The 144,179-nt window shown below is 42.0% G+C and overlaps 1 protein-coding gene across 1 annotated transcript; it reads right to left on the bottom strand.

Annotated features, from left to right (window-relative positions):
* Nucleotides 1-48,042: 48,042 nt before the first annotated feature.
* On the bottom strand, nt 48,043-116,266 carry dcaf5 (ddb1 and cul4 associated factor 5). Its single transcript, XM_039742286.1, has 9 exons — nt 115,688-116,266; nt 87,400-87,543; nt 85,479-85,515; nt 84,558-84,697; nt 84,309-84,438; nt 74,389-74,602; nt 73,433-73,499; nt 72,251-72,378; nt 48,043-49,945 (listed from the first exon to the last, which is right to left on the bottom strand). The coding sequence occupies exons 1-9, from the start codon at nt 115,893-115,895 to the stop codon at nt 48,467-48,469; spliced, it is 2,547 nt and encodes an 848-aa protein (XP_039598220.1). The 5' UTR covers nt 115,896-116,266; the 3' UTR covers nt 48,043-48,466.
* Between the last annotated feature and the right edge of the window lie 27,913 nt (nt 116,267-144,179).

The raw sequence follows: 144,179 nt of genomic DNA, 5'->3' as shown, positions 1-144,179 counted from the left end.
CCGGGCAGGGCGCCAACCCACCCCAGGGCACACACACACACTAAGCACACACTAGGGACAATTTAGGATCACCAATGCACCTAACCTGCATGTCTTTGGACTGTGGGAGGAAACCGGAGTACCCAGAGAAAACCCACGCAGACACGGGGAGAACATGCAAACTCCACGCAACTGCGCTACCATGCTGCCCAAAAATCTTTATAAATGCTAAAATTTAATTAAATAAAAAAAATGGAAAATAGAAAAGGTCAAAAAGAAGCTAAAGCGTTTGCCTAAAAATGCAATCCAGATCAAACACGTTATAATACAAAATACAAGAATTGAAGATCTAATAATAGAAGCAAATAAATGCAGAATCCAAAGAAACAAAACTCCTAAAACTTCAGATTTCAATGAACTACTGCTGAGACTTCTCTTTTATGTCAATGTAAAGGGCTAAGGGTGGTCAGCAGTGATTTCAGAGTGACCATGCGTCTCAGGGTTCTACCAACAAAACACAAGGACAATATAAACCCTTAAAGAAATACTACCTAAATAATAAATAAACTTAATATTACCAGAAATTACAGAAAACATACAAAATAATATTTCAAAAATAACAATTTAAAGGGAAATGCACCCTGTCTGTCACATTACAGCAGTATCTCAGAGCAGTTCATTTCAAATCTGTAATATCCCGTCTTTTTCCACCCTCAATAATATGTCTAAATCAAACATTGATTTAATGGCAGTCAGACTTGAGAGACACCCTAAAGTCCTGCAAACTAATAACACATTCTGCATGTTTAGGGTAGATAAAAGCCCTAGACCAGCAAACACACACTTGGCAACTATAGAACAACAAGAAGCTTGAGAGAATGGCGGGCAGATGCAGAATCTGTGTGACCTCCTGGCTAAAAGCATTAGACTATAAATAGCACATCCCTCATTTCAGTTGATAGCATTGTCTCCCTGTCTGATCCTAAAAGAGCAAATTGACCTTTTAAGTAGAAGTTAGACCTGTAAGGCACCTTCTCAATTGCAAAAAAAAGCATAATAAAACATGACAAGTTGTTGTGAGTGGTGATACAAAAGGACTGGTGTCCTGACTGGGTTGGAGACAGAGTTCTTACCCGGCCGGGAGGCCATAATGGATGGATAGTATAATGGAAGAAGTAACCCAGCCAGGATGGGTAATGATCCCTAGCCCAGTAGAAGCAGTCGGGGTGTAGTGCATGGACTGGGACAGTTTCTCCCCAACACAGAAGGTGACAGTTCTTCTCCTGTCGACTTCCAATTTGGTCATCTGCAGGGTATCATTGGACCCGTAGTCACAAAATGTAACACTGTTGGGGTCCCTGGGTGCCACAAGTGAGTGCTGCCAAATGAATCTCTCCCTATTTTGGGGACCTTTGATCTGACCTGGAAGTTCTTCCCCCGGGTTACAGCCTGGCACTAGAAGTACTCCCTTTTTGTTGTATGAAAGGAGTCCCCTCACATCCATTCAGGGGGTCACAGTCAGGAGGAGGCAGACAAAGCACATTGAAAGGAGAGGAAGGAAGAGAAAAAAGAAGGAATTGTGCTGGTGTTTGAGAACAACCTGTATGAAGGTATTGCTTGAATAAGCTTTGTATTGATTCTGGAACTTGTGTTGTGTTTGGGGCTTGGGGGCTCAGTGGCGTCCCCTACAGGTCACACATTCTAATTCCTCTATGATTTCCAAATACTGACACTACCCATAGTGAATTATTTACCTGCCTAGGCTTGAATTGCAAAACTATAAAACAACTACATTATACTTGTTGGGTGCCTGGGGATAAAGTTCACTATGGAAAGGTTTTATACAAAATTGCAATGTTTCAGATTTTCCCTCACTTCTGATATTTAGAGTCTTTGCAACTAGAGCAGTGGTTCTCAAACTGTGGGGCGGGCCCCCCTAGGGGGGTGTGAAGTAACAAAAAAGGGGATGCAAAGATGTGAAAAAAAGAAAACAAGAATCGAAAATATGAAAAATACATCTATTGAAACCAAAACAAATGAACTTAAACTACATTCTGATACTAGAAAAATAAATAGAGAGTTAGATAAATGTCAATAAAAGTTAAGTAGGTATAAAATATGCATCTATGATATATCATTAATTATAAAAGAAGAAATTGGTATTAGTGGGCTGTTCAAAAAAATGTTAGGGGGGGCGTGATTAAAACTGTTATGAAAACTCGGGTCGCAAATACGTAAAGGTTGGGAAATGCTGAACTAGAAGCAAGTCAAGTAACCTGCCAGTGGTGCTGTATAAACTATGAAATCAGTTGCACTGTAAATTTGAAATCGTTTTGGGTAAACGTAAATGTAATGGTGTTCTGATTTACTGCATGTTACATTTTTGCAGCATTTATTCTTAGCTTTAGAAATTTCCCTTAACATTAGGAAATGTTTGCTGGGGTTTAGAACTATAGAGAATCATTCTTCACTTGTATTTTACTCTAATATTTTGTTATTAGTAATTTTATTGTTACAATTTATTATGAATTATTTGCAAAACTATTTTATTTTGCTGTGGTCACCTCCATTTTGAAAGGCTGGCTGGTATGATGTGACCAGTGTGTCTCTAAGGGTTGTTCTCCAGCATCATCATAGCAACAACATTTAATTTGCAGAAATGCTACACATTGTTGAAGATAAAAAAATCTCAAAATAAAAGATACTCACGGTGTTTGAATTCAGAAGTGACTTTTAGGTTTTGACCTATTCTTGAACATTCTGAGTTTCACATTTGTTTTTTTACGTTTGAAATTGTTTATTTGGCTTTATCGATCTCTTGCTTTGGGCCTTTGCCTGTCTCACCACCCAGTCTGTTTGCATGGCTTTTGTGACCCACCTATCCTTCCACTGGCAGGACAAATAGAAGGAAAGGAAGATGCTTTCAAAATTAAAGAGAAAATGAGTGATGGAACATCAATTATTGGAATTTTGAAGACAGAATAAAGGGAATGTCAAGCAGGACTTTTGTATGCCCATTAGTTTTATTGATAAAGTCATAAGCCAAATCTTATTGATGTATCTGACCAATAAGACATGCTGCCTTATGGAGACAGTGTGGTCTCACAACAGGTTCAGTACAGATTGCGTTTGCCAGAATAAAAAATCTGGGGAGAGTTTAGAAATAGAGTGTGTTGTACCGTAAATATCCTATTCTGATGTAATATTCTAATAGGATAGAAGCTGACACAATACCACATGTTTGCAATGGATTATGGGTAGTGTAACTATGCTCAGTGCAGCACTCTGCTGTGAGTCTAGTCAAAGCCAAGATCAAATGACATTTGGTGAACTGTGAGCAGTAACATTCCATTAATGTACAAATCATCTGCGATGTCAGGATGAGACAAATTAATGTTGTGGCTCGGTGGCCTTGGTCAACCCATGATTCATTTATTTTGAGGAAAAGTAGAGTTGATCAGATAACTTGCTGATGCTGCTGTACATGATGGCTGGCTTATTAGTAAGCTAACTAGCTGAACTTAAAGTTTTTCTTATGGCCTGTCTTAGTCACTGTCACTGCCATCACGTTATTACCCGCCAGGTGATAATGGCTACTTGCCCCCTAGAATGCAGACGAGAGGCAATATAATGCCATATATGCTTGTGCATGCTCAGGACTCCTCAAATGCAGGTGACAGGGTATGGATGTGTCAGGTGGGCGGCTGCTCTATAAGCCAATGGAGGTCTGCAGCATCATGACTGTATATATATGATGTTGATTAGCACAGTCCATGCATAGTTATGTCAGAGTGGCATTCACGCATGCACATTTAAAAGAGGATTGTAATTTATCAGTTGCTTAGGTCCTTATGATTGCCCATTTTTAAATAATAATTCTTTACATTTATACAGTGAGTGGGGACCAACTTCAACAACCACTATTGTGCAGCATTTACGTAGATGATGTGATGGTAGCCATTATTGCACCAGTACTCTCACTACACATGCACTGTCAGGTGGTGAAAGGGTTAGAGACAGGGGGTGATTAGGGGGCCAGGAGGACTAGGCCATGGAGGGCAATTTAGTTAAGACATTGGGGTACACCCTACTTTTTACAAAGGATGTCCGGGAATCTTTAATGACCAAAAAGAGTAAAGACCTTGGTTTTACATCTTTGAAGGAAGGAACCATTTTTACAGCACTGCACTGGGGCTTTGAGATCCACACACAGACCACAGGGTAAGCAACCCCTGCTGGCATCACCAACACCTCTTCCGTCCAAGTACTGGTCAGGCATGAACATGCTTAGATTCAGGTGGATGTTTAGCTTCACCTCTTCAGAAGTGCACATTCCTGCTTCCAACACAGCATCTTCATGAACGGAGCGTTCACTTACTGCCCAATACATCCCACCCGTTAAAAGGTGACATTGTATCAAGATAATCAATGTTATTCACTTCACCTGCTAGTGGTTTAAATGTTGTGGCTGATCGTTGTATATGCTAGACATTACTCTCAATTGCAGAATGTAAATGTAAAAGAAAGCAAGAAGGTTTTTACCTTAGAACACCTCTTGGACTCAAAGTGTATCAACAAGGAGCTCTAGAAAGACTGTTCTGATTATGGAGATCCAAGACACATGGTAGCCAACTGTGCATAATTGCAGGGAAACTGAAGATTCTCCTATTCAGGGAGGGTGCAGTGAGCCCTGGTAGTCAAACCCTGGTTAAAATTTCACTCAGGTTTCCTTACAGATTCATGACAAACAATTTTAAGCCTTAGTCGATTCCAGGACTGCAGAGGATTGTATTAGGTCATCTTCACTTACAGAATGGCATATTCTTCATAATTCCTTTGTGGTGACGTGTACTTCCAAGTTGTTCAAGACAGTGGATAAAATGTTCAAAACCCAACTTTTCCTTTGTCCTTTTGACTTTAGAAATGAGTCACCTTCAACAAATTTTTGAGTACGAGTTCTTTTCACAATGTTGTGTTTAGGTGAAGGATTTTCTTTTTGCTGAAGGCTTGATCTCCTTCAAGTGTCTTTGACTAGGTTTTGAATTTTGTTTGTCCTTTTCCCTGTTATTTGCTCCTCCATCTCTGGCAGACTTTATGTGATTGGTGGTTATAGAAAGGATGGCTTCAATTATTATAATTAAATTATAAGTTCTAACAGTAGCACCTTTGCATAATTAGGGGGCCTCATCTGTGCTGCACATCTAAATGCAGAAACATAAAACAACTATTCAAATGGAAATAATTATAAAGCAAAAGAAAAAAAAGCATTACATAACTCACAGAAAGACAAATAAAGATGTGAAATACAGTGAGAAAAATTAGTAACATGACAAAAAGAGAACAGGCATTAAAAAATAAACCATAACATAAGACAGAGAGAGACCCCCAGTGTGACCCTGACACATTCACACTTCTTCCTTTCAGCATGTACAACATGTGTGCAGATCCCTGTGGAGACTGTGACTTTGGAAAGCTTGCTGTCCCAAAAATTCTGTGTTATTTCTGCAGTCACCTCACATGAACTCTCAAACCATCTGATATGAGTATGCCTTTGTAAATGAAAAATACACAAACCTCCTACATCCTATATGTTACCATTTCTATAGACCATCTACTAGTCACAAACTCCCTGTGCTGGAGCCTGTCTGGGGTCCATGGCATGTCTACACAAGTGCAGGTGCAGCTCAGACCTCATGAGTGAAGATGTGCGGGAGGAAAGCCATGTGGCCGCAGAGAACTTAATGGAGGAATTGACTAGTTGCTTGATTACATGGACAAGTGCAGTCAGCATAACCATCTCCCATTAAGTGCAAAAGGTCAGAGTAAGGGATGATCAGGTATAGAAATTGGAAGGAAGAAATCAAAGGCAAAAAAGAATCGCAAGTGGTCAGGGTAGCCCTTCAGGCAGAGGATTTTCGAGGGTGGCTGTTCCCCCTTTGATTTTTAAGAGCAGGGATGACTGAATGTTCCAGGGGTCCTTCTGGACCAAAGGAAGGCATTAGGACGATGGAGTCGGGCTCCAAGCATCCCAGCAAGTACGAACATACAGTAGGTGGCTGGGACAAGAGTCTGTCTCTGCCCTGCTGAGGATGACTGTTGGGTGAGCAGGGTGAGACGGGATTTGAGCCTTGATTTGAACTAGTTGTTGGATTTATTTATTGATTGATTGACTGATTTTAACTTCCTCACGTAGCTCTGTTTTAATGTATTATTTAATGAACATCTTGCACTACACTTTAGATCCTGAGTGGATTTTCTGGAATATATACATATATATATACTATTTCACAGTAGCCTGTTGTGTTTGTCCTCATTCACACTAGTCCATCTCAGTTATGACTATCGAAGTGACCCATGGCAGCGGGCACCCAAGGACATCGCACACCCTTAGAAGAAATATTATTTAAATTTTGTTTAATAATTGGTCTTTATCATTAATCAGAATGTTAAATGTAAGTGGTGTTTAATTCTTTAAATTAATATATAATATAATTTAAACGTAAACCATTTTATTTCTTTAAGGTGCCCTTGGTGTGATACCGCTTTTGTTGTTATTAACACAATGCTGCTGGCTTGTGATATTCTATGAATTGCTGGTGTAACTAATGAAAATGTAAACATTATTTAGACCTGCTGGTTTCCAGGTTTCTCTTTTAGTTATACAAACGTTTACTGTGTAATTCAGAACTTCAGTGCTCATGTGGCAGAGCCAGGCCAAGTTTCTATGCTGTGTTCTGCAGCAGTGCACAAGCCATCACAATGCGGCAAACCTTTGTGGGGCTGTACAGATGTGTCAAGCCCGATATTCCAAACACTGCCATCTACCTTTTAATGAACCAATAGTCTGTTCTGTTATTATTATTACTATTTATTTAGTAGACACCTTTATCCAAGGCAGCTTACAAAGCAAATTAAAATATACTAGGGGGTTCCCCACGCTCGCTTCGCTTTTCAACCCCCCTGGTCTGCGCTACGTGCCAGCCACGTCATGTCTCTGCCACTCGCATTGTGAAGATGGGGACTGAATGCACCCCAAAGAGACACATTCGCTCCTCTGAAACCCCCTCTTAATACAATGTGAAACAAATAGTTTTTTTTGTTTACCTCCTCTTTGCTCAATTATGTACTTAGGGTCGTTGTCTTGCTGCATGACCAACCTTCTCTTGAGATTCAGTTCATGGACAGATGTCCTGACATTTTCCTTTAGAATTCTCTGATATAATTCAGAATTCATTGTCTTGGCCCAGATGCAGCAAAACAGGCCCAAACCATGATACTACCACCACCATGTTTCACAGATGGGATAAGGTTCTTATGCTAGAATGCAGTGTTTTCCTTTCTCCAAACATAACACTTTTCATTTAAACCAAAAAGTTCTATTTTGGTTTCATCCGTCCACAAAACATTCTTCCAATAGCCTTCTGGTTTGTCCACGTGATCTTTTGCAGATGAGCAGCAATGTTTTTTATTAGAGAGCAGTTACTTTCTCCTTGCAATCCTGCCATGCACACCATTGTTGTTCAGTGTTCTCCTGATGATGGACACATGAACATGAACATTAGCCAATGTGAGAGAGGCCTTCAGTTGCTTAGAAGTTACTCTGGGGTCCTTTGTGACCTCGTCAACTTTTAAACGCCTTGCTCTTGAAGTGATCTTTGTTGGTCGACCACTCCTGAGGAGGGTAACAATGGTCTTGAATTTGAATCCATTTGTACACAATCTGTTTGACTGTGGATTGGTGGAGTCCAAACTCTTTAGAGGTTTTATAACCTTTTCCAGCCTGATGAGCATCAACGACTCTTTTTCTGAGGTCCTCAGAAATCTCCTTTGTTTGTGCCATGATACACTTCTACAAACATGTGTTGTGAAGAGCAGACTTTGATAGATCCCTGTTCTTTAAATAACACAGGGTGCCCACTAACACCTGATTGTCATCCCATTGATTGAAAACACCTGACTCTAATTTCACATTCAAACTAACTGCTAATCCTGGAGGTTCACATACTTTTGCCACTCACAAATATGTAATACTGCGATCATTTTCCTCAATAAATAAATGACCAAGTATAATATTTTTGTCTCATTTGTTTAACTGGTTTCTCTTTATCTACTTTTAGGACTTGAGTGAAAATCTGATGATGTTTTAGGTCATATTTATGCAGAAATATAGAAAATTCTAAAGGGTTCACAAACCTTCAAGCACAACTGTATACAGTGCATCCGGAAAGTATTCACAGCGCATCACTTTTTCCACATCTTCTCATGTTACAACCTTATTCCAAAAATGGATTAAATTTATTTTTTTCCTCAGAATTCTACACACAACACTCCATAATAACAACGTGAAAAAAGTTTACTTGAGATTTTTGCAAATTTATTAAAAATAAAAAAATTGAGAACATGTACATAAGTAGTCACAGCCTTTGCCATGAAGCTCAAAATTGAGCTCAGGTTCATCCTGTTTCCCCTGATCATCCTTGAGATGTTTCTGCAGCTTAATTGGAATCCACCTGTGGTAAATTCAGTTGATTGGACATGATTTGGGAAGGCACACACCTGTCTATATACAGTAAGGTCCCACAGTTGACAGTTCATGTCAGAGCACAAACCAAGCATGAAGTCAAAGGAATTGTCTGTAGACCTCCGAGACAGGATTGTCTCGAGGCACAAATCTGGGGAAGGTTACAAAAAAATTTCTGCTGCTTTGAAGGTCCCAATGAGCACAGTGGCCTCCATCATCTGTAAGTGGAAGAAGTTCGAAAACCAACAGGACTCTTCCTAGAGCTGGCCGGCCATCTAAACTGAGTGATCAGGGGAGAAGGGCCTTAGTCAGGAGGTGACCAAGAACCCGATGGTCACTCTGTCAGAGCTCCAGAGGTCCTCTGTGGAGAGAGGAGAACTTTCCAGGAGGACAACCATCTCTGCAGCAATCCACCAATCAGGCCTGTATGGTAGAGTGGCCAGATGGAAGCCACTCCTTAGTAAAAGGCACATGTCAGCCATCCTGGAGTTTGCCAAAAGGCACCTGAAGGACTCTCAGACCATGAGAAACAAAATTCTCTGGTCTAATGAGACAAAGATTGAATTCTTTGGTTTGAAGGCCAGGTGTCACATTTGGAGGAAACTAGGCACCGCTCATCACCAGGACAATATCATCACTACAGTGAAGTATGGTGGTGGCAGCATCATGCTGTGGGGATGTTTTTCAGTGGCAGGAACTGGGAGACTAGTCAGGATAAAGGGAAAGATGTCTGCAGCAATGTACAGAGACATCCTGGATGAGCGCTCTTGACCTCAGATTGGGGTGACGGTTCATCTTTCAGCAGGACGATGACCCTAAGCACACAGCCAAGATATCAAAGGAGTGGCTTCAGGACAACTCTGTGAATGTCCTTGAGTGGCCCAGCCAGAGCCCAGAATCCGATTGAACATCTCTGGAAAGATCTTAAAATGGTTGTGCACCGACACTTCCCATCCAGCCTGATGGAGCTTGAGAGGTACTGCAAAGAGGAATGGGCGAAACTGGCCAAGGATAGGTGTGCCAAGCTTGTGGCATCATATTCAAAAAGACTTGAGGCTGTAATTGCTGCCAAAGGTTCATCAACAAAGTATTGAGCAAAGGCTGTGAATACTTATGTACCTGTGATTTCTCAGTTTTTTTATTTTTAATGAATTTGCAAAAACCTCAAGTAAACTTTTTTCGTGTTGTCATTATGGGTGTTGTGTGTAGAATTCTGAGGAAAAAAATGAATTTCATCCATTTTGGAATAAGGCTGTAACATAACAAAATGTGGAAAAAGTGATGCGCTGTGAATATTTTCCAGATGCACTGTATATGTAGGTTTTAAAATAAGCCCAATTTAAAGCATGACAAAAAAGTGACATAAAAACATCACATAAAATTGTTGCACAAAATTGTTGCACTTTTAGGCTTAGGATTTTATATATAGAGAGTAGATAATATGCAGGCACAACGAAATGCCTGTTCAACAAATTTGGCACAATGGTCAGTCTGTCTGTCTGTTGAGTGTGGGGTAAGGGTCTAGAACTGGAGTCTGTGTGGGAACAGGGGTGAATTGGAAGTGTTTTCTGGTGGGTTGGTCAAGTACCTGAAGTGCTGTTGGGATTGTCCTTACAGTATCTGGGACTCCACTTCTTTAATCAGGAGAGTTTGGAGCTGGGAGACCAGCAAAGGCAAGGACTCACCTGATGAGCCATAAGAAGAGGACAATATATTGAGGAAAAGGAAAGTCAGAAGGCAGGGAGGAGATGATTAAATTGGTGATTGCTAGGGTATGTTTGTGGCTATGACACTTGCAGTCTTTTAGAGGAGTATAAGGAGGGCAAGAGTAGCGTAACCTTTCTTACATTGTTAGCCCTTTTGTGCCTTGTGTTTACTCCTATTGTTCATCCTTCCTTCCATTCTTTAACTTTATTCTTCCAAATAACAGCAATCCTCAAGTTTGACTGAGATAACAGGGTTAGAAAATGGCGTAGAAGTTGAAGATGTGAATGTTAATACATTGAAACTAAGGGAAACAGTGAATTAGGTTAATGTGACCACCACAAGCTGTAATATAATTATTTATAACAAAACATCATTTCTGATAATAAATGCCATGAGACAACCCATAAATACACCTAGAAGGCTACCCAAACTTGCATGCATTGCGCCTCTCACTTTTACCTCTGCTTGTATTGCTGCAAATCTCTGCAAAAATGCCAATACAAAAGTAAAAATGGCAGCAGCTTTGAGAGGAATTGGAAGCCAGAGATATCGATAAATCAGAAAAGTCTGGCCAAGTGTTAGAACCAATAAGACTAGAAGTTAAGCAAACAGTGCTAAGGATGTGTTACAGTGAATCATAGTCAGGAAATGGTGCAGGAAAATTCGATAATCAAAAATAAAAAGGTAAACATAACCGGAGCCCTGCAGTGGGCTGGCTCCCTGCCTGAGGTTTGTTCCCTGCCTTGCGCCCTGTGTTGGCTGGGATTGGCTCCAGCAGACCCCGTGACCCTGTAGTTAGGATATAGTGGGTTGGATGATGGATAGATGGATAACCAGAGCCAAATTGTAAATCGTAGTCAAAAAATAGCTGTAACCAAAAATTTAAAAGCAACAAAGAATGAACGCAAACATCTTTAGGGAGAATCTAGTCTTGGATAACCAGAAGTGCACAACCTTTATCGTACAATCTCAAAGACCTACTGGTATTTTAAATGCAAGAGGACCAGGAGATGACTGTGTGCCAATTTTGTTAAAAGGAAGTCAGAACTACAGTATCTTTTAGCCAGAACCAAAACTAACCTCAGGATCAAAGTCAGAGAGTAAAAAGCAAAATTCAAAAACTCAAAGAAACTGTCTAAGAGCGGCCAGCACAGACTCTACTATAGAAGAGGGTGGGCGGCTAGTTGGGCAAGGTCTCCAGGGTTGTGACTGTGTCGGAGTTTGTCTTTCACTTTCCCTCTTACAATTTTCATTTACTCCGTTGTCAACTGGTTTGACATATTATTAATTAAAGGACTGATATTGTTGGATTCCATTTATGTTAATCAGTTTCTACTTGTGTTTTAACAAATCTCTATCTTTATATGCACTAATTCTGTATTTAGTAATTAGTCTACTTGTATTTAGCTGAGAATTTATCAAAGTGCTCTGCGCCTGCACTCTGTGAAGAGTGCTATACCAAAACAAACTGTATTGTACAGAGTCTTTCATCAGAACCAAAGTACTATAAAAAAAAAGTAAGAGCAAGGATTGTGCCAATTTATACTGAAGCATCAAGTGGAGCAACTACTGTTTATAGTCAAATAACACAGTCTACAGAAGAAAATGGAGGCAAACACAATTTTTTGAAAGCCGATAGTTAAGTGAACTTTCAACAGTAAAGATGAATGCTTCAACTATATGTGCACCAAAGTCCAAAGCAAAAAGAAAGTTTTTGGAACAGTGATTTAGGTGTGTATCTATCAAACTCTGAAAAAGCATCGTTCAGCTTGAGCTGAACTTTAAACACTTGACCTAATGAGGTGTGGGTCATGACCTCTGTAAACACAACCCCAAGCAACCGGATGATGATCATAGCAATGGGATCCACAAATGGTAGCACCTGAGTGAAAGACAACATGGCATTGCAGACAAACATGAGCAATTTCAGCAAATTTCAAAAATTACCCTGAAATGGTGCTGGCCATAAGGAAAAAAACATGGCATCATGAGAGAGAGCGACTTAGATAACAAGCTTTCATGACCATGAGACTCCTTGACCTCTAATATGCCTAAAACAAGACCTTAATCATTTTTGAGGTTAAAAATAAATAATCAAAAATCAAGGCCTTATCATGACAGTCGCAAGAGGAATTGATCGGGAAAGAGAGAGTGAGAAAATCAACTATGCAGGATGGCTGAGGTCTTCAATTATCATTTTTGCCTTTGAACTTTAGCGAGTGTTGTGTATCTCATGAACAGAAGACAGCTGAGTGCCAGTCTATGCCATTTTTAGTAACCTCTGCAGTGGCTTATGTTCTTGAGCTGAGCAGTAGCTGTACCTGGACATGATTCAGCCAGTGAGGACATACTCTATTGTGCACCTGTAGAGATGAGGATGAGAAATGCTGGCTGTCCTTACACATCTGAGGAAATAGCAGCACTGGTAAGCTTGTTTTACAAGAGCCAAGATGTGCTGTGCCCACTTTAGTTCATCGGTGCCTAGAACTGATGAGCTGTGCTTACATAAATGTTGTGTTCTTCTCAAATTGTTCTTATGTTCTTCACCCCTTTCATTGTATTCAGGGACTTCAGACTAGAAGTTTGTGTTCTTTCTATTGCCACACAAAGTCTTATCTGTCCCACTTGTGGACAAAATGGTGCTGTGGGCTTTAGTTTGTCTTTCGTGCCATTATGTAAGCTTTGTGTATTTCTTCCCTTGCTGACATTCTGTCATCTTCTCAGGTTGACAAGATATATTTACATTATTCAAGCAAATCAAAGCATTCTAATCTTTTAAATTCTCATTTTAGAAAACTGAGTGCACCAAGGGAAAAATTATCCTGGTGAACTTTCCAAGCTAAGTTGCAAGAGACTAAATGGATTAGCACATTTGGACAGCCACTTTCATTGTAGTGTAGAAACGTTGGGACAGTTTGTATGGAAATATGCAGATCTGCACAAGCTGTTTTTATGAGCTGAGACAAATAAGGCAGGAATCCATGTAGACATAAAATGTCAATAAAAGCTGGTGACATTTTTCTGAAATCCTGCATAAGAAGCAGGAGCAAAATAAATATATGAAGTCTGCCTCTTGTGCTTCCATTTATACGCAGCCTGCTGTCAGCCATGCCCTTTTTCCCCCACCACTAATAGTTTTGGAATCAGAGGAATGAACATATTTAAGCTGCACTCACTTCTCTGCTTGTCAAGTCAAGTGGCTTTATTGTCATACCATCCATACACCATACTACAGCATACAGTGGCATGAAATAACAGAATCACAGTGTGACATGTACATAAACACATGACAAGCACAAGATGGGTATAGAACTAGACTGAACTATAAATGGATAAATAATCTATCTCATGAAGACAAGGTTTCTGTCTCAAGAAGCTCCACTCCAAAGTCTTGTCAGATATTCTACCTGGTTCTACTGTTGTCATTTATTAGCCTTAACATTTCTACAAGTAATGAACTGTCACTGTCCCACCCCACCTTTGTCTTTGTTTTAAAGTTAAGACCTTTCACAAGTGTTGTGTAACCATGGTTGGTCCCCTACCTGTTCTCCAATCTTGCATGTTTCTCCCCAAGTATCCTGTTTACACGAAACATTGTAGACCCCATCGCTAAGCCTAAAATGCCCTGACCTACTGCCTTTCACAACTTGTTTGCCAGCCTTCCCCACCTCTTCAGTTTTTACAATTTCCAGGTAACATCTAACAGAAGGCAGACTCAGATCAGCATCTGCAGGCCACGAGGTGCTCGGGGGGCAGTAGCCTTTGTGTGGAATGTAGCCTGTGCCTGTGAAATGAGACATGACAGCATCACAGGGCCATCTGTCTGCATTCTTGATAGCCATACAAGAAAAAAAAACACACACACACACACACACACACACACACCCACCAAATTTCTATCCCCTAGAAGATGCGCAGCATTCGCTGAGTTCTTTACTGGCAGTCGGCTGACCCTTCACCTCATAAAGCTCCTCTATTGAAAGCAGACGCTCCCTCAGAGGCACACCTTTTTTTCCCTTATTTGCAGATAATCCACTGAGCGCTGGCAGTCGGCAGCATTCCCGGTGTTCCTGTGTCAGGCAGACCATGTAGTGAAAGAGGACAAGCAGTCTGGCAACTCTCATTTAATATTAGGGTGCTCTTTACTTGAAGTATTTAATAAATGTAACCTTCTGTTTAAAATTTTCACTTTTAACTTTGTTCCACTTTTTGCTTTCCAAACATGCATTCATTATTGAACATCCCCAATCCAGTTTATAATCATGGCTGCAGGTGGCAGTACTGGGGGCAAAGCATGAACCAGCCCTAGAAGGAGCACCAAATGGAATGAACATGATGCTGGCGATGGGGTAATTGTGGAAACCTGTGAAGACGTTTACCATTGGGCACTAAGACACAGTATCTGCTATTGCAGGATCATTGGCAGGGCACCAAAAAAATCCTGCTTCCTAGTGGCCTATTGACATGCAGCAGTTATGGTGTTATGGTAGGCTGTTTTATGCAATTGCCAAAGTCTAAAAATAAATAAAATAACTTTGCCAGCCTTTGTCTATTTGTTTCATCCACTGACTGATTTTAATCTCCCCCTTCGGCCCTTTGGATTCATACAACTTGGACTCTTGTGATCCTTTAAAGAGCTGCCCACTGGTGCTGCCATAAGGACAACTGCTAGTGGCACCGAACCACAAAGTGCCTCTGTTTCAGATTAAAGTCTTTCTATCAATGCTTACTTGGCTCTCCCTCCTGCTTATTGATTGAAAAATTTTACTTAAACTGCCCTTAGCGGTCCAGAGGTAGAACAGTTAAGCGGGCGACAGCTTAAGGGTTCATTTAATACGAGGGGAATACAAACAGTGCGAGTGGAGAACTTATAAGTAAGAGGAGTGCAAAGTTAGGAGAAGAGACAGAGAAAAGTAAAGTTAACCTCATAGAAAGACAAATAGCAGGCAGCTGAGAGGGAGAACAGGACAGGAGCTTAAGTTTAACAAACCCTTTATTTCAGGGGCTCAAAAGTAATTGGACAATTGACTCAAAGGCTATTTCATGGGCAGGTGTGGGCAAGTCCGTCGTTATGTCATTATCAATTAAGCAGATAAAAGGCCTGGAGTTGATTTGAGGTGTGGTGCTTGCATGTGGAAGATTTTGCTGTGAACAGACAACATGCGATTAAAGGAGCTCTCCATGCAGTTGAAAGAAGCCATCCTTAAGATGCGAAAACTGAAATAACCCATCGGAGAAATTGCTACAATATTACGAGTGGCAAAATCTACAGTTTGGTACATCCTGAGATAGAAAGCAAGCACTGGTGAACTCAGCAGCGCAAAAAGACCTGGACGTCCACGGAAGACAACAGTGGTGGATGATCGCAGAATCATTTCCATGGTGAAGAGAAACCCCTTCACAACAGTCAACCAAGTGAACAACATTCTCCAGGGCGTAGGCGTATCAATATCCAAGTCTACCATAAAGAAAAGAATGCATGAAAGTAAATACAGAGGGTGCACTGCAAGGTGCAAGCCACTCATAAGCCTCAAGAATAGAAAGGCTAGATTGGACTTAGCTAAAGAACACCTAAAAAAGCCAGCACAGTTCTGGAAAAACATTCTTTGGACAGATGAAACCAAGATCAACCTCTACCAGAATGATGGCAAGAAAAAAGTATGGAGAAGGCGTGGAACAGCTCATTATCCAAAGCATACCACATCATCTGTAAAACACGGTGGAGTCAGGCAGTGTGATGGCTTGGCCGTGCATGGCTGCCAGTGGCACTGGGACACTAGTGTTTATTGATGATGTGACACAGGACAGAAGCAGCCGAATGAATTCTGAGGTGTTCAGAGACATACTGTCTGCTCAAATCCAGCTAAATGCAGTCAAATTGATTGGGTGGCGTTTCATGATACAGATGGACAATGACCCAAAACATACAGCCAAAGCAACCCAGGAGTTTATTAAAGCAAAGAAATGGAAAATTCTTGAATGGCCAAGTCAGTCACCTGATCATAACCCAACTGAGCATGCATTTCACTTGTTGAAGACTAAACTTCAGACAGAAAGGCCCACAAACAAACAGCAACTGAAAGCCGCTGCAGTAAAGGCCTGACAGAGCATTAAAAAGGAGGAAACCCAGCATCTGGTGATGTCCATGAGTTCAAGACTTCAGGCTGTCATTGCCAGCAAAGGGTTTTCAACCAAGTATTAGAAATGAACATTTTATTTCCAGTTAGTTAATTTGTCAAATTTTTTTTCAGCCCCTGAAATAAAGGGATTGTGTTAAAAAAAATGCTTTAGTTGCCTCACATTTTTATGCAATCATTTTGTTCAACCACTGAATTAAAGCTGACAGTCTGCACTTCAACTGCATCTGAGTTGTTTCATTTAAAATTCATTGTGGTAATGTACAGAACCAAAATTAGAAAAAAGTTGTCTCTGTCCAAATATTTATGGACCTTACTGTATATAAACCCTTGACACATATTTTTAGGAAGTCACTGTGCTATGAAGAGATTCCGAAGGACTGGAAAATGGCAAATATCATCCCATTATATAAAAAGGGTGACAGGGCAGATCCAAGCAACTATAGACCAGTAAGCCTAACATGCATCACAGGAAAATTAATGGAAGGAATTATTAAGGATAAGATTGAACAACACATGACAAGGACAGGAGTTATTCTGAACAGTCAGCATGGGTTCAGAAGAGGGACGCCGTGTTTTATTAACATGCTGGAATTCTATGAGGAGGCAACAAAAGGATCCGATCAAAGTGGAGCTTATGATATTATTTATCTGGACTTTCAGAAAGCATTTGATAAGGTGCCATATGAGAGGTTAGGCATCAAATTAAAAGAAGTGGGAGTTCAGGGTGATGTTTTTAGATGGGTACAGAATTGGCTCAGACACAGGAAGCAGAGGGTGATGGTGCCAGGAACCTCTTCAGAATTGGCCGATGTTAAGAGTGGTGTTCCACAGGGGTCAGTGCTAGGGCTGCTGCTATTTTTAATATATATAAATGATTTAGATAAGAATATAAGTAACAAGCTGGTTAAGTTTGCAGATGATACCAAGACAGGTGGATTAGCAGATAATTTGGAATTCGTTATCACTACAGAAGGACCTGGATAGCATACAGGCTTGGGCAGATTTGAGGCAGATGAAATTTAATGTCAGTAAATGTAAAGTATTACACATCGGAATTAAAAATATTAGGTTTGAATACACAATGGGTGGTCGGAAAATCGAGAGTACACCTTATGAGAAGGATTTAGGAGTCATAGTGAACTCTAAGCTATCGACTTCCCAACAGTGTTCAGAAGCCATTAAGAAGGCTAACAGAATGTTAGGTTATATTGCACGATGTGTGGAGTACAAGTCCAAGGAGGTTATGCTCAACCTTTATAATGCACTGGTGAGGCCTCATCTGGAGTACTGTGTGCAGTTTTGGTCTCCAGACTACAAAAAGGACATAGCAGCACTAGAAAAGGTCCAGAGAAGAGCGACTAGGCTGATTCCAGGGCTACAGGGGTTCAATTATGAAGAAAGATTATAAGAGCTGAGCCTATACAGTTTAAACAAAATATTAAGAGGTGACATGATTGAAGTGCTGCGGTGGGCTGGTGCCCTACCTGGGGTTTGTTTCCTGCCTTGCACCCTGTGTTGGCTGGGATTGGCTCCAGCAGGCCCCCGTGACCCTGTAGTTGGGATATAGCAGGCTGGATAATGGATGGATGGATGGATGGATGATTGAAGTGTTTAAAATTATGAAGGGAATTAGTACAGTGGATCGAGACTGTTATTTTAAAATGAGTTCATCAAGAACACAGGGACAGAGTTGGAAACTTGTTAAGGGTAAATTTCGCACAAACATTAGGATGTTTTTCTTTACACAAAGAATGATAGACACTTGGAATAAGCTACCATTTGTGTGGTAGACAGTAAGATTTTAGGGACTTTCAAAACTCGACTTGATGTTTTTTTGGAAGAAATAAGTGGATCGGACTGGCAAGCTTTGTTGGGCTGAATGGCCTGCTCTTGTGTAGAGTGTTCTAATGTTATTCTAATGTTATTTAAGTGTTAATTGTTTCTTGTTTTCTTAACCAGCCATCATAATGAGATGTAAATGATAAAGGAGCCAACGGCTCTTCAGCTAATGTGCTTAGATTTACAATGGTGAATGTGCATCATGGGGTATCTGTTAATAAATTGTTTAAAAATAAATGAGAAAAAAAGTGTGCGATCATGAAGTACATAATCTGCTCAGGTCCACAAAACATATAGAGAAAAGGAAATTCTACAGTGGAATTAAAGTTTGTCTTGGATGAAGTTGCTCCTACTCTGTTCAATGCATGGAAGGACTGGGTATTGGGCAGGATCGTGGGGTCCAGCGGCTGTGAGGTTCTTGAGAGACTGAGTGAGGAGTCTGTGTGTCTGGACTTGCAAGTGTCCTGATAAAAACCAAGAGCCAGGCATTTAATGACCTCTTGGGCACAGCCATGAGCAGTGTGTCTGTCTTCACAGAGAGTGTCAACCTTGTCGAGAGGTTTACTTACCTCGGCAGCAACATTGATGTCTATGGTGACTCTTCCTATGAAGTAAGTAGATGGATTGGGAGTGCCTGGGGGGTCATGAGGTCACTGGAAATGGATGTGTGGCGCTCCTGATATCTATGCAAAAGGACAAAGGTCTTGGTCAGTGATGGCGAACCTTTTAAAGACCGAGTGCCTAAACTGCACCACAAAACCCAGTTATTTATCGCAAAGTGCCAACATGGCAATTTAATCTGAATACTGAGGTTTTAGTTTAGAAAAAACAACTCCTACATTAACATCTTTTGTCTTAAAACAAAAATACAATAACAGAGCTTTCAATGACACAAACAACTTTTTATGGAAAGGTAAAAGTAGGCATTTGGTATGCTTTTGAACAATTAATGTGATTTTTTGCTGTTGTATGCATGCTGATAATTTGTCTAACCTTACTGTGTAAGTTTGAGAGCAACACATGCAGATCTGTTAATCTGTTTCTGGTTTCAGATTTGATATAATTCAAAGCTGAAAACAGCTGCTCACAAGCATAAGATGATCCAAACAAAGTAAGGAAAGCAATTCCAAGTGCTTTCATTGACTTAAAATTATTTGGCAGAGAATTCCACACTTTAAGGATTTCATTTTCAGAATTAACTGTGCTGTCCTTTGTCATCCCTTCTATCTTCTCAATTGTTTCACGCAGGTCTTCCTCATTAACCTCCGTTCCCGGTCTCTCTCTCTTTTTTTTCCTCTTTCCATCCGCCTCATGCTTCTATTACATATTATGGGGATGTGGATCAGGTGTGGCGATTAGCAGCTCCTAGCAACAATCACAGATGCTGACAACTTCTCACTTGTGAGAACTGACTGCATCATGAAGCTCCGACCACACTTCCATGCCCCCTCTAAGCCGCGAGTGCGGCGATTATCTATTAAAACTGGCCTTTTCAATTTTTAGCTGTGGACTCCAACCCTACCATTGGAATCACCTTCGCCACAAACTCAACAGGCTGCAGTCCGTGCCGCACCCTCACGCCGCATGTGAGCACCCGCCTTACCCCAGACAGAAGAGGGAGGATGTGCTCCCATTGAGTTGCTGGGCAGAGGGGCGGATGATGTGAGAAATGTCCTCAGGCATGCGTGGAGAGGGGGATGGGAGCAGTCCGGCCCCCGTGTCCCTCTGGCTTTCTAGTAATGAACTGTGTGCTGGGGCAACGGCACACGTACCCACAGAGAGGGCTCTGAGTGCTCCCTCTGGCACGTGTGCCATAGGTTCGCCACCACTGGTCTAGGTCATTAGAGTCCTGGTGCATCCTGTCTTGTTATATGGTTTGCAAGACATGGACGCTATCCAGTGACCTGAAACAAAGACTGGACTCCTTCGGTACTGTGTCTCTTCGGAGAATCCTTGGGTACCACTTGTTTGACTTTGTGTCGAATGAGCAGTTGCTCATGGAGTCCCAAATGAGGCACATTACCTGCATTGTGAGGGTGTGTCAGTTACAGCACTATGGCCATGTGGCGCGATTCCCAGAGGGAATCCGAGTGTCTGGACCAGGCCAAGGGGACACCCATGTATCACCAGGCTTCGGCAGATAGAAGGTCATTTTCGGAGGGTGGGACTGGACCATGTGTCTGCTTGAGGGGTTGCCAACGAGGATCCTGAGCTGTTTCATCATGTGGTGAGTGCAGCAATGCGCTGTACCAGTGCATGTTCCCCCACTTGACCTGACCTTGGATGAATGAAAACACTAACAAGACTTAGTTAAATGGCAAGTTTCATATTCAGCAGGGACTGTCTTCTAATTAGGAATTTGGTTGAAATGAAAACCTGCAGCCACAGCAATGTTAATAACGATTAACAAAATGCGACCCACACAAAACCTTACCACTCTAGACAACTTCCAGGTTCGCCTATATCAGGGATAGTCAAACTGCAAGAGCAGGTGGACGAGGTGTGAGCCAGTTGAAGTAGGCTGCAGATGGTTCATTGGCCACTCATTCTACTAGATTCTTACCATTCTTGGCATCTATGAGCCTGGCAAGAGAGGAGCCATAAAGATAGATTTGAATTAGGAGAGAAGACCTGTGGTTGAGGGTGCAACCTGGCCTGATTTTACTGTGTCTCAATATATCACAAATATCTTATTTTGAATTATGAGCCAGAAACATTATGGCTGCTTTATTGACTACAGCAATAAACTGAAAAGACAGGACAATACTGTAGAGCCTTCTTGGAACACCACAGCAGGATTCTTTGTAGGCACAGAATTCTACCATCTTCTGTTTAGGTACTGGAAGGTGAAGTGACTGTCCATGGAGTTACACAGTGAGCCAAGGATATAAAATGTGTGTTCAGGGAGTTTGGACAGTGCCACATAAAATACAGAAATATGTGACAGACTCTGTTTTCAAAATGAAGCCCTATAATAATCATCTTTCAATGCACCTGCATGCCAGCTCCTGTGTATTTTAGCTATCATTACATGTCATGGTGCCTGCTCTTCTTCTCCTCTACTCGGCACCATGGCTGTAGGAATTATAGTTAAAAAAAGGGGAAAATAAGTGTGTGGTGTTTTGGCAGCAGAGAGGTATTGGGGTTCAGGACGTTTTGGTTGTTATTTTGTAACATTGATGTCTGTTATTGATGTTGCTTCTTCCATCTTCTGATCTGCTTGTCATTTTTTAAAACAAGACTATTAGAACAATTTTGGCAAGAGTAGGCCATTCCACTGATCATAGCTTGCTAATCCTATTCACCTAACTGTACACTAACATCAAGTCCAGTTTTGGGGTCCCCAAAGTAGTACTGTACCACCCTGTATCCTCATTTATTCCACATACAGCGCCTTCACAAAATATTCAGAGCCTGTCACTTTTTTCACATTTTAATTAATTTTCCCCTCATCCAGCAACACTCAATACTTCAGAATGACTAAACAAATATGTAATTTTAGGAATTTTGGCAAATTTGTTAAAAATAAAAAAGTGAAAAATGACATGGATGCAAATATTCAGACCCTTTACTTGACCCTTTGGCAGCAGTTCGAGCCTGGGATTCTTCTTGGGTTTGACATGTCCAGCTTCACACACCTAGATTTGGGGATTTTCTGTCATTCTTCTCTGCAGATCCTCTCAAACTCTTTCAGGCTGGATGGAGGTCATCAGCAGACAGCTGTGTTCAGGTCTCCTCAGAGATGTTCAAGTCTGGCCTTTGACTGGGCCACTCCAAGACATTAGCATAGTTGTCCCTAAGCCATTCCTGTGTTGTTGATGCTCTGTGCTAAGTGTTGTTATCATTATGGAAGGTAAACCTTCTGCATAGTCTGAGGTCTGGAGCACTCCATTCGGCTTTCTCTCAACATTGTGCAGTACCCCAGTCCCTGCTTCTGAAAAACAATCTCAAACCATGATGCTGCTACCACCATGCTTTACTGTTGGAATGTATTGCACAGGTGATGAGCGTGCATGGTTTGCTATAGACGTGACACTGAGGCCAAATAGTGCAATCTTGGTTTCATCAGACCAGAGTATCTTGTTTCTCATGGTTTCTGAATTCTTTAGGTGCTATTTTTAGAAATTCCAAGTGGGCTTCCATGTGTTGTCTGGCCACTCTGTCATGAAGCCCATATTGATTGAGTGTTGCAGTAGTGGTTGCCCTTCTGGAGTTTTCTTCAGTCTCCACACAGGCTCTCTGGTGCTGGGCCAGTATGACCATCAGGTTCTTGGTCACCTCTGTTACCAAGGCCCTTCTCCCACAGTGGCTCAACTTGGCAGGCCAGCCAGTTCTAGGAATAGCCGTGGTTGTTCCATTTTAGAATGGGAACCTTAGTGCACATGGGAACCTTCAATGCTGCAGGATTTTTTTTTAACCTTCCCCAAATCTGTGCTGTGGTACAATTCTGTCTCTAAGCTATGCAGGCAACTCCTTCAACTTCATGGCTTGCTTTATACTCACATGTGTGGCCTGCTATAAACAGATGTGTGCCTCTCCTAATCAGTCCAATGAACTGAAGGACCACAAACAAGGTATAGAAACATCTCAGTGTTGATCAATAGAATAAGATTCACCTGAGTCAGATTTCAAGCATTAGAACTGAAGAAGCTAAATACTTGTTTCAATGTGATATTTCTTTTTGTTTTTTAAATAAATATAGAACATTTCTAAAATCCTGTTCTCGCTTTGTCATCCTGGGGTGTTGAGTGTTGCTTGATGAGGGTAAAAGATTAAACAAATTTAGCAGAAGGCTAAATGTATAAATAGTAAAAGGCCTTGAAGAATTTCTGAAGGCACTGTATCTAAAACAATTTCTAACATTTGTGCACTGTTTCCCTTAAGCAGCCTCCATCTGTGCTCCTGTGTTCTTATTATGTTAAAGCTTCTGGCATACCTGTTGTCCTATGCTTTGTAAGCCTATTTTTTTTGTTTTTTTTTTTTATTTTTATTAATTTTATTACAATCCATACAAAGCAATTACGTTTTTACAAAAAGAAAAATTGAGTTAAGAACAGATTGATCCCCACCCCCTATTTTGTTTAATTATTTTAAAACTGAATGTCATACAGATACAAAGTGATGTCACAACTCAGATAATATACACTGTGATAAGAACAACACAGATACATCAAAAAGGTTTGAGGCAGCCAGCCATATATTATGCCGTGGCTGCAAAAGTTTGATTTTGGGATAAGTTGTGTTCAGGTTGAAGTCTAAAATAGAACTGATTTCGGTTTGACAAGATGGTGGATTTAAAGGCCATAGCAGGAAGTGATGTCATTGAGACCAGAACCAGAAGCACAGTCTTCGGGGACTGGAAATGATGTCACCCATGGCCCCGGGACCGGAAGTGACAACATCAAAAGTGCCAGCACCTAATTGGAATTCCAGAGGATAGTCTGCAGAGGATGGAGAAAGAGACCTAGTATTACAATTATTTAAGTCCTCTAGCTGCTTCCCATGCGCATGTGTGTGACAACGCTTTTGTCAAACTAAACTAACAGGCTTCACATTCACGTCTTAGAGGGAAGAAAAAAGCAACCAGCACACCAAAAGCCCACCTTACTAGGCATTGTGATCTTAACTTGGAAGAAAGTGACTAGGTGCCATGAACCAGGTGCAGCAGGACTCAAGCCAGTCTTTTTGAAAATGACATTAGTGCTTACATTAGCAGTTACTCAGACCTGATGCAGATTCTCTTTTAGGCTGACTGACTAAAGCCCATGTCGCATTATACGGCTTTTCTAGCAATTATCAGTTATAGCCTTCATTTGCATAATATCAACAGTCGCCTAATGTGACATACCCGCTGACTGAGAAGAACTAATCTGTGACTGGCTAGGATAAAATTAGACAGATTTGATTTTGTCTTTGGTCAGAGTGGTGGGCTCTTTGTGTGCAAGAGATGAGAACCAATGAGAGATCAGCTGGCAGAGCAATGCATAGAATCGAGCAACAAGGAATAAGCAACATGTGTTTTTTGAACCTCACAAATAGAAGAGAAACCTATCTGTCCCATGTCTCATGTTTTATGGACCAAAACAGAGTAGAAAAAAGAAAAAGTGCTTAGACTGTGGCTGAAGGCACCACAGCTATTGACACTTCACACAACACCAGTATAGCGCCTTCTCCTTCGGGTGCCATGGGGGCTGTGGACCTCACAAACAATAGGGAAGCTTGCTGTTTAATGTCTCATATTTTACATGCTGTAATAGAATGGAAACAAGAAATAAAGGGCAGAGCTTGTTGCTGAATTTGCTGCAGCTGTTAACCCTCAGTAAAGTGCAGCTTTATCAGTCAGCTTGGTATTGGCTATGAGAAAAAAGGGGCAAGCATGACTGTGGTAGGCGATTGGTGCTCGGCCAGTAATTGTGACATGGACTGTGATTTTTAGTTGTGTAATGTGACATGGTGCAGCAACAAGATAAGCGTCTGTGATCAAGGCTGTCTTAACAGCATCATAGTCACCTGGGCAAAGTATTGCAATGGGGCCCCTGTTTTGATATTAAAACAAACATATATAGGCATCAGAAACATTGTAGGATCCTATGCTGTTGAGGCCCCTGGACAATGCCCATTGTGCCAATACATTAAGTTAGCCCTGACTGTGATTTGCACATCTGGCATCTCCCACGAGAAAAAGTCATGTAATGTGACATTGGCTTAAAAGCTGGCCTTTTATGTTATCCAACTCGGGGTGCCACTCACCACCAATCAAGCCTGTTACATTCGGTGACATGGTTCAGATTAAGCATATTGGTGGTAGTTGATCCTCTGGGAGCCATCTCAAATGAGGGCCATCACTGCCTGGCATGGCTGTAGGTTGATGCCTCTATTGATTTCAATACCCAGCTTGGAGGCATGGAGAGCTATAGCCCAAGCCTTCAATGTACCCAAGGTATGGAGCCATCATCTGAATGAGCAGCATTTTATCATCAAACACACACACAAACACACTCGTACTGCACCAGGTTAGTGTTTCCAGTCAACCCAACATGAATGTCTTGGTCTTTGAAACACTCAACCACCTGACCCCAACCGTGCCTTGCCTAGGAGTGTCCTCATGTGGTTGGAGTCCTATCTCATGGGAAGATCTTACAGTGTGTCCTGGTGAGAATAGATGTCAAGAATGCATCAGGCAAGCACGTAGGTACCCAAAGGATCAGTACTTGGCCCTCTTCTCTCCTCTTCTCTATATCCACCCCCTCACTTGACCCTATTTACCTCTCCCATGATTCCTCTTATCAGTGGTATACTGATGATATTCAGCTGTACCTGCCGTTCCCTCCAGAGGACAACACCGTATGATCTAGAATCTCTGCATGTCTCACTGCAATGTGGATGCTAGTCTGGGAAAGATGGACCTTCTTGTTCTTCTTACCTTATCTCTGTTCAGCTTGGCTCATTATTGTTAACACCTGCCTGTATCTCAGTCTGTCAGATTCACTCCATACAAAAACCTGAAAGTTCAGACCATATCTGATGGAGTATGCTGCAAAATTCCTGGTCTAGGCTTTGATCTTTTCATGCCTGGACTACTGCACTCTCCCCTGGCAGGAGTACCAGCATGATCATCAAGCCACTTCAGATGATCCAAAATGCAGCAGCATATCTGGAGTTCAACCAGCTGAGGAGGGCACACGTCACTCCTCTCTTCAGATCACTACACTGGCTTCCTCTAGCGCCACATATTAAGTTGGAATCCTTGATGCTTGCCTGCAGAGTTCACTTATGAGGTCCTCTGCTTCTTCTCACCCACTTAGGTCTGCTTATAAAACAGTATTTGGTGATGCCACCTCTTCGTGGTATCAATTCTGAATCCAGTCTCTCTTCACGTGCAGCTCTTGATGGGTCATTATGATTATGGGTAATTTCAAGACCCAACAGGAGTGGAGAGAATGGGAATACAAACATATGCTTAAATTCAACACTCTACAAAATGGTCTGAATACAGACAAGAGTTTTATGACCAGATATGTGGACTAACAGACTGATTGACCAGCTGACTTCATCAGTGGCCTATCTTACAGACAATGCACTTCAAAAAAACCTTACAGGACTTTCTCTAGTAATGATTATCTTATCTCTACATTTTATTAGTTCATTGTTCTCTTCTTTCAGGGTTAATTTATCTCAGGTGTATTCATTTTGCTAATATTTGAACAAAAAGGTTGTTAAGATGAAAGAAAAAAATCACTTTGCTGTCCCAATATACTGTAAGCTAGAGTATTTTTCAGTTTCTTTGTTACACCTTGCCTGATGAAGGGGCCTTAGCTGCTTCGAAAGCTCGCATTTGTAATATATTTAGTTAGTCAATAAAAGGTGTCATTTCACCTTACTTTCTCCTGTATAGACCTCTGCCAGGAATAGATGAATGTTTTTTAATTGAACCTTTTTATTCTGCAAAATATTCTCCAAAAGTGAACACTCGGAAGTGTTTCCTAGGTTACAGCTCTTTCTGTTTAGCTGGATTTGTGTTTAACAAGCTGCTTATAGATACAGTATGTGGCTGCTTATCTCGCTTGTTAAGGGCCTTAAAGAAAAAGCCAAAGTTGATAAACTCAAAGGAAGCCAAGGCCCTGCCACTGACCCTGGACTCGGGAGATGCGCCCTCTTAACTCCTCTGCTGTTCACACATTTCTCTTTTCAGCACTCCTGGGGTGAGAATTGTACTACAGAAGATGGACAACGCTGTCTCAGCCAAACTGATTTTTTTTTCTGCCATTAAACACATGAGAGGGGAGGCTGTTTTGCCCATTTAACATCTCTATCTGTAGGCCTGGATATGCCCTGACCTGCTGGTTGTAGCATTGCCAGTGTAAAAATCAACAAGAAAACTGTCGACAGCAGTGGTGGAGAAAAGTATCTACAAGTCCCAAATTAAGTCAGGCCTCAGTCTGGGCTGGATCGGAAGGAGAAGTTCATCCCTGGAGTTTCCATACCCCCACCAAAAAAACTTCATGTACAAAAGGAGTTTTCTCCACTTTTTTTTTGGATGTCCCACACATCTGCATTTAAAATGTGTATCTCAGGTGACATTTCCCTGCCTCAAAAGGCCTTGCATTCCTGAAGAAGTATTCTTCATAATTAGGCTAGTGCAACACCCACCCCCCAGTTCTCCTGCTGCCCTGAAATCTCTTCCTAAAGTATGTGCTCTGCTCAGCCCTGGCTGGAATGAGGGGTCCTAATGTAAACAGCGGCTACGAGGCCCAGTCCCCCAGCCTTCTAAGGTAAGAGTGGCTTATTAGGACACGTCTCTTCCTCCCTGCACCACAAGCGAAGGGGAAAGGTAAAAATCTGAGCGCACTTCCTTATAAGGACAAACTTCCAAAGACTTCATGTTTGGAATAGTGATGTCAGAGTTGGGGGGGGGGGTGCAGTAATCCTGCCAAGCCACGCTGCAGAGCATTCTTAAAGAGATACACACTCAGACACAGGCGGGCACTTTCACAGACTGAGAGGAGTGTGAACGGAGGCCAGGTCAGGTCAAAGAGGCCAGTCTGGGGCAGGCTCTGTCACCTTGATGTTGACTTCCTGCAGCTCTCTTTGAAGGTAAATGTCACCAGTGCTTGGAGGCTCAAAGCCTCAATGGTACACATCTGCTGTGTTCACTGAAAAGCAGTGGCTGCCATTCCTACTGCTTCCAAATCAGGATAACTCTCAACTGTCGGCAGGGCAAAGAACACTTGGCCATTAGAAATGTGTGATGTGGAACGAGTTCTTCTGCCTTATCGCACATCCCTAAAATGGCCAAGGTTATATGTGTGTTACTCTTCCTTATATGCTAAGAAAAGGTGCTAAGGTGTATATTTTTTTCTTTGCCATTCCAACTATCCATCCATACATTTTATCCATCCATCCATTATCCAGCCCGCTATATCCTAACTACAGGGTCACAGGGGTCTGCTGGAGCCAATCCCAGCCAACACAGGGTGCAAGGCAGGAAACAAACCCCTGGTAGGGTGCCAGCCCACCACAGGGCACACACACACTAGGAACAATTTAGACTCGCCAATCCACCTAACCTACATGTCTTTGGACTGTGGGAGGAAACTCACACAGACACGGGGAGAACATGCAAACTCCACGCAGGGAGGACCCGGGAAGTGAACCTGGGTCTCCTAACTGCGAGGCAGCGGCACTACCCACTGTTCCACCGTGCCTCCCCCATACATTTTATGAGTTTGTATAACTAATACTTGGTTTAGGGGGGTCTAGACCTTGAGCCTGCAAAACTGGGTATGCCAGGAAACAACTTTGGGTGGGACACACCTCATACATACTTAGACAGCACCAGCTAAGAGTCACCAGTTAACTATAACATGCACATGTCTGAATAGAAATTCCATTCATCCATCCATCCACCCATACATCCCATTTTCTACCACTTATCCAGCGCAAGTGTAAGCAAAGATGCTCAGATATCTCTTTGCCCCACCACCTCCTCCAACTCTTTTAAGGGGATACCAAGGCGTTACCAGCCCAGCTGGGTAATATAATCTCTCTAGCATGTCCTAGATATGCCCAGTGGTCTTCTCCTAGTTAGACATGCCCACACCAGAGAGATGTCCAATAGGCCACGTGACCAGATGCCTAAACCAACTCAACCAGCTCATTTCAATGTAAAGGAACATTGCTTCTCACTGTATCTCTAACGCTGAGCCCAGACACCCTGTGGAGAATGCTCATTTCGGTTGCTTGTATCCGTGATCTAGTTTTTTTGGTCACTTTCCAAAGCTCATGGCCATCAGTAAGGATAAGAATGTAGATCAGCTGGTAAGTCGAGAGGTTCACCTTTCAGCTCAGCTCAAACCTTTGCCACGACTGATTGGTACAACATCCACATAACTGCTGAAGCCACTTTGATCGTGTTCTGCCCAATGGCAAGAAGAGGAGCAGAAGATGGACATGTAGTCATAACCAGAAATAAGTGGAAACCAAACTCTAATCATTAACCAGAAGTCAAACTCAAGAGAGAAAAATGGTAGAATCAGAAACCTGAAAGATTGAGAAAGAGCATGCCTTACATTTGATTAGAGTTTTATTATAATCACAGATACAGAGTGAATTTTTGTGCTGGATTAAATGGGTCGCTCAGGTGACACAAGGTGCAGTGTCATGCTATGCAACTTCCACGTGCCAGTAATGGGAATAATAACCTGGCGGTGCCCAATTGCAAAGTCCATCCATCTATCCATCCTCTTCTGCTTATCCAAGATCGGATCACAGGAGCAGCAGCTTGAGCAGAGATGCCCAGACTTCCCTCTCCCTGGCCACTTCTACTAGCTCTTGCGGGGGAATCCCGAGGTGTTCCCAGGCCAGCTGAGAGACATAGTCCCTCCAGCATGTCTTGGGCCTCCTCCCGGTTAGACGTGCCCAGAACACCTCACCAGGGAGGCATTCAGGAGGCATCCTGATCAGATGCCCGAGCCACCTCATCTGACTCCTCTCAACCATCGCTGAGGGTAGGAACGTAGATCAACTGGTAAATTTGAGCTTTGCCTTTCGGCTTCAGCTCCTTTTTCACCACAACAGACCGATGCAGAGCCCGCATTGTTCCGCCTGTCGATCCGCCTGTCGAGCTCACGCTCCATTCTTCCCTCACTCGTAAACAAGACCCCGAGATACTTGAACTCCACTTGGGACAGGATCACACCACCAACACTGAGAGGGCCCTTCACCCTTTTCTGGCTGAGGACCATGGTCTTGGATTTGGAGGTGCTGATTCCCATCCCAGCCGCTTCAGACTCAGCTGCGAACCGATCCAGAGAGAGCTGAAGATCACGGCCTGATGAAGCAAACAGGACAACATCATCTGCAAAAAGCAGTGACCCAGTCCTGAGCCCACCTAACCGGACCCCATCAACACCCTGGCTGCTACTAGAAATTCTGTCCATAAAAGTTATGAACAGAATCGGTGACAAAGAGCAGCCCTGGTGGAGTCCAACTCTCACTGGAAACGGGCTCGACTTAATGAGGGCAATGCAGACCAAGCTCTGACGCTGGTTATACAGGGACCGAACAGCTCTTATCAGGGGGTCTGGTACCCCATACTTCCAGAGCACCCCCCACAGGATTCCCCAAGGGACACGGTTGAATGCCTTTTCCAAGTCCACAAAACACATGTAGACTGGTTGGGCAAACTCCCATGCACCCTCCAGGACCCCGCCAAAGGTGTAGAGCTGGTCCACTGTTCCGTGACTAGGAAGAAAACCACACTTTTCCTCCTGAATCCTAAATTCAACTATCTGACAGACCCTCCTCTCCAGGACCCCCAAACAGACTTTTCCAGGGAGGCTGAGGAGTGTGATCCCTCTGCAGTTGGAACACACCCTCCGGTCCCCCTGTTTAAAGAGGGAGACCACCACCCCGGTCTGCCAATCCAGAGGCACTGTCCCCGATGTCCATGCAATGTTGCAGAGGTGTGTCAACCAAGACAGTCCTACAACATCCAGAGCCTTGAGGAACATCCACCCCTGGGGCCCTCCCACCAAGGAGTTTTTTTGACCACCTCGGTGTGCTCAGTCCCAGAGATGGGAAAGCCACTTCCGAGTCCCCAGGCTCTGCTTCCTCATTGCAAGGCATGTTAGTGGGCTTGAGGAGGTCTTCGAAGTACTTCCCCCACTGACCCACAACGTCCCGAATCGAGGTCAGCAGTGCACCATCCCCACCATATACAGTGTTGACACTGCACTGCTTCCTCCTCCTGAGATGCTGGATGGTGGACCAGAATCTCTTTGAAGCCATCCAGAAGTCATTCTACATGGCCTCCCCAAACTCCTACCATGCCCACGTTTTTGCCTCAGCAACCACCGAAGCTGCATTCTGCTTGGGCTGCTTGTACCTATTAGCTACCTCCAGACTCCTCCAGGACTCCTTCTTCAGCTTGATGGCATCCCTTACCACTGGTGTCCACCAACAGGTTTGGGGATTGCCAGCACGAAAGGCACTGAACCACCTTATGGCCATATCTCTGGTCAGCAGCCTCAACAATAGAGGCACGGAACAGGGCCCATTCTGACTCAATGTCCCCCACCTCACTCGGGACGTGGTCAAAGTTCTGCTGGAGGTTTGAGTTGAAGCTACTTCTGGCAGGGGACTCTGCCAGACGTTCCCAGAAGACCCTCACAATACGTTTGGGCCTACCAGGCCTGACCGGCATCTTCCCCCACCATCGAAGCCAACTCACCACCAGGTGGTGATCAGTTGACAGCTCCGCCCCTCTCTTCACCCGAGTGTCCAAGACATGTGGCCACAGGTCTGATGACACGACCACAAAGTCGATCATCGAACTGAGGCCTAGGGTGTCCTGGTGCCAAGTGCACATATGAACACCCCTATGCTTGAACATGGTGTTCGTTATGGACAATCCATGATGAGCACAGAAGACCAATAACAAAACACCGCTCTGGGTCAGATTGGGGGGGGTGGCATTCCTCCAAATCACGCTCTTCCAGGTCTCACTGTCATTGCCCACGTGAGCATTGAAGTCTCCCAGCAATACGAGGGAGTCCCCAGAAGGTATGCACTCTAGCACCCCCTCCAGTTACTCCAAAATGGATGGGTACTCCAAACTGCTTTTTGGCGCATATGCTCAAACAACAATTAAGACCAGTCCCCCCGCCTGAAGGCAAAGGGAGGCTACCCTCTCGTCCATCGGGATAAACCCCAATGTACAGGCTCCTAACAACACAATAAGGGACACGAAAACCCCTCCACAATAATAAGGTGGCAGCTCGAGGAGGGGCCGATTGCAAAAACAAAAAGAAAAAAAAATGCTGCAGCACCATGAATAATTAATCATTATATTCAGGAAATATATAAATGTAAAGAACCCACACAGGAAGATTCTAGAAATAAAGTGACCCAAATTTACACTCAATGTCTTTTTCTAGAAAATATTTTAAGAGAAATAAAAAGTAATTTTCAAAGTGCATAAATTGTGGCAGATCCACCTGCCGATCTCCTGCACTCATTCTCCCTCAGTTGTGAAGAAGACCCCCGAGATACTTAAACTCCTCCGCTTGAGGCAGTACCTCCTCCCCAACCTGGAGAGGGTACTTCACCCTCTCCCAGCTGAGAACCACGACCTCACACTTAGAGGTGCTGATCCTCACCCCAGCTGCTTCACACTCATCCACAAACCTCCCCAGTATGCATCTGAGGTCACCATCTGATGAAGCCAATAGGAACGTAGCATCTGCAAACAGCAGAGTCGTGAACCTGAGGTCACCAAACTGGACCCCTGAATGCAAATTGAAAGAAAAAAACAAAATATGTGCCAAACACCATATGGCAGACAGCCAGGCACATGATGTCAGCCCAGGACAATGGATCCATGAAGCAGAAGCAGTACTTCTTTTGTGGATCAAAACTCTACAAGTCCATAACCATACTTGGTGAGGGTTTTTGATTTTGCAGAACAACTTCAAATCGAAAGACCTCCTGAACCACCCCAATTCCTTTGAGTGCAGCACTTCTCTAGTCCTAACTAAGGGGACATTTCTGTCCCTGAATGAGGCTACAGGATGGGCTCAGATTTTTCTTCCCTAAAATGTAAATCTGTAGGGAACATTTGTAAGATTTTCACAATATCTTCTTAGCTGCATGTCTCATTTGGACTGTTTTTTATTTGCTTGTTTTTGTTCAGATATCATCATTCATTTATGTTGTATCTATCAAAACCATTTATTTTTTTCATTGTCCAATCAACCAAAATTGAAGAGCTATCAACCAATGCAATGAGGGCTGAGGTCATCATAAGTGGACTTTTGTCATGTATAGGTGGCAAGGGACCCTTCAGAGGTTTTGTTAACTGGAGTTTTGTTTTCCATTTGTCTACTGTTAAGTGACTATTTCTCTTTTACATTGCTAACAGAGTTTACAGTATATTAGCTCTGGTAATAAAATAGCATGTACCTTCAGCGCCTTTCATCAGCACCATGAAGTGTCTGATCATCTCTTGACCGGTGCCTCATCTCTGTCTGTCTATACATATATACAGTTGTGCTTGAAAGTTTGTGAACCCTTTAGAATTTTCTATATTTCTGCATAAATATGACCTAGATTTTCACTCAAGTCCTAAAAGTAGATAAAGAGAAATCAATTAAAGAAATGAGACAAAAATATTATACTTGGTCATTTATTTATTGAGGAAAATGATCGAATATTACATATTTGTGAGTGGCAAAAGTATATGAACCTCTAGGATTAGCAGTTAGTTTGAATGTGAAATTAGAGTCAGGTGTTTTCAATCAATGGGATGACAATCAGGTGTGAGTGGGCACCCTGTGATATTTAAAAAACAGGAATCTATCAAAGTCTGCTCTTCACAACACGTTTGTGGAAGTGTATCATGGCACGAACAAAGGAGATTTCTGGGGACCTCAGAAAAGAGTTGTTGATGCTCATCAGGCTGCAAAAGGTTACAAAACCATCTCTAAAGTGTTTGGACTCCACCAATCCACAGTCAGACAGATTGTGTACAAATGAAGGAAATTCAAGACCATTGTTACCCTCCCCAGGAGTGGTCGACCAACAAAGATCACTCCAAGAGCAAGGCGTGTAATAGTCAGCGAGGTCACAAAGGACCCCAGGGTAACTTCTAAGCAACTGAAGGCCTCTCTCACACAGGCTAATGTTCATGTTCATGAGTCCACCATCAGGAGAACACTGAACAACAATGGTGTGCATGGCAGGGTTGCAAGGAGAAAGCTACTGCTCTCCAAAATAAACATTGCTGCTCGTCTGCAGTTTGCTAAAGATCATGTGGACAAACCAGAAGGCTATTGGAAGAATGTTTTGTGGATGGATGAGACCAAAATAGAACTTTTTGGTTTGAATGAAAAGCATTATGTTTGGAGAAAGGAAAACACTGCATTTCAGCATAAGAACCTTATCCCATCTGTGAAACATGGTGGTGGTAGTATCATGGTTTGGGCCTGTTTTGCTGCATCTGGGCCAGGATGGCTTGCCTTCATTGATGGAACAATGAATTCTGAATTATATCAGAGAATTCTAAAGGAAAATGTCAGGACATCTGTCCATGAACTGAATCTCAAGAGAAGGTGTGTCATGCAGCAAGACAACGACCCTAAGCACACAAGTCATTCTACCAAAGAATGGTTAAAGAAGAATAAAGTTAATGTTTTGGAATGGCCAAGTCAAAGTCCTGACCTTAATCCAATCGAAATGTTGTGGAAGGACCTGAAGCGAGCAGTTAATGTGAGGAAACCCACCAACATCCCAGAGTTGAAGCTGTTCTGTATGGAGGAATGGGCTAAAATTCCTCCAAGCCGGTGTGAAGGAATGATCAAAAGTTACCGGAAACATTAAGTTGCAGTTATTGCTGCAAAGGGGGGTCACACCAGATACTGAAAGCAAAGGTTCACATACTTTTGCCACTCACAAATATGTAATATTCAATCATTTTCCTCAATAAATAAATGACCAAGTATAATATTTTTGTCTCATTTGTTTAACAATTCTAAAGGGTTCACAAACTTTCAAGCACAACTGTATAATACTAGCTATATTACTTGTTGAAGACAGGTAATAGAATGCATTTTTAAAATATTTGATATCTCTTGCCTTATGTGTACCCTCAGCATTCCTCCTACACCTCTCCTTGGTATGTCTGAATATCTCTTGACTGGCACTTCCTCTCCTGTAAAGTCTGCTCCTCAGACCGTGTCATTTTGAGGTGCCCTGCTTGCTTCCTATCCATTTTTGTACTTCCTGTCTTTGAAAGTGACTGTCAGCATGCCTTCTACTCCTTTACTCCTCCATGTATGTCTTACACTTGCACTTCCTTTCTGCTGGACCACCACAGCTAAACTGACCAATCAGATCGCTCGTGGGAACCAGACACACACACACACACACACACTTCAATGTTTTATTATATAGTAAATTGTTCATAGTAATCATTGACATTGCTCTGTTTGACCAAATGATTAAGTGTGTTTATGCATTCAGATGTTTACTAATATACAGGTAGTGTTTTATATTTGTAAAATACGTGTGTAGTGCTCAGAACCTGCACTCAGACTCTAAGAGTCATGTCATTTTCTAACCTGTTTAATCCAGATGGGGTGGGCAGGGTTTGCAACCTATCCCAACTAGCACAGGGCACAAGGCAGGAACAAACCCTGGACAGGATGCCAGTCCATTGCGCACACACACACACTCACACCCTAGGGCCAATTTATTGTCACCAATTCCACTAACCTGCATGTCTCTGGACAGTGGGAGGAAACTGGAATACCCGGGAGGAAACCCATGCAGACACGGGGAGAACATGCAAAGTCCACACAGGGAGGACCGGGGACACAAACCCTGGTCTCCTTACCGCCACCCCGGCTTTAAGAGTGCTATCAAAATAAAGAATTTGTACTCAGTAGATGCTATTGAAAATGGAGAGGAAAGCTACAAGGCTGCTTCTCACTTCAAGATACAAAATTTGTTTAAAAATCTGCCTGCATGGCGTAGCACATCACGCGCTGTGGTAAACTATTTATTCTGCCACGTCCTGTTTTATAAATCTGATGAAGTGTGGTTTATTCTCAACTACCTTCACGTCTCCACATGCTCACTTCTGTTTCTCCTCAGCTGACAGCTTTATTTTGGAAATCTGACAAGTGTTCTTCAGATTTGCGCTCCATCTGTTTGACTGCTGTGTGTTTGTGTGTTGATTTTGTTTAATCTTAGTCGTGGTGAACAAACAGCTGTCATCCTAAATTGCTTTTGTTCAGCTAAACAGCCTTCTGCTTATTTTCTAAGTTAATCTCAGAATATGCAAGTTGTTTTCTTTTTTTTTACTGCTTTATATTAAGGATGTTATACTTCGTAAAGCCCAGCAAACGTCTGTTAAATATGAATGTACAAAGCGGAAGTTGTTCAGAATTAAATAATACCTGATGGACTGCAGCCTCTCTGAGAAACTCTGCATGTCTTTTTGTGGACACTCCTGGAATAGGCTGAGGCTCCAGCAACCCTGAGTGGGATAAGACAGGCATGAAATTCAATGGATGGTAAATATTCACACATACAAATGGAATTGCTTAAACAAATCTTAATTAAAGTGATTGTCATATTGTACAACTGTTAAATAGCAAAAACCATCAGTGGTCAACCAAAGTCCAGCTCCAGATCTGAGTCTCCCACCTGCTCAGCCATGAATGGTGGAGTTGCCTAAATTGGGCAGGCAGCCTTGTGTTGTGGCTAAAGCATTGGACTTCAAACCCTGAGGTTATGGGTTCAAATCCTGTTATTGACACTGCGTGACCCTGAGCAGGTCACTTCATCTGCCTGAAAACACAAAAGAAAGTTGCCAGCCATGAGTAGTTGACAGAGAGTGCTCAACCAATCAGAGCAAAGCATGCAACAGATGGCACATCACAAACATTAAAACGACTTTTATGAATCCCATACCAACTGGCATACTGTATGACAGGACATAGGTACTGCATTTTCCATTCCAACAGATGTTGCATTGCAACATTTATAGTATTGCATTTTCTTGGACAAATCAAAGTGTTTTTGAGATTTTGAGGTATTTTTCTAACTGGATACCCCTAAATATTGATAGATTGAAATTGCCTTTCTTAGCAGATACCCACTGGCATACATGTACCATCCCAACAAATTTTAGCTTTTCAACTAAACGTGAAATATTGAGTGAGTGAGTCAGTCAGTGAACTTTGCATTTATTTTATATTGTAAATTAAACGATTTAAAGGTGACGTCTATGAAGTTCTCCTTTAATGACAAAATAAACTACGTGATTAAAGTGGAAATTTCAAGATTAAAGTTGACATTTCAAGCTTTTTTCCCACTGTGTCCCTATTTTTTTTTTCTCTGTACCCTAATAAGCTTTCATACGATACTTAGATGGTGGGCTATGACTCGCCTTTTCACGGCAACTTTGATATGTGACAACTTCTTTTTTATTTCAGGCACTGTGCGACTTTGTGAACTTGAGCTTTTGCGTTTCTCCAACACGCTATGTCACTCGATCAACTTTCTTTTGTTGTTTATACCACTGTTTAAACCAACAAATAGTACTTTTTTCCTTGCCTCCACTTGGTATTTGCTGAAATTCTTCTATTTTCCCTCGTGCTTTTGCCATTGTCTTTTCACAAAACACTGAGCTTAAGGGCTGTTTATATTGATTTGCATATTCAAAGAGGCATAATTCTGGGAGGAGTTTGGGGAGTGGCAGCAGGCATTACTTTTCACACTGACATGGATTTATGTAGCGGAAGAACGTGGAAGTTGGCGAATGCACAGATTTATGCATCTGGATTTTTTTGTGCGTATGAACATTTCTGCTTTTGTCCATACACCATGGTTTAGTGTGAATTCTGCACGGTGTTATGCATGAGGCCCCTTGTCTCTGCCCCAGCAGCCACACTGCTTATCAATAATCGCTAGTCAGGCAGACTCTTCCCGTGAGGCCGCTTGATTATTCCTGTATGTGTGAAGATGAAGCCTTGCAATGCCATCATTCTGCATTGCGGCTCGCTCAGCCAATGCTGTTAATGTGCTGTTTGATGGCTTTTCTTTTTGACGTGTCTAGCTGTGGTGATTTGGCTGCTAATTTATGCAAGGAATGTTCAATAATTTATCTACCTGACTATGAAAATAAAATCAGATGGTCAAACTCACCTCCTTATTTTTCAATGTAACCCCCCATTCAAAGCACTTTGTCCACCTTGCCACTGGTGATTTAATCCCTTCAGAATAGAAAGATTCACCTTGGCCATCCAGCCAACCCGTTACTGCCTCCTTGAGGTCATTGTCATTGGGAAATCACAGTCCATGTAGAAATTTCTTCAGGAGACACGTTCTGGAGTGTACAATCCCATGTCTGCGTGGCTTTCCTATCTCAGCTCAGGATGGCAACACTGGCAAATCCAAGTGGGCCCACCATGTGCATGCATGGGTAATGCTCTGTCCATCTTTGTTTCCTGCCTTGTGCCCACACTGACTTGGCGATAGTCCCCGGTGCTCCATTGGGCAAGACTGAGTATGATAGCACATTAGGATGTAAAATCAGCCATCACTGCACAACACATTCAATAAAGATTACAAACAAACAATTGCTTGGCCTCCTCCAAAACGTTCTGTTGAAAAGTGCTCCTGACGCTTGCTGGGAGAGGCTTTAGCTCAGTGTAAGCGGGTTTGGAAATTGATGGATGAAAGTGCAGCTGACACATTAACTTGGCAGCATGGCTTTAGAATATCTACAGTACTGTATGTTTTAGACTTCATGCTGCTAGGTCTTTAATGAGGACCACTTAGATTGCTGCTGAGGAGATCATTCTTTATCTTTTATTAGATACAGTTTTAACATTCTGTGTCCACTTTTTTAGCCCCCTGCCAAATGAACTTGCAAGGAGCTGACAGTGAGGTCTAAGACGATGGCAGTGGTAATGCTGTCATGTAAAGATGGCACTGTATGCCTCAAGTTTTCTCATGTCACCACACTCTCTGTGGTGTGTGACGATACAAGAAAGTGCCTGGCGTGTGCCTCCCATTTTCTGCTCATGTGTTGTTAGCAGTGCTTTTTATGAAAGTATTATCTGTCCAGCTAGCTATACTAACTCTGACCGTGTAGGACTTCCATGAAGTGTCACATCTGCCTTTATAGGTAGTATACTGCCAGAGAGTGCCAGCGTGTTGCATTGTGATTAGCACACGCCGTTGAGAATTTCACTGGATTCTGTGACAATAACGACCCTATCAACCTGTAACCCTAAGTGTATGGAGGCCTATGAAATTCTTAGGCTAAGGAAGGACTAGACCTTGACAGGAGGAGCTTCTCTCTCTCACCCTGAATTGACAAATCGCTTCCTAAGCACCGAACAGGTAGAAGCCTTTTGACCTGCACCTCCATACATAGCCTTGGCTCAAGAATTAAATGTGCTGGCCTGCACGGCTACACCCACAGCTGGACATCTGCATGGGACCCTGGAACTAACAAAGATTTGTGACAAGATATTTGCTTGTTTTTGAAAGAAATGTTCCTACTGCTACCCTGGCTGATCCAGTCCCCCTTAATCCCTTTATTCTTATTCCTTATATAATTCGTCCACCACTTTCAAAACGCACACCATCATCCCAAAGTTTACATGTCTCCAGTTAGCTGGACAGCATATGCAGCAGTGGGAAAGCTCAAAACAGGCTGCTGGAGCAGAAAGCACGAGAATAAAAAGGTGTTTTGATGTTTAATAAATGCAACAGGTCTTCAGCCATGGCCAGTAACTCCATTATTGATTCTACTTTTAGTGATAAGTGAAGCATACAAAGGTGATGGTTTTGCATAAATGGTAAAGATGACACCACTTCTGTGTGTTCAAAGTGTGACAAGAGTGCCCGGCAACTTTCAGAGCTGCCATCCACTGATTTCCAGGGCACAAGGCGGATTTATCAGGTGTAGGTGATCCCTTAGAGAATTTCAGACTGAATTGTGGTGGAATTGTGAGTGAGACACGTGCAGCAACTGAGCAGCAAGACACAGTGGGCTTATGAGCCCTAATGTCAGTTGTCATGAGCTGCTGGCTTTCTTTGAACTTATTCTATCAACTAAACTTTTATTTTAAAAGCCTTATGGATCAATAGTGAAAACTGGTTTGGTTAACTTGTTAGGTCTTTGTATTTTGTTGATTTTCTTGCCACTTAGCACAGTATTTGAAAACAAATTTATTATCTTTGCTTTTCATAACTGAACAGAAAATTGTTAACGAATCAGTTGTGCTTTGGAGAGGTCGCTTGACAACTAAGGGATACAAATTGGACGTCGTACAGTCACTCAGGGGGCCGCATACTGGACAGCATGTAAAGATTATTGGTAGCTGGACAAAAGTGCCCAGTCTGCCAACTGCAGAAAAACTAACATCTTGGATGTTTTTATCCCTATTTAAATTGTTACTTTTTGTACATTTTGTGATTTCTTTGTTTTACCGTAAAAGCTGAAAACACCTGATATTGTTAAAATAACTTCGTGCCAGAATAAGGTTTTAAAAATATATATTTTTTCTCTCTCTCTCTTTCAGTAGCTGAGAACTCAGACTCCTGCTGTTTGTAACGTTTAACATGGCTTCAGCTTATTCAGATCTCAACGAGTCCATGTCCTCTGTGGGGCCCTGAGCTCCTCGTTTGAAAGCTCTGATTGACGAGTGACCCTCAGCATTACCAACAGCACAGACTGCGTGGCCAGTACATGATGTCAAGCTAAAAGTCCGGCCTCGTGCCGTTTCATTTAAGTCCTCTTCGTCGCTACAGGAATGTAGCATTCTAAGTCCAGCTGGTAGCAGCAGATGATGTGAGCCCGCATATCACATTTCCAAATGCTGATATCAGAATTAAACTTGGTATGAACCTTTAAAATGCTGCCGTCGTTATCAAATTTCAAAACATACGATATCAGAGATTTGAATTTTGATATCAAAAAAGGCGATTGAATGCTAAAAACGTATATGCATATGCATATCTCATTGACAATGCAGGGCTGCTCCCTCCGCCGCCTCCATTAAATCTTATTGGACAGTATGAGCAGATTCGCTGTTCTGTTGGCTATTGGATCGCAGCTGCTCAGTGCTGGGCGGTGCAGTCCTGCCCCCTCTTCTCTCATTGGCTAGAGTTAGGCTCAGATTAAAATTAGCGGAAAGCGGCTCACCTGTGTAGGGGGCGTCGTCCTTTCACACTGGTCAGTCAGACGAAACAGTAAAACTAGTATAATCGTTTTGTTATGTAAAATAGATATAATGTTAGTGTTTTATGAAAATGAGGAAAATATCGTTGAGGAGAGGAGGCTGGGACATTCTGATTTTCCTATTTTTTTATCTAATCAACAAGTATAAGAACATAGGACATTGACAAACTAGAGGAGACATTTCAGTTCATCGAGCACTAAGACTTCGGTTCACTTCAGCAATGTCAAAAGGTAAATGTTTGTATTATTGTTTATTACAAAGTCGGATGGAATTTTGCCTCATCGCTTCTGCTGCTCTGATAGTGGACGCTAAAAGAAGTAGCTTGTCCGAATGAGCAGTCTGCACGGACGATCAGGTGACAGGCCGCGGAATGAGTTGCAATTGTATATAAACATGTAAAACTACAATAAATGCACGATCGTGGAATTTTTTCACCGACATCCATCGTTTCAGTCACTTGGAGGTAAGCGATGTGAGTGGTAGACACATTGTCTAGTTCTGAAGTGAGTTATCCGCACATCTGTTTTACTGTAAAGTAAAGCCGCAGGAGCTGACTTGAATTTTAAGTTGAAAGAGAACAGGTGTGTGGGCAGCAGGGCCCGGTGTGTATGCCAGTGGACAGGTCTTGCTTTTAGATCTCAAGTTTTGTTTTTGAAGCGATTGTACAAGTATTGCAATAAACCCTGCTCTGTTGTGCTAAATATTTTAAGGTTGTTTTCAACCACAAGTTCCCAGTTTGGGCTTTAAGTACGATGCCAGGTCACTTAGTGCTTTGTACTAAAAAAATCTGTTGCCCGCTTGTTGTCACAAGGCAGGAATCCAATCCACATGCAGCATCTCCCATTTTGAGAACCCACCATAAACAAGATGCCAGTTACACGAATTGGGGACTTATCAGTTGAGCTAATCGCGCGTCCTAAGATTTGTCGGGCACGGCAGAAAATCACGGGGAGGACATGCAGACTCCAGGCGGATCCCACTTTGAATTCGAGTCAAAACATTCAGAGCTGTTCAACACTCGACATGCCCTGGACTTCTTTCGGTTTAATTCGCGTCTCCGCGTAAGTAACGAAGCCAAAGTAACAGGACTAGTTAGAATGCTAATGTGTTTGTATTACTTGTTTAATTTAAGGGGACTCTTTTCAAGTTATGCTTGTGTTGTCAAGTGTCGGTAGGTATTTAATGTAGTGATTACCATCTAAGTATAATGGAGCAGGGGGAGTTTCTCTTGGAATGTTTAATTGGACGATGGAGAGAGAAAGCAATCCTGTCAGTCCGTCTGTGAGTCTTATTGGTGATTTAAATAAAGGGTGTTTCTTTCTGTTTGACTGTAAATTCTATTGGATATTCCACTAAGGGGCGTGTTTCTACTCCGCCTCTGCTGTCAATACATCCGACATGTGCTGTCTCAGCCTGCGTCGAGTTAAGAAAGAAAAACAGCGAAACACTAGGATTTGAGAAAATGTTTGAACCGGTCTGCTGTTGATGTTCGGTTTACAAAATCAGATTGTGATGAGTAAGTAAAGAAGGATGAGCTGATTGAGGAGTAGCGGGCTGGACCTTCTGTTGTTTAATCGTTCTTTGATTTCCAGTATTTATTTAGTGTTTTATGAGGATATTTTTTATCCAATATTGTATTGTCATATTGTTCATTTTATATTTCTGTAAAGCGCTTTGAACATGGGAAAGACGCTATATAAGTACATTTTATTATATTTTTGTAATCGTTAGTATTTGTTTTGCTTTAAAAATGTATAATGATCAGTTTTCTTATTTTGAAATGATTATTAACAATAACGAATTGGTTTCTGTTTTTCCTTCCCTTGAGGGATGGAGGGAAGGCAACTTTCCTTTTGACGAAAACAGGTGGGATTCGAACCCACTGCCTCTTTGGTCGTGGCCGGCGCCTTTGATGGTGTAGATCCTGCGGAGCTGCTCTTCGGACTCATTGCTTTTGTCAGCTGTTCTTCCCATCGATTGTGAATCTGGTGGGTCCCTCTTTTGGCTCGGGTTGGCCCCTTTGATCGGTTTCGATCGCGGGGCCGGCTCGGTCTTGGCTGATGGGGTCGCTTGCTTCTCGGTTTGTGCCATGGCGGGGGTCGCCTTTGGACGTGTAGTCTACAAATAATGTATAGCACTGCCTCCTCGGTGGTCACCCCAAATAAAAGCGCTGTTTTTTTTTTGTTTTTTTTTTTTAAATCTCCCTCGTGATGCTCGGCTCGAACATGCCAGCTCTGGTGGATTATACCATTGGGCTAACTGGCTGAGCTACCGTTGCTTACTGAATATAAGCAGACGTGCTTTATATTAGCGACTGGTCAGCGGACTCTTAAATAAATTGGTCTCTTAACACGACCGGAGGGGACGGCGTTTGAACCCAGCACCTCCGCAACGTCCCGGGCCGGCTGAACTGGCTCGACTACCTGGGTAAGCTAACTGTCCGGCCGAGAAAGGCAACATGTTTTTTATGTCATTGGCAGAATGTGGGGCTGCAAATAAACTGGCCGATTAAAGTCGGCGAGCTAAACTGTTATCATATCATACTATGTATCCTGTTATTATTATTACGATTTGAAGTAAACTATTACCAGAGCGACGACTGGCAACATTTGTGATCCTATTTGTTCCCTTTCTTTTATTGCAGCACAGGCAGGTGAAGTGACTTAGGTGGGGTCACCAGCGGAATTTGAACCCACAAGCCCAAGGCCTGAAGCTGACATGCTCGGGATAAGGGGTCGCTTGACGGCTCTGGTCAGGGGGGCACAAGGCAGGGTCCATCTGATGACATGGTCAGGACCAGCTTTCCGGGGGTGTCACTTTGCAGGGTCCCCCATGACCAAGTTCGTTGGATCAGGCCGTTCAGTGTTCCGACAAAAATGCCGTCCCACTTTGTCACAAGTCGCTGCGTTTTTATTTTTTACATTTACTAGATGGCTTTGCCCCCTGCTTGCTTCGCTCGCCCACCCCCTTCTCCCAATGGGCGCACTAAGCGCAGGTACTTCAAGTCTCTGCCGCTCAAAGTGGTGAAGGGGAAGGCTGAGCTGCTGCCATGCTGCGTGTTCAGGTTGTAGCTCTGCGTCGATCATTTAAAAGTCTGTACAGCCGCTGGCCTTTTGTCTCACTGTCTTGTCTCGTCTCCTTCAAAGCCTTCCAGGATATTTTTCGTTTGTGCTGAGCGATTGGTGGAGTGATTTCTTTTCTATTTAAGGGTGAGCGTATCACATGCTGTAAAGGAGAGTGCTGTGCCCTAATGGGGTACTTTCACAAATGTTTAAATTTTGCACTTTGGGCCCCTGTTCATGCCCTGGGTGTGCCCTGTGCTAACAGGGATCGGCTCCAGCACTCCGCTGACCCTGGTCAGGATAAAGCAGGGCTAGATGATCAATGGATGGCCCCACCTTCTCTGCTGGTCTCTTATCACAGTACTATGAATTGTCAAAGATGTTAATGTCAGGTTGATTCGAGACACCAGCAATGCTAAGATGACTATCAGCCATTCAAGATGAGCTTCCTGCCCTGCAGTCAGCGCTGTCCAGAAAGGCTGCCATTCCAGCTTCAGCTAGTGGACGGGCAGATGCTCTCTTACAAATGAAGGTGCCAGTTTAGTAGGTCTGTCTGTGTGTTTGTCTCTGTCATTCCAACAGATGGTGCATCTCAAACATCAACACAGGTTTCACGAATCCCCTACCAAATGGCATATAACAAAGTGCATGGTGCACTGCCAGCATTAACGCAGAGGTCTGCGTTGATAAGTGAGATTTCAGCTCATACAACATCACAGGCTAAGTTGAGGTGTTCTTCATCTGCTAAATAGTCGTTCTGTTTTATCCACACATTCGGAAACCTTTACAAAGTCCAAAGAACTTCTGTTATAAGTGAGGAGACCCTCCCAACATGAAGTGAGTCTTTGTCAAGTGATGGATCTACGAGCAGCCACACCACCCAGTAAAGTGCCGTTAAAGAACCAGTTCAGTAGTTTTAAGTGTGTGTACCAAGGGGGGTGTTATGACAGGCGGCTGGTAGCCTCTCCATATTCTGTGACTTAATTCAATCTGATGACCCCCGTTTTTTGATATGGCCACAGAAAGATGAAGTCACCACTGCTGTTTTTCTGCAGGTATCTCCACATGTCTCTGCTTTAACAATTATCAGGGCAGCTCCTTGTTTGGATAAAGCCGTTGTACGAGTCCCATCTTCATCCTTGAATTTCTGCCCTAATTTATGATGCTGATTGCCTCAATGAAGACTAGATTAAGACCCCCTGACTTCCTCTCACTACCCACCAGGCACACTCATCATCGTGTCAGTAATACTTCAGGTAGAGGGAGTGAAGCAGAAAGAAGTCCAGTGCTTCACATCGCCATCTTTCTTTGATCGTCAGCGTTTCATGATACTGGAAATCTAACAAAACAAACGATGAGTGCAACCTCACAGCTGTGGGAAATCAATGACAGTCCAGTAAACAAACGTCAGCTAAAGGTTTTAAAAGGACTGCGACACTTGGTGTGTAACAGTGATGTGTATCTGGGCCAAATAAGAGGCCGCCATCCCCTTGTGTTCATCATGACTTGCTTTAGCACCAAAGAGGGTAAAAGTGATTTCTTTAGGGCTGATAATAAGAATTGAAGTGAGGTTGAGGTGGGTGCTGTTAATGAGAACTTTAACTTTTCCTGGTTTTAGCCGTTTTTTTTTTTTTTTTGCATTTTCAAAGGGCCCTTTGTGAGCAGAGACCCCACCTGAGCCCCCTGCTTGACCATGATGGCAGATCTAGCCAAGGCCCCAATACTGCCGATACTGCAATTGTGGAGACATTCATAAAGACTTGTATTCTTTGCCATGGCTAGAAATGCTGATGTGTCTGTTGGCGTTTTCTTTTTAATTACACCTTTTTTGTAGAATTTGCTCCTTTAATGGTATCCAAAAGATAAGTAACAAGCAGTGCAGACAAGGGTGCAAACAACACTGAATGCTAAAGGGAGCGATGACTGGACTGCCATTTTCACTTATCAGCTCATTAACAACATCTCTCACAAATGAGCAGGCAGGTAGCTGTCGCACTGACGTTGCTGCTCTCCTTTAATGTTCAGGGTGGCTAACGTTTGGATACAATGAAGTGGGCAAATTCTGTAGGTTCACCTTCACAAAAGGATAAGGTGTCTGTGTATTTGGCCATTTGCTACATTTCACCCATTCCAACAGACGACACATCACAAACATTTGGAGTTATGCACCATAACTCCAAATGTTTGTGTTGCACCATCTGCTGGAATGACAACTGCAATGCACTTTATTACTACAGTAGATGGCACACTGCAGACATCAACACTGAATGTGCTCAGGCCTTACTTTGATTTCACTCCGTTTTAGATGGGCAGCATGGCTAGCATGGAAATAAAATGCTAAGGTCTGTCACTCAACTGCTCGGCGACTAGCGGGGCCAGAGACCTGATCTTGGTCTTAATCGAAAGCCTACAACTCTGTATGTTCTGAAATTTCTTGGTGTCTAAAGCACAGTCCCCACAAGCCCCTGGGACACGCTACATGTGTGTTCCCACTTCATGTTTGGACAGTTTACTGTCGTTCATATCTGTTTTTAGCTTGTTGAACCACAAGTCCATATTTTCACTAGTTAAAAAAATGGCAAAAGAAGCTAAGACAGTTAAAAGCTTGTCAAAAATATGAATATTTTGTATTTGTTTAGTGTAACAGACTATAAAGGACAGCCCACTAAGCTAAGAAATCTAAAAAAAAGTTAAATTGAGTCACTGGTTGGAATAAAAGCCTTGTAGCCTGAGGGGAGTCCAGGACTCAACTTTGACCCCACTCTTTAAATAATCTGTTTTGTGAGACAGAAATAATAAAGATGGGGCTTGAATAGCAGGTGTTGCCCCAAATGTCTCTCTATCAAAACACAGTCTGTCCTCAGAAAGATTCCAGTCATTAAATGCTGAAAGAGCCATTGGTGACACCCAAGAGCTCGACATGTAATGGCTAGTGGCAAATCCATGTCTGTTCTTCCTATTCAACTGCACACATGGATTTAAAAAGGCAGGAGCACTAGCCGCAGTCTGTCTCCGATAACATGGGCCTGGGACAGCCTGGCACACGTCTTCCGTTTCCTGACAGTTTTCTGGTTTCCATGCACAAGCAGCACGTGGAACCAACAAAACAGCAGTTTTTGAATAGTATGTGGTGGGGGAACAAAACGCCACTGGGCTCCCGACCTGCGACACAGTGGGACAGCCCTGTCATATCTTAGTCCAGGATGACAGAAAACCGCAAGTGACATCACACAAATCAGCAGCCAGAGGACAAGAACATCTCAATTAATGGGAACGTAAAATGTGAGCCACCTGATAAGTGCAGAAAAAAAAGTTTACCATTTCACAAGTGAAATTTGTTTCTCCACACTAAAATGCAATTTGACCAAAATGGGGCACTTCTGGCTGAGCAGGCGATTATCTTAAAGCAGCATTTTCAAAGCTGTGGGCCACAGCTGAACTATGGTCAACACCCTGCGTCCCCCCACCCTACTGCACTCGATCCTTAATGGCAGGTGGATTATGGCCATTCCTGGAAAACCCCACCTTGATGATCATGCTCGACTCTTCTAGTGCTCTGGGACCCCAACCCCACTTTCACAATCATGTTTGATTCACCATGGATTTGGGCTTAAACCAATCCCCCCCAGTGGGCTCACTGAAATATGATATCACCACCATGGGGAAGCACCGTTTTAAATAACTGGCTAAGGTGAAAGGTTGGGGTTGCGTCATACCTCAGACAACTCATGTAGCTTTCTTTGTAGTTCTCCTAGAAATACCGACTCGGCAAATCGAATACAACACCGGTCTGAGTGACAGGGTGTGTGACTGTTTGCACGGAACATGCATGTGTGCTAAGAGGTGGAGAAGGTGACATGCGGCGACAGTCATGAAAGGAAACGACGGAGGGAAGGCTGAAGAGGAGCCGATGAAGCTCAGTGTATTCAGGTGAACGCCAAGGAATGACAAAGACATTTAAATAGAGATTTAATGCACAACTTTCAAACAGAACCACCATCAAAAAAAAAAAAAAATTCACAACTTCCCCAAGTCGGCTCCTCTTTGTTTTTGTTTCAGACCATCAACAGCTTTAGAACTGAACTTCTGCTGGCCCTTCAAGCTGGTTTTTAAAGCCACATGTGCAACATGGATCATCCTCCTCCTCTTCTGATTGCTCTCTGGGTGGGACGGTGGCAACTCAAAGCTCAGAAAAATGGAAAACAAAATAAAACAAAGCCAAAGGCAAAAGAGAGGCCGGCGGGGTAACACTACTAGTCCTATTAGCCTTCAGCTTCTTCCTTATCTCACAGCGACACTAACAAGTTCATCTGTGGGCTCCTTTCTGCCAACCCCCCAACACACACACTCTCCTATTGTTCCTGCTCCTGCTACAACATGGCGGCTTATAAGGTCCTTTCACTCACCATCCAGGACAGCCATAGCTTCTGACACACAAGCGCTCACGGACAGCTGTCATCATGTTTTGAATATTTTTTCTGAGCGGGGGCTCTCAGAGTCCGTGTCATCCGGCCACCCTCGAGTCCGTTTCAGCCTGGCCGAGCTGGACGAAACCCCCACTGATGCCTGGGATGGCTCTGGCGAAACATCACAGTGATCTGCACTTGAGTCTGTCTGGCTGGCATTGTCCACATCGTTGCACAGTGGCTGTGTTTTCAAGAAGGAGCACTCTTGATCTGGGCGATGTCGCCCATTGGCACCTGAGCAGTGCTTTATGGGTGATCCACAGTCACTGCCCAAAGGTGGACAGCTGCAGCTCTGTCCCCAACTGTCACTGTCCAACTTGTGCAAATCGGCTGAGCCTCCCTCGCTAAACTGCAGGGAGCCTGGGGTCCCATTGCCATTCACTGTCAGTTCGTCATCAGGGTCTTTGAAGTGGCAAGGAGGAGGAGTAGAAGGAGAGGGGCCGTTTTGTCCTGAGGAAGGTTCAGTGGAAAAGTCTCTCTCCTCCTCTTGGCTTTGCATACCAGTGTCCTTATCCCCCTGCCCACCGTTGGAGAGGAGGTCAGGAGACGGTGTGGCACTTGTGCCTGGTGGGGTGTCGGGCTCAAACTGCACATGGTCATTATCTCTGCTGCTCCTTGTTTCCGGTACTCTCCCTAAGCCATCTTCCCCGGAGGACGATGACGAAGGGTCTTCAACTTTAATGTCAGGGTACCCACAGGAGTCCAGGCCCAGGTAGTGGGTTCTGGTGGACCCTGAAGCAGCTGACTCTGGTCTCTCCTCCCGATAACGGAACTTCACAAGGCGCCGCCTGGCAGCATTGCGTTGCCTCATGGTGGACCGTCTCTGCTCCTCTTCTTCCTCTTCCGCCTCCTCTTCCTCACTGCTACTGGAAGATGTTGGACTGGACGTGCTAGATGACACATTGTCCCTCGGACTCGGCGAACGTGGCCTGGGAATGGGGTCCGGCCAGTACCCACTGGAATCAGAGGAGTCATTAATCAGATCGAGCACGCTGATGTCCCGATAGGAGGGCCGACGCCTTTGCCTCGTCTGTTGAAGTAAGGGAGTAATGCTGCTCCGCGTCAGACAAGGAGAGCTGGCCGACTCCGGAGGAGGTGAGGCCACTGATGATGAAGAGTGCTCGGAGTCACTTGGCCGCCTTGAGCCAAAGGCAGAAACGATGGAAGCATCAGACCCTCCTCTCGTCCCACTCCGCCCTCTAGCATGAAGCTGCAGAATGGTACCCTCACTCAGGTCGCTGTCCGAGTCTGAGCTCCAGCCCTCAATCTCCCGGCGCACAAGCGAGTCAAAGAAGGCCATCATACGAGGATCTTCCTGGATAGACTGGCTGACGTAGTCGTGGGACAAGCCACTGCCGCTGTTAAGCACGAGGCTGATGTACTCCTCGTGTGTGTACAGGCTGCGACTTTCATCCTCCACGCGTCCCTCCAAGTCCCCCGTGCTGCCGGGCTGATGGTAAGGACTCCACACCTGCAGGACACAAAGTGAAGAAGAGATATTGATCTGTCTGGGGGGCACAGAAAACATTTCTATAATAAACATTTTAAAGTCCCTTCCGTTTAAAGATCCCAGAGTTCAGTGGGAAAAGGATCTCTTAGTCAGCATCTCAGAAAAGGAGTGGAAGGCAGCAATGCACAGAATTCACTCGAGCTCCATATGTGCAAAGTATACAATTATTCAACTCAAAATTATATATTTAGCACATATATCTTGCTTAAAATTGTCCAAAATGTTTCCAGGGCAAGGTCCAACCTGCGAATGTTGCAATCAAGTTCCAGTCTCACTGGGTCACATGTTTTGGGCCTGCACCAAATTGACATCATTTCTGGACCAAAATGCCTTTCAGACAGCCTTGGTGTCACAATCCCTCCTAACCCATTAACAGCTGTGTTTGGTGTTCTTCCAGATGGGCTTAAAGTGGAGAAGGACAAACAAACTGTGATTGCCTTTACTACACTACTGGCATGCAGACTTATCTTGCTCAACTGGAAGAATCTAAACTCACATCTGTTAAGTTAGTGGGTAACTGATGTTTTATACGATTTGTAATTGGAAAAAATCAAATTCAGACTTACAGTTGTGCTTGAACGTTTGTAAACCCTTTAGAATTTTCTATATTTCAGCATAAATATGACCTAAAACATCAGCAGATTTTCACTCAAGTCCAAAAAACAGATAAAGAGAAACCAGTTAAACAAATGAGACAAAATATTATACTTGGTCATTTATTTATAGGAAGATGATCGAATATTACATATTTGTGAGTGGCAAAAGATAACTTTTGATCATTCCTGCACACCGGCTTGGAGGAATTTTAGCCCATTCCTCCATAAAGAACAGCTTCAATTCTGGGATGTTGGTGGGTTTCCTCACATTAACTGCTCGCTTCAGGTCCTTCCACAACATTTCGATTGGATTAAGGTCAGGACTTTGACCAAAACATTAACTTTATTCTTCTTTAACCATTCTTTGGTAGAACGACTTGTGTGCTTAGGATCGTTGTCTTGCTGCATGACCCACCTTCTCTTGAGATTCAGTTCATGGACAGATGTCATGATATTTAGCTTTAGAATTCTCTGATATAATTCAGAATTCATTGTTCCATCAATGAAGGCAAGCCGTCCTGGCCCAGATGCAGCAAAACAGGCCCAAACCATGATACTACCACCACCATGTTTCACAGATGGGATAAGGTCCTTATGCTGTAATGCAGTGTTTTCCTTTCTCCAAACATAACGCTTTTCATTTAAACCAAAAAGTTCTATTTTGGTCTCATTCGTCCACAAAACATTCTTCCAATAGCCTTCTGTTTGTCCATGTAATGTTTAGCAAACTGCAGACGAGCAGCAATGTTTTTTTTGGAGAGCAGTGGCTTTCTCCTTGCAACCCTGCCATGCACACCATTGTTGTTCAGTGTTCTCCTGATGGTGGACATGAACATTAGCTTGTGTGAGAGAGGCCTTCAGTTGCTTAGAAGTTAACCTGGGGTCCTTTGTGACCTCATCGACTATTACACGCCTTGCTCTTGGAGTGATCTTTGTTGGTCGACCACTCCTGGGGAGGGAACCAATTGTCTTGAATTTCCTCCATTTGTACACAATCTGTTGGACTGTGGATTGGTGGAGTCCAAACTCTTTAGAGATAGTTTTGTAACCTTTTCCAGCCTGATGAGCATCAACAACTCTTTTTCTGAGATCCTCAGAAAGTTCCTTTGTTTGTGCCATGATACACTTCCACAAACGTGTGTTGTGAAGAGCAGACTTTGATAGATCCCTGTTCTTTAAATAACACAGGGTGCCCACTCACACTTGATTGTCGTCCCATTGATTGAAAACACCTGACTCTAATTTCACCTTCAAACTAACTGCTAATCCTAGAGGTTCACATACTTTTACCACTCAAAACTATGTAATAATCGATCATCTGCCTTAATAAATAAATGACCAGGTATAATATTTTTGTCTCATTTGTTTAACTGGTTTCTCTTAATCTACTTTTAGGACTTGAGTGAAAATCTGATGATGTTTTTAGTTCATATTTATGCAGAAATTTAGAAAATTCTAAAGGGTTCACAAACTTTCAAGCATAACTGTAGAGGATCTGTGCAGGATCTAATTAATCAAATTTTAGAATACTGATTGTATGGAATGTTATATGCTTTTAATAAATTCAATAAAAAGAAAAAAGGAGGCAGCCATGAAGTTTAAACAACACCTGACTGTGACCTGGGTATTTATAACTGCTCATGAAATTGTCAATTTTTTGTAAAATATTTTAGACATGCTGAAAACTCAAGAAATCATTTAAAATATGTAAATATATATGAATAATTGGAGGTAAAAAAAGCAGCATATAATCTGTCTATGTATTTAAAATGCTTCATGTCTTGTCTTTAACATGAAAACTCGCACACCATTGGGCTTCAGTCTCATTTGAGAGCTTGTGCCATGATACATGTAACGCTGTAGCAGGGCTACATAGTAGTAATAGTGTTGTCTGTGTTCGTACCACGTGCGTCTTGTTTCCATCGTCCCGTTTGCTGTTTGTGTGTGTCAGTGAATGCCGTCCCCCTTTGGAAGGAGACCGCAGCCCCAAACCTGGAAAACACCGGTTTACAATCAATCAATTATATCCGTCACAGGACTATAAAAACAATCAAGAGGGGAAGAGAGAGGAGAAAGGAGAGAGAAGGAGACTTTCATTTCACGACCACTAACCATCTGTACCTGCTGTATTCCACATTTCCATCCAGTTTGTTTTTCATTTCACCAGACTTACTCCAATACCTTCATCACGTGAGACCCTGGGGTCGGATTTCATCATCCACCACGCGCCGAGGATACACGGTGAGGCTGTTCCATTTTGTTCCGGGAAATACAAACGCTCCATATATTGGTTAACCAGTCATCTGCATTCAGGACAATTGTTACTCGGACTCAAGTTCACGACCGTTCATTTCCGTATCTCATTCATTTTTGTTATTCATGTTGTTTGTTATATGTTACATGGGCAAGGGAGTGTTTGTTGTCACGTTGTTTCTTTGGTGGAGGGATATATATATATTTTTTTGCTATTTTGTTTTTGTTTCATTTAATACAATTTATCAGTTTAAGTTTACATATCTGCTTTTCTTTTGTGCTTATTTACACCGTCGATTGTGGGGAAAAGTTTAATTTGTTAAAGGTACGGCTTGATAATTAGATCCGACTTCAGTAATTTATCTAGGCCACAGGTTTTGGAGGTGTAGCTGCCGGCCGGGTAAGGGGTCGGTCGTTACAACGCAACCCACCAACTGGCCATGCAGGCTGCCTTGGTCACGAAATGTGGTCTCAGGTCCTCCTCACAACAAGCAGTAACTGACAAGAAAACAACCTGCGAGCGAACTCTACTAACTGTGAGGCAGACTGCACTTCATGTATGACCGCCTGCAACAGAAGACACACATGACCGAAGACCTGCAGGTGCGGGCCTCTTCCAACACTTCACTGGGCCTCAGGTCCTCCGCACAGTGAGTGGCAGTGCAGCTAGGAGAGCGGCTGCACCAGTACATGACACATATTTTAGGAACAGGGCCATGGTGATGATGGGTGACAGCGAATGACACTGGAATCCACCCAGCAGAGTGCCCTAGGGTTCTGTGTTTCGTTTGAGGGTCACTAGTGAGGTATTCAAGTTACAACATGTTAACTAAAGCGGACACTCGATCCTTACACTTTGGATCTTCCTGCACCATCTTCTCAGGGTTGGTGGGCTCCACTCGTTCACATTTGGGTGTTAAATGCTTCCACCAATCAAACTTTAAGGTCTTGTAATGGTTTCATAACGGCCTGTCACCGCACCGTAAACAGACCTCAATTTTGTTTTGCAACACCCTTACGGTTACCGTCAACTGTGTGCCCACCATAATGAGGGCCAGACAAGCTTTAAAGTGTATAAAAGGAGGGAGGCTGCAATTCAGCCAAAGTGCCACCCACCAGCACTGCATTGCGTGCGTGTGTGTATGCGTGCATTCTGGAGACTCGCGTCTCCCACTTCACTTCATGACAGGTGATGTGGTGATGCACTGCAGCGTTATGAGTCGCATTTGCATTCCACCCTCAGCCTCCAGCCTTACAGGTCACTCATTGTTGTAGGAAATATTAGATTTACGGCATGAAATTACAACAAACTAAATTTAAAAAAATATATATATATATATATATATATATGAGAGAGAGAGAGAGACTGAGTTTCCAGCAGTGACTTTCAAGTTCAGTCCTGTGACCCATGGCTGCAGGTTTTTGTATGAACCTGCTTTGCAATCTGTGAGTAATGAATCAGTCTTATTATTTATTTAGCTGTCTGCTTTAAATGAAATAAAACCCGCTTTTTCAGGGTAGCTGAAGCCTATCCCAGCAAGCAATGGGCACAAAGCAGGAATAACATATGGACAGGGCGACAGTCCATTGCAGGGTAAACACACACACATTTTACAGTCTGTTAAAACAAACGACTGTACCCGCAGGTTGTGTAATCATCACATCCTGCTGCACCTTCAGGGATATAAACAAGACCACCAAATCACTGAACTTCCACTTTTATCTTATTTTGTGAAACTTGTAAGAATTATTTGTCACTTGCTGTTTCTTTCACATTTTCTGTGGAGTTTGCCCTCTTCTACTGCATTGTATTCAGAAAAGACGAGCTGAGCAGATGACAGGACGAGCAACACACCATTAGCTTTGCTACTACCAACCTATGGGCACAATGGTCAAAAAAAAAAAAAAATGCAAAAGTATAAAGCAGGAATTCTTATCCCTGTAACAGAGTGTCTGGGAGGGTTTGGGCGAGGTATTGAACACATCAACATCTTTTTCGGTAAATATATTTCCAATGAGTTTATTCACATGAAATTCTCCAGATCGCATTGATATTAAATCAATAAATCCACAAATATAAAGAATTCACAACATTAAAGGCCATAAATAAAGGTATGTGTAATAAAGGGAAAAAGTTATGAACACATTAAGAAAAAGTAGCAATAGCAGCATGTAGTCCACTGAAATCCACAAGTAGTCAGAAAGTAATGCCACCTTCTACCTGGGTAAATTGATATCAGCTGGGTCAATACGTAATGATAGCCTATATAAAGGGGTTTTGCTGTCAAGGTGTCACACAAGAAACACATCCTGCTGGCTAAAGGCAAAGAGCCCCTTGAATGGGGTTGAGAGGGTCTTGGAATGAATCTGCTGTCACTCACCAGAATGAGACATGACAAACTATCAGTTGTTCTGAGAAAGAATATGAAGTTGTCAGAATGGCCCAGTCAATCACCTGACTTAAATCCAATTGAACATTTGTGGAAGGAACCAAAGATGAGGGCCCATCGGAATCTTCAGGATTTAAAGCCAGTCACTTCAGAACAGCGGGTCAAAATGACACCTGAGCAGTGCAGACGAGCAGCTTCTTCATACAGGGAGTGTCTTGAAGCTCTCGTTTCAAAGAAAGGCTTCTCCACTAAGTATTAAATTAGACTGTTCATTACTTTTTCCCTGCGTCATTCCACACACACCTTTATTTATGGCCTTTAATGTTGTGAATCTTTATATTTGTGAATTTCTTGAATTAATACCAATGTTGGATGAGAATTTCATGTGAATAGCCTAACTGGAAATACATTTATTGAAAAACTTTACTGTTGACACGTTCAACACTTATTTTCCCCACTATACATAAATGGTTATTTAATTGTTAGAATACCAAGTTTGTAGTTTCTGAATTTGCACGAAAAGTAAACAAACTGGGCCTGGTTAATTCGGTTCCGAATCTAAATAAAAGAATAAATAAGCAATTACAGGGTCCCCCAGGACTGACCCTTGGTTTACAGCAGATGTCAAAAGCCAAGCCGAGGGTCCATTTGATTAGTCAGACTGGTGACAGCAAGGCCACCTGGTGCAGACTTCACTTGTGCAACATGACATGCCCAGAGCATCACTCCAGCGTGTGCCCGTCAGACAGCCGAGGGTACTGTTAATGGTTCCTCCTCTGTCTACACAGACTTGGGCTTTTTATTCAATCAAATGATGTTTCCCATTTTAATACAATCTTATGTACCAAGGCAGTGGAGAGTGGCGATGTGCTCCATGTTGGACGGATATAAAGGTGCATTTTACACATGTAACAATATTAATGCTGCTCCTGTCTTTACGTTTGAAAGCAGCATAGAAGGGTCCATGCACAACAGGGGGTACACACATTCCAAAGGGCAAAGAATAAAGACTAAGACAGTGAGAATGTTGTTTCACTGATTATTAAAATGTTGATGTCTCCATTTGCTGTCCACCAAAGCAGACAAGTCTTCAAATTTACACTACCACTAAATTAAAGGAGGCAGGATTACTGAGGGATCACACAGCAGTCTGAGAAGCAACAGCCCCTCCAGCCACAGGCTCAGCAAAATCTTCACATCTAAGCAAGCACCCACTGGCCTTGTAGTATCCGGTCGATCCTCTGACAGACACAAAAAAAATGAAAGACTCCTAATTAAAGACCACAAGTCAGAGGACTGACATGTCTGGGCCCAAGCAGACAGAGCTGGTCCGAGATTAAATCAGAAGGCAGGAATGGACTTGTTCTGGATAGGGGCCAAGGGGGTCAACAGGCAAGGCAGATGTGCACTCTGCAGGGCCCCCGAGAAGACACATCAGCCTGCACAGAGCGCTGACATGACCTGCTCTGAACCGCTTCCACTGATCGGAATACAAAAACACGCAGCTTGTTTAAGAGCCCGGAGCAGAGGCGCACTACAAAATCCAACTCTGCCTTCACATGGTGGGGGGCCGATGAATCAGAGGAAGGTAGTCAAGCTCACGTGGGGTTCCTCTGACATCACCCCGCATTGCTAAGACATGCAGATTAGGTGGCCCGTGTGTGTGTCTTCCTCTGCCCAGCGGCTGCTCCTGCCTCCAGCTACCCTGCCCTATATAAGCCAGTTAGGAAGATGGATGGCAGTTGTGCCCCCTCATCATAGCACTGGACACCAGTAACCTGTTTCATGTTGATTAGAGCATTTCACTCCACTTTGAATTTAAAGATGGTAATTTGTGGGGTCCACTTCTCCACCATGTCCTGCTGATTGCTGCTTCATTGGCACAAACACCAATTGAGAATTTTGTCAAAATTGTTTTGTAAATGTAACTCCTGAAATGGGTAACCAACCTCACTAAACACAATGTGAAATAAACAAGACACTAGTGTGTACCCCCGCCTAATTTCACTTTATAAAGTAAAAATGATGAGCAGCAAGAACACCTGAAGAACACCTCAATGCAGCAAGAATGCAATCTGAAACCCACTCAACAGGAAAGCAGGGGGTTGTGTTGGGACAAGAGATGAACAAGTTGTAAGAAGCCAGAAACACTCTACGCAAAAATAAAAACACCTATGAGAGAGGATTAAGTAAAGGTGCACAGGGTGGCGGCAGCGGTGAGGGGTCTGACATAACTGATATTCTGAGATGCTCCCCAGATCAAACTGTGTGAATAAAAAACAAATCACAGTGATAATAATGGTAATTTAAAATGGTCTGGACCACGGTGGGCATCTTTTAATAGCAAAGAGAAGTTCAATTTTCCTCGAATCATCCATCACCTTGAACTGTGTTCAGAAATCTCAAATATCTCCCACCTAGGACTACAATTTCAGCAATGGGATCAAAGAGCTTAACTTAGGCGTTCAGGTGGTGCGCTGACTGGTATGGTGGTGGCACCACGGTGAAGTCAGGTGAGAAGAGCCGATTCCAGGTCCGGCTACTGCTGGTATTCATGTGTCCTTCTCCTCGTGCTGGCGTGTACATACGTAGGCCTTACATCAGAGCCAACAGAGAGAACTGAAACCTTTAACAGGCATCAGAAGGTGAAACGGGATTGCATGGCGCACCAGTCTGCCCATTACTAGAAAAACTGGGAACGAAGGCTGGTGGGAGCAGTTCATACACCTCTCTCTGTCACTATGTAGTTCAAAGCATTATGCTCATCTTGTACAACTGCAGGACTCCCAATTGCTACAAAATGTAGTACCAGTGGAAGATGTTTTGATACCTCTGGGGTCAGGGTTTGGGTTATCCTCACAGGACTATAAAGGCAGGGATATCAATCCAATATTCAACCCACTGCTAATATTACACGTGGCAGCCATGATGAGCGGCCTAGCTTCAGTGGGTATGCTGGTCGGACCTTTGTAATAATCTCGTTACAGCATCTGAACATTTCAGGGCAACATGAACCTCGGAAGAGCTTAAATGGCAGTTTACATCTCTGGCATTTGGCTCTCATGTCCAATTGGCTAAGACTAACGACCGTGGAGCTCACCAGAATGGAATAATCTGCAGGCTTGTTTAGAACAAGACCCATTAGCTTCTTCACTACACCACATGCAGTACAGCATGGCTTGTGTCCACAAGCGGGCAGCAGTGAACAGAAGACGCCTGCCTGTACTCTAGCAGCCCCAGCTGCATGGCATGCAGTTTCCCAGACTGCAGTAGGCCGACAGTTGTCAGGAAAGCCCAGAGGCAAGTGATAAAATACGACTACTCGTCTGCACTTGCGTCTGCTAGCAAAGATTTAGAAAATCTAGGGACATAACCACATAAAGGCAAAAACACCTAAATAAAAGGATAATGTGAACTAAATCGGTCAAGCACTTTGGTGGGCTTACTCACGTTTGATTTTTTTTATAAATGCACTGTATATACAGTAAGGTCCATAAATATTTGGACAGAGACAACTTTTTTCTAATTTTGGTTCTGTACATTACCACAATGAATTTTAAATGAAACAACTCAGATGCAGTTGAAGTGCAGACTTTCAGCTTTAATTCAGTGGGTTGAAAAAGACGATTGCATAAAATGTGAGGCAACTAAAGCATTTTTTAACACAATCCCTTCATTTCAGGGGCTCAAAAGTAATTGGACAAATTAAATAACTGGAAATAAAATGTTCATTTCTAATACTTGGTTGAAAACCCTTTGCTGGCAATGACAGCCTGAAGTCTTGAACTCATGGACATCACCAGATGCTGGGTTTCCTCCTTTTTAATGCTCTGCCAGGCCTTTACTGCAGCGGCTTTTAGTTGCTGTTTGTTTGTGGGCCTTTCTGTCCAACATTTAGTCTTCAACAAGAGAATTGCATGCTCAATTGGGTTAAGATCAGGTGACCAACTTGGCCATTCAAGAATTTTCCACTTCTTTGCTTTAATAAACTCCTGGGTTGCTTTGGCTGTATGTTTTGGGTCACTGTCCATCTGCATCATCAAACGCCGCCCAATCAATTTGACTGCATTTAGCTGGACTTGAGAAGACAGTATGTCTCTGAACACCTCAGAATTCATTCAGATGCTTCTGTCCTGTGTCACATCATCAATAAACACTAGTGTCCCAGTGCCACTGGCAGCCATGCACGCCCAAGCCATCACACTGCCTCCACCGTGTTTTACAGATGATGTGGTATTTTTTGGATAATGAGCTGTTCCACGCCTTCTCCATACTTTTTTCTTGCCATCATTCTGGTAGAGGTTGATCTTGGTTTCATCTGTCCAAAGAATGTTTTTCCAGAACTGTGCTGGCTTTTTTACATGTTCTTTAGCAAAGTCCAATCTACCCTTTCTATTATTGAGGCTTATGAGTGGCTTGAACCTTGCAGTGCACCCTCTGTATTTACTTTCATGCAGTCTTCTCTTTATGTTAGACTTGAATATCGATACGCCTACCCCCCGGAGAGTGTTTTCACTTGGTTGGCTGTCGTGAAGGGGTTTCTCTTCCCCATGGAAATGATCCTGCGATCATCCACCACTGTTGTCTTCTGTGGACGTCCAGGTCTTTTTGCGTTGCTGAGTTCACCAGTGCTTGCCTTCTTTCTCAGGATGCACCAAACTGTAGATTTTGCCACTTGTAATATTGTAGCAATTTCTCGGATGGGTTTTTTCTGTTTTCGCAGCTTAAGGATGGCTTCTTTCACCTGCATGGAGAGCTCTTTGACCGCATGTTGTCTGTTCACAGCAAAATCTTCCACATGCAAACACCACACCTCAAATCAACTCCAGGCCTTTTATCTGCTTAATTGATAATGACATAACTACGGACTTGCCCACACCTGTCCATGAAATAGCCTTTGAGTCAATTGTCCAATTACTTTTGAGCCCCTGAAATGAAGGGATTGTGTTAAAAAAAATGCTTTAGTTGCCTCACATTTTTATGCAATCTTTTTGTTCAACCCACTGAATTAAACCTGAAAGTCTGCACTTCAACTGCTTCTGAGTTGTTTCATTTAAAATTCATTGTGGTAATGTACAAAACCAAAATTAGAAAAATGTTGTCTCTGTCCAAATATTTATGGACCTAACTGTATCTGGAGCAGAACATGTGCTTCATGTCAATGCAGTGACCAAAAGGAGCAGAGCATTTTAACTCTGTCTGATAAAGCTGAGGTTTGCACGTAGTCAAGCTGATGTGCTCAGGGTGCTATATGACTTGTCGTATGCACCACATGAAAACGGAGGCCTATAAAAAGAGCAAACTGTTGTCAAATTGAAGGTGAAAACTTCCTTTACCACCTTGTCTGAGATGTGGATGAAAGGAGGGCTCCACCTATTGGACACTAGCAAAATACCCGCGCTTCGCAGCGGCGAAGTACTGCCTTAGAATTTTTATTAAGAAGACAATTAAACCTTTTTAAACTGAGGGAAAATATACCAATACAGTGGAACCTCGATTCACGACCATAATTCGTTCCAGAACTTTCGTTGTAAACCGAGTTGGTCGTGAACCGAAGCAGTTTCCCCCATAGGATTGTATGTAAATACAATTAATCCGTTCCAGACCGTATGAACTGTATGTAAATATGTAAATATATGTAAAGATTAAGCACAAATATAGTTAATTACTCCATAGAATGCACAGCGTAATAGTAAACTAATGTAAAAACATTGAATAACACTGACACAAAACACCCAGGCTCCCTGATCAGCTACACGAGCAGGCTCGCTCGCGCTCTCTCTCTCTCTCTGTTGCACACACACACCACCAAAGCCCCCCTCCCTCCTCCCACTACACGAGCAGGCTGGCTCGTGCTCTCTCTCTCTCTCTCTGTACCACCCACACACACACCACCTATCCTCCTCCTCCCCCCCCTCGAGTTTTAAGCACAGCGGAAAAAAAAGGAACATTAGAACAAATCCGAAGTGCAAGTAAAAAACAACCTCAAGCAACCAAAAAAGCAAGATTGCAGGAGATCACGGTATTAACCTTAAAGCCCGATCGCTGTAAACACTTTTTTTAAAGTGAGTTTTAAGCACAGAGGGAAAAAAGGAACATAAGAACAAATCTGAAATTTATTTAAAAACCAACCAACCACAAGTAACCAAAAAAGTAACAAGATCACGCTATTTTAGCCTTACATTCCAATCGCTGTAAACACTTTTAACAAAATCAGTTTTAAGCACAGCGGGAAAAAAATGAACATTAGAACAAATCTGAACTTTAAAAACCAACCACAAGCAACCAAAAACATTGCAGGAGTTCATGCTAATAGCCTTACAGCCAGATCGCTGTAAACACTTTTTTTAAAATGAGTTTTAAGCACAGCGGAAAAAGGAACATTTGAAAAAAGAGAAAAGTAACATTGCACCTAATCGCGCTATGAAAAACTCCATCTGTAAACACTTTCATGAGTTTTAAGCACAGGGAAAAAAGCGAACATTTGAAAAAAGAGAAAAGTAACATTGCAACAAATCGTGTTATGAACTGAAAAATTAACTTTTGAAAAATCCATAATACAAAAACCACCAAGAAAACTAACCATGCATGAGTCGAGTTCTGGCATGAAGTGTTTTCCTTCAGGTGTTTTCTCTCTTGTGATTTCTTGGGTTTCTGGTGCTTTTAGCTGTTTAGCTGGTGGGAGTGAAAGCCTCATGCAGCCATTCCAAAAAGAAAGTTCTTGTGACCCAACCCTTCGTGTTTGCCCTCCACATTACTGGCAGTCTAGATTTGTTTACATTATGCTGCTGGAAAGCACGAGGATTCTCAGATTGGTAAATGAGTAAACTGGTAAACAGTTTTTTCTCCTCTTGTAATTTCTTTCTTTACTTCGATTTCAATTTTCTTCAAAAATTTCTTCTCCCCACTCTTCACTTGCTTAGAAACCATAGTTAACGGCAAAAGCACACAAAATACTGTAGAGCACAAAGAGAGTGCAGGTAACGCATTCACTTCTGACTGAGAACAATGAACAGGCTCTTGCAAGCATGCGGCTCGCTCGCTTTCTCTCACTCTCAGCCTGCCTGTGGTGGGGGGATGGTTTGCTTGCAGTACTGCCTGCAGATAGGCAGGCAAACACGTGCAGCAATCTCCTCCTCCCCCTCCCCAGCAGGCACGTGGCTCGCTCACTCGCTCTCTCTCTCAGCTCAGCTCAGGCAGGCAAGGGAAACTGGCTTGCTCGTATACCGAGTGTGTGGTTGTGAACCGAGGCAAATGTTTGGCGAGCTTTTTGGTCGTGAACCGAGACGTTCGTGAACCGAGGTTCCACTGTAATTATTTGTTAAGGATCTCTTTGTATACCACATTGTTAGTTCGGCTCTCCGGTTGTAGTATAACAAAGCTGTGCGCTGAGCTTACTCTTGAGCATGCAACGTACAGTTGGCCATGTGAAAAGTAATCTTGTCTGAAATCTCACAGCTTGGATTGCTGCTGTCGTAATCGGTTTGTGTTTCATGGTCTGTTTCAACTACGACAGTATTTGCAGGACTTGTGTTGAAGTGACATTCGGCATCTGTCAAGAGTTGTAAGCATACAACCGGTTTCATCGATAACTTTACATCCAGCTTTTGAGAGTTTAAGCATTCATAAACATCAAAGTGTCCACTACTGAAATCGTCACCTGTCAATCTAAGATGTTTAAGAGGCATTGGCGGTTGTCGAAAGGTGTAAAATATTTGGCCATTTCAGTACACTTGAAAGCAACAACCGAACAATTCAGTGGCAGCCTTCGACTCACATGCAGAACCATAGGTGAAAGGCTTAAGCATTTCACTGTTATAGTGCTTCTGTGTAGTATAATTATCTCCTGTACCATCATCAGTCCACACCTTGAACCTGTCCCAGACATTCAATACATAAGACACAATGTTCCTCCGGATATCAAGAGTGAGCCTGCAATATGTAACAAAGAGAATGGAAAAGGCAGGTGCCATCTCCGGGCATGGAAACCACTCGGTAAGTGACAGTTCTTTGATCGATGGTGATCACATTGATAGACATGTTAATGGGGGTACGGTTGGAATAATAAAGGAAATTGGTACCTGAACAATGTAAAGTAAGTCAAAAATACCTACACAATAACTATAATCGTAATAAACGAACAATAAAACAGTGGAGAAGCCATGGATTAAATAAAAAGGCTGTAGTTATCAGCAGGGAGATGTAAATCTCATGGCAAAGCAAGGAAGGGAATGTAGACACTGGAGCGACGGACGGCCTTATATAGGCAGGCATCCCAACGCTGCCTCACACGGTGACCGAGCTGCAGGCTATGGACGTATATTTGTACGTAAGTAGGATTCAGTTAGCGTTGGGAACCAGCGTACCAAATTTCGTGAAGATGGGGCCATAAATAAGAAAGTTCAATATGGTGGACGTTGTCGACTGTTATGACCGTTACGCATAGAATTTCGAAATGAAACCTGCGTAACTGTTGTAAGTAAGCTGTAAGGAATGACCATGCCAAATTTCAGCCTTCTAACAACACAGGAAGTTGGAGAATTAGTGACGATGGAAAGTTCAATATGGCGGCCAACAGTGGCGTCATACCACCGAAATAAGTACGTACATCGGTTTTGGTTAGTGCAGGGAAGCCGCCTACCAAATTTTGTGAAGATGCGGCCATAAATAAGAAAGTTCAACATGGCGAACGTTGTTTACCGTTATGTGTAGAATTTCGAAATGAAACCTGCTTAACTTTTGCAAGTAAGCTGTAAGGAATAAACCTGCCAAATTTCAGCCTTCTACCTACATGGGAAGTTGGAGAATTAGTGATGAGTGAGTCAGTCATCACTAATTCTCCAACTTCCCGTGTGGGTGGAAGGCTGAAATTTGGCAGGTTCATTCCTTACAGCTTCCTTACAAAAGTTGGGCAGGTTTTATATCGAAATTCTACGCGTAATGGTCATAACTGGAAGCTGTTTTTCTCCATTTACTGTAATGGAGATGAGCTTCAACGCCGTGGGGCGGAGTTTAGTGTGACATCATCACGCCTCCCGTAATCACGCAGTACATAGAAAACCAGGAAGACCTCCAAAAGCGCTGAAGAAAACATGCATTATATAATTGAGAAGGCAGCGAAACAATAAGAAGCGGCAGTGACATATACAACCATATTCATGAGTTCTGCTACTTGGAAACAAAGCGATGTAAACCTACACTTTAAATTAAGTTCATAGACAGGCTGCGCTGGCGTTTGTAATTTAGTGCCTGCCCATATAAGGCCGTCCGTCAGCGGCAATCAATAGCAAACTGCCACTAAATATTCACGGGTGAAGGACTGTGCTTATGGAGAGGAAGATGAGATGGTCAGGGTGGTGTTTGACACAAACTCAGCGAAACTGCGAGAGAAAGTTTTAAGTGCCAGGACTAAGGTAACATTAAATACAGCCATGGACATAGCGAGATGGCACCAGCACAGCTGGGAACCTTCGATGCATGTACACGGCGGCTCACGTGAACTGGCGCAGTGCACAGATAAAAGCAACAGTTCCAAAGAGCTGAACAAAACCAATTACACAATTGAAAAGGCAGCAAAAAATATGAAGCGTCTGATACATACAAGCATATTCATAAATCCAGCTACTGCGGAAACAAAGCACACGTTGGAAAAAGTCAATGTCCGCTAAAGGAAGACAGTGTAAAAAACCCGTGCATGCAGTGTGTCAGGTCTCAGATAAAGAAGAAGGCGAGCTGTTTATTGATGCAGTAAGAAGCGAATCGATGAATGAAACCTGTCATCTTTACAACGATTGACAAACAGGGAATGTAACTTGAACACAACACATCCTACAAATCGAACCTGATTGAAAGAAATAATGATAATCAAATCCTTGATGACAGCAACACTCAGTAACACTCACAAAACAAATACTGTATATTGACAGTCATGTTACGTTATTTTTAAAATGTTCCCTTTTCTTTTCTAGCTTTTTAACACACTACTTCTCGCTGCGATCACGCGGGTATATATATATATATATATATATCCCGATCTACATACTCGAATAATGGATACTTTATTAGCCATCAATGATTGTTTTGGTAAAGCCATACTCAGTGTATTCATTAGATGAGCGGTAAAAAGTAAGAGCGAGGGAGGATGACTTATTGAGGCATGCAGGCTGTAGTCGCGTCAACTCTATCTGAATTGCGATCACATTTGAAAAAATATATCTTTTCAAGTTCTATTTAGTCCATATGTGTCAAACTCAAGGGCAGGGCCACATCCGCCCGGCGTAATTATATCCGGCCCGAGATCATTTTATATACTGTATTATTGTTATTAATGGCCGGGTATATGAAGCGCTGGTAACACAATAAACTACAGATCCCATAATGCAGCGCTTCAGCTGCCTTGCGAACACTTACCGTTAATCAAGTCTAGCTTATGATGCTGCAAGTTATTGCGAAGCTAGCTCACCGATGCTGAAGAGAAAAGTTGATTCTGAAAATAGAGCCTTTAAAACCGATGGGAGGCTGAGTATATGTTTACTGAACCCGTGTGTCTCATTTGTGGAGCTAATGTGGCTGTAATTACAGAATTTAATCTAAGGCGGCACTATGAGACAAAACATCAGGGTAACCTGAATGCAATGCAGAAGATACAGAAAGCAGAAGAATTAAATAAGAATCTGACACTTCAGCGGACGTTTTACCCGTGCACAATCACAAAGTGATTTCAAGTGAAGCTGCTTTTATGGGAGACACAAATGCACCTTGCCCCACTTTCCCTGTTGCCAAGTAATGTTAAACCAAGTCGTCACTACGGTGTTCCCAAATCGCACTTTGCTGATAAACTGGCGCACTGCACTGAGTTTGCGGCTTTGGTGACTTTGAAGAACAAAAAGTCCGTCTACATGCGGCTCGAACCTTGTGCATGTTTGGTAGCACATATCTGTGTGAGAAGCTCTTCTCAGTGATAAAGACTAACAAAACAGCACACAGGAGTCGCCTCACTGATGAGCACCTGCAATCCATCCTGAGAATCTCCACAACACAGAACCTCACACCAAACAGAAACGAACCTGTTGCCAAAAAAAGATGCCAGGCGTCCAGCTCTAAAATGACATATGAGCAAAGACAACTGAATGATTTGATTTGTTATTGCTGAAAGGAACACATTTTATTTATATTTCCAGGTTTTGTTATGCAGCATGTTCATATTTGAATTTGTATAATTTTGACAGGATATATTTTTATGGAGAGCAAAATCTTTTGGGATATTTAAAATCTAAGTTTATTTTTATATAAAATTACATAAGAGTAAAGAAATTTGAATGTTTGTTCTTTTAACGTTTACTTTATTTCTAACTTGTATAATTTAGACAGGATATATTTTTATGGAGAGCAAAATATTATAAGTTGTTTAAGGTTTGAGTTGATTTATTCAGAATAATATTCCTGTCTGTTTTACCATTCCTACCAAAGATATTTCTGTCGACTAAATAAAAATTCCTTCTATTTAAAATTTAAATAGAACTTGAACAAATCTGATAGTTCATAATATCCACGCAGACTTGCACGTAAGAGCGGGAGTTTTAACAAGCAGCGTATTGCACTGATACTGAAATAGCTGTGTGTGTATATATGTAGATATGTATGTATATGTATATATATGTTTATATATGTGTGTGTGTATGTATATATATATATATATATATATATGTATTTGTATATATATATGTTTATGTGTGTGTGTGTATGTATATATATATATGTATATATATATATATATATATATATATATATGACAACAACACTCATCACTCACAACAGTGACAAAACAATTACATTGACAATCATGTTACGTTATTTTCAAAATGTTTCCTTTTCTTTTCATTGCTTCTTTAACACACTACTTCTCATGCTGGCTTGGTATTTTGTTAGTATATATATATATATATATGATAGATAGGGCGGCACGGTGGTTCGCTTCCCGGGTCCTCCCTGCGTGGAGTTTGCATGTTCTCCCCGTGTCTCCGTGGGTTTCCTCCGGGCGCTCCGGTTTCCTCCCACAATCCAAAGACATGCAGGTTAGGTGGATTGGCGATTCTAAATTGGCCCTAGTGTGTGCTTGGTGTGTTTGTGTGTGTCCTGAGTGTGGGTTGGCGTCCTGCCCAGGATTGGTTCCTGCCTTGTGCCCTGTGTTGGCTGGGATTGGCTCCAGCAGACCCCTGTGACCCTGTATTTGGATTCAGCGGTTTGAAAATGGATGGATGGAGATATATATATATATATATATATATATATATATGTTAATATATATATATATATATATATATATATATATATATATATATATATATACATACACACACACAGTGGGTACGGAAAGTATTCAGACCTCCTTCAATTTTTCACTCTTTGTTATATTGCAGCCATTTGCTAAAATCGTTTAAATTATTTTTGTTCCTCATTAATGTACACACAGCACCCCATATTGACAGACAAAAAAAATAATTTTTGAAATTGTTGCAGATTTACTAAAAAAGAAAAACTGAAATATCACATGGTCCTAAGTATTCAGACCCTTTGCTCAGTATTTAGTAGAAGCACCCTTTTGAGCTAATACAGCCATGAGTCTTCTTGGGAAAGATGCAACAAGTTTTTCACACCTGGATTTGGGGATGCTCTGCCATTCCTCCTTGCAGATCCATGGTATGGTAAACGTTGGTGGACAGCCAATTTTAGGTCTCTCCAGAGATGCTCAATTGGGTTTAAGTCAGGGCTCTGGCTGGGCCATTCAAGAACAGTCACAGAGTTGTTGTGAAGCCACTCCTTCGTTATTTTAGCTGTGTGCTTAGGGTCATTGTCTTGTTGGAAGGTAAACCCTCGGCCCAGTCTGAGGTCCTTAGCACTCTGGAGAAGGTTTTTGTCCAGGATATCCCTGTACTTGGCCGCATTCATCTTTCCTTCGATTGCAACCAGTCGTCCTGTCCCTGTAGCTGAAAAACACCCCCACAGAATGATGCTGCCACCGCCATGCTTCACTGTGGGGACTGTATTGGACAAGTGATGAGCAGTGCCTGGTTGTCTCCAGACACTGAGGAGAGGCAAGGCACATGACAGCCCTCATGGAGTTTGCTAAAAGACACCTGAAGGACTCTGAGATGGTGTGAAATAAGATTCTCTGGTCTGATGAGACCAAGATAGAACTTTTTGGCCTTAATTCTAAGCGGTATGTAGCTGTATATATACTCCTGTAGCCACAATAAATGCCTTTATTTTATAGACAAACCAGGGATGAACAAGTTCCTTTCTACTGCAGCCACAGCTGCGACACACATAAAAAACATCAATAATAACTCATAAACTTGCTATATTATTTAGGAAAATCGCAACATTTAACTCACCAAAAATTCGGATTATTTGTAAACAAAATCCATCGTTCTCTCCTTCCTCAAAAACAGTTCAATTGCTCTGTCGTACGGATTATCCGTGCGCTTCAGTTCCATTAAAACCTCACTTTCTATCGCCATCAAAGCTAATGCTGAAAGGCGAACCCTCCCTATGGTATTTCTGTCATAAGTTTGATTGCGTTTTAGGGCTGGAAATGTCCGCTCGACAAAAGCAGTGTACACAGGAATGCTCACCGCCAAATATACCAATGTGAACAGCTGCCCCATGCTCTCATGCAGATTTTTCTGATAAAGGAAGTCAAGGAGATCAGTGGGAGATTCTCCTGCAAAATCCATGGCATACATTACAGTCAGTTCTGTTTTTAGCCGAGACAGATCAAAAAGCACTCCGTGGCTCTTGTGTTAAAGTGGAGAAGGCTGCATGCGTGAAATTTTTCTTGTATTCCCGAAACTTCTGGGGCTCGAGGAGCGTGACAAACATCAGGTTTTCCTGGTCTTGAAATATGGTCTGTGTCTTGTAAATAATATTGTCCAGAATCTTGCCATGGAGTTGGCTGTAGTGCACGCGACGATCTTTCGCTCGGAGCGTTTGCGGTGCGTTCAATGGCCTCATAGAGTTCCTCATATCGGATTCTATCCAATCAATGGGTCTGCTAGAGGGCCCTACTGACACCAACTCAAAATCTGATTGGTTGAAGCAACAGGTTAATCGACATTTATTCTGTGTTAGAGTGCCTCCACAACAGATTGTGAAAGCCTCTCTGCCTGGTAACAAATGACGGCTGAAATGTGATTGGTTAAATATTTGAATACGAAACTCCGCCTCACATGGCTATCGAGCTGCATTCTATTACAGTATATGGACGAAAATACGTTCCAGTTATGAACGTAGCCTTCTAAAATGGATGAGTCCCGCTCTTACGTGCACTTAGTGCTGCGTGTGTATTATGAACTATCGTATCTATTCAAGTTCTATTTAAATTTTAAATACAAGTAATTTTTATTTAGTCGACAGAAATATGTTTGGATTTTTTTTCTCCCTAAATAATAAAAACCATCATTTAAAAACTGCATTTTGTGTTTACTTGTGTTATATTTGACTAATGGTTAAATGTGTTTGATGATCAGAAACATTTTGAGTGACAAACATGCAAAAGAATAAGAAATCAGGAAGGGGGCAAATAGTTTTTCACACCACTGTATACACACACACATATACTATGGGGTGCCAAACAGGAAAATACGTTGATTTTCTGAATATATAAAGTCGGCGTCAGTCAAAACTTGAATATATAAAGTTAGCGTCGGTATATATAAAGTCAAAACTTGTTTCTGAATATATAAAGTCAAAAGCTGAATGTATAAAGTCAGCGCTGGAATATATAAAGTCAAAACCTGAATATATAAAGTCAGCGTCGGAATTTATAAAGTCATTCCTGATTATATAAAGTCAACATCGGAGTATATAAACTCACTCCTGAATATATAATGTCAAAGTCAAAATATATTGATTGAAATGACTCTGAACTGAACTAAGTTAACAAAAACGTATTCAGAAAAATAAGTTAAAAAAACACTTTTTGGTTAATGTTTTGAAAATTATGCGTGTGCCCTGCCCAGGATTGGTTCCTGCCTTGCGCCCAGTGTTGGCTGGGATAGGCTCCAGCAGACCCCCGTGACCCTGTGGTTGGATTCAACTGGTTGGGAAATGGATGGATATTCCAGCGCTGACTTTGTATATTCCGATGCTGACTTTATATATTGAAGTTTTGACTTTATATATTCCAGCGCTTACTTTATATATTCCGACGCTGACTTTATATATTCAAGATTTGAGTTTATATATTCCAGCGCTGACTTTATATATTCCGAAATATTCCAACGCCGTCTTTATATACTCAGGTTTTGACTTTATATATTTGGGAATGACTTTATATATTCCAGCGCTGACTTTATATATTCAAGTTTTGACCTTATTTATTCCGACAGTGACTTTATATAATCAAGTTTTGACTTTATATATTCGGGAATGACTTTATATATACAAGTTTTGACTTTACATAGTTAAATTTAGTCATCATTGCATAACTTTTTCTTTACCATAGAAATTTAAAGACTAAATTCAACTTCCATTCCTGCCAAAGATACTTCTGGCGACTAAATAGAACCTACTTATATCCAAATTCTAGCTATTGAGCTGTCGCCTGCCTGCCTGAATAAGTCACCCTCGCTTCGCTCTTACTTTTTACCGTTCATTTAATCATGGCTAGTGGCGGAAAAATTATAAAATGGAAGGAGAATTACACTGAGTATGGCTTTACCAAAACAATTATTGATGGCTTAATCGATTATTCAAAAAGCTTCAATTGGTGATCTGTTTTTCTGTGTTAACCTCAGATTTTTCATACTTCTTCTCAAACCAAGGTGCGAGGGTAAAATGAATCGGAAGCGCTGATCAATGTAATCGTGTACCAGGAAATCATGCATTGAGAGAAGTTCCCTTTGCTTGGAATGCAAAGTGTGATTAAATGCTGATTTTAACGCTGTTATGGAGCACATGCACCGAAGCTTCTCAGCTGCGCTTGTGCTAAGAAAAGGAAACATTTTAAAAATAACGTAACATGTTTGTCAATGTAACCTTTTGTAAGTAGTGCCTGGAGGATTCAGTGTGGAGAAACTGTAGAAACAGCGTGTGTATTAACTTGTGGATTTTTCTGTGAGTATTTGGTGGCAGCGTCACAAAGTCGCTTCCGTAACACTGCGATAGCTGCGGAGCTCAGAGCGAAATGAGGTGAATGGGAGGGGAGATGATGACGTGACTCTCCCACCCGCCTTAACTGTCAATCCCCCACAAACACAGTCTCGGAATTTGCATAAGCACAGCCCCTCACCTGCAATTTTAACTTAGTTACAAAGTGATCAAAACTCTCGTTTATATCCTGCGTCTTCTAATTAAACTTGTATCCCGCATACCCGTGGCATGACAAACGCCAGCGGCAGCCTGTCTATGAACTTAATTTAAACTTTAGGTTTACACCGTGCTTTGTTTCCGAAGTAGTAGCACTCATGAATATGGTTGTATATGTCACTCGCTCGCTTTTATTGTTTCGCTGCCTTCTCAATTATATAATGCATGTTTTCTTCAGCGCTTTTTGGAGCTCTTCCTGGTTTTCTACGTACTGCGTTGACAGTCAGTTCACGTGATTACGTGGGAGGCGTGATGATGTCACACGAAACTCCACCCCCCACGATCAATCGCCTGTGAAGTTTCACACCACTTTTAGTGACTGGTGGACCATCTAGTTGAGAAAATGTGGGGTTTGTGCAATTGTGTCAGCATTTACAGGTAACTACTAGAATGAACACTCAGGGCTGGGGACTAAAACAAATGTCACTTTAGGTTGGTTTCAACAGTAAATCTGGTTCTTCTAAGGTGGCAGCCTTAAAAATCCAAGATCTGCAGTCGTGTCACTCTCCGGGTTTGTCACCTTAAAATGCTGATAGCTCTGTGTTTATGAGTAAACAGGTCAGACTCTGCTGTAAGCATCCCCACCCCTCTACTAGGGTGTGCCACTGTGCAGCATTGAGGGGGCTTTGAGAAGTTAGGAATATTCAACCACTACTCACCTTGATAACCTTCTCCACGCCCGAAGAGCAGATCATGTATGTGTAGGGGTTGAAGCGGACCTGATTAACAATGGAGCGGTGACCCTTCAGAACCATAAAGGCGCCATTCACCACTCGGCCGGGGCCACCTGTGGAAAGATATGCAAGAGTCAAACAATGTGAGTGAATGCGGTGGTCACATCTGTACTGGAAACCAGCAGATGCACACATGCAATTTGGCCAGACGAGCTGGTCAAGACACACCCAACAGAATGGCAGCGTGTTCAGTAATCATCACCCACTAGTACTGCAAGTTCACCAAGCACGAGCATTACAGGAAAACTGCAGAACAGCCCAATTCCAGGATGTGATGCTTTCTATTCAGCAAACCAGGACCACCAGAGATTCTGATCCTTGGCTTTGCACTTTTGGCTTGTGCTTGGCTCCCCAGTCTTGATTTTCTATGTCTAATTTCATCATTTCCAATTAACCATTTTACCTTGAGGTGAGCACTTCAAGTTCTTATGCAGAACCGTCTCTGTCTTGGGGAGTGCTGCACAAACAGACTTTCTGTATTCAGTCACAGAGAAGTCACACTTGTGAATTTCCTTTGTCAATGCTCCTCTGTTCAGCTGTGCTTACCAACAGAGGACTCTTTTGGAAGTGGGGTGGTACTGACACACAAAAGCAATGTCTTAAAAGGGAACTCACTGTGTAAAGCTTTTGTGAATAATCAAGTACCACTAGAGGGCAGCAGAGTGTAAGGCAAGAGATATCTGACGGAAGGGGTGTTGAAATGGGTGCAATGCTGAGATCGTTTTTAGAGCTGGTTTTGGATCTCCTTACTGTTTACTAAGTCTCCGGGTTTTTCTCAATTTGTCCTCCTCCATCCCAGAGAGGACATTAACTGGTGAGTCTAAACAGGCCCGACTTGTACCGTCCTCATACCACCTTGCCCAGATCCCACAGCTTATGTCATTTTGAGAAGGCACATTTCAGAATGTTTGCATTCATCAATCCATATTACACTCCATGTGTAAATGTGAAGAAGTGCCATTTATAACATTAGTGTCATGGCTGCCTCTTTTAAATTCAAGATGTTGGGGTATTACAACAGCCAATCACTGGCACAAATTGTATGACAAGACAGCCAGAAAAGAAACAATGCAAAGATTTGGTCCTAATTACACTCAGACCACCCACCTGCCTCTGGATCCTTGGGAATCTTCCACATGTAGAGATTGAAGTCGTCTGAGCCGGACAGAATGTACTGCGAAAACAAAAAGAGAAAAGAGGCCATTGACAAGGTCACTCCCCATCCCAGAAGACCCTAGTTGTGTACTTTCAAGTCAAAAAAGGCAGCAGCAGAAAGTGCCTTCAGGAGATGTGGAGAAATTAAGATTTTTTTTGAGATCCACTCAAGACTTTAAGTTCACTCCTTGACACTCTTAACCTAATTTGGCTTTGTCAATGGGGGCCAGGCCCTGAGGAGACCCTGCCATTTGACCCATAAAGTGCACACAAACTACAGTCACCACTAATGAACAAAGGTATCAGGGCCTACAATAAACAGCCTGCCTGAAAATGTGACATGAAAGATGCCACACAGATGTGTCCTTAAAAGGGAAGGCAAAGCCTGGAGGCCCCACAATACTCTAGCACATCATCAGCTGGGCGGCGGCTGCAGTGGTGCACAAGTAATGTTGGCTAATCCCCCTAGAAGAGTGCCTGTCTTTGTCCAGGTTTCCACCTCAACTTTTCTGCACAGAATCACCATCTGATTCATGCCTTTGATATCCGATGTGTGGATGGTGAGTCACCGGACTGCCACACTCCAGATGTTTAATCCTGTGTGTCACGAGCAGATAAACAGTGGAGCAGCAGGAAGCTCTAATAGCACTAATCACCACCTAGTGGTGGGCTTTTCTGGCACTCCCCCAGTACATGAACAGCATCCAGCATCTTTGGGACAAAGTTCAAATTAAAGATAGGTGTATGGTCTGTGCAGCACTGACCAAACCGTCACAAGGTAGGGAGAGTGGACAGCACCTCTTAACACTTGCTTTAGTGTCAGCCCTGAGGAAGGCCTATGGCTGCTCTAGTAATCCTGGATCTATGGCTCACCACCCCATTTGAGGACAACTAACTGATGATCTCACCTGATCATGGTCTCCAGCAAAGCAGCAGCTCTTCATGGTGCAGGAGTTGAAGTAGCCCTGGTTGTCAAACTGGAAGATGGGCAGCCGTGAATGCAGCTCGTACAGGACGGGGGGCAGACGGCGGCGGAGTGCCAGCAGCTGGGTGCCAGTGCTGTTAAAGCGCACACTCATAGCACTCTGCAGTGAAAGATTGCCCCCATAGCGCAGAAGGGAGCTGAAACAGCAAAAAGGTGAAAGGTGAGAGATGAAAGTCGAGCCTGGATGGAGTGTTTCAGCCCTGGCAATAGTCTCAGTGGGGCCACTGACTGGACATTTGTGACTCCTACAGTTTCTCATCAAAGACACACAAATGCCAGCTTCTTTTGCTTTTTGCTAAGGTCACTGTAAATGACATCAGTAGAACTATAAAACTCAGCTGGACTACAGTTCGGACCCATTCCCTTTCTGTACACTTGATGGTGCAGCAGATTTAATTTTAATCTGATATAGAAAAATTTAATTTGCCATTATTCCCATCAATCGACACTGAAAGAGTGAAAACCTGTTTTCTGAAAGGTCTGCACATTTATTACAAATCAAAAACTGAAATCTCTCATTCTGATTAGTATTGAGACCCTTTGCTGTGGCACTCCGAGTGGTGTTCAGGTGCCTCCCATTTACTTTAACTCTCCATCAGATGTTTCTAGAACTTGCCTGGAGTCCACCTGTGGCCAACTTAACTGAGTGGACGTCGTTTAAAACGACACGTGTACCTATGTTTAGGAGGTCTCACAAGTCACACCGCATGTCAGGACAAGAAACAAGCCATGAAGTCCAAGGAACTCTCTGCGGACCTCCACAATAAAGTTGTGGTGAGGCATAGATCAGGGCAAGAGGATCATACTATTTGTAAAGCTTTGAGCATTTCCAGGAGAACAGTGACCTCAATGATTATGAAATGGGAGAAGTTTGGAGCCACCAAGACTCTTCCTAGAGTTGGCTGTCCAGCCAGACTAACCAGACAACAAGGGCCTTAGTAAGGGCGGGGACCAAGAACACAATGGTCAGTCGAAAAGAACTTCAGAAGTCCTCTGCTGAGGTGGGAGAACCTGCCGAAAGGATGGCCATCTCAGCAGCACTCTATCCATCAAGCACAGATGACAGCCTCCTCAGAGCTTACCAAACGCCCTTTAAAGGAATCCGATAGCCAGAGGAACAAAACTCGGGTCTGATTTGACAAAAATGGAAGTCTCTGAGCAGAGCTCCATGCACTATGTCTGTTGAAACCAGGGCACTGCTCTTCATCTGCTTAATACCATCCCTACAGTGAAGCATCACGTTATAGGGGGGCGCAGGGATACTGTTTAGAACTGAGTAAAGTATACAGAGAGGTCCTTAGAGAAACCTGCTCCAGATAGCACGCCACCTCAGTCAGGGGGCGATGGTCAAATGACCTATAACACACAGCCTAGACAAAGCTGGAGTGGCTTTGGGACAAACCTCTGAGTGGTCCTGCCTAAGCCCAGACTTAACCTCATAGAACACGTGTGGAGAGCCCTGAAGATGACCATTCACAAACACTTCCCATCCAGGGTAACGGAGCTTCAAGATCTGCCAATAGGATAAGCTGCCCAAATCCGGCCGTGTAAAGGGGCTTCTAAACTAATGAATTAAGGGTCTGAGTACTTCTATGAAGGAGAGATTTGTTTTTCATTTGTAATACATTTGCAAACGTTTCTGAACACATGTATTCACTTTGTGTTTATGGGTTAGTGAATGCATCCATTTAAAAATTAATATACAGCACAATAAAGAGTGCAGAGAGTGAAGGGATCTGAATCCTTTCTCAATCCTCTGTAAATAAAGGGGCTTTAGGATCTGTGTTGCCCAAAAAAATAAAGACACAGGTCTTGCAAAGTAGAACATGAAGCATTCAGGACACTGTTGGGGTTTTCGACGTAGGTGACTGGCCAACAGTAACACCTTCTCAAATTAAACACACAGCAGCAGCACTTTAGTTGGCTCAGTGACAAAAAGGAGACCCAGACCGCCCACCAAGCATAAACAAAAGCTCTGAAGTCCTCTGGGGACCTCTGCTGGCCAAACAAGGAAATCACAGGCTGAAGAAAAAAATCCTGAGTAGACAGAAACATGGAGAAGCTGTTTGATTCCTGGGAAAACAAGCTGACAAATTGTGGCCTTTTGTCCTGCGCTGTGACTGCCACTTTGCACATTCTGCTAGATATCTCCTCCACATACTATCGATAACGTCTTGATCACAGTCTTGGTAGTAAAATGACACCAGTAACACAGAATGAGGCCCGGAGCTAAGGAAGTGATGAGAGCCACTGGCCCAAATATTACCCACTATATTGGTTTCAACTAAACACTGCTCCCCTTTTAAAAAAGGGTAAGACTTAATGTCAACATATAGAAAAGATTATTTTAAAGAAAAAATAAACACGTTTTCAACTCGATTTGTAGGCAACACGCACAACAAGACTCAGCGGGGGACAACGTGCAATCTCCCATCACACCCCACTATGGACACGTCATCCATGTGTTTGTCAGTCATGTGAGCAAATGAATGCACTTCCGAGTAGTTGAATCGTGGGTATTGTGTGGGATTTCACATGCACCGAGTCCAGGGAAATTCGTATTTGAATGTGCTAATCAAAATGTCACCACTCTTCACTGCCACGATCATCTATATCTACAAGAGAGGGGGGAAAAAAACCAAGATAAAGATGGAGAACGATAAAAGGCTTGCAAGAATGAAGAGGAGAATGGAAACAGACTTCAAATATCTGTGTGGAAAACGCCAGACAGGGAGACCAGCTGTCACAATGCCTTCATTGTCATTTTCAACTGCCTAATCTGATGTGGGGGCTCTCCTAGTGCGAGTGTGGGACGCCTCCAGCACAGGGCCACGGACTCAAGAGAGGCGGCACTTCACTCAGTGGCTAGCATAAGAGAACAGTAATCACAGCCAGAAAGGGAGACCGGCAGGCACAATGCCTTCATCATCATTTTCAACTGCCAAAAATTACATGGGGGCTCTAACAGTGCGAGTATGGGCCATGGATTCAGACAGGCAGTACTTCACTCTGTGTCTCACTTAAGATGACGACAGCCATCACTGACTGCCATCGCATCGTCTACAGGAATGTCTGCTGCTACCACACATAGTGTGGCCAAAGGTGCAAAGCACTGAAGTGGAGATCTCATGTCTGAATATACACATTACTGAGGTGGGGGTAGCTTTCTGGGCCCCCAAATTGCAATATTCTGGCAAAAAAGCAGGCACATCTTTGTGACTCATTCCGTCCTGCATCTCTGAATCAATCATGTGATGTGTGGAAGAAAACTCTGGAAGAGAATTGAGCCATTCTGATGATCGAGGTGTGCCCAGCGGAGGGATTACAGGAATGTGGATTTCCTTTTTTAGAACAAAATGCTGAACTGAAATTGCTGGAACTGGTAAAGGTTTAGCAATCAGTTTGTTTGACAAAAGCTTTAATGTGATATCCATTTGAACGATAAACTCACAAATTTGTATATTAATTATGGACTGAATGTTTTGAATATTTTATTTAAGACAAAAAGAACAAACTGGCAGGACCCTGCACTCCCAGGATTAGCAGGTCTGTTAGAGAGGAGGTACAAATCAGTCAGTAACCTGGTGAAAGGCACATCATCTCTTCAGTGTGTGAATGTCAGCCTGCCGCTGGTCTGCCTCGTTATGAAACAGCACTACACCATATGAGCAGGGGTGTACTTTAGTAGGTGAAGAACCGACTGCCTAGTGAGCACACCATGGCTGACTGTCCTCTAGTCTGGTAATCAGAAATGCAAACGCACAGGCTTAATAGATAATCTGTGCATAGTGTAGTCTTGGGAGATATGAGACGGTAGGTAAGGGTGTACTACACTGCCTCGTGGGGCTGATTGTGTTGTTCAGGTCAGAGTGCTATATTATACTAAAGTGTGGTGTATAGCAAAGAACATTTAGGATCAGTATGAAGAGTGGCCTTTTCCACAATATTACACCATGTATGGCCATGTCTGTTTTATTAGAATTAGTACATTAGAATGCTACAATATGTGCTTATACCGTAAGGCTGAACACAAGCAGCACAAGCACATGTGAGACTTGCCTTGTGGTGGAACTAGAGGTTCATCTTTCTAGTCTGAACTACAGTGCATCCGGAAAGTATTCACAGCGCATCACTTTTTCCACATTTTGTTATGTTACAGCCTTATTCCAAAATGGATGAAATTCATTTTTTTCCTCGGAATTCTACACACAACACCCCATAATGACAACGTGAAAAAAGTTTACTTGAGGTTTTTGCAAATGTATTAAAAATAAAAAACTTAGAAATCACATGTACATAAGTATTCAGAGTCTTTGCTCAATACTTTGTCAATGCACCTTTGGCAGCAATTACAGCCTCAAGTCTTTTTGAATATGATGCCACAAGCTTGGCACACCTATCCTTGGCCAGTTTCGCCCATTCCTCTTTGCAGCACCTCTCAAGTTCCATCAGGTTGGATGGGAAGCGTCGGTGAACAGCCATTTTAAGATCTCTCCAGAGATGTTCAATCGGATTCAAGTCTGGACTCTGGCTGGGCCACTCAAGGACATTCAGAGAGTTGTCCTGAAGCCACTCCTTTGATATCTTGGCTGTGTGCTTAGGGTTGTTGTCCTGCTGAAAGATGAAACGTTGCCCCAGTCTGAGGTCAAGAGCACTCTGGAGCAGGTTTTCATCCAGGATGTCTCTGTACATTGCTGCAGTCATCTTTCCCTTTATCCTGACTAGTCTCCCAGTTCCTGCCGCTGAAAAACATCCCCACAGCATGATGCTGCCATCACCATGATTCACTGCAGGGAAGGTATTGGCCTGGTGATGAGCAGTGCCTGGTTTCCACCAAACGTGATGCCTCGCATTCACACCAAAGAGTTCAATCTTTGTCTCATCAGACCAGAGAATTTTGTTTCTCATGGTCTCAGAGTCCTTCAGGTGCCTTTTGGCAAACTCGAGGAGGGCTGCCATGTGCCTTCTACTAAGGAGTGGCTTCCATCTGGCCACTCTACCATACAGGCCTGATTGGTGGATTGCTGCAGAGATGGTTGTCCTTCTGGAAGGTTCTCCTCTCTCCACAGAGGACCTCTAGAGCTCTGACAGAGTGACCATCGGGTTCTTGGTCACCTCCCTGACTATGGCCCTTCTCCCCCGATCGCTCAGTTTAGATTGCCGACCAGCTCTAGGAAGAGTCCTGGTGGTTTTGAACTTCTTCCACTTACGGATGGTGGAGGCCACTGTGCTCATCGGGACCTTCAAAGCAGCAGAGATTTTTCTGTAACCTTCCCCAGATTTGTGCCTCGAGACAATCCTGTCTCGGAGGTCTACAGACAATTCCTTTGACTTCATGCTTGGTTTGTGCTCTGACGTGAACTGTCAACTGTGAGACCGTATATAGACAAGTGTGTGCCTTTCCAAATCATGTCCAATGAACTGAATTTACCACAGATGGACTCCAATTAAGCTGCAGAAACATCTCAAGGATGATCAGGGGAAACAGGATGCACCCCAGCTCAATTCTGAGCTTCATGGCAAAGGCTGTGAATACTTATGTACATGTGCTTTCTCAATTTTTTTATTTTTAATAAATTTGCAAAAATCTCAAGTAAACGTTTTGACGTTGTCATTATGGTGTGTTGTGTGTAGAATTCTGAGGAAAAAATGAATTTAATCCATTTTGGAATAAGGCTGTAACATAATAAAATGTGGAAAAAGTGATGCGCATGTGAATACTTTCTGGATGCACTGTATGTCCACGACGCTAGGTTTTTAAATAAAGATGATCTTGGTCCACACTAGTGCCTTCACATTGTTTATGAAATTAGCCCACTGGACATGCACGCAATAGCGGAAACAGGAATGAGGAGATGTAACGTGTCGGATCCAATCAGGGAAGGGCTGTGTAATAAGTATGAACCAAACAGAGCTTCTGTTTACAAATTTCTGCCGGCACCCATCCATGCTGCAACATTGAGTTGGCGTTCTCAGAAACAGTAGGGATTAAAAACAGCAGGGTGGTGCAGACAAAAGTAGAAAAAAGAGACTAATGTCTGTGTTTTTATCTGAAAACAATCTCAGTGTACACCAGCGTTTTCACATCAGTCATGAAAGAAACTCCTGCCACACTAAGATGACTAAAAGCACAGATGATGCAGCACTTTGCTTAAACTGGACTTGCATAGGAATGGATTCAATCTGCAGAGGGCCATATAAGAAACCTAAACCAATGAGGGGTCTCCCCTTTTTCATCCATCCAAGCTGCTTCACTGAGCTGGCGTTTTCAGAAGTATGTCCCTCTGGAGGGCGCCTTCACAAGTCTCTGTTTTTGAGGGTGAAAAACCCAAGCGTAGCGTGGATGAAGGCCAACAAATGCAGACAAATGTTTGTGTTTTTAAACAAAATTGTAGTTGTCCTGACACAGCATTAGTTTGAAAAGTGGTGCTGCATGAAGCAAATCAATGGTGGCCCCCCCGTATCTATATTCTATACGTTACACTGGGCACCAACTAAATACTGTAAAAGCAAATCAATTATTATGGAATGCAATTTCCTCATTTTATTTTGTTTCAGTAGTGTAGTCCTATTGTCTGTAGTCTGTATTTAAAATGGCTGCTTTGGTTTAATAATTGGACTTTTCAAGTCTGTTGATTTCTGAAAGACTTGTTCATTGCCAGTGTTTCCTTTATTATTTCAGAAGGAGTCTGTCAGTAAAAATGGCTTAAATGACTTTTCACTTATAACACAACTACTCCATGACGTGGAAGAGCGTGACAAATCAACAGGACACAGCAGCAGAGCTGGCATCATTTCAGATGTCAGAGGTAGATACCTGGAGGCCATCCTGTGGACAGTGTGCCAGGCACTGAGAAGACAGAGACATGTCACCCTTCTTGCAGAGTCACATGACGCTGATTCAAGACAAGCAGGTGGTCCTCTTATCACCTGCTTAAACAAACTGCAAAGCAGGTACAAATACAAAGATGAACACCAGTCCAACTAAAAGGACACCCTAATGCCCATTGCCACAGTCACTCCAAAGAACATAAAAGGGCAAGTGACAGAAGGCAACATGCCACCCAGTAAAGTCATCAAGTCATGCTCAAAAATAATGTCTCAGTTCAGCACATGACTCCACTGCCCTCTACCCTTTACATACCACATGTCTGTCTACGGTTTCATCATCTCTACTGCTTTGAAGGCAGGAGCTCAAACATGGAGGATGTGAACTGTAGAAGATTGACCAAAATGTGAATAGCAGCCTGGCCATTGATCAGTAATAGTTTTTTTTTTTTTTTTTTTTTTATTTATTTATTTATTAATTTTATTACAATCAATACATAGCAATCAAGTTTTACAAAAAAAAAATTATGCTAAGAACAGATCGATCCCCACCCTTGAGAGAGAGAGCAAGCCAAGCGTGTAAAATTTAAGGCTTTTAAAAATACCTAAATCAACAAATTCTCTGTGCTTTATAAATCATTTCAAAATATTACTGATTAGATCCTGCCATGTTTTGAAAAAAGTCTGCACAGATCCTCTAACTGAGTATTTGATTTTTTCCAATTTTAAATAATATAACACATCAGTTTCCCACTGACTTAAAGAGGAGAGTTTGGGTTCTTCCAGTTTATCAGAATAAGTCTGCGTGCCAACAGTGTAGTGAATGCAATCACAGTTTGTTTGTCTTTCTCCACTTTAAGACCCTCTGGAAGAACCCCAAACACAGCTGTTAATGGGTTAGGAGGGATTGTGAGTCCAAGACTGTCTGAGAGGTAATTAAAATTTTTGTCCAGAATAATGTTAATTTGGAGCAGGCCCAGAACATGTGACCTAGTGAGGCTGGGGCTTGGTTGCAACGTTAGCAGGTTGGATCATGCCCTGGAAACATTTTGGAGAGTTTTAGTGAGACAGATGTGCTCGATATATAATTTTGAGTTGTATAATTGTATGCTTTGCATATGGAGCTTGAGTGAATTCTCTGCATTGCTACTTTCCACTCCTTTTCTGATATATTAATTGAGAGGTCATTTTCCCAGTGTCCTCTTGGATCTTTGAAAGGAAGGGATTGTAAAAGGATTTTATATATTGTAGAGATGGAGTCTAACTCCTTGAAATTGAGCAATAATTTTTCCAGCGTGGATGAGGGTGCAAGATGAGGAAAATCTGGAAGGTTCTGTTTAACAAAGTTCCTGATTTGAAGATAGTGAAAGAAATTTGTAGCTGGAATGTTAAATTTGGAACGTAATTGTTCATAGGATGCAAAGGCGTTGTCTATATAAAGGTCTCTAAGCAAGTTAATTCCAAATTTTTCCAGATATTAAAACTGCATATGTTTGTGAGGGTTGAAAGAGGTGGTTCTTTTGCAGGGTGCCACAGAAAGAAGCTTCTCCGTCTTAAAATGCTTTCTACATTGGTTCCAGATTCTAAGTGAGTGGAGCACAATTGGGTTATTAGTGTATTGCCGATAGCGTGTGTTTATTGGAGCACAAAGCAAGGAATACAAAGAAGTACTGCAGGATTTTACTTCTATTGCGGTCCATGCCTGTGTATGTTCTTCTATTTGTGTCCAGGTTCTTATCGACTGTATATTTGCCCCAGTAATAAAACTGGAAGTTAGGTAGAGCCATGCCGCCTTCTGCCTTTTGTCTTTGTAGGGTCGCTCTTTTGATGCGTGGATGTTTAGAATTCCAAATAAATGAGGTTATTGTTGAATCTAATTGCTTAAAGAACGATTTATTAATGTATATTGGTATGTTTTGAAATAAAAAAAGGAGCTTAGGAAGAATATTCATCTTAACAGTGTTAATTCTTCCAGCTAGTGTGAGATGAAGGGTTGACCATCTATGCAAGTCTTGTTTAATTTTTTCCATACAGACACGAAATTTTTTGATAAAGAGCTTTATGTTTACTTGTGATGTTTACCCGAGGTATTTAAACTGTTCTGCAATGATAAAAGGAAGGGTGTCTAATCTAATATTATATGCTTGCGAATTCACGGAAAGAGTACACTTTTATTCAGATTAATTCTGAGACCAGAGAGCTTTTGAAATTCTGTGAGTGCTGCTAAGACTGCAGGCACAGAATTTTCTGGATCCGATATATACAGTACCATGTCATCTGCATATAATGAGATTTTCTGTTCCAGTCCTTCTCTGCTAATCCCCTTTATCTGATCAGTATTTCGACAATGTATTGCCAGTGGTTCAATGGCAATTGCAAACAGCAGTGGTGACAAAGGGCATCCTTGTCTTGTGCCACGTTCTAGTTTAAAGTAGTCTGAGCAAATGTTATTGATGCAAACTGAAGCTTCTGGGTTAGTATACAGTAATTTAATCCATGCACAAATGTTCGGGCCAAACCCAAACTTCTCCAAAATAGTAAAAAGGTATTTCCATTCAATCATGTCGAATGCTTTTTCTGCATCCAATGATAATAATATTTCTGGGGTGTTTGATTTAGTTGGTGAGTATATTACATTAAACAGGCGTCGAAGATTTGAAGATAAGTGTCGGCCCCTAATAAATCCAGTTTGGTCTTGTGATATTATTGAGGGGAGCACTTTCTCCATCCTTCTAGCTATGATTTTAGAGAGTATTTTAACGTCGTTATTCAGAAGTGAAATTGGTCTGTATGATGCACATTGTAATAAGTCCTTATTTTGTTTTGGAAAGACAGTGATTAGTGCTTGGCGAAAGGTTTGTGGAAGAGATTGGTTATCTCTGGCTTCTGTAAATGTTGCTAATAGGAGGGGAGCTAGCTGAGCGGAGAATTTCTTGTAAAACTCTGCAGGGTAGCCATCAGGGCCTGCTGCTTTTTTGATCAGTAATAGTTAATGTGAAACTCCTGCCAACTCACCTGCGAGGCTTACGGATGTCCCAAAGGCCAACTCCCTCCTTAGAGTTAGCCGTGGCCAGCAGCCGGGGCTCCACAGGGTTGAACATCACACTGTGAAATGCAGATGGGTAGTTGGCCAAACAGAAGGGCTCTGGAAGAAATTGGGAAAATGGAGGAGAGGCCACAAACACCAATGTCAAGCACATAACAGAGCCAGTTGAGGTGAGATGGCTGAAGAACCTCTAGCTACACCTTGGTCAGTGCACTTACCTCCATGAGGGGGCTCACGGGTGTCCCATATCAAAACCCTTCCGTCATCAGAGGAACTAGCAAACACATTGTCGTTGATGGGACTAACCGACAGGCCATAGACAGCATCTTCATGGAGGAAAACATTGAGGGTCTCACCCCTAGGAGTGAACACAAAGGCACGTAACTTGACAGAGGACAACATAGACAGTAGAAGAAAATCTAAAAGTGTCCGTCACTAATGATTGCCTGTTTTGAGCTGTTGTACCCTCAATGTACTGGAGCCACTGCCTCCCATTAGCATCACCACAAGTGTAAATGTAACATTACATCTAACCTCAAGAAAAAAAAATAGTTTGAATTATGTTCATTTCAAAGTAGTGCACATAATGCCCTGGAAAATTATTTCTGTGGATGTTGCTGTTTGCACTCTGAGGGAGGAACAGGCCCCATAAGGAGTACCTGTCCCTCAGAGGTCACACATCTGAGGTTGAGAGTTACAAAGGAACGTAACCTACAAGTCCTTGGGGATGGAGGAAACACGTCAACTCCATGCAGAAGGCAAATGTGTCTGGAATCAAAGCTAACTGCCTGGAGGGCTGAGCATCAACCGCTGGGCCACCATGATGATGACAACAGTCACACAGTCCAGAACCATGGTTGCCCATGGTGTCCAGTCTCAAAATTAAGCTCCTCCCACAATCTCATAGCATGCAATTCTGTGTTCAACTCATCAGTGTGCAAAAGTTCACAATTTCCTGAGCTAACTACTCTGTAAGTACACAAGCCAAGGAGTCCACAGTGCCACTAAGCCTAATGGCTGCAGTAACTCAACTGTGTCACAAGATGGAAGCAAATTACACAATCTGGGCACAGTGAACTTGAGCAAGACGAGATGGTGACGTGGTGTCTGAACTTTAGATACAAGATGAGATTGATTACCTTTCAACGTCATGAAGTATAACTTGTTCATCGTTTCCTAGAAGTGAAAGAAAAAAAAAGGAGAGGGCTAAGAAGATTTGAACACAACACCTGAGGCGCTGGACTCACTGTATAACCTTCCTATAATTGGCAAAATTCTGCAAAAAAAAGAAAATGAAAAAGCAATCTCTTTTTTGTCATTTATTGTTCAAGGTTGATGCACAAGGATGCTGCAATAATTAAAAATTAAACAGAATAGCACCATGTGCAATTACATTTTCACAAACACATGAGACAATTGTCAAGATTTTAAAAATAAAATTAAATCACCCTTTTGTCATTTCATTTTCCACACCCATCCTAATTATGGCAGTGTCATAATTAAAATGAAAATGCAATCCCCACTTTAGATTTGTGTTTTCTTCATGATATGCATAACTGCTGCTAAAATAATAATTCAACATTTTCTTTTCCATTAGGTTTGCAGTACATGTGTGACAAATTTCAAGAAAACTCAAATGGATAAATTAATCACAACTGGCTATTTAATGGAGCTGCGAAAATGAAAAGCCTGATGCACACGAATACTGGCGTCACCTGCTGCATTGACATTTTCATGTTAGCACTGGTTATGCAATGTCACAAAGAAAAGGCAAATCTGAAGTGGGGATTGCATTCTCATTTTAAAATTTTCACAGATGACTCTTATGCGTGTGGAAAATAAAATTGCAAATGGTGATATTTCATTTTATTTTTTATTTCGGTGGCACCCTTGCACATAGACTTTGAAAAATAAATGGCAGATTGTAGACTGTATTTTCATTTTGTAATTTTAATTTTCATTTCCTTTTCTGCACAAAACAACTCTCACACATTTTCATGGTCTTCACAATTACACCACTCTGATGGACCACTTTCTCTTATTGCGTCACTATGTGACCAGTTCTTGGGCCTAACCCTTAAAGGGTGGACAGCTAGTCCGACTACCAAGTGAGCCCAGGTGTGGATCAGGAGCCTGTTCATGACCCGTATAGTCTCGGCATGCTGGTTTTTCTCCTACATTTAAGGCCAGCTGGTCCCCGCGAATACTGTTGTGTGCACGAGAGGGGACTGTGAAAGCCTAGCACCTAATCCAGGTTTGGCCCCCTTGTGCCCCTGAACTGGATTAAACAGGTTAGAGCACAGACTGTATGCATTTAAGTATTTCGTAATATATTTTGGCTCATCATGTGTGTACTAAAGCCCAGCTGTCTACCGGTCACTCAGTAAAACTCTACACCAGTTTTCAGTACCAGCCAAGAAAGTCGAAGCAACAAATAGAAACAAAACGGTACTTGGGATCAACTGCTTAAGTCCAAAAGGAGCTTAGCAATTCAAATCAATTGTGGGGACCTTGAGCAAAAGGTGAGCACAATATCTTATTTATGTTACCCATTACGTGACTGTTGAGCATGAAGGACGAGCACCCTGAACGGTGCCAGCTTTTCTGTAAAGTCTGTACTCAGGCCTCTCAGCCCACTAAACGATTCTGCTCATTTCATGTAGGATCATGATGTCACGCTCTTCACTAATTTACAAATAACTCAATGACCCCAACAGGCCTAACAGAACTTGTACTCATCCCTGCTTACTTCTCCCAGGAATTGATGAGCAGAGGGAGTCGCCATATTTGTAACTTTCAGGCCTTGTAACTTCTGTGATCTGCCTGGTCCGCCATCTCAGTGTCTCCTTCATTTCAAGAAGGACACTTCATTTAATCTACATGAAGGTAAATGAGTGGCTCACTCACAAGTAGTCAGGAGATGAGCTCCAGGACAATTTTATAAAGCTGCACATACCCGGAGCAATTGGTGGAACCATCTATGATATCAATGACCTTGTGTTCAATGGGCCCTCACTATGACAGTAAGACCTGACCCGCAAGATTTCTGGAAAGTATTACCTGCAGAAAAGATGCGCTTGTTGGTGCTGTCAAATGCCAGGCAGAAGATGTTGGAGAGATGTTCACCTTTGAGCTTCACAGGCTTTGCCTGAGAATGGATTGCTTTCTCCATGTGCCACAAAAGCACTCGGCGGTCATCACCCCCTGTTCATTGGAAGGAGACAAAAACAAAGGCAATTAGGTGACTGCAAATCAACATGAAAAAAGGAGACAGCTGTCAAGTGCTGGGGTGACATGGGGGCCACTGATGCAGCAGAGGCTACTTAGGCCTGACCCAAGCGTCAATAGCTCCTCACAATTGGGCTTTAGATGAGGAAATGGCCTTGACATTCCAGAAGGTGCACATTCATGACTTGGTTAATGTTCAAACATGCGTGCAAAAACTTCTGAATGGGTCATCACCTGAAATAAGACAAATTCAGTTTCATAAACTGGAAATCAGACCTGAACATCTCACTCAACTGGACATCTTTAATGAAGACTTGTGGAATAGTTGATCTTGTCAGCTGACATCACCACATATATGCCTCTGACATTCACTACAAGCACCTCAGGGAAACACATCCAGGGTGGGATTCAACGCTATGGAGACACGGGCTGCACTTCAAAACAATCACAGAAGCAGGCACTTTAAAAAAGGCAGGCCATAAACTACATGACTACTCACAGGCCAGTTGTGTTGGCTTATAGACGTGTCTAAGATGGACAATTTGGATTAATGCTCAATTAGATTCTGGCTTTGATATGTAGAACTTTATAAAATGTCACAATCTTTGAATTCCAAATTTAGTGCCCAGAGTTGTCATGAAAGACCTCATTTTATGGAGGTCCGAGATATTTGGGTTTGATGTGGTATAAAATGACTCTGCCATCTTTAGGCACTTGATTGATTATATCAAACGAACTGGCAACCAGAAAAGAACAAAGACAACCTGGGAAAAGACAAAAACGTGAATGAAGTTAAATGAACAAAACAAAAGCATCACAGCGGGCTTAAACATTTAGGACAACCTCGGTAAAGACAAGCCCCCCCCAAAAAAAAAACAAAACAGACAGGCCAGGATAAACAGAGCTACACGAGACAGAACTACGGAGGTTGGACTTCACTGTTAGAACATCAGAAATATTTCTGCCCAGTAGAAATAGTCTTGACTATTCTGTTACACTTAGTTTCTTCAAATTAACATTAAATTGAGATTTGAGGGTCCCTATAGACTACACTTCTTGGCCACTATTTTAATGGGTCTCTGGCTCTTTATGTAAACAAAAACTTCAAACGTTTGTGCAAAATCTCCCCTTAACAAAGTTCCATCTTAGAGCCCTTGTGTTCTTGAATTTATTTTTGCCCTCTTAATCTCCATTTTCCTAATCTGAAAAGCTGCAGCTGCTTCAATTTTGCCTCATAGCTCATATCTTGTGGTCCTGAATCATTCATTCCAAAGAGTTTTACTCTGATTATGCAGTACCTTATTAAATGCCTTCTGAAAATCAAGATAAATAATGTCATATACTTCTCTCATCATATCCTTGTGCGTTTTCCTTTATAGAATTCCAGCATGTCGGTAAACACAGCCTCCTTATTCTGAACCCTTGCTGACATGTCAGTAAAACTCCTGTTCTTGTCATGTGTTGCTCAGTCTTTTCCTTAATAATTCCTTCCATTAGTTTACCTGAAGAAGTCAGTGTGGATGTCAGGGCACAAAGAAGATGCGGAAGCAGACAATGGCCAACGGTGAGACTGACCGCGATGTCAAAGGCTCATCTACTGGAAAAATCCTCCCCAACATCTGAGATCGTCTCAGCAAATCACGGCTCAGTAACATCGACTCCATGCTGTGCCGCTCACTTTCAAGGCCAAGTGAGTTTTATCCCCATGCCTCGTTGTCAGAGCAACAACGTCTACAATGAGGAACTTGGCCTGTTTCAGCTATGCAGGCGGGGGTTAAAAGGCTAGATCACCTCCATCAGCACAGGCAAGCATCTCCACCCAGAACCGTTTCAACCCTCTCCACTCCCCCAGTTTGCCTTCAACCCTGGGTGATATATTTGTGATTGGAGATTCAATTGTACGATACCCAAGTATTTCTTGCCCTAATCATTTTTCCAGTGCTCGTGTTCAACATATTATGAGAAGAGCAATGACAGTCTTTGAGAGACACAAGAACAGGGCAGAGGTATCCACTGTAATACACGCCTGGGTAAACGATGTGAGATACTGACAGTCGGTGATTCTGAAGGCAGACTTCACAGCATTAATTAAAGCCATGAAGGAGAGGACCCAGCTGCAAGAATCTTCATCTCGAGTCCCCTACCTCTTGTTAGAAGATCGAATGAGTATTACAGTAGTCTGCTGGAGTTAAACATCTGGCTGAAAGGCTTCTGCGAGGGACAAGATATCAGGTTTGTAAACAACTGGGACCTCTTCTGGGAGAGGCCATGTTTCTTCAAGCAGGATGGTCTGTATCCTAATAGATTCAGCGCACAGGTCCTCTCCTAAAACATCTCTAATGTAATTCGTCTCTCTTGACTCTCTGTTATTACTCCTAACCCGTTCCGTAATGCTTTGCTAGGACATGATAATTCTATAACAAAATCTTCTACAAAAGTGCACTGCATTAATACTCTAATAACTAACCAATGCATGTAAAAAATCTATAGACAGTGTGGCATAAATATGAATAATTTAATTACAATTACACCTCTGGATGAACAATGCATTAAAACTATAAAAACAGACTATAGATTAAATAAAAAATACGCACAGAGCAACTCTAATAAAAATAACTTACTTTCTATCTCAAATACCCATAATGCTCCCACAATTCAGTTCTGCTCTTCTGAGACATTAAATAAATAAAAATAACATTTTATTAAATGTTATAGCATTAACCAACAAGATGTTTTCCATCAGTGATCTTATTAGTGATAAGAAAATTGATTTTATTGCACTAAGCGAAACGTGGCTTAGCTCTGATGGTGCAGCTGTTTTAATCAAATCTGCGCCTCCGAATTACAGCTTTGCTCATGTGAATCGCTATGGTAAGAAAGGTGGCAGTTTAGCAAACATTTACTTGAGCTGGTTAAAGTGTAAAGATGTCAGTTTTGGTAAATTCAAGTCCTTTAATTATCTTGCCATCGTTATTCATGGAATTTCTCAGTGTCCAGTATTGTCCGTGTATAGTCCTCCTAAATACAATATGTCTTTCTTTGAGGAATTTTCAGACTTGGTGTAAATTGTAATTACGAACTATGACATGCTCCTAATAGTCGATGACTTTAACTTTCATATCGATCAGTGTGACACAATAGTAAAAGAATTCATGAACCTCCTGGACTCTTTTGATTTGAGCCAGCACATTAGTCAGCCTACACATAAAGCAGGTTATATGTTAGACTTAGTAATTACTAAAGGACTAAAAGTTGATGTGAAGCAGATCATTGATATTGGTCTATCAGACCATTTTCTCTTACTATTTAATATAGAAATAATGATATAAAAAATTCGCTAGAAGCATATTGTTAAAAAACGCTTCTTTGATTCATCAGCAGCTTCAAAATTTACAAATATTCTAAGCAACCAGTTCGTTTGTAGTGCTTACTGCAATAGCAAGGATAATGTAAATAATAAAGTGGAAAATTTTAATACTAAGGTGAGAGCTGCTGCTGACATAGTCGCACCTGAAAAGATAGTTAAAAAATCTTCCAGCACTATTATACCATGGTGTCTGATCTAAAGAGAACAAGCTGGAGAGCTGAGTGAAAATGGAGAAAAACTAAACTGATTATCCACTATGAGATAGCGAAGGTTAAAATAACAGAATACAACAACATAGTCCATCTTGAGAGGCGGTGTTATTTCTCTAGAATTATTCTCTACTAAACTGAAGTCACTCAATAGAATGCCCCCAAACAACTTCCAGTGAAACTTGTGAGGCTTTTGCTGTATTTTTTAATCAAAAAATGAATGATATTAGAAATAACATAGTACATCTCCCCAATACTGATCATCTTAAACCGCGGTACTCCATTATAAACAAATTGAATTCTTACACCAGGATAGATTTACCTGATTCATATAAAATAATTTCTCAACTGAGACCCTTCTCCTGCGTCCTTGACCCAATACCAATAGGTTTTTTCAAAGAAGTACTGGGCGTGCTAATTGATAGTATTCTGGACATAGTAAACTCGTCTTTAGATACAGGGGTCTTCCCAGACTGTCTTAAGACTGCTGTAGTTAAACCCCTGCTCAAGAAAAACAATCTTAACTCCTCTGCTTTTGAAATTTTTAAAACATATTTCTAACCTGCCTTTCTTAAAAAAAATCCTAGAGAAGGCAGTCATTATACAGCTTAATGATCACCTCAATAAACATGCTATTCTTGATAAGTTTCAGTCGGGTTTCAGAACAAATAACAGAACAGAAACTGCACTCATTAAAGTAGTAAATGTTTTGCAGGTAAATACAGACAGGAGGAGAAAACAGGAATTTTAGTGATTGGCAAAAATGGATATAATGAGGGAATTAGAAATAAACATGATGCATTAGGATTAAAAGTTAAGATGGAGGTAAATATTTTAGGGTTAACTATTGACTCTGGCCTGAATTTTATATCACATACTAGCAAAATACCCACGCTTCGCAGCGGCGAAGTACTGCATTAAAATTTTTATTAAGAAGAAAATTTAACCTTTTTAAACTGAGAGAAAATATGACAATAATTATTTGTTAAGGATCTCTTTGTATACCATGTTGTCAGTTCGGCCCTCCGGTTGTAATATGACCAAGCTGTGCGCTGAGCTTACTCTTGAGCATGCTACTTACAGTTGGCCATGTGAACAGTAATCTTGTCTCAAATCTCACAGATTGAATTGCTGCTGTCATAATCGGTTTGAGTGTCATTGTTTGTTTCAATTATAACAGTATTTGCAGGATTTGTTGTATTGAAGTGACATTCGGCATCTGTCAAGAGTTGTAAGCACACAACCGGTTTCAGCGATAAAATCACATCCAGCTTTTGAGAGTTTAAACATTCATAAACATCAAAATGTCAACTACTGAAATCATCACCTGTGAATCTAAGATGTTTAAGAGGCATTGGCGGTTGTCAAAAGGTGTAAAATATTTGGCCATTTCGGTACACTTGAAAGCGACAACCGAACAATTCAGCGGCAGCCATCAGCTCACATGCAGAACCATAGGTGAAGGGCTTAAGCATTTCACTCTTATAGTGCTCCTGTGTAGTATAATTATCTCCTGTACTGTCATCAGTCCACACCTTGAACCTGTCCCAGTCATTCAATACATAAGACACAATGTTCCTCCGGATATCAAGAGTGAGCCTGATATGGCCGTGCAATATGTAACAAAGAGAATGGAAAAGGTAGGTGGTATCTCCGGGCATGGAAACAACTCGGCAAGTGATAGTTCTTTGATCGATAGTGATCACCTTGATAGACACGTTAATGGGGGTTGGAATGATAAAGGAAATGGGTACCTGAGAAATGTAAAGTAAGTGTAAAATACCTATACAATAACTATAATTGTAATAAACAAACAATAAAACAGCGAAGAAGCCGTGGATTAAACAAAAAGGCTGTAGTTATCAGTAGGGAGACGTGAATCCCGTGGCGAAGCAAGGAAGGGAATGTAGAGACTGGAGCGACGGATGGCCTTATATAGGCAGGCAGCCAACAATGTGGGAGGTGTTGGGATGGGGGACCCAACGCCGCCTCACACAGTGACCGAGCTGCAGGCTATGGACATATATGTACACTAGCAAAATACCCGAGCTTCGCAGCGGAGAAGTAGTGTGTTAAAGAAACAAAGAAAAAGAAAAGGAAACATTTTGAAAATAACGTAACATGATTGTCAATGTAATTGTTTTGTCACTGTTGTGAGTGATGAGTGTTGTTGTCATATATATATATATATATATATACACACATATATATACATGTATATATATTTATTTATTTACAGACACACACATAAACATATATATATACATATCTATACATACACACATACATACATACACACACATATATACACACAAATACATATATATATATATATACATACACACACACATATATAAACATATATATACATATACATACATATCTACATATATACACACACAGCTATTTCATATCAGTGCAATACGCTGCTTGTTAAAACGGATAACTCCGCTCTTACGTGCAAGTCTGTGGATATTATGAACTATTGTATTTGTTCAAGTTCTATTTAAATTTTAAATAGAAGGAATTTTTATTTAGTCGACAGAAATATCTTTGGTAGGAATGGTAAAAACAGACAGGAATATTATTCCTGAATAAATCAACTCAAACCTTAAACAACTTATAATATTTTGCTCTCCATAAAAATATATCCTGTCTAAATTATACAAGTTAGAAATAAAGTAAGCGTTAAAAGAACAAACATTCAAATTTCTTTACTCTTATGTAATTTTATATAAAAATAAACTTAGATTTTAAATATCCCAAAAGATTTTGCTCTCCATAAAAATATATCCTGTCAAAATTATACAAATTCAAATATGAACATGCTGCATAACAAAACCTGGAAATATAAATAAAATGTGTTCCTTTCAGCAATAACAAATCAAATCATTCAGTTGTCTTTGCTCATATGTCATTTTAGAGCTGGACGCCTGGCATCTTTTTGGCCACAAGTTCGTTTCTGTTTGGTGTGAGGTTCTGTGTTGTGGAGATTCTCAGGATGGATTGCAGGTGCTCATCAGTGAGGCGACTCCTGTGTGCTGTTTTGTTAGTCTTTATCACTGAGAAGAGCTTCTCACACAGATATGTGCTACCAAACATGCACAAGGTTCGAGCCGCATGTAGACGGACTTTTTTTGTTCTTCAAAGTCACCAAAGCGCCGTGCAAACTCAGTGCGCAGAGCGCTCAGTTTATCAGCAAAGTGCGTATTTGGGAACACCGTAGTGACGACTTGGTTTAACATTACTTGGCAACAGGGAAAGTGGGGCAAGGTGAACTGGTGCATTTGTGTCTCCCATAAAAGCAGCTTCACTTGAAATCACTTTGTGATTGTGCACGGTAAAGACGTCCGCTGAAGTGTCAGATTCTTATTTAATTCTTCTGCTTTCTGTATCTTCTGCATTGCATTCAGGTTACCCTGATGTTTTGTCTCATAGTGCCGTCTTAGATTAAATTCTGTAATTACAGCCACATTAGCTCCACAAATGAGACACACGGGTTCAGTAAGCATATACTCAGCCTCCCATCGGTTTTAAAGGCTCTATTTTCAGAATCAACTTTTCTCTTCAGCATCGTGTGAGCTAGCCGCAATAACTTGCAGCATCATAAGCTAGACTTGATTAGCGGTAAGTGTTGGCAAGGCAGCTGAAGCGTTGCATTATTATGGGATCTGTAGTTTATTGTGTTACCAGCGCTTCATATACCGGGCCATTAATAACAATAATACAGTATATAAAATGATCTCGGGGCGGATATAATTACACGGGCGGATGTGGCCCGCCCTTGAGTTTGACACATATGGACTAAATAGAACTTGAAAAGATATATTTTTCAAATGTGATCGCGCAATTCAGATAGAGTTGACGCAACTACAGCCTGCATGCCTCAATAAGTCATCCTCCCTCGCTCTTACTTTTTACCGTTCATCTAATGAATACACTGAGTATGGCTTTACCAAAACAATCATTGATGGCGAATAAAGTATCCATTATTCGAGTATGTAGATCGGGATATATATATACATATATATATACCCGCGATCGCAGAGAAGTAGTGTGTTAAAAAGCTAGAAAAGAAAAGGGAACATTTTAAAAATAGCGTAACATGACTGTCAATATACAGTATTTGTTTTGTGAGTGTTACTGAGTGTTGCTGTCATCAAGGATTTGATTATCATTATTTCTTTCAATCAGGTTCGTATTTGTAGGATGTGTTGTGTTCAAGTTACATTCCGTGTTTGTCAATCGTTGTAAAGATGACAGGTTTCTTTCATCGATTCGTTTCTTACTGCATCAATAAACAGCTCGTCTTCTTCTTTATCTGAGACCTGACACACTGCATGCACGGGTTTTTTACACTGTCTTCCTTTAGCGGGACATTGACTTTTTCCACCGTGTGCTTTGTTTCCGCAGTAGCTGGATTTATGAATATGCTTGTATCAGGCGCTTCATATTTTTTGCTGCCTTTTCAATTGTGTAATTGGTTTTGTTCAGCTCTTTGGAACTGTTGCTTTTATCTGTGCACTCGTCAGTTCCGTGAGCCGCTCGGTGTACATGCATCGAAGGTTCCCAGCTGTGCTGGTGCCATCTCGTGCGATGTCCATGGCTGTATTTAATGTTACCTTAGTCCTGGCACTTAAAACTTTCTCTCGCAGTTTCGCTGAGTTTGTGTCAAACGCCCCCCTGACCATCTCATCTTCCTCTCCATAAGCACAGTCCTTCACCCGTGAATATTTAGTGGCAGTTTGCTATTGGATTGCCGCTGACGGACGGCCTTATATGGGCAGGCACTAAATTACAAGCGCCAGCGCAGCCTGTCTATGAACTTAATTTAAAGTGTAGGTTTACATCGTGCTTTGTTTCCGAAGTAGCAGAACTCATGAATATGGTTGTATATGTCACTTTCGCTTCGCTTCTTATTGTTTCGCTGCCTTCTCAATTATATAATGCATGTCTTCCTGGTTTTCTATGTACTGCGTGATTACGTGGAAGGCGTGATGATGTCACCGAAACTCCGCCCCACGGCGTTCAAGATCATCTCCATTACAGTAAATGGAGAAAAACAGCTTCCAGTTATGACCATTACGCGTAGAATTTCGATATAAAACCTGCCCAACTTTTGTAAGGAAGCTGTAAGGAATGAACCTGCCAAATTTCAGCCTTCTACCTACGGGAAGTTTGAGAATTAGTGATGAGTGAGTGAGTGAGTGAGTGAGTGAGGGCTTTGCCTTTTATTAGTATAGATAAGTAGGATTCAGTTAGGGTTGGGAACCCGTGTACCAAATTTCTTGAAGATGGGCCCATAAGTAACAAAGACTGTTGAAAAGTTCAATATGGCAGTCGACAGTGGCATCATACCACCGAAATAAGTACGTACATTGGTTTCGGTTAGTGCAGGGAAGCCACCTACCAAATTTCGAGAAGATGGGGCCCAGGGCTCTAGACTAACTTTTTGCACTGGTTGCACTGGTGTGCCTAACTTTTTTTCTTAGGTGCACCAGCACAAAAGTTAGGTGCACCCAAATTTTCAACCGCATCATATTTAACACCACAGTTTTACAAGTTCACTTTATTTATTTATTTATTATTTTTTTTTTAATCACTGTCCATATAGGTAATATTGACTTGTAAATGATTAACTAACAATCTGGTCAATATAAAGTTCTTTATTTGAAGGCAAGCACAATTCTACAAGAAAAGTAACTTACTGAAAAAAGTGTTGGTGCTTAAAGTGCTTTACTGAGCTGAAAGTTAAACTTAAAAAATCTCAAGATAAATTAACTAAAAAGAAAATCTAAATTAAGTGTTTTAAGGGCTTCAAACTGAACATCTCATGGCTCAATGTCTTATGGACTATCCTCCACTGCAGTCACATGCCCCTCGGATGGCCAACTCCTGTAGTTTGGCCTTGACTAAACCAGCTGGCCACACTCTCTCTAGCATCAAAATCTTCCAGACTTGGGCATGATGTTCAATTCTTCATAATAACTATTCACAGTGGCTCCAAAATCCATACTGAACCCTACTCTCTCTTCTGTTTCTTTTTCCGGTTTCTTTGTGGTGGCGGCCTGCGCCACCACCACCTACTCAAAGCATCATGATGCACCAACATTGATGGACTGAAAGCCAGAAGTCTATGTGACCATCATCATCAGGTCCTTCCATGAAAACCCTAAATACAAAGAGGACTGTTTGACTTATGTTAGGTAGATTGCCCAGAGGGGACTGGGCGGTCTCTTGGTCTGGAACCCCTACAGATTTTATTTTTTCTCCAGCCTTTGGAGTTTTTTGTTTTTCTGTCCACCCTGGCCATCGGACCTTACTCTTATTCTATGTTAATTAATGTTGACTTATGTTTATTTTTTATTGTGTCTTCTATTTTTCTATTCATTTTGTAAAGCACTTTGAGCTACATTTTTTTGTATGAATATGTGCTATATAAATAAATGTTGATTGATTGATGAGCATGCTCGACCTCAATGTGTCCAATAAGTATATTCACCGGTCTTCGTCTCCGCAAGATACGACTGTACACAATGACACATTCATTTGTGGCGATATCTGTGTCTCCGTCGATCAGGAATGCCATGTACGCACTGTTCGCAATTTGCACGGGCGTCTTTTTTTTCAATGTATCTGCGATGACTCCTATAAATTGGGCGCACGCGACATCATTGCTGTACGTCGGGTTTACGTTCAAGCCATTTTTCTTCATAAGAATTATTTCGGACTTGAATTTAGTGAAGGGAAGTTCTTCTTTTGCAATATTGTAGGCAACGCGTTAAACTTAATTATCATCTCGGCCTCGTCTGATAATCTGTTTGCTGCTGCCTGCCGCTGAAAGGCAGCGGGGAGAGGGGACACTTGAGCAGTGCATTTATCGCGGCATGTAATGTGTTTTATAGATGCATTGTGCTTTTTCAGCGTTTCAATTCTAAATGTATTAGAACCAGTCACAAATGCACTACTGCCGCCATGGTCTTCCCACACTCTTTACAGTAAATACAGTGCATTATATTATCGGCTTTACTGTATCTTAGCCAGGGAAACTGGTCAAGCCACTCTTTTCGAAATGTATACACTTAACCCTTTTTAATTTCAGTGAGCTCGGATTCGATCGTATGTGGCTCATTATCTATTGCCGTCTCCGGACCAGGGCTTGCTATAACTTGGGAGGTTGATGGCTCCGTGTCAGAGCATTGGTTATGATTTTCGGACGGATCAGGCCCTAACTTAACATTCTTAACGAAAAAGCTGTCAATCGTTCTTTTCATCTTCTCTCATAATCCGCGGCTACATCCACTGTTTACCTGATGGGCTACTCACCTCTCTCTGTCTGACTGCATCACATGCATTTTCAAGCGATATACACGTACAGGAATATCTGGACCACGGCCAATCAGAGGGGGGATCCGCCCTTCACTATCTCTGATTGGTTTAGACCACGATATGGGCCTAATGTGTGTCTGTTGTTGAACAACAGGGAGACTTTAAGAGTCACGGAGTTTTTTTTTTTTTCCCCCCACGAACGGCTGGTCGCACCAGTGCAACCTTTGATTTTTTTTTAGTCGCACCATTGAGAAATTAGGTCGCACTTTAGAGCCTTGGGGCCATAAATAAGAAAGTTAAACATGGCGGACGTTGTTGACCATTATGCGTAGAATTTCGAAATGAAACCTGCTTAACTTTTGTAAGTAAGCTGTAAGGAATGAGCCTGCCAAATTTCAGCCTTCTACCCATACGGGAAGTTGGAGAATTAGTGATGTTGGAAAATTCAATATGGTGGCTGACAGTGGCGTCATACCACCGAAATAAGTACGTACATTGGTTTCTGTTAGCTCAGGGAAGCCACCTACCAAATTTCGTGAAGATGGGGCCGTAAATAAGAAAGTTCAACATGGCGGACGTTGTTGACCGTTATGACCGTTACGCGTAGAATTTTGAAATGAAACCTGCTTAATTGTTGTAAGTAAGCTGTAAGGAATGGGCCTGCCAAATTTCAGCCTTCTACCTATACGGGAAGTTGGAGAATTAGTGACGTTGGAAAGTTCAATATGGCGGCCGACAGTGGTGTCATACCAACGAAATAAGTACGGACATCGGTTTCTGTTAAAAGTTCAATATGGCGGCCAACAGTGGCATCATACCACCGAAATAAGTACCAAATTTCAGCCTTCTACCTACACGGGAAGTTTGAACATTGGTGACGTTGGAAAGTTCAACATGGCGGCCGACAGTGGCGTCATACCATCGAAATAAGTAAGTACATCGGTTTTGGTTAGCGCAGGGAAGCCGCCTACCAAATTTCGTGAAGATGGGGCCATAAATAAGAAAGTTCAACATGGCGGACGTTGTCGACCGTTATGACCGTTTCGTAGAAATTCGAAATGAAACCTGCTTAACTTTTGTAAGTAAGCTGTAAGGAATAAGCCTGCCAAATTTCAGCTTTCTACCTACATGGGAAGTTGGAGAATTAGTGATGAGTCAGTCAGTCAGTGAGGGCTTTGCCTTTTATTATTATAGATTAATCAGATCACTAGGACAGCATTTTTTCCACTTAGCAAATACAGTAATCCCTCCTTGATCGCGGGGGTTGCATTCCAGAACCCCCCGCGATAGGTGAAAATCCGCGAAGTAGAAACCATATGTTTGTATGATTATTTTTATATATTTTAAGCCCTTAGAAACTCCCCCACACTGTTTATAAATATTCTCTGCACAGTTATACAGTAAACCCTTGTTTATTGCGGTTAATCCGATCCAGACAGATAAATGAATTTCCACGAAGTAGGATTCTTTTTTTATAAATCTAATATTTTAGTTAGAGCATAGAAAACCTGTTTACGACCTTCTAAATCGTTTTAACATTATTAGAGCCCTCTAGACATGAAATAACACCCTTTAGTCAAAAGTTTAAACTGTGCTCCATGACAAGACAGAGATGACAGTTCTTTCTCACAATTAAAAGAATGCAAACATATCTTCCTCTTCAAAGTCGCGGCGTAAGGAGCGGAGAATGTCAGAGTGAGTAAAGTAAACAATGAAAAATCAATAGGGCTGTTGCGCTTTTAAGTATGCAAGCACCGCGATAAAGCAGCGGCAATGAAGGGATCAATGCGAAGGTAGCCTTTCAGCATTTTTTACAGGAGCGTCCCTATCTTCTAAGCAAACAGCCTCTGTGCAAAAAGCCCCTCTGCTCACATCTCCTCCGTCAAACGCGCGAAGAGCGTCAGAGAGAGAGAGCGCGAGATTAAAGCAAACAATCAAAAAATCAATAAGTGTGCTTTTGGACGCACCTCGATAAAGCGCCATTTCTTAGAGGAGCGTCCGTATTCACTAGGCAAACAGCTTCTGTGCAAACAGCACCTCTGCTCACACCTCCTCCGTCAGGCGCAGAGAATGTCAGAGAGGGTGAGATAGAGGCAGAGACAAGCAAACAATCGAGCACAGCGCAGGAGGCATATCTTATAGCATTGAGGAGTTTTAGTTAATATGTAATACGTGCTCTGATTGGGTAGCTTCTAAGCCATCCGCCAATAGCGTCCCTTGTATGAAATCAACTGGGCAAACAAACTGAGGAAGCATGTACCATAAATTAAAAGACCCATTGTCCAGAAATCCGAATCAGCGAAAAATCCAAATATACATTTACATATGCTTACATATAAAATCCGCGATAGAGCAAAACCGCGAAAGTCAAAGCGCGATACAGCAAGGGATCACTGTATAGCAAAAGTTGGATCTCATAACATTGCAAGATGCTGAGAAATTATTTCATACTTTTGCTTTCAGTCAGCTAGATTACTGTAACGCACTCCTCTCAGGACTGCCCAAAAAAGACATCAATCGATTGGAACGAGTGCAGAATGCAGCTGCTTGAAACTTAACTAGGAAAAGAAAATCCGAGCACATCTCTCCAGTTTTGATGTCACTACACTGGTCACCTGTGTCATTTAGAATTGACTTTAAAATACTGCTTATGGTTTACAAAACCTTAAATAATCTTGCTCTGTCCTATATTTCAGAATGTCTTTCACTTTACACTCCAAATCATAACCTTAGATCTTCAAATGAGTGTCTGCTTACAATTCCAAGAGCTAAACTTAAAAGAAATGGTGAGACGGCCTTCTGCTCTTATGCACCTAAAATCTGGAACAGCTTACCGATAGAAATTTGCCAGGCTAATACAGTGGACCATTTTAAAAAAAACTGCTAAACACATTATTTTAACATGGTTTTCTTATAGCTTCATTTTAGTTTAATCCTGATACTCTGTATATGCATTTAATCATCATTATCATTCATGGTGGCTCCAAAATCCATACTAACCTCACTTCTTCTGCTGTTAATTTTTCCGTTTTCTGTCCACCCAATCAAAGCACCGTGATGTCCCTACATTGATGGATTAAAGGCCTGAAGTCCACATGATCGTAAATCATCAAGTTCTTCCATGTGAACCCTGAATACCATGAGGACTGATTGAGGTAATTTATGTTACGTAGAATGCCTAGAGGGGGCTTGGCGGACTCGTGGCCTTGGAACCCCTGCAGATTTTTTTTGTTTTCTCCAGCCATCTGGAGTTTTTTTTTTGTTTTTTCTGTCATTCCTGGCCATTGGACTTTACTTTTATTCTATGTTAATTAGTATTCCCTAATGTTATTTTCTTATATACATTTTTTGTTTTTTTCTCTTTCTTCATCCTGTAAAGCACTTTGAGCTACATCATTTGTATGAAAATGTGCTATAGAAATAAATATTGTTGTTGCTGTGTTGAACATGAAGCTTACTGGCCTGTAGTTTCTTGGAGCTGCGTGATCATCATTCTTATGCAGGAAGATAATATTTGCTAGTTTCCAGTCTTTAGAAATGTAACCTCTGAATGGTGAGTTTTGAAAAAAATCTGCACTCACTAAGCTCCTTAAGCGCTCCGTGATGAATGTTACCTGGTCCTAGAGATTTGTTACAATTCAGCCTTTTTAATTTCAGCAGCATTTCTCTCTACAATTTCCAAATAACTCAGTAACACCATTGTAATCTCGTTACTTTTGGAAGGTTATCGTCTTCTTCATATGTGAAAACTTCACAACACCCAAGTTCAGAGCATCTGCTATTTCATTATCTGTGTATTCCAGCTCATCTTTACCATCTCTAATACTCATTACCTCCTCATTGACTGTTGTTTTACTACTGAAATACTGTAACAACGTCTTTGAGTCATCTTTTTCTTCAGCATTCCTTTTCAACTGTCTTTCAGCCTTCCTGATATCCTTTTCACCATTGCTCTCATATGCCCTGCGGTTAGTGTTGGGGTTACTAACCTTATACTCTTTTTCTTTCCCCTTTGTAAGTTCCTTTTTTAATCAACCCTTGACTTTAATTTCTTACTGCCTATAAAATTTGTCATGAACATGTCCTGCATTACATGTAAAACACTTTCAAACCTTCCTCAACTCTTCTCAACTACTTGAAAAATATTAATTGAACTGGAATTAAACAGAGCATTTTTGAATATGTGGTCCATTTAAAACACTATGAAACATACAAACTTATGGTGCCTAGAATAGCTGAATCACACCAATCCTCCGAATTCTGTCCCAATTTACTATGGAATACTAAATCTAGACAGGTACCCCCCCAGCAACGTATTGCTGCTGTAACAGACTGCGTTAAGAAAAAGTCACTGATTACGTCTAACAACTCCAGTTCTTGTTAGGCTAAGTCAGTTAATAGCATGGTAATTGAAGCCGCCCCCCATGACTATCATATCCCTCTCTATACTTGTAGAATTGTTGAAAAAGTGCAAATCGACCTCTTGATGGCATTGATTACAATTACTCTTCATTGATGTGCCGGGTCAATTTTGCATCGGCTCTCTAGATAGTAATTTAACACTAGAATTACCAGAGCCTACGAAAAAACTCGTAAATCCGTCCCACCTTAAATTGCTTCTTAAAACCATTCTCACCTCTCCGCCAGTGTCTTTTGTTAATCTAAATGTGCTGATAAAAATAAAGCTGCAAGTAGCCGGCTATTCCATCCCCCCACCGACTTAGAACGTGCACAAACATCTCCCAGCTCATGCCTTGATTGATTTTCTGGAAGTGAAGTGGAGTTTTAGAGTGGAAATAATAGATCGTTGTTTGGAGCACACGCATTTCATGTCTGTTCCGTTTCTACAGTAATCTGTGTAAACACATTGCTAAAACAGAAACGTTTTTTATATTCTAGTAGTAGATGACAAAATGTAGGCATAAACTATATAATGTATGAAGCCTTAAGTCCAAATATCAAACAAATACTTTCACAGAAGGTACAAATCTAACACAACAATTGCGCTTTTATTCAAAAATATAACTGCAGAAACAAAAAGCCGCCTTAACATGCGAAATTGACACCTGTTTATTATGACTGTCTCTGTGGCGCAATAGAATCAGCTGCCGACTGGGAATCAAAAGGTCGTGAGTTCGATCCTGCACCACTCTGTTTTGAGAAGTAAACTGCTCTTACTCTTTTAGAATAAAAACATACATTAATTCAATAATATTGCATTTGTGCGATGATGTTGTCACATATATTGTCTCTTTCTTTCAGGTGTGTAATAGAAACCACAGCATAGAGAGAAATGCAATATTATTTGAAAACGAACAGCGTCCGATCAGCTGTAAAAGTATGGCATTTCTAAATGTTTGCTTTTTTTTAGTCTGATTCTCTCAGTCAGACTGTATATTTGTCTCTTATTCAGTGCACGCAAGAACATGTAGGTGGACAGACGTTGTGTGCTACAACATGCTGGCGGTGATCAACGCACATTTTAAAAAAAGAAAGAGACAAATATATGTGACGTTTTAAAGAAATCATTTTATGACACGATTTACCTTTATTTACTTACTTCCTAAAGCCTAAAGTCACAAGTAGTGTGCAGAGGGCATGCTCAAAAATGTGTGTAATGCCACGAAAAGTGCCTGCTGACACTTTAGTATGCAAGCAATGGTATGTGCATTCTTGCTCTGATGTAGAAGGGAGCTGAGTTTACTTCTGTTATAGCGCGTCTATGTGAAAACAGCAGTGTCAGATGCGGGGATGGGGTGTGTTTGGGCTCGTGAACATGGCCGAGATAATAAAACTGACACCAAAAAAAAACCCAAGCTAACCTAGCTAACAAGTATCATAAATTACGCCGGCTGTTACAGACTGAATTCAAATGTATGTTTTTATTCTAAAATAGTAAGACTAAGAGCAGTTTACTTCTCAAAACAGAGTGGTGCAGGATCGAACTCGCGACCGTTTGATTCCCAGTCAGCAGCTGATTCTATTGCGCCACAGAGGCAGCTGTCAATGTGGCATGTTAAGGCGGCTTCTTGTTTCTGCAGTTATATTTTTGAGTAAAAGCGCAATTGCTGTGTTAGATTTGTACCTTCTGTGAAAGTATTTGTTTAATATTTGGACTTCAGGCTTCAAACATTACAAAGTTCATGCCCACATTTTGTCATCTACTACTAGAATATAAAAAATGTTTCTGTTTTAACAATGTGTTTACACAGATTACTGTAGAAACGGAACAGACATGAAATGCGTGTGTTCCAAACAACGATCTATTATTTCCACCCTAAAACTCCACTTCACTCCCAGAAAATCAATCAAGGCATGAGCTGGGAGGAGTTTGTGCACGTTCTAAGTCGTTGGGGGGATGGAATAGCCGGCTACTTGCAGCTTTTCTTTTATCAGCACATTTAGATTAACAAAAGACGCTGGCGGAGAGGTGAGAGCGGTTTTAAGAAGCGATTTAAGGTGGGACGGATTTACGAGTTTTTTCGTAGGCTCTGGTAATTCTAGTGTTAACAAACCTATTGACCTAATCTCAAATTAAAAAATGTGACCTTTTCTTGATTTTTGTCCATTGTGAACAGATGTGAAAACCGACAAGCAAGTGTCTCTCTTGATTAGTCAGGTGTTTGCCTCGCTGATTACAAATGAAGACTGTGGTCAGTTAGTGAATATCGAACAGGAGCTTCATGCAACAAATCAACTTCTGCAGAGATCACAAGGTGGAGATGAATTAAGTTAAACTCCATTATCAGGGAACCCAGATGTGGAGCAAAAGCACATCATCAATGGATTGGGTTTGTACTGCTTAGGCAAAGGTTTGTGGTTCAAAAGATGTGACAAGTGGCAACCTCACAGGACAGTGACTGCTCTTAAAGGCACAGTATATGGTGGTCCATTGATTTAGCAGTTCAATTTCAGCACAGACATTAAACTTTTATACCAAATCACCAGAGATAGCAATCAACTGAACATCCATTATGATTAAAAACAAACAGGGCTAACTTTACGAATAGACTGAATGCTGTGTGGTCCTTCTTAGGGCCCCTCTCTGTTACCTAAATTATCAGAGGAGAATTGTCTTTCAAAGAACAGAGGCTGGGCAGCTGTATGTGTGTTTGATGCCATCTACAAGACGTGCACAATGATCCAGAGATCATTAGAAAGACATGTGGGTATCACTGTTCAGAAAGGAAATAACCTTAAGCTACTTCATTTTGTACAACGATTTCCTATTTAAGCAGTAAAAAAATAGCAAAGTGAATCTTATACAACTGCACTGATTTATAAAGCCAATTTATAAAGAGTAGAACATTCATTTTCTACCACTGCTGGTCTAAGCACCAGTTTCACTAATCGTGCTACACCACACCCACACAATGAATAAACTTTTATATAATAAATCCGGAAATTTCGGAACACGACTATTAACAAAAACCCAGTTTCTAAAATACAATGTGAACCCTCATTACGATTGAGAGCTCGGGTTATTGGTCAGTGAGAAGGCAGGTTAACAGAGGCAGATTTCTTTGTGGGTAGCCCCCGTATTTGGTCATGTAAACCCTTAAAAGTATTACACTTCAGGGTTTCGTAGTCTGCACATTTCCACGGCAATGTGTTCACCTCACGCACTCAGCAGTCAAAGGTAGATGTGTCCACAAAAAATGATGCAATTCCTGTGACAAATGCTCAGGCACTTGCATTACTCCTGCTCCTGGCTGAAACAACCCATCTCACGATTTCCAGAATTGCTAAATTTAAATTGATGAAGTGAACCTACAGTTTTAAACTCAGCAGCATAATCTCGCCAACAGATGAGCAGATATTGTGCAGAGTGCAATCTCGCAACAGAAACCCATGGATAAAGTGTCAGGTTAGTTTTAATCCAGTGGTTTGCTATCAATATGTTGAAACAGTGTGATCGGGTGACGCAGCGGCCAGTGTTCATACTGTGAATCACTAGAGGTTTGGTCAGAGATGTAAAAAGGGGACAGATGTGTTTTAATTAAGAGGGCATGAAGAACTAAACATATTTATAAAACACAAAAAATTACCACAGATTTCATGCTTTTTTTAAGATTCACAACGGGCTTGATGAAGATTTTTAACTCTTTACGTGCAATTTAATGATGTTGGAATGCTTCGACAAAGAAGGACCTGCACACATAAATGTGGATTTCTAAGAAACCAGCCTTCTCTCTTAATGGGTTTACTCGCCATATCTTGGCCTTGGGTGTGCAAGTAAACGTACTCATCATCAGACACGCAAGTGTAGGGAGCACTGGGTGGGCTTACAGTTGAAGTCAGACGTTTACTTACATTTAGGATGAATTCTTTAAAACTCACTTTATAAACTGTCAGCAGATTTTATACTAACAAAACTATATATGAAGACATCTGTTTTTTGCAGGGCAAAAGTAATTTTTTCCAATAATATTTACAGATTATTTCACTTCTTATTGACTATATCAGAGTTCCAGTAGGTCACAAGTTTACATATTATATATAGATATATACACACATACATATGTATAAAGAAAATGAATCGGGCATTTTAAAATAGTATATATGAAACACTGAGGGTCCAGCCAGCTACCTTACCAATAAGCCAGCCACCACATACAGCACCATCATGTCTGCCAAAGCTACTTCGTTTCAAAATCAATCAATCATGGGCCATGACGTTGGTCAGTTTTATCTTGACATCACAGATGCCTTGTGCATTAATGGAATAGCACTGTTTACAATTGACAAAAGCCATGTCATTCTCTCTCGGTGCCCTTACTGCAATAGGAGTGCAGTAAAGCACGCTTTTAGCACAGCAGGCATGTAGGAGTGAAGCTTGGCTGAGATATTCCTGACCTGTCAGCCAGTTTACTGACAAATGACAACAGCTAGCTGATATAAACTGGTGAAAAAACAAAAAAGTTGTTCAGTATAAATACACAACACTGGCCCTCTGAAAAGGAAACTAAAACACATGAGTCTGTGTGTCACAGTCCTCACTTTTGAGGTATAATATGTTTGTCACATCAATGCAAGACATAACATGAGATGCCGAGTACAGATGGGTCAGAGTTGCCTCAAATATTCATATGTTCCCCCATGAACTTTTCGTTTAGAAATCCTGACATCTGTGAACGCTACATACACACATTTCAAGCCTGTTTTTGTGCGTACACAAGCTTCATAAACAAGGCCCCAGGACTCGAGTTAAGTCAGCAGGTCCCCAGAGTGTTTAAATCTCAGGACTACAAGTTCCACTTCCACTTCTTACATGTCACGTGAGCCTGCTGCGGCCACTCAACGTTTGCTCCAAAAGGATAACAAGAAGAAACTGACACTGAAACAAACTTTGAGGAAACAAGGAGGTGCGCTGCCAGAAAATGAGCAGTCTTCGTCAAACTCATTTGCCCTGTGTCTTTGAACAACATATGGACGCTGTTCTTCAGAAGAGTCATTGCAAGAAAATATATGTTGTAGCTGATACCACATAGTTCTCATCATAGTGATAGGTTAGCAAACATTTGGCTGTATGGTAATTCTTTTATGTAGGCAGTTCTAATTGTACATGATATATTTACTGTGAATCATTTAACCGATAAAATTATACAGGTATTTAACCAGTATTAACAGTCTTTCCCGTAGAAAAATGTTATTAGTGAATGGCACTGGTTGTTAACGGGTTCCCTTTAAAATTACGATGTTTCGGGATCTAACAAATGACTTACCTTGCAGTGACGAGGCACGAAAAGGTCCACATTTGACTCTTCCGTTAATAATTTGCCACCTACAAACCTGGGCAAAACATGTCGAAAAGAAATCCAGCAGGAGTCATGTTAGGAAACCTTCAGCACCTGTCTGTGGGAATCGGGCCTGTTATTTAACACAGAGTTGGCTCCAAATAGAATTGACTTGTGCTTAAAGAGCTCCGATTAGGTATGTTACTTTTAAAAGTTGCTAAATAACATTACTTACTATGAGAAGGAATGTGTTACTAGCAGTGTGTTGCTTCTGCTTTGCTTTTTCTTAATTTGTGTGAAATCTGCACATTTCACAGGCTAGCATTTGTCATTCAACCCTAAACTCACAAACCTTCACAAAACTGAACAGACACTCTTATCAATAATATCGCACTCCTCAATCCAAACCGGTGGGACTCAAGCTTCACAACTGACTGAGAATACCTGGAGAAGCTGGCCCTAAAAAGCAGCCCCCTGAATGGTGGTAGTGGGGGGCGCAGACACAGCACATGGACAACACTTCAGCTGCATCTCCTGGCTGGCTGCTAAAGCCCACTGATGTCTTGCCTGACACCCAGTGCTGCTGCAATGATCACTGCCTACCTGGGACCCTAAACCGTCCAGATTAAACGTACCCCTTGGCACATGCAGCATTAAATGTCTACTTACAATGTTTGTTCATTTTTTTTTTTTTTATGTGCTTTGGACGCCGTTTTCCCTTGCCCGGACGCGAGTCATTGGGGCCCGGTCTGGAGCCAGGCCTGGAGGTCTGGAGGTGGGGCTCGATGGCGAGCGCCTGGTGGCCAGGCCTGCATCCATGGGGCTCGGTTGGGCACAGCCTGAAGAGGCAACGTGGGTCCCCCTTCCCATGGGCTCACCACCTATGGGAGGGGCCAAGGAGGTCGGGTGCAGTGTGAGTTGGATGGTGGCCGAAGGCAGGGACCTTGGCGGTCTAATCCTCGGCCTACAGAAGCTGGCTCTTGGGACCTGGAATGTCTCCTCTCTGAAGGGGAGCTTGAGAGGTTCCGGCTAGATATAGTCAGGTTCACCTCGACGCACAGAGTGGACTCTGGAACCAATCTCCTTGAGAGCGGCAGGACTCTCTACCACTCTGGAGTTTCCCCTGGTGAGAGGCGCAGAGTGGGTGTGGGCATACTTATTGCCACCCCGACATGGAACCTGTTCATTGGGGTTTACCCCAGTGGATGAGAGGGTAGCCTCCCTCCGCCTTCAGGTGGGGGGACGGGTCCTAAGTGATGTTTGCGCGAATGCGTTAAACAGCAGTTTGGAGTACCCACCCTTTTTGGAGTCCCTGGAGGGGGTGCTAGAGGGAATACCTTCTGGAGACTCCCTCGTTCTACTGGGAGACCTCAATGCTCACGTGGGCAATGACAGCAAGACCTGGAAGGGCGTGATTGGGAGGAATGCCCCCCCCCCGATCTGAACCTGAGCTGTGTTTTGTTATTGGACTTCTGTGCTCGTCATGGATTATCCATGGCAAACACCATGTTCAAGCAATGGTGGTGTTCATATGTGCACTTGGCACCAGGACACCCAAGGCCTCAGTTCGATAATCGACTTTGTGGTCATGTCGTCAGACCTGCGGCCATAGGTCTTGGACACTTGGGTGTCGGAGCTGTCAACTGATCACCACCTGGTGGTGAGTAGGCTTCGGTGGTGGGGGGAGGATGCCGGTCAGGCCTGATAGGCCCAAACGTGTTGTGAGGGTCTGCTGGGAACATCTGGCAGAGTCCCCTGTCAAAAGTAGCTTCAACTCCCACCTGCAGCAGAACTTCGACCACATCCTGAGGGAGGTGGGGGACATTGAGTCTGAATGGGCCATGTTCCGTGCTTCTATTGTTGAGGTGAGATACGCCCGGAGTTCCTCAAGGCTTTGGATGTTGTAGGACTGTCTTGGTTGACACGCTCTGCAACATCACATGGACACCAGGTACAGTGCCTCTGGATTGGCAGGTGGTCCCCCTCTTTAAGAAGTCTACTCGGGGGTCCTGGAGAGGAGGGTCGAACCTCAGATTCAGGAGGAACAGTGTGGTTTTCGTCCTGGTCACGGAACAGTGGACCAGCTCTACACCAATAGCAGGGTCCTGGAGGGTGCATGGGAGCTTGCCCAACCAGTCTACATGTGTTTTGTGGACTTGGAAAAGGCGTTTGACCGTGTCCCTTGGGGCTATCCTGTGGGGGGTACTCCGAGAGTATGGGGTACCGGACCCCCTAAAAAGGGCTGATCAGTCCCTGTATGATCGTTGTCAGAGCTTGGTCCGCATTGCTGGCAGTAAGTCGAGCCCGTTTCCAGTGAGAGTTGGACTCCGCCAGGGCTGCCCTTTGTCACCGATTCTGTTCATAACATCTATGGACAGAATTTCTAGGCGCAGCTGGGGTGTTGAGGGGGTCCGGTTTGGTGGACTCAGGATTGGGTCACTGCTTTTTGCAGATGTTGTTGTCCTGTTTGCTTCATCAGGTCGTGATCTTCAACTCTCTCTGGATCGGTTCATGGCTGAGTGTGAAGCGGCTGGGATGGGAACCAGTACCTTCAAATCCGAGATCATGGTCCTCAGCCGGAAAAGGGTGGAGTGCCGTCTCAGGCTTGGAGGCGAGATCCTGCCCCAAGTGGAGGAGTTCAAGTATCTCGGGCTCTTGTTCACGAATGAGGGAAGAATGGAATGCGAGATAGACAAGCGGATTGGTGTGGCGTCCAAAGTGATGCGGGCTCTGCATCTGTCTGTTGTCGTGAAAAAGGAGCTGAGCTGTAAGGCAAATGAATCATGAGCTATGGGTAATGATGAAAGAACGAGATTGCGAATACAAGCGGCCGAAATGAGTTTCCTCTGCAGGGTGTCTGGGCTTTCTCTTAAAGACAGGGTGAGAAGTTCAGTCATCCAGGAGGGGCTCAGAGTAGAGCCACTTCTCCTCCGCATCAAGAGGAGTCAGATGAGGTGGCTCGGGCATCTGATCAGGATGCCTCCCTGGTGAGGTGTTCTGGGCACGTCTGACCAGGAGGAGGTCCTGGGGAAGACCCAGGACACGCTTAAGGGACTATGTCTCCCGGCCGACCTGGGAATGCCTTGGGATTCCTCCAGAAGAGCTAGAAGAAGTGGCCGGGGAGGGGGAAGTCTGGGCATCTCTGCTCAGGCTGCTGTCCCCGTGACCCGATCTCGGATAAGCGGAAGAGGATGGATGGATGCTGGCGAATGTAAAGCAGTGTCTCAGTTCTAAGAGTAACTCTGGCTTGCGTACCCAGGCTAAGCAATAATGAAGACTGATCACTCTTATAAAACATAAGGAAGGCCAATAGACAAGATCTTAGAAGTAAGGCAGCCATGTAAAACTGAGAAAGTTGACGGGTTGTGGGGTAGACAGGAATGCTGATGTTTAAAACTAAAAACTGTTTTAAAATGTGTGTTTTTTCAGTTCTTTTCTAGTACTGCTGTACCACGCAACTCTTATCACACTATTATTTTTAAATTTGACCCCAATACCAGTGAAGATTCCCAATACTCGATAACTATTGGCTACCATGGCAAAAACAGAAATCCCATTCACTGACTTCTTAAAGGTACTTCCATTATTCAGGAGAACAATATTGTGCCTTTTTCTATAATTTCAATTGAAAATGAAGCAACAGCAGCTTTAGGTATCCGACTGTCATTATGTAGTCTAGTATTTTCATTTATAAATATCACCATGGTGAGTAGGTCTTGATTTTTAACGTGTAGCAGAGCTGGGGATTTCTGCATGGGGCTGAACTAGTGTGGTGCTGAGGTGTCACCCATTGTATGGCTACACTTGGGTCCTAATCTGGGATCCTTAGTTGGTTTGTCATGTGATGGGTGCAGCAATTCGCAGTATCAGCGTATGCTCCTAACCTTTTTCTCTCTCTTGTCCTCTTTAATAAAACGCCTGTGTGCGTCCAGGTGTCCGTGTGTGTGCGTCTTCTGGTGAAGTGTGCATGCGTGGGGCTCGGTGCAATGCACACGGGCACAGTGGATGCACACACACTGGAAGCTGGGCACATAGTGAATCGCGTAGCCACAGCCGCGCATGATAAGCAAATAAAGGACATCATTGCTGGGGAGACTGTGGACGCAAACACACTGGAAGCTGGGCACACAGTGAATGGCATAGCCGCGGCCGTGCATGATAATCAAATAAGGGACAGCATTGCTGGGGAGAGTGCTGATTGGGTAGTCGCGGCCGCGCACATAAAATCCATTGCTGGGGAGACGCCACACATACTGCCCCACGCATGTTTACTAACTATCTACTAACAACATGCCCCCAAAAAAAAGGACACATCAAGTAGGACAAAAGACACATACACTCAAATCATACATAAGCAACATCTCCTGGAAGAACGGTCAGCTCAGCAAGTAAACATCAACAAAAGAAAGGGTGAAAGACAAAGAAAAATACGAGCAAATAGATCGATTGAAGAAAAAGAAAATGAGCGTCAGAATATTCCCCATATTGATTTGGCTCCATCCTCTACTAATTTACCCTTTACCTTAAGAAGGCAACAATTTCCAGTTACATTAGCCTTTGCCATAACAATTAATAAAGCTCAAGGGCAAACCTTAGAAAAGGTTGGCATTTACTTGCCAGAACCAGTATTCAGCCACGGTCAGTTATATGTTGCATTATCAAGAGTTAGAAGTTTTACAGATGTTGTCAAGGTTGTAGATGGTCCTGAACAAGGCAAACTGTTGCCAAACTCAGACAGAGTATTTACAAAAAATGTTGTCTATAATGAAATTTTATTGAAAAATTTCATGAGGTAAAAAAATAAAAACTTTTTCCTAAATATCTTCTTCAGATATTGTGTATTACAGACTGTTACACAAGTTTTACACTAAGGCAATATTAATTATACTTACTGTATTGTCATATACGTTTCTATTTTACTTTTAATATTTTACTTTAGGCTTCTTGCAAAAATATTTTTAACAAAAAAAATTAAGACAACAAACAGAATGAGATCAACGTCCTTTGCCATTTAATATAGACTGTTCCTACTAATGTTGATGCAATACTGTTCTAGCGCCCGTTATTGTAACGGATTTAATGTCTAGTAAAGAATAAAATCCTCTTGGACTTCTGATTTATCTGACCTGGTGCACATTCTAAATGGACTCTGACATTTACCCTGCAGTAACGGAGAAATACTGCTTTTAATCAATACTTAAATAAAAATTCAAACCCTGAAATATCTCTACTGTGAAGTTAGAGAATTCTAACAGAATTCCAGATTTTTTCATCTTAACAAACTCTTTAAAGCTGTTTGTGTGACAGTATACTTTTAAAGTCTATTAAATTTGTAACATTTACATTTGCAACATTATCTGGTTAAAAGTGTCACTAAAGAGCAATATTTAAATGGGTGAGTCAAATGTTACAAACTCCCAGTGTTTTAATTTTCCAAATCTTTCCTTTTTTTTTGTTTTGTTCTGAAGCGCCTGTGTGAAGTCAATCTTATTTTGTTTGACTCTTGCTGCTGCAGTATTGGAAAAACATCAGTGGTGTAGACTTCATGAAATGACACCATGAGAACTTTGTGGAGGGCTTATTGCTTCAACGTTATTAAGACTTCATGGGGTACTCCCTCCAAATTGCTTCAGCACAATCAGAACATCTCTTATGACTAACAAGACGGAGAGGGAAGCAGAGCATAGTTCAGGTGAACTGGAGTAAGACGGTGGGGGTTTACAGTTATCTGTTGCTTGCTTAGGAACCATTCTGGTACTGGTAATCAGGTCCAAAAGCTGGTATTGATACCCAAGTCAAAATATTTGGTACCAAAGCAACACTGCTAGATAGAAAGAATTGAAAGACACTATATAACAGATAGATGTGAATGGTACTATATGATATATAGACAGACATGAAATACTATAGAGATAGCACCTTATTTGTCCTTGGGTAAACATGTAGCTTTTTGCTCGAATGTGTTTTCTCTATGCTGCTAGAATCCCATTTGTTGGGTCTCATTTGTTGCTTTTCGTTTTCATTCCTTCTCACTTCGTTTCTTTGGTTTTACCAGCACTGTTCGCCCATTTCTGTTCTCTTTGACAGCTTAGCCTATCTGCAGCACTGCACAGCTTCTTTTTTGCCAGTTAGTAGGACTAAATGGAACAATCAGGTAGGCTGACTTTGACTCCCATTCAATAAAATACAGCTTGTGTGTTTTGATCCATTCTTGTTTATTGTGGATCCAAAGTGTGTGTGTGTGGGGTGGGGGGATGTGATGCCAAGGCTGGATGAACATTTTGGGCAATCCTGGGGCACAAGAAGATGGGGGGTGTGCACCTCAATGGCTGTTTCTGTTTTTATTTAACAGTTCAGAAGAACTTCAAAAAAATGAAAATTTTAAAAGAATGTAACGGTAGGCTGTGGTTTAGCCATTTTCAATATTTTCTGTAGGGTGGAAATTGCAACCAAACTAACTGCCAATTCAAAAAGCAGGAACTCACTGCTGCAGACCCTCACTTGGGTTCAGGTCACAGGGGTCTTTCTTGTCTTTTGGAATTCTGCCTGCCTTTATTACTGACGTCTGGTACATCGTGTGTGATTTGTGGTCGTGTGTATGGGGGCACCACAGAGTCTTAATCTTGCGCCCTCTGGTGCATGGCAGTACTTGACAGTTCTCTGTACTTGTAGCAATCATGTTGGTCACAAGGTGCCCCCGAGGTCAGTTGCACCATGGCAATGCAGACAGAAGATCTGGGAAGAACAGAGGGCTTAACATTCAACCTCCACCACAGATAAACTACCAGAGAGGTGGCTGCAGGTCGCAGGTGTCACGTGCCCTTCTCTGTACCGTCAGATATTTCCCCATACCAGCCCACCAACTCTTGAGTCCGCAGTCAGGGGCTCATCACGAGCTCTCCCTACTGCCGCCCTTCTCAGACCGCGCACATCGGCGGTCGATTAGCCCAGCCTAGTCTTGGTGTCAATCGGCGCTCGGCCTCCGCTACTGGAGCTGTGCGAGGCCTTCACTCCGCCGTCAGAGCCGCGGGGTCGATTTTCAGAAAGGTGTTCAATGGCAGCACTCCGTGAGGCAAACGCACGTCCGCCGTCTCGGCACTTTCCCCAGCTCCGGGGGCTATTTGACTTGGGACGTTTTTCACATTCGGAAGGGGCGGCGTGAACGGGCATCACAAAAAAAAAAGAACTGGCAAACGAAAGACGCCGTAGGCTCCGCGGCTAGCTCTCCGTCCACCATCGTTTGCAGGCTCCGGGCTGCGCCGTCAAGTCGCCGCCGTTTGTGGCGCTCGCCCGCTGTGACGCACGTCGCCGTGACGCAGTTGCCTTTCGCCCCCCAACTCGAAGCGACGCGCACTTTTGTGTTTTTAGCCTGTAACGCGTCCGCTGACGCCGCCGGCTGTGATCACTGCTAATCGGGGGGCTGTCAGGGGGCCGCGTGCGTAGAGGATGAAGAAGAAAAAAGCAGAAGCGGAGCCTACCCGACACCAGCCATTCCCCTCCATTATTGGAAAACTCGATTGCGTTGACACATCCAAAATGTCCCATCATGTCCTTCTTGTAGAGACTGGTGCACCCAGCCAGCCTGCGCCGCTGAAACTCCTCCTTGAGAAGCGGCGCCTCGCGGATGCTGCGGTGGGACAAGAAGCCCACCGCGCAGCGCATGCCGCAGCCCTTGGCCTCCTTCATCGTCGTCGTCTTCTCCTTCTCCACTCTCCCTGCCGTTCAAGCGGTGCCCACCTCGCATTACAATATGTCAGATTAGGAGCTGGGCTCTCTGCGGTTCCATGCCCGCACACTCACTCGCTGCTGTCCCCTCGGATGTTTGCACTTCCCTCTGGGAAGCTCTTCCTGCTCGGCTCCCCTCCCACCGCCGCTGCCGTCATCGACACAGCTGATTGCCCGGCGCTGCTGCGCGTTCACTCACCGAGCGGATGGACGGACAGCGAAGCAGTTTTGCACGGAAGGGCGTCTATGAAGCGACTTCAAGTTAGCAGGGACACCCCTGCCGTGACAAAATGGCCAACGCGAGCAGTTAACGGATTTAGGGGGATTGGTGTTGAAGTCGAGTGTCCTGAAGCGTCTGCGGTGTCGAGGATTTTTGAGAAGGTCAGCGCAGACAAACCAATCAGCAGCATGCGCCTGATCATAAATTAAAAACGTGTCGTCGGTCCATCTGTGCCTGGCATTAAGACAAACCGCATATCGGGCCACTGATCCGCAGAACATTTTGCCGGGCCAGGAGCATAAATAACCGCTCGTCATGTTTTTTTTATCCTGTTTGAAACTTTTCAACCAAAAAATTACATTATGTTCTGGCCTATATATTAGGTTTGGACGTTACCCAACAAGGAATAACTGATCTATACAAATTTCAAGAGGGGCTTCGGTCATGCTTTCCGGCATTTTATAGTCAGTGGGGCCGCTTTTAGAATGCGTCGGCTGGTGGAGCAGTTAATACTGCAATTGAAGAGCTTTCTCCCTTGGCATTCCAAGGGGCACAATTGAAAAGTATTGGAAATATCCAGTACCAGGATCAGAGATTTTGACGTTTAAAAAAACAATTCACAAGTGGGGGTTTCTCCCATTTCTAGACACCTTCATGTTTCTGGTGACACAATAAATAGGTTGGGGGGAGACCCACTCCACGTTTCTAACCACAACATGATGGGGAGGGGGGTATTTCAAGTTTATGGGATATGCACACCCGTAGGTCCAGCCTCGCATATCAAATTTGCACAACCCCAAGAAGGGCCACCCTTCACTTCCATATACAATCATGTACCGTCTTACAGTTTACTTGGGACTGGCCATTTGGTCCTGTATCATTCACCAAGTGTACAGGTCATAGTAAACAAGGCTTTGTGGGTCACCGATGTGTGTACTTCTACTGCTGGGTCAGGGTAAGGCAGTGCTACTCAACCACTGGGTCACGGATTGCCATCATTGGTTCACAAGTGAATCAGAGTGGGTCACCTACGCCAGTGTTTCTCAGCCACTTGGTTGCTGTCATTGGTTTGCTTTCAGTCAGGGTGGGGAGTCTACTCTTCTGTCCTGCTCACAACAATGTCCACCCTTTCCTGGTGTTACTAAGGTAACCAACGCCTTTTACGTATCCTGGCCCTGCTTGTACTTGCTTATACCAAGTGTACCTTCCACTAGATGTTCAAAGCACATCTCAAAATGGAGGAGGCTCCTCCTCCTTCTTGTTGTCAAACTCCACACCTAACCACAAAGATTGCGTGAGCCCTGAAACCCCACCCAAGACCGTGACATCAGCCACTTGGACCCATTGTGCTGATCTGTCCATGATGACCTAGAGCTCCCCCAACACCCCCCCTCCGACAGGTTGCAGTGTATCTTCAAATAAATGACTGATTTGGCTGCTCCACCACTCCAGCACTAATCACCCCACCACTTCCATGGGCCTCACCATACAGCGAGAAGGTCCACCTTTTCTGGGAAGCTTAGATTTGCAGGACATGCAATGATCTGCATGAAGACCACCTCCCACCTGCCTGTTCACTGCTCTAATGCAATAAAATATATCAAGGCAAACAAGAACACTTTATCTCAGGTGAGATACAAGCCTTGACTTGCCAGACTGGATACTCACCAAACTTCAGCTCACTAAATGAAAGTGAGAAGTGGCACACCTGCGATGGAATTCACCACCCACATAAAACAAAATCTATGATAACATCAAAAAACACACATGGAACTCACTCTACAAGTACATGGCCACTAGAGCACCTTGGAGGAGGACATGCACAATACTTGGATAGAAATCATCCTCTCAATCTCTGAAATACATGTCAACAAGACCGGCCAACTGCCGGCAAGCACACAGACTCAGTCGACTGCTCCACAGTCAGATCAGTCAGGTCCTGAATCCAAACCCCTACCCCCCAAATCCAAAGCAAGGCTGGCCTGTAATGTCCTCTCTGAGGCCCTACTCTCGCTCCTCCAGGATATTTGAGGACTCTGATCTCTTCATAACATGGTAATCTCTTCGTGTCCTGCTCACAAATCACTGCAGTGTCCACATGAACAAAAACACACGCAGTCCCACCACTAAACATGGACATGAGTGTGTTCCATAACAAGACTCCAGAAACCTCCACAATAAGGTCTAGTCCAGGCAGCCTGAGCTTAGAACTGAAATCATTAAGACCTACAATATTTAAACATCTTTTTGTGCACCTTCTAGCGATTGCTCAGGAACTGAGCAGTTCCAAAAATGCACACTAAAGGGGGAAATCCCATCAAAAAACCCGGCTAGTGACACATAGGGCTACGTAGACTCTTTATCCTTAACAAAACTGTTCTTTGTGGAGCACAAAAAGGATTAAAAGCAAATCTAGATGAAGAAAGGTCCCAATGCAGAAATCAAAAGCAAGGTAAAAAAAAAAAACACAAAAAAACACAACAAGCAAAGGGTCAGAACACATTCACCAACTCCCCAGCACATTCGAATGAACTGCCATAGGGACGAGGGCAAACCCTGGTGGTGATGGGCAGGTGGTCCCACCTCTTGGGGAACCACCCACAAGGCATAAAACTCTGGATTAGAGAAAAAAGTGACAAAAATGAGTAATGCAAATAATTAACAAAAGTCAGATTAATGTTAAAAAAAATCAAAAATGAACAAAAGAGGCATACAAGCAAGACTTTGAAGTATAACATGGGGTACTGAACTTTCGATATTCTCCACTTATCTTTTCAAATCCTGGGGCCTCATGTATAACGCCGTGCGTAGAACTCGCACTATAACATGGTGTAAACACAAAAGCCGAAATGTGTTTATGCACAGAAAAATCCAGATGCAGGAATCTGTGCATACTCCAACTTCCACGTTCTTCCACTACATAAATCCAGATCAGCGTGAAAACTAACGCTCATGCACGCGCATTATGTAACGCCCCAAATCCTCCCAGAATTACGCCTATTTGAATATGCAAATCAATATAAATCGCCCTTAAGCGCAGCCTTCTGTGAAAAGACAATGGGAAAAGCATGGGGGAAAATATAAGAATTTCAGCGAATACCAAGTGGAGGCAAATGAAAAACATACTACTGTATTTGTTCAAATAAACTGTGGTATAATCAACAAAAGGAAGTTGATCAAGTGACATAGCGTGTTGGAGAAACTTGAAAGCTCACATTCACAAATCGCACAGTGCCGGAAATAAAAAAGAAGTCACATATCAAAGTCGCCGTGAAAAGCCGAGTTGTAAGCCCACTGTCTGAGTGTCATATGAAAGCTTATTAGGGTACAGAGAAAAAAGGCACACAGTGAGGAAAAAGCACAAAATGTCAACTTCAATCTCGACATTTCCACTTTAATCACGTAGTTTATTTTGTCATTAAAGTAGAACATCATAAACGTCATCTTAAAATCGTTTAATTAACCAGTTTCTCAAATCACATCGTAATTAAAGTAGCACGTTAAATGCTTTGTTTTGTATTTGATCTTCTATGTACAGTACTCTATGTGTGTGAATCACTACTTGCTTTTTAAACTGGCTCTCTTCCTCCAACTGGACACAGAATCAATTATATTCGTAATGTTACAGTTCTCTAAATAACTAAAATACTGAGATGTATACGTGATATCATTTTCATGATGATAGGAGTTAAAGCACGTTATTAAACATGTGTTTCTCTTTGATGAAATAATTTATTGCAGCAGTACAATCAGGGGTGGCTCTAGGCTTGTGGTGGCACTTGGCAGAGGAAGAATCGGTGGCTCCTTCGCCCGCCCGTCAGTAAGGTAGCTTATGCACAGTGGATGGCTACGTCCATTCCAGACACTGCATAGCTGCCTCGTGCTCATGACACAAGCATTTAATTTTGCCGAAATTTGTCGCTGTGTTTTTAGCTGTGTTGTTATTTTCTCTTTCTGTTTTATATTCAATATATATTGGCGTAGCCGTCACTGCAGTCAGTGCTTTTCTTTCCCCAAGTAACCGATCGCCATACAATCAGCTCTGTAATAGACGATAAGCCATCTGTAAGCTTAGCGCCGATTCTTCAAAACGTTTAAAGAACATTGAAATATCTTCGTAGTACATGTTTAATTATTCTATCCTTAACGACACTCCCAGTGAAGAATATAGATTATTTAAATAAAGTTAAAGTTTTATCTGTATAATTTAATAAACATATTTTGCTGAATTTCACCTTATAAATTATATCGTTTCTGTTTCTGAACCGTGAGGTCCGTACAGGAAAGGCTTTAAAACATTTTGCAGTGGCTGAGACAGCATGTCCTTGAAGCTGTATACCGATTATTCCCTTTCCGATCAGCTGCTGCTGTGATTCACACTCAGATACAGTGATATAAATACTCTGAGTGGTGCAGTGAGAGAAATATTGAAAAAGATGATCCGCTGTGGCAACTCCTAACAAGAAGAGCTGAAAGAAGAAGAAGAAGAAGAAGTGAGAGTAACAACGCTAAAGCAGTTATGGTATTTGGAATACTATGGCTGTTCCCTCTACCATTATATTATTACAAGTTAATTACAATCAGATGCATTACACTAATAAACAATACCTAGGAATTTAGACACGGAACGCCCTTCATATCACGGAACGCCCCCCAGTACTAGTCACGGAACGCCCTCTGATGTCAGTTTCGAGACGTCATCATTGTTTTTGTCGGAGTCCGGAGGAATGGTGGACTTAGAATATATCTTTCTAAAAGAGTTTCGAGGAAAGAAGAAGAGTTTGTGTTGGAAATTAAGATGGCAGTGAGTTTGTTGCAAGTTGTACTAGTATTAGGTAATATTATACTTTACTGCTAGGGTACGAATTATACCACAGTGTAATAAAGATGTTGAATCAACTTTCAGGTTCCGTGCAGTACTAAGCGCTCTAAGAAAGTATTAACAGTTAAACAACAAACAGAATGGTTTGTGTAGCTAATTGTTACAGGGCTAATCGGAATACTCGATTCTGAGTAGTAAATCGACGGATTCAGCAGTCAATAATTTTTTATAACAATTGTTATAATATGCAATTGACCGTTGTTGAGTATAATTAACCATAGCGCAGTGTAACGGACTGTAATCAAATATAAGTGACCGTGATTAAGTACTTATAATTGCCAGAATATCATTCACCATTTGTCCTGTATATCACGTATATGCAAGTTAATCAGAAGCAAAACCAGTAACCTGGTATTTTAGATATCAAAATATATTTCAGAAAGACAACACAGAGATTGAGCCATTATAAGGTAATGTTCCACAGAAAGCTTATTGTTTGCATAATTTTCTAAGACAAACACAGTTAATAATGGATATACTGGTTTTCAATTATAGTAATGTTGGTAGTCTGAAGTTTGAATATACTTAGGTCACTTTAGATGATCTTTTTTCATAGTTCTGTATATATATTTACAGTACATAACTGAACATTTTAATAAGTAGCTACAAACAAAGGGTAAGTGTGAATGCAATATTCAATTTCCTTCAGTTCAAGAAAGTTCAAATTAGATTGTAGACAATAATGAGGAAAAGAGCAGCCAGAATAGAATCATGTTGTTATTATTATTATTATTATTATTTATTTTATAAAGTTCTTTCAATGATAGTACAGTTTGTTTGAACTCTTAAAACAATATTAAATGTTTCATGCCCACCTCTCCTGCATTCTTCAAAATACTGCTTTTGAAGTTTTTTCAATTGAAATAAAGTAAAGTGATTGTCCTCGTGCATGTTTGTCAGTTTTAAGATCTTTATATTTATTTTATATTCACCAGAGACACATATTGAAGACCACAGAGGAACCTACAGTTGTGTTTGGTGCTCAGGAGTTTGCTTGTCTGTTTTGCTATAAAAGATCAGATTCTGCAGGCATCATCAGCCACTTACAGAGCCACAGCAGGACAGTAGTTGTTCATGGAGGGATGTGAAGTGCTCTAGAAGATATCTTGTAACTTGTAAAATTTGATTAATTGACACTTTTAATACACTATAATGCAGCTAGATATTCACCTTAACAACATGATTTTATTTGACAAAATAGTATACTGTGTACTTTTTAACCTTTTGAAAAGCTAGCTTTGAATAATTTTATATTAATTCATGACTGTGTATTAACAATTTTCTCTTTTAAAATATTTAGTAGAATATGACAAAGTTCATACTACAAATACTTTAATTTTTCAGAATGTAAGTGTGGAATTACATTGCCTACAATTGACAGGCAACATATAGTATATTTTCATACATTTTTAAAAGCATCATTGACAGAATCTTTAATTAGTTTGTTCTGTTTAAAAGAATAATAGGACAGGATTTGCTTGTTTTACCTCTATTAAATTTAAGGATTATCTGAATTTCTTTCATTAAGTTTTAAATGTTTAGCAAAATAATTCTGAATATTAACCTTTTTTTTCTTTGTACTGTTTCAGGTTTTAAAATATACAAGTGTTCACTGAACTGCCAGGGATCAGGCCATTACCATTGCTGTTATTGTCAGAAAACAGTAGTTCATAAAGATCAGTTCCTCAGGCACTTGTCAGATTGTGGCAAAGGTCCTAAAGTGCTCCCTCTGCCCTCCATGCCCATGGCACGGTCACCACCCAGCCTCTTCCCTCCATGCCCACAGCACGGTCACCACCCAGTCTCTGTCCTCCGTGCCCACTGCACCAGTCACCACCCAGTCTCTGTCCTCTGTGCCCATGGCACCGGTCGCCACCCAGTCTCTGCCCTCCGTGCCCACTGCACCAGTCACTGCCCAGCCTCTGCCATCTGAGTTCAAGTTCGTTGTTCTTGATCTTTGTTCAACTGTTCAGTCCCAGTGTTCAAAAGTTTTAATGTTCTTTTTTTATATCTTTGTTCATATGTTCAGTTCACTCAGTTTGAACCTCAGCCCAAATCTCCCAAAATTAGCATTTTAGCAGGACTGTTCCTTATTTACTCTGTTATTTCTGTTACCTAGTGATGACTGCTGCCCATTTGAACTATTCTTCTTTAAATAATTTGATCCTAATAGTTTTCACTAGCGCACAGTGGCACAGTGGTAGCGCTGCCCCTGCGTGGAGTTTGCATGTTCTCCCCCTGTCTGCGTGTGTTTCCTCTGGTGCTCCGGTTTCCTCCCACAGTCCAAAGACATGCAAGTTAGGTGGATTGGCGATTCTAAATTGGCCCTAGTGTGTGCTTGGTGTGTGTTTGTGTGTGTCCTGCGGGGGGTTGGCACCCTGCCGGGATTGGTTCCTGCCTTGTGCCCTGTGTTGGCTGGGATTGGCTCCAGCAGACCCCCGTGACTGTGTGTTCAGATTCAGCGGGTTGGAAAATGGATGAATGGATAGTTTTCACTAAGCTATTTTGGAAGAGCTGTGTAAATAACTTGTAATGGCACAGTGGTAAAACATCCTCAAGGTTCTAAAATATTTGTAATAGTGTGCTGTGGTCTCATGTGTGAAGCCAAAGTCACTCCCTTTATAAATTATTTGTTCATTTAAAAGTTGCTAGAGATTATATTATGATGTTCACTATTTCTCTACCTGTTCTATTACTAATAATACTACTCTTGTAATCTGAAATGAATATCATTGTCATAAAAGTGATGAAAGGCTCCAGCTACATTTTGGTTAAGTAATTCTTTCTTCTGTGTGATAAAATTATTAATTGCACATTTTCAGAATTAAATATTATTAATCCAGTTCTACAATGATATTCCATCTGCAAAGTTCATATCAACTTTGTTTTTAATATATATTAATATAATATAAATCAATTTTGACAAAACAAATTTTATCTGTAGGAAAATTGCCTCTAAAATAATGCCAGGTAGCTGGAAAGAACCACAGAAGAAGGTAATGTAAATATAAATGTGTGTTGCTAGTATAAGACAAAAAACACACACAGATATCTCCTTTACTAATCACCTCTTCATATGATCGAATCTACACAAACAGACTGACAGCCTGGACTGCTCAGGGTAAGTGGAGGACACTCTGCCAGTAGTAAGATGTAAATGTTGATTTAAAATAATAACTTGCTTTTTTATTTAGTATGCTCTCTACATTGCCACTGGAAGAGCATTTGATTTCAGTCAGGTCAGTGGTTTAAGTGTAATATTTGTTTGAATATTGTGATTTTTTATTCATAGAATTTATTGTAATTTCCCAATTTACATTTTTTAGGAAGACATGCCAAAAATTAGAAGATGGTGGTGTCATCTCTTACTTCACAAAGCCAGCATTAAAGGTGTGTAACTTTTCAAGCTTTTTAAGGGAAGATCAGTTATAAGAATTTGTCAGCTTACAGTATTTCTAAATTTTTTATCTTCCAGCCAAGACTTGGTCTTCACTTTCCACACGAGAAGAAGGACATTCTGTGCCCCACGGGCAGTGCTTCGTAATTATCAGTTGAAAAGCTTTCTGACACTAATTTTATATATTAGAACTTCACAAAAAGACTTTGACCAACTGGTCACACAGCAGATCTCCAGTGAGGCTGTCAGTAACTTGTGTCTCTCGTCAGCCCTGCGGTGTGTCAGTGCCGTTATGGGGGCAGAGAATGGTGGTCTTAAAAAGGAGGGTTTTGTGTGCTTGTGCTCTAACTGATTTATTAAATGGCAATTATTTCTGCTTCCAGCAATTCCAGACAAGATAGGAAAGAGCAAGGACTTTTCTCCCCACCCTTCTTTTCCATTACTAAAGAATATGAAAATCTTGACTGAATTATTTATGCCAGTACAATCATATTAAGCATATTTATGGTTACATTTAGTTAGCAAATTGTACCTCACAAAGGCACAGTCCTGTCAGGTGAAATGACTCTTATGGCACAGCCAATGCCTTAAAGGTGATGACTTTCTTTTCCTTTTCAATATCATTCAGAAATCAACCAGTCTAGAATGGAGTAATTGTTTGCTTCAGGTAAACACTTTCCATTATGTATAACTTTTTAGATGTAGCATTTCTATTGTAATATGTTTGGGTGAATGTTTCAGCAGTTTTTAAAGCATGCTTACTAAACTGGGAACAATTAAATTACATATTATTTGAAATTATGATATTTGAAATGATGAATTTGGCCTTCACAAGTGACAATGCTGTGCTAATTGGACTCTTTGTCTTTCAGGGACTCACTTCAGTACAATTCCAGTAGACGTTCAGATTGAACTGAAATGGGTCTTACAGCAATGTATTAGTAAATAAAAATGAATGCTTTTTTCACTACAGAGCACTTAGTCATTTTGAATTATTTGTGCACTTTCTGAATGGTTTCTAACTAGACATGACATTACCTTGAAGATGAACTGCTGTGGTTGTACACTGGAGTTTATTTTTTCTTTTCACTCCACCTCATGCCTACAGGCAGTAGAGACAAAAGCGAGAGAAATCAATTGAGCTAAGCATTCCTATGACATGCTGTGGTCATATTGGTGTGTTCATTTCATAAGCCAATTTGATTGTTCTTTGAGTAAAAGTGGAGTTAATATATTGATATTCCTAATAAAGTACTTGGCAGTATTTTTTTTTTCTTTTTCATAAAAAAAGTCTTCATTGATCCAAAACATCCTAACTGCTTGTGACTGGCTGGATGCCAACAAAGACCAACTTGTTGGGACAGTCCTCCGGCCAAGAATTCTGGAAATGGACGAGGATGAAGTTACATACACAATTGAAAAATAAGAAGAAAGGGGAGACGACGAAGAGACTGAAGAAGTCATGTCCACCTTCTTATTTACTTTTGAATGCCTGAAGGACATGAACTTTTTTCTTGATGAGATACGGGTTAAAAAAATATTCCCATCAGTTGCTGCTGTTCACAAATTAGATTTTTGTGTTTTATTTTTTTTCATGTGGAAAAACCTACCGTGATGTCATTTTGTTCAGTGGACTTGATCAGTGATTCACTGTAAAGAAAAGTGGGGATGGACTGGCTTTCTGACCTGCTTCAATAGTTCATTGTCTACTGAAATGACCAATGTAATGGATGGAGGACACAGATGGATGTCCCAACTGGGATTGTGTGCTTTATTTCTTTAAAATAAATTCATATTTGAACCTGGATCTTATGTGTGTGTGTGTGGTTGTGTGAAGGGTTTGGGTGCTAAAATGCCCCCCACAGGTTACACTCCCTATGTGGTTATTATAACAGTCTGTTTTGATACATCACTTTAATTTTCAAAACCTAGACTGTTGGCTTGCAAGTTCAAGAAGGGAGTCTAATTAAAAGCAAAAATTAGTTGGGGGAAAAAATGTACAGCCCCTGGGACTGAATATGAGAACCACTTTATGAAACAATGCCATGCATGTTACAAATCAGGATTATTAATATATATATAATGTGTGTGTCCGGACACCACACCAGCTCCATCATTAAAAATGCTGCTGACATCACCATCATAGGCCTGATCACCACCAATGATTAAATGGCTTGCAGACAAGAGGTCTACCTGCTGACTCGGTGGTCCCAGGACAATCTGACCTTTCATGGCCAAAATTTAAGGAGCAGGTCATAGACTTCAGAGAATGGATTAAGCTGTGGTTTGTTTTGTGGGGTGCTGTGGAAATGGTGAGCTTGTTTAAATTTCGTACAGTAACAATCACTGATGAATTGAGGAGGGAACAGCATGGTTTGCCTATTGCCAAGTTCACCAATGCCTTCCTGAGATGTCTCACATGTGCTGTCTGGAGTCCATCTTCACTGGCGCATCACATCCTGGTAGGGCACACACGCGAGGGTGGTAAATGCCACAAACTATTACTGGCACCCAGCTGTCTTCTGTCCAGGATATCTAGAAGACATTCTGCTAAGATTATTACACACTTGGCCATCCTGCACAAGTTTTTTCTTAATCCTCCCTTCTGGCAAATAGTAAAGAACCAATGGCGCTAAGTATGGCTTGAAAGAAAGTGTTTAGTTAAAGAGTTACTGAACAGCCAATCATAATAAGAAATGTAAGAAAAAGACTAGGTATAAATATTTGTAATATACCTGAATATATATATCTACTGTAAATTGTATTCTATATCTTTGTTGTGTTTTATTATATTATTACTGTTCTGGAGAGGCATGTACAGTAAATAACAATATTATTGTACTGTATGCACAAGACAATAAATACTGTATGTTTAATGATAAGATCACCTTGGGATAATTCCCTGCTGAAAGCACACTGTAACTGATCCACTATTTATTATTATTAGTAGTTGTAACAGTTTTGATATTTATAAAAATTTTACAAAGACGACGACTCAAAGACAGTTTGAGTTTATGTTGGTATAAGTTGGGTCTTTGCAATCAAATTAAATGTTGCACAAAAAAGGTTTAAGAACAATCACGATTGTCTCAAACTGAAAAGTTAAAAAATGTAAAATTATATAAAATCTACTGGCTGTCACATGCCTTTCAATTGATATGGACATGACATCCAGTATTTCACACATGCAGCTTTTAGTAATGAAAACGTTGATGGATCAAATCAATAAATAAATGACTGTTTCCTAAAATGTTTCCTTGTCGGTTTTAAAACTAATTTTATATGTAGCGCTGTTTTTGAAAACCTTCTAAAAATAATGAAGCTTTATTATTGTTTCACATGTGTATAATTTGCTAGTGGGAATATAAAATACATTTATAGATTGAAAATCTATAGGTATGAGTTTCATGAGGCACATTCCGTTTGAAACACTGGATAGTAATAAGATTTGTTACTTTTACTATAATGTAACACTTCAGGGGAAAACGTAATGAACAACCATTCAAAATAGTAAAAAAAAAAAAAAAACAACATAAAACTGTACTTTATATCGACGAAGTGTTAGAATCATGAAAGAGCTTAGAATGATTTGATAGCATAAGTATGAAACTGGAAGTCATTTATGTTTGACCAGATAGAAAACTGTTGTAATTTGTACAACTACAGCATCTACAGCATTCTGTACAACGAGCGCGTCAACACTGTCTCGCAGAGGGCATGATACGAGTGATGCTGGGAAAGGGCGTTATGATAAATTGCGTCATTACATGCGTGTGTACTATGTTGTGCTCTGAAGGGCGTTCCGTGACTGAACCTATGGGCATTCCGTGATATGGAAGGCGTTCCGTGAGGTATTGCAGTCTGCAGCATGACTCTGTTGGTTAGTTTCGGTGTATTTATAAAGCCGCGTCAGGAAAATAAGGTGTAATGACACAGGAACAGTAGCACTGCTTTGACGCTGGGTGCCGCCAGTCTGCAAAACCGAGCGGAGAACTTGCGTATTACAAGGTATTAGGTACCGTGGAAAAGTGCGTGGATTTACGCCAAGTGTAGGTTTTATACATCGCGATTTGAACGTGGAAAAGTTCTTACGCAACGTTTCTGTGCGTACGCACCGTTTATACATGAGGCCCCTGGTTACCACTCCTTGATATCATGGTTTGGGCTTTGATGAAAGATCTCTCTGATCGATGGTTTCAATCCCAGCCCGTTTCTTGACTATCGCCACCTCCTGGTCAGTTTCATTTTTGGTCTCTCTTCAGACAGAACACCAGTTTGTGGTTTCAGCCTACATAAACGTAAAGTGCCCAGGCTGTTAATGTTACAGAAATATTCCTATAAATGTCCTATAATTCATAAAAATGTCCATCTAAGAGAAAAGATCCATACAACCTTTGGCAGTGAAGAACAAGGTAACAAAAATTTATTTAAAAACTAGCAAAATACCCATGCTTCGCAGCAGAGAAGTAGTGTGTTAAAGAAGTAATGAAAAAGAAAAGGAAAGATTTTGAAAATAACGTAACATGATTGTCAATGTAATTGTTTTGTCACTGTTGTGAGTGATGAGTGTTGCTGTCATATATATATATATATATATATATATATATATATATATATACACACACACATATAAACATATATATATATATCTACATATACACACATACATATACATCCACACACACATAGATATACATACACACATACATACATACACACACATATATAAACATATATATACATATACAAACCGGATTCCAAAAAAGTTGGGACACTAATCAAATTGTAAATAAAAACAATGCAATGATGTGGAGATGGCAAATGTCAATATTTTATTTGTAATAGAACATAGATGACAGATCAAACGTTTAATCCGAGTAAATGTATCATTTTAAAGGAAAAATATGTTGATTCAAAATTTCACGGTGTCAACAAATCCCAAAAAAAGTTGGGACAAGTAGCAATAAGAGGCTGGAAAAAGTAAATTTGAGCATAACGAAGAGCTGGAAGACCAATAAACACTAATTAGGTCAATTGGCAACATGATTGGGAATAAAAGAGGCTTCTCAGAGTGGCATGGTCTCTCAGAAGCCAAGATGGGTAGAGGATCACCAATTCCCACAATGTTGCGCAGAAAGATAGTGGAGCAATATCAGAAAGGTGTTACCCTGCGAAAAATTGCAAAGATTTTGCATCTATCATCATCAACTGTGCATAACATCATCCAAAGATTCAGAGAATCTGGAACAATCTCTGTGCGTAAGGGTCAAGGCCGTAAAACCATACTGGATGCCCGTGATCTCTGGGCCCTTAAACGACACTGCACCACAAACAGGAATGCTACTGTAAAGGAAATCACAGAATGGGCTCAGGAATACTTCCAGAAACCATTGTCAGTGAACACAATCCACCGTGCCATCCGCCGTTGCCAGCTGAAACTCTACAGTGCAAAGAAGAAGCCATTTCTAAGCAAGATCCACAAGCTCAGTCGTTGTCACTGGGCCAGGGATCATTTAAAATGGAGTGTGGCAAAATGGAAGACTGTTCTGTGGTCAGACGAGTCATGATTCGAAGTTCTTTTTGGAAATCTGGGACGCCATGTCATCCGGACCAAAGAGGACAAGGACAACCCAAGTTGTTATCAACGCTCAGTTCAGAAGCCTGCATCTCTGATGGTATGGGGTTGCATGAGTGCGTGTGGCATGGGCAGCTTGCATGTCTGGAAAGGCACCATCAATGCAGAAAAATATATTCAGGTTCTAGAACAACATATGCTCCCATCCAGACGTCCTCTCTTTCAGGGAAGACCCTGCATTTTTCAACAAGATAATGCCAGACCACATTCTGCATCAATCACAACATCATGGCTGCGTAGGAGAAGGATCCAGGTACTGAAATGGCCAGTCTGCAGTCCAGATCTTTCACCTATAGAGAACATTTGGCGCATCATAAAGAGGAAGGTGCGACAAAGAAGGCCCAAGATGATTGAACAGTTAGAGGCCTGTATTAGACAAGAATGGGAGAGCATTCCTATTTCTAAACTTGAGAAACTGGTCTTCTCGGTCCCCAGATGTCTGTTGAGTGTTGTAAGAAGAAGGGGAGATGCCATACAGTGGTGAAAATGGCCTTGTCCCAACTTTTTTGGGATTTGTTGACACCATGAAATTCTGAATCAACATATTTTTCCCTTAAAATGATACATTTTCTCAGTTTAAACTTTTGTTCCGTGATTTATGTTCTATTCTGAATAAAATATTAGAAGTTGGCACCTTCACATCATTGCATTCAGTTTTTATTCACGATTTGTATACTGTCTCAACTTTTTTGGAATCCGGTTTGTACATACATATCTACATATATACATATACACACACACACACACACACACACACACACATAGGTCCCAGTCATGTCATCTGCAGAAATTCTCTGATGACTCTGCCATTGTGGCCTGTATCAGGGAAGGACAGGAGGATGAATACAGGAGGGTGGTGGACAGCTTTGTGGAGTGGTGTGAGCTAAATTTTTTACAGATAAACATCACAAAGACAAAGGAACTGGTTGTGGACTTTAGAAAACAGGCTCCTTTTCCCACCCCTGTCACCATCAGAGGAACTGATGTTGAGGTGGTTGAGGACTACAGGTACCTGGGGGTACACATTGACTGTAAACTGGACTGGTCCAAGAACACCAACACGGTTTTCAAGAAAGGGCAGAGCCGACTTTACCTATTGAGGAGGCTCAGGTCTTTCAATGTCTGTAGGAAGATGCTGACTATGTTCTATCACTCTGTGGTAGAGAGTGTGGTGTTTTTTGCAGCTGTGTGTTGGGGCAGTGGGCTGAAGACAGCTGAGGTCAACAGGCTGAACAAACTGATTAAAAAGGCTGGTTCTGTTCTAGGTGTCAGACTGGAGAACCTGGCGGAGGTGTCTGAGAGGAGAATGCTGAAAAAGATTCTCGGTATCATGGACAACCCCTCTCACCCCATGCATGCCACCTTGATGGGTCATCGAACGCATAGCAAAGACTCATTGCCTCCAAGTGTAGAACCGAACGCCACAGGAAATCTTTTCTACCTGTGGCAATAAGACTGTATAATTCTTCCTCATTCTGTAGGTGATCCTTCCCATCATCACATACACCACTTGCACTAATAATCTGTAATTTATTATATATGTTATAGTTTTTTGTTATATTTGTTTGTTGTTTTGCATAAAAGGAGTTATATAGTTATAATACAAACTATTAGTTATAGTTATAGTTATTTGATATTTTGTTGAGAGTTATGTTGTTACTCTGTTTATTTAGTTATTCTGTTTGCACTAGTACTACTGATCTTCTTAACTCTTTATTACCTTATCTTTATTCCTCTTGTTGGCACTGAGCATGTATATGACAAAAGAATTTCCCTCGGGATAAATAAAGTTCTTATCTATCTATCTATATATATATATATATATATATATATATATATATATATATATATATACTCTTTGGGGTGCGAGCAACTGTTGCTAGGAATGGCAGAATCCATCAAGGAAGCTGTTTGTTAAAACGGATGACTCCCGCTCTTACGTGCAAGTCTCCGTGGATATTATGAACTATCATATCTGTTCAAGTTCTATATAAATTTTAAATAGAAGGAATTTTTATTTAGTTGACAGAAATATCTTTGGTAGGAATGGAAGTTAAATGTAGGCATCATTGCATAAATTTTTCTTCACCATACAAATGTAAAGAGTAAATTACATTCCAACCAAAGATATTTGTGTCGACTAAATCAGGGGTGTCAAACTCAATTGCACAGGGGGCCAAAATCCAAAACACACTTTAGGTCGCAGGCTGAACAGGATAAACATTTATTGAACACGCTAAAACTAAACTTTTAAAACTTAACTTTTTTGAACATAAATATGAATAAAAACAGACAGGAATATTATTCCGGAATAAATCAACTCAAACCTTAAATAACTTTGCTCTCCATAAAAATATATTCTGTCTAAATTATACAAGTTAGAAATAAAGTAAACGTTAAAAGAACAAACATTCAAATTTCTTTACTCTTATGTAATTTTATATAAAAATAAACTTAAATTTTAAATATCCCAAAAGATTTTGCTCTCCATAAAAATATATCCTGTCAAAATTATACAAATTCAAATATGAACATGCTGCATAACAAAACCTGGAAATATAAATAAAATTTGTTCTTTTCAGCAATAACAAATCAAATCATTCAGTTGTCTTTGCTCATATGTCATTTTATCAGAGCTGGACGCCTGGCATCTTTTTTTGGCAACAAGTTTGTTTATGTTTGGTGTGAGGTTCTGTGTTGTGGAGATTCTCAGGATGGACTGCAGGTGCTCATCAGTGAGGCGACTCCTGTGTGCTGTTTTGTTAGTCTTCATCACTGAGAAGAGCTTCTCACACAGATATGTGCTACCAAACATGCACAAGGTTCGAGCCGCATGTAGACAGAGCTGGAGCATTTCTGTGGTAATGGAGTTAATAAACTGTGCGGGCCCTGCAGTATAGTACTTTGCCTTCAGTGTGCCATTACACTGCAGCTCAATCACCTCCATCTGAATCTGCACAGGTGCAGTTTCCACATCGACGGCAAATGGGTTGCGAAACAACTCAAAATTCTTTTTTTGTTCTTCAAAGTCACCAAAGCGCCGTGCGAACTCAGTGCACAGTGCGCTCAGTTTATCAGCAAAGTGCGTATTTGGGAACACCATTGTGCCGACTTGGTTCAACATTACTTGGCAACAGGGAAAGTGGGGCAAGTTGCACTGGTGCATTTGTGTCTCCCATAAAAGCAGCTTCACTTGAAATCACTTTGTGATTTTGCACGGGTAAAAACGTCTGCTGAAGTGTCAGATTCTTCTTTAACTCTTCTGCTTTCTGTATCTTCTGCATTGCATTCAGGTCTTTCAGGTTATCCTGATGTTTTGTCTCATAGTGCCGTCTTAGATTAAATTCTGTAATTACAGCCACATTAGCTCCACAAATGAGACACACGGGTTTACCGGCAATGTCAGTAAACATATACTCAGCCTCCCATCGGTTTTTAAAGGCTCTATTTTCAGAATCAACTTTTCTCTTTGGCATCGTGTGGGCTAGCTTCGCAATAACTTGCAGCATCATAAGCTAGACTTGATTAACGCGGTAAGTGTTCGGCAAGGCAGCTGAAGCGCTGCATTATGGGATCTGTAGTTTATTGTGTTACCAGCGCTTCATATCCCCTGGCCATTAATAACAATAATATATAAAATGATCTCGCATGCGGATATAATTACGCCGGGCCGGATGTGGCCGAGGGCCTTGAGTTTGACACATATGGACTAAATAGAACTTGAAAAGATATATTTTTTCGAATGTGATCGCACAATTCAGATCGAGTTGACGCGCACTACATCGAGCCCGCGTGCTATTGTGGTTTTGCCTGCGTGCCTCAATAAGTCACCCTCCCCTTGCTCTTATTTTTTTACCATTCATCTAATGAATACACTGAGTATGGCTTTACCAAAACAATTATTGATGGCGAATCGATTATTCATAAAGCTTCATATTTTTTCATACTTCTTCTCAAACCAAGGGTGTGCAAGGGTAAAATGAATCGGGAAGCGCTGATCAATGTAATCGGTGTACCATGAAATCATGCATTGACAGAAGTTCCCCTTTGCTTGTATTGCAAAGTGTGATTAAATGCGTGATTTTTTTAATGCGTTATGGAGCATATGCATCGAAGCTTCTCAGCTGTGCTTGTGCTAAGAAAAGGAAAGATTTTAAAAATAACGTAACACGATTGTCAATGTAGTAAGTGTTTGTAAGTAGTGCCTGGAGGATTCAGTGTGGAGAAACTGTAGAGACAGCGTGTGTATTAACTTGTGGATTTTTCTGTGAGTATTTGGTGGCAGCATCACAAAGTCGCTTCCGTAACACTGCGTGCATTAGCTGTGGAGCTCAGCTCAGAGCGAAATGAGGTGAATGGGAGGGGAGATGATGACGTGACTCCCCCACCCGCTATAACTGTCAATCCCCCACAAACACAGTCTCATGTGCAATTTTAACTTAGTTACAAAGTGATCAAAACTCTCGTTTATATCCTGCGTCCTCTCATTAAACTTGTATCCCACATTACCCGTGGGCATGACAAACGCCAGCAGCAGCCTGTCTATGAACTTAATTAAAACTTTAGGTTTACACCTTGCTTTGTTTCCGAAGTAGCAGCACTCATGAATATGGTTGTATATGTCACTCGCTCGCTTTTTATTGTTTCGCTGCCTTCTCAATTATATAATGCATGTTTTCTTCAGCGCTTTTTGGAGCTCTTCCTGGTTTTCTACGCACTGCGTTGACAGTCAGTTCACGTGATTACATGGGAGGCGTGATGATGTCACACGAAACTCCGCCCCCGGCTTTCGAGCTCGACTCCATTACAATAAATGGAGAAAAATAGCTTCTAGTTATGATCATTACGTGTAGAATTTCGAAATTTAACCTGCCCAACTTTTGTAAGGAAGCTGTAAAGAATGAACCTGCCAAATTTCAGCCTTCTACCTACACGGGAACTTGGAGAATTAGTGATGAGTCAGTGAGTGAGTGAGTCAGTCAGTGAGTTAATCAGTCAGTGAGGGCTTTGCCTTTTATTAGTATAGAAAAAGTGCAAACAAGTATACAAATAATAGAACAAAAATGCTTGAAAAGACAAAACACCATGAAGTCCCTGGATACAGTGGAGACAAAGCAAAATACAACAAACTCTTGAGTGTCTTTTGTGTTAATTTTTAAGAATTGTAAACCCCACCGGCTGAAATGATGATGCTGTTTTCTTGGACTATGGACACCACTGAAGGAAAGACTTTATTTCAATGGGAGGTTTTTCTTACTGCTAGTGTCCACCATATTTTACCCAAGGTGACCACCGTGACAGGAACATTCATTTATGATGCAGTCCTCACTACGCAAGTCTTGGAAAGTGTGCACCAAAGCCAGCGGCACACGACACGACTTGTAGTTGGAGGAGATGTCAGACTACACGACTATTTTGCCGATATCATCATCTGAGGACGCTGAATTAAATGATGATTCGCAGGTCATGATAAAATAGACGACTTTCTAGCGCAGCTTCACATTTCCAGCAAATCACGAGTTCAGCGTTCTGGTAGCCGTTAATGTACTGACAGCACCGGCACCCATGCGAAGGCTACACAGCTATGCCAAGTTCAGCCCTTTCACCTTCCACTTTTAATTTAGATGAGGTATGATGTAGCGGGGCCACATAGTTAGTGTTAAATGTCAGTTCTGAGTGTGTCTCGTTTCATTGTCCCGTTTGCTGTTTGTATGTGTAGCAGTTAATGCTGTCCCCGTAAAGGAGGACGGATGATGGAAGGAGACCACAGCCGCAAACCTGGAAAACACCTGTTCTTAATTAGTCAATCACAGCCGTCACATAGTAATCAGGAAGGAGAAGAGAAAAGGAGAGAAGAAGGAGAAAGGAGAACATTTTTTTCAACCACGTTTCAACTTGCTTGCTGTTTTTTTCACATCGCACCTTTTCACCAGTTTGCTTTTCATTTTGCCGGACTGTCTTTCAACCTCCATCTGCTGAGACCCCGGGGTCGATTTACCATCCACCATACGCCGAGGAATCACGGTGAGGTTGCTCCAATTGCCAGGAAAATCAAACAACGCATTTACCGCTAGTTCAGTCATCCGTATTCAGGACATTTTTATAATCGGACTCAAGTTCACAATCATTCAGTTTACCACAGTCATTTTGTTATTCGTGTTGTGTGTTATATGTTACAGGGGCAAGGGAGGGTTTTTGTTGTATTTATATTTGGTGGTATCTTGTTGTTGCTGGTGTGGAGGGATATTTATATTTATGTCTGTTTTCTGTCTTTTGCATGTCTTGTTTCATTTAATCCATTTAATTTTAAATCCTGCTTTTGTGTACTTACATTTACACCGTCGATTGTGGGGAAAAGTTTCATTGGTTAGAAGTACGGATTGATAGGTAGATTATTTCTCAGTAAATTATCCAGGCCACGGGTCTTGGAGGTGTAGCTGCCAGCTGGGTAAAGTGGTTGGCCGTTACATAAGTGGTGTCCTCTCTGAGGAATCTTAATTAATACTATCGCTGTCTGCCTTTAAACGTTCCTCAATTAACATGTCTTTAGTGCGTGCCGAGCAGGACGACACCACTGCTTCGCCACGGTGTGATGATGGAGTAGCCGGGGCATGGCACGTCATTGTCAGAGCGTGTTCAGCGATGCGGGAGGTGGTGGATTCATTGCAGTCGCTGTACCTTGAAGATCACCATGGACCTGAGGAGGAATGCCTGGAGGATGTCTCGCCTCCGTGGGAAGATCTGGCGCAACAACTGACCCGGCTGGATGAGAAAGTCCGTGAGGTTGCTGAAAGTGCGCTCGGGCGCAAAGATGTCTTGCGGGCTCGCATCAGCAGCTCCCAGGAGGAGATAAAAGAATACCTCAATGAGCAAGTTCAACTCCTGGGGCGGGAAATCGTGTTGTGCCTCCAGAGGCGGGATCAACGCTGGCAAGAAACTCTTCAGGCGGAGGTCGAAGGAGTCTCCAGAAGTTATGTCAGTCACCCTGTCATTCAACAACGTACAGTTCTCGTGGGGGGAGTGAATACATCAATCGGCCCTCTGTTCCTGGGGTGCGCCTTTCCTTTCCCAAGTTGGGGGCTCCATATAACATCGATGATGTCCTCAACTTTGTGGAGGATGGGGAGGCGTATCTGGCTGTTAACCTTTTAACCCCAGAAGAGCTTATGGGGGTGATAGGGGCATCCCTCTCGGGGCCGGTGCGAAGCTGGTGGCTGATGGCCAAGAAGAACATTATAGACTGGGGATCCTTTTGTCGATCTTTCCTCACGGCTTTTCTTCCAGATGACTATGAATCTGAACTAGAGGACAAGCTGCGATCCATGGTGCAACTGCCTTCGCAATCCATCCAGGACTTCGCCTATGAATACCGGGCTTTGTGTTTGAAGTGGCAGCCGGCTATGTCTGAAGAAGAGGTGGTCCGCCGCATCCTTAATGCCTGTAACCCGCGGTTAGCTGGGGGTCTCTGGGGGGTTGTGGGGTCGGTGGAAGACCTGGTGAGGGTGGGCTTACAACTGGAACGGGACTGAGGAAACTCAAAAACGTACTGGAACAAGGTACAAGCCAGTACACGAGAAACCCAGCCCCTAAAACCCCAGTGAGCCAAACGTTGCCGGTCGGAAGCCGGTCTCGCCATTATGCAAGCGAGTACGTCCCTCCTGATCGTCCCAGTGAAGCTGCGGGGGTGGTAGGTGGATACAGGGAGCCATCACACCTTAATCCGCTCAAGCATGTGGAAGAAGATCAGCCGACCGACAGACAACTTAACATCTGCCCCGTCTGTCCGATTTGTATTGGCAGATGGGAGTGAACACAGGGCCCTGGGCAAAGTCCCCTTGAGGTACAGTGTACTCTCAACCACCTGGGAAATGGATACATATGTCCTGGATGACCAGCACCTGTCAGTCCCGTTACTCCTTGGGCTGGATTCTTTAACCACCATGAGGATGACCATCCATCTCAGTCCCAGGGGGTACACGGTGCCGGGGGAAGGGGTATGCGAATTCATTCATAAATCCGAAGATCTGGGCTCAGAATTCATTGGCTTCTACGTGGCAGTGAGGAGTGACGCAAGCACCTCGGCGGCAGCCCCTGTGGAGGAACAGCCCGAAGAGGTGAGGCCGGTTCTGAAGTATTGGGCCGAGGTGTGGACTGAGAAATTAGGAGTCACCCGTGGAGTTACCCACGTGATCCACACCTTGGACGAAGTTCCAATAAGGCACCAAGCCTACCGCGTTTCTCCACTAAAGGGCATAATTAAAGAACATCTTGATTGAATGCTCGCCGAGGGAATAATCGAACCATCTCCCTCTTCCTGGGCGTCCCCTGTGGTCCCCATGAAGAAGACGGATGACACCTATCGTTTCTGCGTGGACTACAGGGGGTTTAACGGAAAGACGAGCCTGGACGCATATCCCATGCTCCTGGTTCATGAGATTCTGGAGTCACTGCATGGAGCTGCAGTTTTCAGCACACTAGACCTCCGCAGTGGCTATTGGCAGGTGCCAATGGACGAGGGGAGTAAGAGGAAGACGGCAGTCGTCACCCCTGAAGGCTTATTTCAGTTCAAAGTCATGTCTTTTGGGCTTAAAAATGCTGGGGCCACCTTCCAGCGGCTCATGGAACAAGTCCTGAGGGGGTTGATAGGCAAGATCTGCTTTGTTTACATCGACGACGTCATTGTTTACTCCCCTTCTATTAAACAACATCTCCAGGACTTGGACACCATCTTCCAACGATTACATCAAGCGCACCTTACGCTGAACACGAAGAAATGTACCTTCATTCAACCCCACATACGCTTCCTCGGGCACATTCTTTTCATCTGAGGGGCGCTGTAGACCCCGAGAAGACCTTAGCCATCCGAGAGCACTCCACGCCCACGGATTTGAAGTCTTTACAACGTTTCCTTGGGTTAGTGGCTGGGCCGGTTCTAGACAGGCATATATGAGGGGGCAGACAGAAATGTGAAGGGGGCACATGGTGACGACGGAGGCGGAAAAGGGGTGGGGGTGCTCTAGATAACTGTTTTTGTCATATAATTGGATTGCACTTTGCCTCTACCCTAAGACGTGTCCAACTTGGGTGTCCCACCTGAAGGCTAAGCTTCTGCTGGTGTAGCTCTTAGGGTCACTGAACCCCCTGACCACGATAAGGTGGCAATCCCTCAGGAGGAAAACTGAAAAATAAAACAACAAAAAATAAAATAAAATATTCCTCATCAAATTATAACAACTAAAAACATGACATTTACCTTAATTGGATGGCCTATATCAAATATATTAGAACCCAACAATAACACGTCTCACTATTGCCAATACTAACAAAACTAAAAAGGGTAGGCCAAGTTATAAAAAAAAAAATCAATTCACCAAGTCTTGAAAAATAAAAAAATAAAATAAAGAATAAAATAAAACATCCATCCAGATCTTTACAACCAATGACATCAAATGTATGTTATTTGGATGGCCTAATTCTCAAATAAATTTGCAAAATAAAGTAAGAATAAAATAAGACCTCTCAATATAGCCAATATTTACAAAACTAAAAAGGGTTGGCATAGTAATTAAAAACAAAACAATTCACCATGTCTTTTCCTACAATTCCCAAACTAATTTGTAGAACACAACAGATTTAGAACCGAACATTTTAACTTTTTTCTTCTTTTTTGTCTTTTTTGTCTTGTTTTATGCTTGTTTGTTTTACAAGCAACTGAACTCTCCATTTGTAACTGAACAGCTCTGCTCTCCTTTCTCCTCAATCCACTCTACAACAACAGTCCCCTGTTTACCTTTGCAAAAAACTCTTACAAATTCATCCATATCCAAGTTATTTGTTATGGACTTTTAATGGGCCAAGATCACCAAATTCCTCTTTCTTTTATGTAACATGGTGCGATGATAGGGGGTTAGGACCCGTGGCAAAGTGGAGAAGGATGAATTTTATGCTGAAGACACACCAATTACCAGGGCTGTTACATACAATTTATGCAACTCAGCAAAAGGCTTCCTTGTACTCCTGCAGGAGTTTACAGTTCACAGTGGACAGGTCTGTTTCCTTTGAACATTTATTGAGCAGCATCTGTTTTGCCACAAGAACTTAATTTTTCAGACTTACAACATCTGCTACAGTGCCAGCCATCACAGCCAGAGGGTGCAACAGGGTGGGATCTAGACATGCACTAGATTTGGGTGCAAGACTAGATATGGCTCTTATCAGGTTAATACAGTGGGATGCAAAAGTTTGGGCAACCTTGTTAATAGTCATTATTTTCCTGTATAAATCGTTGGTTGTTACGATAAAAAATGTCAGTTAAATATATCATATAGGAGACACACACAGTGATATTTGAGAAGTGAAATGAAGTGTATTGGATTTACAGAAAGTGTGCAATAATTGTTCAAACAAAATCAGGCAGGTGCATAAATTTGGGCACCACAAAAAAGAAATGAAATCAATATTTAGTAGATCCGCCTTTTGCAGAAATTACAGCCTCAACGCTTCCTGTAGGTTCCAATGAGAGTCTGGATTGTGGTTGAAGGTATTTTGGACCATTCCTCTTTACAAAACATCTCTAGTTCATTCAGGTTTGATGGCTTCCGAGCATGGACAGCTCTCTTTAACTCACACCACAGATTTTCAATTATATTCAGGTCTGGAGACTGAGATTTCCATTCCAGAACGTTGTACTTGTTCCTCTGCATGAATGCCTTAGTGGATTTTGAGCAGTGTTTCGGGTCGTTGTCTTGTTGAAAGATCCAGCCCGGCAGCTTCAGCTTTGTCACTGATTCCTGGACATTGGTCTCCAGAATCTGCTGATACGGAGTGGAATCCATGCGTCCCTCAACTTTGACAAGATTCCCAGTCCCTGCACTGGCCACACAGCCCCACAGCATGATGGAACCACCACCATATTTTACTGTAGCTAGCAGGTGTTTTTCTTGGAATGCTGTGTTCTTTTCCTCCATGCATAACGCCCTTGTTATGCCCAAATAACTCAATTTTAGTTTCATCCGTCCACAGCACCTTATTCCAAAATGAAGCTGGCTTGTCCAAATGTGCTTGAGCATACCTCAAGCAGCTCTGTTTGTGCTGTGGGCGGAGAAAAGGCTTCCTCTGCATCACTCTCGCATACAGCATCTCCTTGTGTAAAGTGCGCAGAATGGTTGAATGATGCACAGTGACTCCGTCTGCTGCAAGATGATGTTGTAGGTCTTTGGTGCTGGTCTGTGGGTTGACTCTGACTGTTCTCACTATTCGTCGCTTCTGTCTATCCGAAATCTTTCTTGGTCTGCCACTTCGAGCCTTAACTTGAACTGAGCCTGTGGTCTTCCATTTCCTCAATATGTTCCTAACTGTGGAAACAGACAGCTTAAATCTCTGGGACAGCTTTCTGTATCTTTCCCCTAAACAATGATGGTGAACAATCTTTGTCTTCAGGTCATTTGAGAGTTGTTTTGTGACCCCCATGTTGCTACTCTTCAGAGAAAATTAATGGAGAAGGGAAACTTACAATTGACCCCCTTAAATACTCTTTCTCATTATAGGATTCACCTGTGTATGTAGGTCAGGGGTCACTGAGCTTACCAAGCCAATTTGAGTTCCAATAATTAGTTCTAAAAGTTTTGGAATCAATAAAATGACAACGGTGCCCAAATTTATGCACCTGCCTGATTTTGTTTGAACAATTATTGCACACTTTCTGTAAATCCAATAAACTTCATTTCACTTCTCAAATATCACTGTGTGTGTCTCCTATATGATTTATTTGACTGATATTTTTTATCGTAACAACCAACGATTTATACAGGAAAATAATGACTATTAACAAGTTTGCCCAAACTTTTGCATCCCACTGTATTCTTGTGTGAAAATCTAGTTTCCATTTCTGAAATGGCCCTGTCAAGGATTTTGATCAAGAATCTTTTAAGAGATTGATGGGGGGAAATGCTAGGATCACCAGAGAGTGTGTATGGCGCAAAGTTGAGAGCACAACACTTTGACCCAGGTGTTTGCTCATTGTTCTCCTTCTCTTTGTTGGATGTGACTCATCCTCAGCAGGAGATGACACTCCCCAACAGTCATCCTCACGGATGTTTTTTAAGGAGTCCATTGCTGCACTAACAACCTCAGAAGCACTGCACAGATCAACTGACTGAGACTGTAGAATAGCATTTGCTGGTTTCAAGACACCAAGCACCCACACTGGGAACTTTCCAATCTCAAAGAAGTGATGCCTCTTAATTTGGCATAGCAGGCCTCATGCCTCGGTGCACAGGTCAACCGCAGCATCATCATCCTCTGTCACCTCAGATAGGATACTAAGGATTTGTTCTTGATTGTCCACAGTGCAACTTGTCACCTCATAGTGGCTTGTCCATCTGATCTCAAGCAGCCTTTTAGACAAGTAAGGTGCATCATGTTTATTGAGCACATAGTGGTGGTGAAAAAAGTTGTAGAGTGAACTAGATAGGCTAAAAAATCTTTTTGCACACGGCTCACTCTGCATGGCATGCACAAGCACTAAGTGCAGTTTGTGGTTGTAGCAGTGGATGTATGGGACATATCTGTCAAGCTTCTTTTGGAGCAGAGCTTGTACCCCACCTCTAACCCCATCATAACATTGGCTAAGTATACTGTCAGCTATATATATATATATATATACTTTATGAATGACCTCCAAAGAGCGCTGAGACTTTTGATATCATGAGCGTGTCTGCAAACTGGGGTCCCACAGTATATATATATATATATATATATATATATATATATATATATATATATATATATATATATATATATATATATATATAGCAAAATACCCTACTACTTGGAGAAGTAGTGTGTTAAAGAAGTAATGAAAAGAAAAGGAAACATTTTAATAATACGTAACGTGATTGACATTGTCATGAGTGTTGCTGTCATATATATGCCTGCCTAAATAAGTCACCCTCGCTTTGCTCTTACTTTTTTACCATTCATTTAATCATGGCTAGTGGCGGAAAAATTATAAAATGGAAGGAGGATGGCTTTACCAAAACAATTATTGATGGCGAATCGATTATTCATGAAGCTTGAATTGGTGATCTGTTTTTCTGTGTTAACCTCATATTTTTTCATACTTCTTCTCAAACTAAGGTGGTGCGAGGGTAAAATGAATCGTGATGCGCTGATCAATGTAATCCGTGTACCAGGAAATCATGCATTGACAAAAGCTCCCCTTTGCTTGTAATGCAAAGTGTGATTAAATGCATTATTTTGAAGCGTTATGGAGCACATGCATCGAAGCTTCTCGGCTGTGCTTGTGCTAAGAAAAGGAAAGACTTTAAAAATAACGTAACACGATTGTCAATGTGACCTTTTGTAAGTAGTGCCTGGAGGATTCAGTGTGTAGAAACTCTAGAGACAGTGTGTGTATTAACTTGTAGATTTTTCTGTGAGCATTTGGTGGCAGTCTGACGAAGTTGCTTCGGAAGACAGCGTTAGCTGTGGAGCTCAGCTCAGAGCAAAATGAGGTGGGAGGGGAGATGATGACGTGACTCCCCACCCGCCTTAACTGTCAATCCCCCACAAACACAGTCTCTCAGAATTTGCATAAGCACACCCCTTCACCTACAATTTTAACTTAGTTACAAAGTGATCAAAACTCTCGTTTATATCCTGCGTCCTCTCATTAAACTTGTATCCCGCATTACCTGTGGGTATGTGAAACGCCAGCGGTAGCATGTCTATGAACTTAATTTAAAGTTTAGGTTTACACCTTGCTTTCTTTCCGAGCTGGCAGCACTCATGAATATGGTAGTATATGTCACTCGCTCACTTCTTATTGTTTCGCTGCCTTCTCAATTATAAAATGCATGTTTTCTTAAGCGCTTTTTGGAGGTCTTCCTGGTTTTCTACGTTCGTTGACAGTCAATTCACGTGATTACGTGGGAGGCGTGATGATGTCACACAAAACTCCGCCCCCCACGTCATTCCAGCTCAACTCCATTACTGTTAATGGAGAAAAATACCTTCCAGTTATGACCATTAGGCGTAGAATTTCGAAATGAAACCTGCCCAACTTTTGTAAGTAAGCTGTAAGGAATGAGCCTGCCAAATTTCAGCCTTCT

Source organism: Polypterus senegalus, chromosome 18, assembly GCF_016835505.1.
Source record: "Polypterus senegalus isolate Bchr_013 chromosome 18, ASM1683550v1, whole genome shotgun sequence".
NCBI lineage: Eukaryota > Metazoa > Chordata > Cladistia > Polypteriformes > Polypteridae > Polypterus > Polypterus senegalus.
The sequence above is the reverse complement of the archived record's forward strand: the minus strand, read 5'-3'. Positions and strand labels throughout refer to the sequence as shown.

What these genes read in the sequence shown, in the direction of transcription:
- dcaf5 (XM_039742286.1), bottom strand. Translation starts at nt 115,895, where the DNA reads ATGAAGGAGGCCAAGGGCTGCGGCATGCGCTGCGCGGTGGGCTTCTTG. An exon ending in ATACTTCATGACGTTGAAAG is followed by an intron (nt 84,698 to 85,478) that starts GTAATCAATCTC and finishes GTTCACTCCTAG; the next exon opens with GGGTGAGACCCTCAATGTTT. An exon ending in TTGCTGGAGACCATGATCAG is followed by an intron (nt 73,500 to 74,388) that starts GTGAGATCATCA and finishes TTGTTTTCGCAG; the next exon opens with TACATTCTGTCCGGCTCAGA.